Genomic DNA, 140111 nt, shown 5'->3' on the forward strand with positions numbered 1-140111 from the left:
GCTGTGCGGAATCTTGGGGGTTAGAGATCCACAAGGCTCCCGGCAGCTCTAGAGCACAGGTGTGGAGCCCAAACTATGAACATTGTTCTCGGGTCCCCTGCTGACTGTTCCATAATTGGGTAGGACACCTGCTGTGCAGTGCAGGCTGGGTGCAGGCCATTCAAGGCTTCCCAATGGAGTGCTCCTGAGAGTCTGGCTCTCAGGAATTATTAAGGGAAAGGATGCCAGTCAGGCCCGAGGCCCGGTAGCCTCTGCCCCTCTGCTCCTCTGAATTTCTGTCTCTTCATCAGGACTTCCGGGTTGGGCTGCAGAGTCCCTCGGTAGAGACCCGGGAGGTGAAAGGGTCCAACGTGCCCAGTGATCAGTGAGTAGGCTGGGCCGAGCCTGGGGAGGGGGCAGGGATGCAGGCTTCTCTGGCTGAGTGTGGTGGCTCTCCCTAGGCCCCAGGGCTCCTCAGGGCTGGAAGTGGAAGATGAAGAGGAGGAAGAAGAGGAGGAAGAGGAGGAGGAAGAGGATGTGCCTGAGTGGCAGCACGAGTTTGATGAGGAACTAGACAATGATAGCTTCTCCTACGACGAGGAGTCTGAGAATCTGGACCGAGAGACCTTCTTCTTTGGTGATGAGGATGAAGATGATGAGTCCTATGACTGAGGGGGGAGGGGCAGGGCCGCAGGGTGTCATGGGAGAGGGGATTCCCAGTGTCTGAAGCACCTTCTGTTTACTGAATAAACCTCTTTTTTCACGTACTTCCCAGGAGGAGCACCCCTCACCCTCTGACTCCCCCCCCCCCCGTATTTCCTCATAACACTCTCATTTTTCAAAGACTGCACGTGCATGTGTGTATGTGCACATGCCATGGTGTGTTGTGTGTATGGATGGATGTCAGAGAACAGCATCCAGGAGTCAGTTCTCATCCCCATGTGGGTGCACGAGATAGAACCCGGGTCTTCAGGCTGAGCCAGCTCCCCAGCCCTCCTCCATCTTTACTGTGTTCTTTAGACATCCAGACTTCTCTGTCCTTGGAGAAAGCCAAGGGAGACTCACTTAACTTAACTTAAGTCAGAACCAGAAGCACAGGTCTAGGTTCAGAGGTGAAAAGAATGCAACCTACCCAATACCTGGCCTCCTCCCATCCTCAAGTGTTCCCCTGTTCCCCGGGGGCCCGAAGGGCGTGACAAGGTGCCTTTCTCCTGGGGACCTTCCTTAGTAGGGCCCTTCTCTTTTCTACAATGAAACGGGATGGAAAAGCCAGGGCTGGTTCTAGCACTGCCAGTATAAACGAGTTTTTTTGTCTTTATTTTTGAGATGGGGGGGGGTGTCTCTCTACATAGGTCTGACTGTCCTGGAACTCACTATATGTAGACCACAGTGACCCTGAACTCAGAAATCCCCCTGCCTATGTGTGGTGGTTTGAATATGCTTGGCCCAGGGAATCGCACTATTAGGAGGCCTTGTTGGAGTAGGTGTGTCACCGTGGGGTGGGCTTTGAGACCCTCCTCCTAGCTGCCTGAAAACAGTCTGCTCCTGGCTTCCTTTCCATGAAGATGCAGAACTCTCAGCAACAAAGTCTTCCATATTCCTACTAGGATAGCCCATCTAACTTTGCTTTCCAAAGTCCCAACATCTACATCCTTCGAAACAGAAGCATGGACAGATCTATCACAGTGATGCCCCAATCCCCGGTACCAACCTCTGTCTTAGGGTTTTACTGCTGGGAACAGACACCATGACCAAGGCAACTCTTCTAAGGATAACATTTAATTAGGGCTGGCTTACAGGTTCAGAGGTTCAGGCCATTATCATCAAGGAAGGAGCAAGGCAGCATCCAGGCAGGCATGGTGCAAGAGGAGCTGAGAGTTCTACATCTTCAAAAGGAAACCAGCAGACTGTTTTCAGGCAGCTAGGTGGAGGGTCTCAAAGCCCACCCCCACAGTGACACACTTCCAACGGAGTCACACCTAAGCGTGCCACTCCCCAGGTCAAGCAGCTAGGTGGAGGGTCTCAAAGCCCACCCCCACAGTGACACACTTCCAACGGGGTCACACCTAAGCGTGCCACTCCCCAGGTCAAGCAGCTAGGTGGAGGGTCTCAAAGCCCACCCCCACAGTGACACACTTCCAACGGGGTCACACCTAAGCGTGCCACTCCCCAGGTCAAGCAGCTAGGTGGAGGGTCTCAAAGCCCACCCCCACAGTGACACACTTCCAACGGGGTCACACCTAAGCCTGCCACTCCCCAGGTCAAGCATATTCAAACCACCACACTGTGCCTCCTGAGGCGCCACCATACCCAACTAAACGAACGTTTTCTTACTACTGAGGCAGAAGCAGGAACGAGTCCAGAGAAACATCAGGGGTCAGCATTGGATAAAGTTGGGCCAGGACCAAAGAGAAGGTTCAGCAGCTAAGAGCACTTGTTGTGGGTTCAGTTCCCAGCACCCACATGGAGGCCCACAGTCATCTCTACCACCAGTTCCAGAGAATGTGGTACCCTCTTCTGACCTCTGGGCACAAGGTATGAATGTGGTTACATACATACATGTAGTTAAACATGTGTAAAAAAATAAATCTTAAATTTTTTCTATTACAGTAGGTTTAAGACAGGCACTTGGGTTACTGGAGGAAGCCGTCCCCTGAGGAAGATAAGCCTCAAAGTACCGATGGAGCATGGTCTCCACCTCTTCCTCTGCGTAGTCCCACACCTGGAACCTCGAGCCATCAGCTGCTCCCCGGATCATGGCAGAAAGCACTGGGGAGGGAGAAAATGTGAAACTGACTTCCTTCCATGCTCCCGACTCTGCTCCCTGCCCCAGCCCACTGGGAAAGGAAGAAACGGTTATGGGATAAAAGGCCAGAAAGCCAGGAAGGAATACTCACCTCGGCCAGACTGTGGTCGGAACAGGCATAGAATTGGCTTACCAAGAGCTACTGCCCGGCCCAATTCGTAGCCAACACCCAGGGATGGCTGTGTCACTTCTGCCACAACCACTGCAGAGAGAGAAAAATAAGACTTATTACCTGGGATTTTTAAGAACGGGGTGACGATGTATCTGTGGTGGGGATAGTAGAGTCAGGGATAGCCCAGGAATCGACATCACCAAGGAGCCCTCATGCAGAAGGGAGGACTACTCACCATCAGCCTGTTGGAGCCAGGCCAGGTCCCGCTCATGGATGAGCTGGTCGCCTCCAGAAGCCTCTTCCCCTGTGGTTGAGGGCAAGCTGGTCAGAGATGGTCCCTACTCCAACTCAGTACCTAGTGACTTCTATGTCCTCGCTGCTTCTCATATCTACCCTGCTCAGAGAGGGATAGAGAGAGGGAACCCTTGCCCCAGCACCTTCAAAGGCCAGTTCAGGAGAGGAGTCTGTCAAAGGGATGAAGGATAAAACAGCCACAAGAAAAATGCAATCCTGTTCAAGGTGGCACGTGTGGGTGGGGCTGGGTGCGTGTGGGGAAAAGGTCTGACTCACCCTAAATCCAAGGGGCATGTCTGGGGTCAGAGAGCCAGGATCACAGTTTCCAGTTTGAATCAACTCTGCTGTTCAGGATGGTAAGGCTCTGCAGGTGGCAGAGCAGAACCACACTGTCTAAAACTTCTTTTGTGAGCCCGAGGATCATGGCGGACTAATCCCAGCTCCGGGAGCAGAGGCTGGGGATCTGTGAGTTCCAACACAGCCTGGTCTACACTGTAAGTACCATGATGGCCAGGGATGCATAAAGAGACCCTGTCTCAAAAAACAAACAAGTTGTGTGTAGCAGCAGGTGCCTGTAGGTCTAGCACTTGGGAGGTGAAGGCAGGGGGATGGCGAGTTCAAGGCCATCCTTGGCTACACAGCAAGTCTGACGTCACTATGCGTTCATGACAACCTGTTTCCAAAAATAAAGAAAAAAAAAAGCAATAAAAGTGACTAGGGGAGAAAACCCAGATTCAACGGTTTTCTCCAGGCTATCACACTCTGTAGTCTGTTTTGTCTCATTTCTTCGAGACAGACAGGGGCTAACTCTGTAGCCCAGGTTGGCCTGGAACTCATCCTACCCTCAGCCTCCAGAGTGCTGACATTGGCGCTGAAGGTTGAGAACTGTCAACCAAACACACCATGTGCCAGCCAAGCATAAGCAAAACGGGTTCTTTCCAATCCTCTGGCATTTTTTGCCTACGATTCTTTGTCTTTTAAAAGATTCTCCCAGAACTGCATTAGAGTCCACAGCTTAGGAGTTTGTTCTTGCATGGGGCAAGGGAGAACTACTTAAACGTTTTTGGAGCAGAAATACAAGAGTTCTAGGTACAACTTTCCTACTGGAAGAGTGCTTACTCAGACCAGCTGATCAAAGCCTTGCTAGCCCAGTGCTGGGTCTGGGCTGTCACTTGCTTCCAGTGTACTCGATAGGGACACTTGACCTGCGCATGGAACGTACACATATAACCCAGGACCTTCCTTAGCCAGCCGGTCCCCTAACCATTATGAGGTCCTAGTCTGCAGATCCTCCGGTCTAGCCTGCGGGTCACCTGAGCTGCGGGTTCCCTAAGTTACCAGTGGGTCTCCTATCCGGCAAGTCCCTAGTCAGCCGGTCCCCTTAGCCTACAGGTCCCCAGCTTGCGAGTCTCCAGCCCGCGTTGCCTCACCACGCGGCTCCAACTCAGCATCAGCCACGTGCTCAGTGAGCACCTTCCCATAGCGCCGCAGCCGGGATACGATCCTCGCATACAGAGCTTGGTCCTCCCGCCCGCCGCGGATGCTCCCGCAGAAGTACACAGAGCATGGAACCAGCTCCCCGGATGCCGCCATGGCCGCGCGCGGGCAACCGCTGCCGCCGCTACCACGTGATCTGGGAAAGCGACTCCCAGAGGAAAGGGGACCTTCTTCAAGCTCGCTCTCTTCCCGGATAGGCTCTTCCTGAGCCAACCGGCTCATTAGTTCTGACTCCTCCCCGTGACCTGCCCCTCCCCAGCTCCTAGCTATTCAAGTAGTTCTGTAAGGACCTCAGTGCTCTCAAACTCTGTACGGGATCCATAGGCAACTGTGATTGGCTCTCATTAATCTTTCCAATTTTTAAAAAAGATTGTTAACTTATTTTAAAAATATTTTATTATTCATACATGTATGTAGTGTTTTAATCAAATCTAACCCAGTCTCTCTCTCCCCTCCAATCCATCTTCTATTCCCTACACCAACTTCATTTTTATTTATTATTTAAAATAATTATTATTTTTGATCATTTTATTATTTTATGTGTATAGGTGTTGTGATGGTTTATATATCCTTGGGCTAGGGAGTGGCACCATTTGGAAGTTTGGCCTTGGAATAGGTGTGACCTGGTTGGAGTAGGTGTGTCACTGTGGGTGTGGGTATAAGATCCTCACCCTAGTTGCCTGGAAGTCAGTCTTCCAGTAGCAGCCTTTGGATGAAGCTGTAGAACTCTTAGCTCTGCCTGTGCCATGCCTGCCTGGATGCTGCCATGCTCCCACCTTTATGATAATGGACTAAACCTCTGAACCTGTAAGCCAGCCCCAATTAAATGTTGTTTTTTATAAGACTTGCCTTGGTCATGGTGTCTGTTCACAGCAGTAAAACCCTGACTAAGACAGGTGTTTTGCCTGAGTTTATGTCTCTACATCATGTGCATGCCTGATGCCCCAAGAAGCCAAAGGAGCACAATGAGCTAACCTGGAACTGGAATTACAGACACAGTGAGCCACCATGCAGGTGCTGACAGTCCAACCTGGTCCTCTGGAGAGTGGCCAGTGCTGTTAACCACTGAGCCATCTCTACATCTTCCCTCCCTATCCACTGAGCCCATGTGCACCGGTGTGGAACCATCTACTGGAGCAAGTACAGGCAGCCTCTCAGGGCCTGCATCCGTGAAGAAAAAAGGGTCGTGCCTGCACCAGCAGCTGTTAGTGTCAGCAGCGCTTTGGCTATTGGCATGGGACCCTTCTCCACACAGGGTAGGGTTTGGACCAGCCTGATCGTGCACGGGCAGTCACAGCTGCTATGAGTTATGTGTGTAACCCCACTGTCATGCCCAGGAACAATGTTTCGTGGCAGTCCCTCTGTCTTTCAACCCACTCTTCCATGGAGATGGCCCATTTACATTCAAACACTTTACAGTCTCCGAGAGACCCTATCAATCTGCAAAAAGAAGCTCTTCTGACGAGGGCTAAGGGATGCTCTAATTGATGGGTACAGAGATATGGAATCGGGCAAGATGGTTACACTTGCTAGAGCCTGACTCCCCATCATTTCCATGGCCACCACTCTGGCCCTCCCCCTCCCCAGCACTCCCTATCCCAGCTCTTCCTACCACAGTCTGGTAGCCACTCTGAGGAGATGGGGATCCCCTCAGTGGCCCCACCTTAGTTAGGATAAAACCAGGGGCGGGGGGAGGCCAGTGGCCCACAAGTTACAGAAGAGCTGTGAAATGCATTATTCTATTAAGGACATGGCCATTGCTGCTGCTACCAGCACTGCTCTTAGGATGGACGCCCAGGGTCTACAGAAGAACAAAATTCTCCACAGACACGCCTGGATGCATGCATGCATGCACAGAGGCCACCCCCCCTCTCCTCACTGCTGAACTATTTCCTATTGATAGGTTACAGCAAAGGGGATGCTTTCTGTTGTCATCCACTGGGCACTGCACTGAGCTCCACCCATTTGTTCTAACCCAAGGGTCACATAGATGGCCCCTGTTAAACTAAATGGGTTACAAAACCTACCAACAGGGAGGGGAGAGAGGGAGATGGAAGAGAGTAACCAGAAGGCAATACAGATGGGTATAAAATTGTCAAAGACCTGAACTAAGAGGAAATCTTTGTTAAGGTATGTGAAGTGAAATTCCGCAGAAAAAGCCATTCTTGTGTTAAAGTTTCTCCAAGGATGACTGAATAAGACTTCAGAGAGTCACCGGGCAGTGGTGGCGCACGCCTTTAATTCCAGCACTCGGGAGGCAGAGGCAGGAGGATTTCTGAGTTCGAGGCCAGGCTGGTCTACAAGTGAGTTCCAGGACAGCCAGGACTACACAGAGAAACACTGTCTCAAAAAAAGAAAAAAGAAAAAAAAAAAAAGACTTCAGAGAGTTGGAACATTGCAGGTCCACAGCCACATTACTTCGGGCTACCTTTAGTTTCCTTCCTAGCCTTACATCGCCCACTTCCATGTCTGGTCTAACATCCTCGAGTCTGCTTGATAAAATCCTTCCGAATGTGCTCACAACTGCGCAGAAGCATCGGGGCTTGAGGAGTACCAAGCAAGCACTCTACCTACTTTGCTAGAACCCCAGGCCAAGACCCTGTCCCAAGTTTTTGCTTTAACTATAATAATAACTTGTCTACAAAAAATTACTTCAAATAAATAATAATTATAGTACAAACACTCTCAGTGCTACTTACTGCTTGTGCCAAGAAACGTATCTTCAGATTTGGAGCGGAGTGGAGCATCGGAGCATCGTGTTTGGTGCTGGAGGCTCTGGGGTACATCCTCCCCGCACCGCTCCCGCCAACCCCTTAAACAAAAGGGTGTTCCAGCTCCCCACAGTTTGTATCCTCATCCAACTCCCAACCCCTCACACCCTCCAATCCCTCCAAAAATAAGTACTGCCTTTATTTCCATACTCAACAGAACTAAAGGTTTTAGCGCATCATGCTACACTTCAAGCATTACTCACTCAGGTTGTGTCTTTCTTTAAAGGTTATCTTTGAAAAAACATTGTTAGTTTATTTTTACAATTTTACGTGTATGGGTGTTCAGCCTGGATCTGGGTCTGTGCAGCATGTGGTTGCACAGGAAGGCCAGAAGAGGATGCTGGGTCCTATGGAACTGGAGTTAGAGACAGTTGTGAGATACCATGCAGGCGCTGGGAACAAACCCAGGTCTTCTGCAACAGCAGCCAGTGCTCCTAACTGCTGAGCCATCTCTAGCTCCATCATCATCATCATCATCATCATCTCCTCTCCCCAACACCTCCCCACCCCCATCTCCCTGTTTGATTTTAAGATTTATTTTCTTGTCAGGCATGATGGCCACACACCTTTAATCTCAGCATTCAGGAGACACAGGCAGACATATCTCTATGAGTTTCAGGCCAGCCATTGCTACAGAGTGAGACCCTGCCATGTTTTTGTTTTAGGATTTCTTTCTATTTTATGTGTATGAGAATTTTGCTGGAATGCTCGTATATGTATCACATACATGAGGTGCCCAAAGAGACCGGAAACCGGTAGTGGGTCCCCTGGAACTGGAATTACAGGCTGTTGTAAACAGCGTGACGTGAGCACTGATAGTTGAGCCAGAGTCCCCGAGGTTCGGCAATGCTCTTTATTGCTGAGTCACCTCTCCAGTCCCTCCTAGTTCGACTGTGCGAGCATGAGAGTGTGTGCATGTGCACATGCGTGGGTGTGCATGTATGTATGTATGTACATATATATGTATGTATGCATGTATGTAGATTAGAGGACAACTGTGGCTTTACGTTTTTTCCTTCTCCCACGTAAGTCCTGGGGTTCCAATTCAGGTTGTTGGGCTTGCCCTGCTGGGCCATCTCACTGAACCTCATATTATGTCTTTTTTTTTTTTTTTTTTTTTAGTTTTTCGAGACAGGGTTTCTCTGTGTAGCCCTGGCTGTCCTGGAACTCACTCTGTAGACCAGGCTGGCCTCGAACTCAGAAATCCGCCTGCCTCTGCCTCCCGAGTGCTGGGATTAAAGGTGTGCGCCACCACGCCCGGTTTAAGTCCCATTTAATATACAAGTTGGGACACATTTTTAGCGTGCTTATTTTGTGTAAGATACTCAGTAGGCTCTGGAGGAACTACTAAAGGGAACAGTGAGGAATATGGAGTGGGAAAACCAGGTCTAACCCTGTTCAGTGATGTATCAGAGCACTGATGCTCCATAGAGGCAGGGGTAAAGCTCCTGGGAAATTCCTTCCAGTTTATCTTCACAATGTTTGCCATCTGACACTCAGACCAGACAGACCTCATACAGGAAGTAGCTGGATATAAAAACCAGATTGAATATGTTCGAATGACAGGCGTCTGGAAGTGTAGGGCCAAGTGTGGGGGAAAGACGGAGTAAGCATAGCAGACTTGACATAGACCCCAGCTTATCACCTGCAGGGTCCCAGACCACAGTGTCCTGGAGCAGGGAGAAGACAAACCGAGTCGTCCATGAGGCTGGATCACAGTATCTGACATCCAATAAGTTGGCACTAGATTTGGGAGAGAGATGGTGTAGCATTTGAGAGCACCGGATGCTCTCGCACAGGGCACAAATTTGGTTCCCAGCAGCCGTGTCATAGCTGCAGTTCCAGAGAATCCAACACCTTCTTTCAGCCTCTGCCAGCATGAGGCATATGCATGGTACACAAACATACATGCAGACAAAATACCTATACACATAATAAATAAATAAATAAACTTACAACAAAATTGGATCTTACTAGAAGAAAAATATGAGCCGGTGTGGAGGTACATACCTACAGCACTTGCAAGGTGGGGGGCAGGAGGATTAGGAGTTCAAGGCCAGCCTCAGCTACATAGAAAATTTGAGGCCAGCCTGGGCTACAGGAGACCCTGTCTCAAACAATAACAATAACAAAGCAATGACTAAAAACCAACAGCAAAACCAGATGTCTTAGTCACAGGGCTTGTATTCCTGCACAAAACATCATGACCAAGAAGCAAGTTGGGGAGGAAAGGGTTTATTCAGCTTACACTCCCACATTGTTGTTCATCACCAAAGGAAGTCAGGACAGGAATTTACACAGGGCAGGAAATTGGAGGCAGGAGCTGATACAGGGGGGATGGAGGGAGGCTGCTTACTGGCTTGCTTCCCCTGGCTTGCTCAACTTCCTTTCTTTTTTTCTTTTTTCTTTTTCTTTTTTTTCTTTTGGGTTTTACAAGACAGGGTTTCTCTGTGTAGCCCTGGCTGTCCTGGAACTCACTCTGTAGACCAGGCTGGCCTCGAACTCAGAGATCCACCTGCCTTTGCCTCCCGAGTGCTGGGATCAAAGGCGTGTGCCACCACCGCCCAGCTTCAACTTGCTTTCTTATAGAACCCAGGACTACCAGGCTATAAGGGGCCCTCCCACCCCTGATCACTAATTGAGAAAATACCTTACAGCTGGATCTCATGGAGGCATTTCCTCAAGGGAGGCTCCTTTTTCTGTGATAACGCCAGCTTTCATCAAATCGACACACAAAACCAGCCAGTGCACCAGGTGAGTGTCAGCTGGGTCAGGAGGGTACCACTAGTGAGTGGACACGTTATGATTTGGAAGACAGGAAGAAAGTATGAGGTTTCTCAGAGGGTAACAAGAAGTCAATGTGGTCCATGGATCCAAACTATGAATGTGTATGCCAAGGAACACAAATCAGGAAGCTGCAAAGACGGCTCAGTCTCTAAGCAAACGGGCTGCTCTTCCAGAGGACCAGGGTTCGATCCCCAATCCCCAGCACCCACATGGTGGCTTGCCCCTGCCTGTGACTCCAGTTTCATGGGATCAGATACAGTCACCCTCGAGCCCAGGAGTGTGCACAGACTTACATGCAGACAAAACACCCTTACAGATAAAATGAGTAAATAAAATATTTTTAAAAGGCATTTAAATGAGAATCCCTAAGCAACAGGGGTGCTCCACAGGCTTTTCAGTCTGGTACACAATGGATAAGCTACAGGAGCGATCCAGGTACCCAGTGAGAAATGTCTGGATGAAAATAAAATGTCTCAAATAAAAGCAAAAATAACAACAATAGAACAAACAAGAAAAAAAAAAATAAAACTCCATACAGCAACAGCAAACTAGAGCAACCCCTAACCGCTGAGCCCACCTCTCCAACCCCAAGACCCTGGTCTTTGGGTTTTTTTTGTATTAAATTTTTTTTTTTTAGCCAGGCATGGTGGCATACGCCTTTAATCCCAGCACTTGGGAGGCAGAGGCAGGTGGATTTCTGAGTTCGAGGCCAGCCTGGTCTACAGGGTGAGTTCCAGGACAGCCAGGGCTACACAGAGAAACCCTGTCTTGAAAAAAAAATAATGTTGAGAAAATTAAAATTAAAAATAAAAATTAAGTATGAAAATAAACAGAAAAACATATGGCCTATGCTCAGAAGATAAGTTAAATTACCCAGAAATTACTCAGTGAAGTTAACAAGTACATTAAAGCAGTCATTGTAACTATTTTGTACTTTGAAAGTTAAGAGAGAGCCAGGCGGTGGTGGCACAAGCCTTTAATCCCAGCACTATACAGAGAAACCCTGTCTCGAAAAACCAAAAAAAAAAAAAAAAAAAAAAGAGAAAGTTATGAGAAAAATTGAACGTCTTAAGTAGAAATGTAGGCAGACTGGAAAGGAGAATAGTGGGGATTTCGCCCAGAGCCTTGAGCTTCCAAAGCAGGCTCCCTACTACCTGAGCTACATCCCAGCTCCAAGAGACATAGAAAACTTATTTTGTTTTGTTTTTTCAGGACAGGGTTTCTCTGTGTAGTTCTGGCTGTCCTGGAACTCCTTTTGAAGACCAGAGGGCCTCCAACTCACAGAGATCCATCTGTTTCTGTCTCCTAAGTGATGGGATTAAAGCATACTGGCCTAGACTCTTCTTAAAAAATTCTCATTCTGTCTGTCTGCGTGTCTGTGTCTGTCTGCATGTCTGCATATCTGCGTGTCTGTTTGTGTGTGTCTGTGTGTGTCTATCTGTCTGTGTTTCTGTTCTCTCTCTGTCTCTCTCTCTCTCTGTCTCTCTCTCTCTCTCTCTCTCTGTGTGTGTGTATGTTCTCTTATAGAGGCCAGAGGTTGATCTCAGGCATCTTCCTCAATGGCTCTCCATCTTGTTTGTTGAGAGAGTATCTCATTGAACCTGGAGCCCCCTCTCCCACCCCCAGTTTGGTTAGACTAGCTAGCCAGTCACCACACAGCAGTTCTGGGACTCCAGCCCACGCTGTAGACTTAGCTTTGTTTTGTCTTTCACATGGGGGTTTGATGTGATGAATCTCTGGTTCTCCTGCTTGAGTAGCAAGCATTTGAACAGCTGTGTCTCTGCCCCGCCCTTTCTTATTAAAGGTTAGCATATGAAGGGAGAGATTGCATGGCGTCGTTTTGTACATATGTGTGACTATATTTTGTTCTTGTTCAGAATCTACCCCACTGCCCTCATCTCACAAACTGTCCCCCCTGCCTGGATCCCTTTCTTCCCTCCAATTCCCCCTCTGCTTCCTTATCACACATACCTACTCCATCACCCTCTCTACTCCCTTAGGATCTCTTCCACCTTTTTCATGGGCTGCTTTCTTGTTTCACGACACACACAATTTTAGAAATGTTTTTGCATGTGCATGTATGCACACACGTGTGCTTCAATGCCATGGAGTATGTGTGGAGGTCAGAGGGCAACCTTTGGGACTTGCTTCTCTTCTTCCACCTTAAGCCGTGGTTTGGCCTTAGGCTCCTTTCTACACTGCCACATGAGGTCCTGCATTTGACAGAAAACATGAAGTATCTGTCTTTTTGAGTCTGCTTATTCACTTAACACAATGATTTCAGTGGCATCTACTTTCCTGAAAACATTTCATTTTTCTCTTAAAATGTATTATTTATTTATTTATTTTGGTTTTTCGAGACAGGGTTTCTTTGTATAGCCCTGACTGTCCTGGAACTCACTCTGTAGACCAGGCTGGCCTCGATCTCAGAAATTTGCCTGCCTCTGCCTCCCAAGTGCTGGGATTAAAAGCGTGCGCCACCACACCCGGCTTATTATTATTATTGTTATTATTTGGTTTTTTGAAACATGTTTTCTATGTATAGCCCTGGCTGTCCTGGAACTTACTCTGTAGACCAGGCTGGCCTGGAACTCAGAAATCCACCTGCCTCTGTCTCCCAAGTGCTGGGATTAAAGGCATGAGCCACCACTGCCTGGCTAAAATGTATTATTATTGTTATATTATTATTATGTGTGTGTGCATGATTTGTATATCTGAGTGTGGGCCTGTGTGTGCCAGGTGTGCCCATGCTTTAGTGCATATGTGAAAGTCAGAGACAACTTTGTAGTCATTGCCTCTCTCCTTCCACCACGAGTTCTATGAACAGAACTTAGGTTGTCAGGCAGGCCTCTGAGGCAAACACTTATCCTATCAAGTTATCTTGCCATCTTTTTCACTCTTTCTCTGTGTGTCTCTCTGTGTCTATCTCTGTGTCTGTCTCTCTGTCTCTGTGTGTGTGTGTGTGTGTGTGTGTATGTGTTCTCTTCTTTATTGCTTTGTTATAGGGTCTCTTCTTTCACTGAACCAGGAGCTAGATTGTCCAAAAAGCTCTGAGGATTTGACTGGCTGGAGACACCCACCACAGCTCCTGGCCTTTAATTCTGGTGCTAGGAACCAAATTCGGGTCTTTAAGCTTGCACGGTGAGTGATCTTTCTAAGATACTTATAAAGATTACAAAAGTTGATGTGTCTGGCAGGTGTATCTGCTGCTATTATTGTTGTTGTTGAGGATGCTCCCTCTGCATTTGTGAAGGGTATAAGCAACAGGGGAGGAACCGAGAGAGGCAAAGCGCAGAGTATACTCAGAGAATATTGAGTAATCCCCATCTGTCAGGAGAGTAATAGCCTTATGGGCATATGTTGGAAAGAGTTTTTAATGTCAGAGTAAAGAGTGTGTATCTTATTTGGTAAGCAATAAGAAACAGTGATTGAGTCTGTCAACAGTTGGAAGAAAGGGCCAAAGAAAGAGAAGGTAAACCAGGAGAAAAGGCAAGAACTTGATGAGGAGAGGGTTACAGATGAGGGCTAGTATGTCCAGATGTGGGATGCTGTTAGGAGAGATCGTGACAGAGCCATATGGGAAGGACAGGCACAGGTTGAGGAGAAGGCTTAAGAGGGAAGTACAGTGGCTCTGTGGAGGATGGAATCGGGGGCCAGGTGAGTCTAGTGGGGTCAGGCGAGGAGTAAAGGGGATATTCTGCGAAGTGGGGGAGATAAGAGGTGATGGAGACAAGAGAGGTTTCTGGGAACAGGTAAGGAAGGAGCCTATGGTCAAGTGAACCGCATAGATCAGTTAAGAGAACCTGGTAGCTGTAACGAGACCATATGAGAGCTCCCGGGCAGGTCTAGGTGGGTAGAGTGGAACGTGATGTCAGAAAAAAAAAAAAAAAAAAAAAAAAAAAAAAAAACGGCAGTGATGTAAGGGCCAGGGCGGTGGGGCGGTGATGTCAGGGCTGGTGCTGATGCTGGCGGCGCAGTGCATTGTGGGCAGCTCCCCACTTCGCAGCCGCCGTCGCCCGAGGAGGATCGGGGCCGGGCCGGGCCGGGCCGGGATGGTCGCGGTCGGGAGGCCGCCGCCGCCACCGCCGGAGGGAGCGGGCCGCCCAGCGCCGCACTGAGCCGCCCCCGCCCCGCCCCGGCCCCGGGGGATGCGCCGCCCCGCGCCGCTGCCTTCACCACCGCCGCCGCAGCCGCAGCCGCAGCCGCAGCGGACACCGAGCAGGTGAGGCGGGGCGGGGCCGGGAGGGTGGGCCGGGGGTCCCTCCTGGGGTACATCGGGCCTCCCGCCGGGCTCACCTCCCAGGGCTCGGCTCCTGTCCCGCAGCGGTCGTCGCCGCTGCCGCTAGGAGCCGGGACGCCGGCCTACACTGCCTGGGCCACAGCCCGAGGCCTGGAGCGGCTCCCAGCCCCCGCACAGACCCACCCTCCAGCCCCGCGTCCCTCGTCCCTGTGATTTCCCTCCTGTCACCTCTGGCAGGTCGTTGAGGTGTCTCCAGACCCTCTCTTCCATCCTCAGTCCCTACCAGCTTCCCTTTTTACTTCCCAGCCGTGCCCAGAAGCCCCTCCCGTGGTCCTGTCACTGTCCCTGCCACCATGATCTCCGCCAGTCTCTTGTCTTACTTACCTACCCTCTCCTCCCCTCCTCCTGTCACTCCGACTTGCCCTGCTCGCCGCACTCTCCTCCAGACCTCTTTTCTCCTGTTCCTCGTGGCTTCACCTCTCCTTACCTGGACTCTGAGTTTCCCACACATACCGGCCTCACGCCTTGAAGAGCCGCACACCAACTCTTCTGCTTCCAAGCCACGATAAGCTCCGAAGCACTTAGCTTGCTTGCTCTTGCCACTTGGCCCACATTCTCATGCATGCACACAGCCATGCCTGCGCGCGCGCGCACACACACACACACACACACACACACACACACACACACACACAAAGGGACCTGAGAGTGTAGCTGGTCAGCCAAGCTTGTCAACCCAATCTGGGCTAAGTGGGCTCTTCGGAAGCATCCCCTGGGAAGGGAGGTGGACAGGATGGCCAGGTCCTACTTTTCTCTCCTCACCCATTCCTTTAAGATTTCCTTGTGTACCAAGTGTGAACAGCACACAGATTTTCTCCATCCACCTGCAGAGCCACACTATGCAGGACTGAGACGCCCACCTAGGTTGCTCGACAATTTTCTTTTCCTTCTTCTTCTTCTCCTTCTTCTCCTTCTTATCAGTACTGGGGACTTAATGTAGGGCCTTGTACTTCTTGTTAGCAAGTACTCAACCCCTCACCCCCCGATCATATTTTATTTGCCTATTTTGTGCATAGAGGGTATACGCCTGCCACAGTGCTCATGTGGAGGTCAGAGGACAAATTACAGAAGCAGCTCCCCTCTTTTAACCACAAGGGTCTCAGGAATCAAACTTGGGTTATCAGAATGGATGGCAAGGGCCTTTTCCCACAGAACGGTCTTGGCAGGTCCCCGGCCCTCCTTTTTATTAATTTTTTAAAGATGATGTTGGGAGTTGAAACTGGTGCCTTAAACATGCTAGGTATGTATTCAACCACTGAGCTCCCTCCCCCCCCCCAAATCTAACTCCCCCACCCCGCCCTCCCCTAGCTGTGCTGGGGCTGGGACCCATGGCCTCTTGGACACTACAGGAGAAGTTACAATTGGTTCCAGCTAAGGTCTCCTCCACACAAGTTCCATTGCTTCTCCAGTCTTTGTTTGTTTGTTTAATTTTTTTCTTGTTTATATTCGGGTATCTTGTAGACCAGGCTGGCCTTGAACTTGGTGTGTAGCCAAGGTTAGTCTTGAGTCCCTCACCCTTCTGCCTCCACTTCCAGAGTGTTGGGATCCCAGGAGTGTGGTACCATGGCCAGCTGCCTCAGTTTTGTCCCCGACCTATATTCCAAAGCTCTACTCCATCTCTTCCCATCTTTCTCATGTCTCTCCCTCCTTCCAAACTCCTGCTGCCCCATAGTCCTGGCGTTTAAGGATCAGAGGGACTCAGTTCAGTCATTTCACAACAAAGCTATGAAGATTGATAGCGTCTTTCCTCATGGAGATGCGTTCTTTTCATATGCCCTGTGGTACCCCAGTGACCTGGGGAAGGCTGTCTCAGTGCCCTCCCAACCCTGCCTACCCTTATCAGGCTGTCAGCTTAGCCATCCCAAGGAGAGTCAGGCTCATGCTGTGCCCACTCCCTTTCCTTCTCTCTTATACCCAGTCCCCAGCCTGAATGACTTCCGCCACTCTTGTGTGTGGCTCCCCAGGGTCGTGGTTGGAGTGGGGCAGAGAGCAAAGATGAGAAGGATGCTGGTTCCAAATCCTGTATTGGCTTGGCAGAAGTTCATCTTTTCTGGTCCCTTCCTGTGCACACTGACATGCACTCATATGGAGGGGTACACAGACACAGTCACAGAGAGATGTACATACATACATACACATTTCTTTGGATAACTTGTGTTTTAGTTGGTCTCACGGTTGGGATACTGTCTGCAGTACTCAACTTTATCCACCTCAGCCCGTAGAAGCTGCATTCCCTCTGGCTGGCTCCTGATAGACCTAGAAAGAGCTGCCCAGGGTCTTCCTCACCCTTGCCTACCCAGACCTGTGGTAAGGGAATAGTCTGCCTTCCCATAGACAGCACCCTCCACTCTGCTCTTCCCCAGTTCCGTCTACCATGGCCCCTGTGGAGTAGCCACTGGGATTCCATCCCTCTGAAATCCACAGCTTCACTCCGTGGTCTTGTGTTCACGGTCGGTCGGCACACATCCTGGCTTCCCCGGTCTTAGAGCAGCCAGCGAGGTCAGCTCCCAATTGAGTGCAGTGTGTGCCTCTCAACAGGCCATCTGCCTCCACACCACCCTCTAGGGGCTACTGTGTATTTTTCTTGATGGTCATATCTCTCTGGTTGGCTGGCTGGCCACTCTGATGTGGGGTATCCTGTGGTGTACTCTACTCAGCAGGTAGAGTGACTCAGGCTAGTCATTCTTGGGTCTCGGGCTAGGATGCCGGCTGGCTAACACATCTTCACTCATTAGTTTGCAGTGTCTCTATGGTAAGCAGTTCCCCCATTGGCTTATTCACACATCACTGCCCTCTCCTGTTTTCACCATGTGTGTGTCCTACTGCTGATTTTTCACACCTCCTGTTTGTGGTTTATAACTCTCTCTTTCACTGACCTCCATCGCCAGGAGTATTTTCCCCAGGAACTCCTGGAGCATCTGCCCAGTGGGCTTGGGAAGGGTTCCTGCCTGCGGGATGGGGTTCCCTTCTGAGCTGTCGGGTGGTCTAGGGTGGCAGCCAGGCGTTCACTGCCCCTCCTCACTCCCCCAGGTAGATGGCCCCCCAAGGGCAGGCCCTGCGGGCACCCCTCCCTCCGGCTGGCGGATGCAGTGCCTAGCGGCAGCTCTTAAGGACGAAACCAACATGAGTGGGGGAGGGGAGCAGGCCGACATCCTGCCGGCCAACTACGTGGTCAAAGATCGCTGGAAGGTGGTGAGTGACCTAGCGGGCAGAGGGAGGGGTCTGGGAAGGGAGAAGAAGAGATCTGGAGACTCTAAGACTGGTGCCCTTGGAGCCCTTACCATAAGTGGAAGGTGTCCCCGACCATAAGTGGAAGGTGTCCCCGAGCTTATTTGTATGCTTGGTTAAAGGTTATTTTGCCCACACATTGTCCCATTACCCTCTCGCCAACCCAGCTCCCTCTCAACCCTTCCCGGGCTAGGTCGTGCTGGTCCAGTCCAGCCTGAACAACTCCTGCAGAGCCCCGGTGCGGAGGAGGGCGTTGGGGGAGGGGGCTCCTCCTTTGCCGCACCTTGGGGAAGGACATTGAGTGAGCATGTGTTCCTCGGCTTCCGCAGATGACGGAAAAGCTTGGGCCTGGGGAAAGATGCCCTGCAGGCTGCTCCCACCGCATCCGCACTCCATCTTCTCCATCCACCCTCCTCCCTTCCCGGGTTCCTGCGGCAGGTGCAACACGCCGAGACTCCATCTCCCAGCGTGCCTTGTTTCTTTAACTCAGGACTTCAGGCTCCTTGGCCTGTTGGGAGTTGTAGTCCAAGTCTCTTCCTGGGGGAGGATGGATGGGAGTGGGGCTATGTAAGGGTTGGAGCGGTGGTTGTGTCTAGGGAACCCGGTTAACTGTCAGTCAGCTTCCGTCCAAAGCTTTCCCCTCGTCGCTTCAGAGCACCCTGGTGTCCTCTTTATTGTAGGATGGGATAATGCGGGATAGTATAGTGTGAGAAAAGTGTGTGTGACTGTGGGTCTGCACGGAAATGGACATGCAGAGTGGGGAGAAAGAACCACAGAGGTCATATTTTCACCGTGTGCAGTCGTGGTTTTCCCGTGTGCGTGTCCTTGTGCTTTGGTGTGCTCAGCTCACTAAGGGTGCTGGATTGGAGAGGAGGGTGGGGCCTGGGTGCAGGCAGATCTCCATGGCAACAGTCATCCAGCTTTGTAGGTACCTTAGAGGTCCAGGGAGAGAGGCAAAGTGGTAGCATTTTCTAGAATTGGGAGTGAGGGTGTTAAAGAAGAGACTCTTAGGGCCCCTGAAGCGGGGACCTCTTCAGAGAGAGTGTGAGAGAGTGGCTGAACAGAAATGGAGGAGGGGCCAGGGCAGCCATAGAAGGAAGGGGTGTTTGGCAAAGTGAGAAGCGCTCCTTTAAGACCCCCAGGTCCCTGGCACAGGAGCTTCATGTCTGGCAGATGGGAGGGTGAATAACATTTGTACTGAAAGGCAAGAAAAAGACTGCTCACACACACTGAGTTTAGACTAAGACCTTGTTGTGCTTTGTGAAGGAAATGACAGAAGGAATGGGAGGGGAGGAGCACAAGTATATCGGGCCTGGACTTCCCTTAGAACTGTCTCCTGGCTGGGCCTTGGTGGCGCTCGCCTTTAATCCCAGCACTCGGGAGGCAGAGGCAGGTGGATTTCTGAGTTCTAGGCCAGCCTGGTCTACAAAGTGAGTTCCAGGACAGCCAGGGCTACACAGGGAAACCCTGTCTTAAAAACTGTCTCCTGTTTGTTCCCCTGAAGGGCTGGGAGGACTAGGTGATATATGCAGGCATTTTCAGGGAGGAGTGGGATTGACAGAACCAGGAATCATGGACCAGAGATGGCTGTAGCCAGGAGAAACAAGGGTCAGCATACTGGGAAGAAAAGTCCTTTGTCCTTAAAAATAAAAAATAGCCAGATATGGTGGCGCACGCCTTTAATCCCAGCACTTGGGAGGCAGAGGCAGGCGAATTTCTTGGTCTACAGAGTGAGTTCCAGGACAGCTGGGGCTATACAGAGAAACCCTGTCTCGAAAAAACTATAAAAGAAAGAGAGAGAGAGAGAGAGAAACTTGTTCATGGGCCGGGGGGGGGGCGGTCCTTGTAATCAGCACAGCAAACAATATTAATAATATCTTAGTGTTTCTTCTTCCCCTTTCTTGGTCTGGGGATGTACAAATGCCTTTGGTGGGTTATGTCAGGAACTGATGGAGTTCCTACAGCAATTCCCAGTACACCCTTGCTTCGTAGGTGTGCTTAGCCAATTGCTAAGTTCCCGTGATCGGAAGACAGGGTCTGTCTGGTCTGTTGGTGGCATCAACACTGTCAGCCCACCCAAGAACTGGGACTATAGGACTGAAAGGTCCTTAGGACTCGTTCCAAAATGACTCTCTCTATTTGAATAGAACAAAGCGAAGGCTCAAAAAGTTTAAGAGACTTACATTACTCTAGACTGTCCAGAGTGGGCCAAGAAACAGGGTGTCCATTCCAAATAAACCGTGACTCTCCTGTGGTGTAGCTTCTCTGGTTTAGGGAGGTTTTCCAGCAGGGGTTGGGATTATTAAAACATACAGAAGGAGAGGAGAAATGGGTGGGGCCTGCCAAGCCTTTGAAAGGGTGTCCTGTTAAGGGGGCTTTAAGCAGATCTGCCTTGTGACACTCATGAGCCCTGGACACTTTTGCTCAGATGATATCTCCTATCACAGAGTGTTAACAACTGCATTTTAGGACTGCATTGGTATGGAGAGTCATATATTCATATTATAGAATGTGAGTTTTCTCTTTGATCTAAAAGTTCGTGACTTTATCTTTTGATCTGAAAACAAGTTAAAAACTTCTTCATGATGCCCCAAAATGTGAGGGTGACGGTGGCTAGTGGAAAAGTATGCCCTTCATCACAGGGCTGGTGCAAGGAAAGGATGCTAGATGCGTGCCGACTAGACTCCTGCTCTAGGGGTGGGTAGGTGGCAAAGAGAGAAAGAAACAGGCTCAGTTTGGGGAAAAGGCCAGTGGAGAAGTTGGTCTATGGAAAGTCGGGAGGTAGGTGTTGGTGAAGGTCCCACCCTTCAGGGATTCTGGTGGCTTGTGTGTCAGCAATGGCCCGCAACCTCACGGGTTCTACATCAGTGGATTCTGTTATTTTATAGCTGTGGCCTAACCAAGGCATTCCAGCCCCCCCCCCCCGGCTTTGTGACTGTAGGGAGACAGGTAAGTTTCCTCATCTGTGCTGTGGAGCCTGGGAAACTGGTGATGTCTGTGAGCCCCTCACTTGCCTACCCTGTTTCCTGTGCTCACCTACAGCAAGCTGTAAAAGGATGCAGAAGAGGTTTCTGTTTCCATGGGTAGAGCTATCCTAGGAAGACAGGCTGGAGCCTGGGTCTGCTCCTACCTGGTTGTGAGGCCTCTGCTGTCTGTCTAGCTTCCATTCAGAGCAGGGAGGTTCCTCAGTTTCTTATTGCTCTTTCTAGGTCTCTTTCTTTGTTTCCCTCCCTGGCTCAAGAAACGTTACCATTCCTCATAGCTCTGGCTTCTCTCCTGTCCTTTATTGTTATTATTTCTGACATTTATTGATGTGTGGCGTGTCTTTGGGTGTCACAGCATGTGTGTGGATGTCAGAGGATAACCTGGAAAGCCAGCTAGCTCTCTCTTACCACGTGAGCCTTGGGGAATCAAACTCAGAATGTCAGGCTTGGCTGCAAGCACCTTTATCTGCTAAGTTCTTACTGGTGGATCCCGCCCTTCCTTTCTTTGGAGGATGGGTCTCAGATATCCCAGGCTAGCACTTGCTATGAAGCCTGGGCTGGTATTGAACGTCTATCTTTTGGCCTCTCCCTTCTTCCCCACCGCAGAGAATGATAGGTGTGCACCGCCATGCCTAGTGGATGTGGTGCTGGGGATTGAACCTGGGCTTCCTGCGTGCAGCATGCTTGGCCCTGCTCTCCTTTTAGGGAAGAAACGATGAAGGCTGATCTATGACCTTTAGAACCCTGTGTCATTTGGGCTGTCTCCATGTCTGATCGAAGCCAGGTGTCTTTTATCTTCCGCTCCTATTCAGATGTCTGTCTGGAGCTGTGTGTTGGAAGGGATCTATGCTTCTGGGGTGAGCTGTCTGTTTCAGAGGAGAGGAGCGGGCACTGACACACCTGCCTGCCAGTGGAGAACACAATCAGTGGAGGTGGGTTGAGGAGCTGTCCAGCTTGATCCCTGAGCACCACTCTCTCCCCCATCCACAGCTGAAAAAGATCGGGGGCGGGGGCTTCGGTGAGATCTATGAGGCCATGGACCTGCTGACCAGGGAGAACGTGGCTCTCAAGGTGGAGTCAGCCCAACAGCCTAAGCAGGTCCTCAAGATGGAGGTGGCCGTGCTCAAAAAGCTTCAAGGTACTGCCCTGGGGAGTGGGAGGGAGGAGGGTGGAGCCAGGATGGAAGAGAGATGGGACCAGCATCTAGGAGAGGGAGGAAGTGGGAGGGGGAGGGAGGGAGGCCCTGTGCTAGTGATGGCAGAGTGAACTGGATCATGGGCAGTTGAGCCAGAGTGTTGGGAAGGAGGTGGGGCTATAACAGGCGTTCATGGAGCTAGGGCTGGGGACCTGGCTCAAGAGTGTGCCAGAGGGATGGCCAATGGCTCCAAGACTAAAGCACTTGCCTTGCAAGCTAGAGGTCTCAAGTTCAGAATCTCAGAACCCACGTAAGAGCTGGGTGGGCTGGGTGTAGTGTACATACACACCACAAACAACTAGTGTGTGTGTGTGTGTTTGTGAGAGAGAGAGAGGCAGACAGACAGCGACAGACACACACATAGAAAGAAAGACATACACACAGAGAGAAACAGACAGAGACAGAGAGACAGACACGTAGAGAGAGACAGACAGACATACACAGAGAGAAACAGACACAGAGAGACAGACACGTAGAGAGAGACAGACAGACATACACAGAGAGAAACAAACACAGAGAGACAGACAGACACAGAGATAGACACACAGAGACAGACAGAGTCAGACAGATGAGAGATAGACATACACAGAGACAAAGACAGACATACACATACAGAGACAGAGACAAACAGAAACACAGACATACAGAGACACAGTCACAGAGAGCTCGACAGAGACAGACAGACAGACAGACAGACACACACACACACACACACACACAGATAGACAGAGACAAATAGAGAGACGAGAGACAGAGGGAGACAGAGATCAAGAGTGCACCATAGCCTATCTGGCTACTGGGGAGGAAGGAGTGGGACTGGGGAGGCCCCTGTGTTTGTGCTCTCCAGGCAAGGACCACGTGTGCAGGTTCATTGGCTGTGGCCGTAACGAGAAGTTTAACTATGTGGTGATGCAGCTCCAGGTGTGTCCTTGGGATCCGCTCACTTGCCTCTTTGCCCAAGAGCTGGAGCGTGGTGTGGGTGGGGCATGTGGCAGGAGGCATCCGTTCTTGATGGGATGGGTACACAGGGGGGGCAAGGCTGGGTTGTGAATGTGGCTGAGATGGGTCCTTCCCCTTCCCACCCTGTCCCACCCTGTCCTTCCAGGGCCGGAACCTGGCTGACCTGCGCCGCAGCCAGCCGAGGGGCACTTTCACGCTGAGCACCACACTGCGGCTGGGCAAGCAGATCCTGGAGTCCATTGAAGCCATTCACTCCGTGGGCTTCCTGCACCGTGACATCAAGCCGGTAAGCAGTGCGCTGAGAGCTCCTGTGGTCTGTGGGACCTCGCTTCTCCACAGCAGTGCTAGGCTTTCAGAACCTCCTCTCTTTGAGCACTTCTTGATCTGTACCAAGCCACAGCCCCTCTTTCTCGACTCTTGGCCAAGCCAGGCTGAATGCCCGGCTCTCCGTTTGTCTTCATCTCTCACCCATGACCCTGTGTCTTCAGTCTAGAGGTGGCACCTAACTTTCTGTGGCATCTTGGTGCTAGAAAAACAAAGTAAAATCCTTTAATAGAATAGGGTAAAAAGAAGCCTGGGGGTGTGGGCAAGGTGTGGGGTGGCACATGCCTTTAATCCCAGCACTCAGGGGGCAGAGGCAGGTGGGTCTCTATGAGTTCGAGGCCAGCCTGGTCTACAGAATGAGTCTGAGGACAGCCAGGGCTACACTGAGAAACCCTGTCTTGAAAAATCAAGATAAAATAAATAAATAAAAGAGGGGGGGAGGGATTTTCGGAGGGGAAACTGGGAAAGGGGATAACGTTTGAAATGTAAATAAAGAAAATATCTAATTAAAAAAAGAAAGATATATTGTAAGGAAATGTTTTTTTTTTAAATAAATTGAATCATGGAAAAAATAAAAGTAAAGAAAAAATAATAAGGCATAAAAGGGTAAGAAGAGGGACCTGGGAAGGCTGGGGGAATGGCCCAAGGGTACATAGCAAGAAGGATGCAGGTAGCTCGATCCCCACTGCCTGCTGGGAGCTGAGGACTTAGAGCCGGACAGGGCAGCGCTCAAAGCTGGTTGTGTCCAGTTCTGTGATCCAGAGATGCCCCGTCAACCTTGGACGCCACCTGATTTCTGTATCTCTAAATTGAGGATAGTTATACATGCCGTGTTGTTGAGATGCCACAGTTTGTCATGCTCATGTGACAAGAGTCCACCGGCGGGGTGTCCTTCAGCACAGCCATAGCAATTCCTTAGTGGCTCTTGGGGTTCTGGTCCCCAGCTCACAGCTGCTGTCTTCCCACAGTCCAACTTTGCCATGGGCCGGCTGCCCTCCACCTACAGGAAGTGCTACATGTTGGACTTTGGGCTAGCCCGGCAGTACACTAACACCACTGGGGACGTCCGGCCTGTGAGTACCACTAGGCACCGGGATATGGTGAGGGCTCTCCCCAGTCTCTGGTATGGGGTACTCCATAGTTTTCCTTGTAGCCACTTCAGCAGGCCTGCCTGTCCTTCAGTATTAGTTCATCCAACCCTGGGGTGACAGCCTGGCCCACTCTCCTGTTTAGGCTCCTGGGTATCAGGATGAGGTGGCCCGTTAGGCCAGGTGGTGGTAGGGTCAGCAGAGTGGCTGAGGTGCGGTCTCTTGTCTGCAGCCTCGGAATGTGGCCGGGTTCCGGGGGACTGTCCGTTACGCCTCGGTCAATGCTCACAAGAACCGGGTGAGTGAGCAGCAAACACAGCCTGAGCTAAGGGCAGAAAGAAAAGGTCGGTCCTAGAGCATGCTGTGGATGGGGGGGGGGGGTGGGGGGGGGAGAAAAGACCGGAGCATCAGCTGCAATCTGTCACTGGGGAAGCCTGGAGTTGGAGAAAGGCTTACTAGTAGCTGTCTCTGACGCCCTTTCCTTCTGGGTTTCCATCATCTCTTCTCCCGCTCAAAATCCCTGGGGAAAACAACAGGCAGAACTTTTTACTGTGGTATTCTGTGTATGCTGAGCTATAGGGTGGGCTACAGCTTCAGAGAGAACCCAGTGTTGTCTATCCGGGACTGGTCACCAGGGCTCTCTGACAGAAGTCTCCCAGAAAAGGGTCCACCACCCATCCCCAGGGGAGGACTTGAGAACTCTAAGTGACTCCCCCCCCTTACCTCCCAGGAGATGGGCCGCCATGATGACCTGTGGTCCCTCTTCTACATGTTGGTGGAGTTTGCTGTGGGCCAGCTGCCCTGGAGGAAGATCAAGGACAAGGTGAGGTCCCCACAGCTGGGTGGAAGAGGCAGAGGGTAGAGCAACCAGGGCTCCATCTCCCGCACTCTCTCCCCTCCAGGAGCAGGTGGGGATGATCAAAGAGAAATATGAGCACCGGATGCTACTGAAGCACATGCCATCCGAGTTCCATCTCTTCCTGGACCACATCGCCAGCCTTGACTACTTCACCAAGCCCGATTACCAGGTGCGACTCCCAGCCTGGGGCACCCCTGGGAAGCTGCTGGCTCTCCAGCAGTGGCTGCCCCTCACCCCTGCAGCCTGGCATATTTCAAGATTGCCCCCCGAGTCTGCCCCTTGGTCTTCTAACTGTACCAACCTGTTCTTGCCCTTGCAAACAGTAGTCAGTGCTATGATTTCTCAAGAGCTGATCTTCCCGGTATCAGTGCTGGGCTTGTGTTATCGAATTTAAGCTTCAAAATAAGGTTCTGAGGCCGGGCATGGTCATGCACACCTTTAATTCTAGATGTGGGGCGGGGGCAAGTAGATGTCTCTGTGAGATTGAGGACAGCCTAGTCTCTGCTCTGCATAGAGTTCTAGGCATCTGGGACAAAGTGAGACCCTGTCAAAGAGAAAGAAAGAAAGTGAGAGAGAGAGAGAGAGAGAGAGAGAGAGAGAGAGAGAGAGGAAGGAAAGAAAGAGAGAGAGGAAGGAAGGAAAGAAAGGAAGAAAGAAAGAAAGAAAGAAAGAAAGAAAGAAAGAAAGAAAGAAAGGAAGGAAGGAAGGAAGGAAGGAAGGAAGGAAGGAAGGAAGGAAGAAAGGAAGAAAGGAAGAAAGGAAGAAAGGAAGAAAGGAAGAAAGGAAGAAAGGAAAGAAGAGGAAAAAGGAAAAAAAAAGGAGTCTTTAAGAGCTATAATGTAGCCAGAGTCGGGGTGGCGTAGGGGTGGCTCATGTCTTTGATCCCAATACTCAGGAGGCAGAGAGAGGTGTATCTCTGAGTGTTTTAAGCCAGTTGGTCTACAGCGTGAGTTCCAGGACAGCCAGAGAAACTGTCTTCAAAAACAAAAAACCAACCAACCAAACAAACAAACAAAAAAAGGAGCCTGCAGGAAGCTCACTGGGGTGATTGTTCTTGGTTCATAGATGGGGAACTGAGGTTAGACATTGCAGCTCAGAGACAGTCGTGCGTGACAGGGTACAGACTGAGACATCTGACCTTAGCATGTCTCTGTATAACCTTGGTAGAGTTCACTTCCTGAACCAGGACAGACCTCTCCTTCACACACCCTGTCCCTCGGTGTGGCAGGCAAGAAGAGAGTAGATCAAACTCAATAGAAAATGGCTCAGACAAGAGACAGAGTGAACAGAAGGCTCTCAGGTGCCTCCCGGCCTAAAACAGCATGCTGCAGCCAATTCCACTTTCTGGTGGTTTTCTTGAGACAGGGTCTCATGTAGACCAGCTGTCTGCAGACTGACTGTGCAGCTGAAGATAACCTTGAACTTTTCATCCACCTGCCTCTGCCACGTCCCAAGGGCAGAGATTATAGCCATGTGCCACCATTGGTCCACTGGGCTTGAGATTGGACCCAGAGCATCCTGGGTGCTAGGCAAACAAACATCCTACTAACGGAGCCACAGAGCCAACCTCAGGGGACTCATTGTTGTTTGTTTGTTTGTTTTATAAGTAGAGGTTGTACACTCTGCAATAGTGATCGAGAAAACAGGGCTGCTTCGTATGGTGGTGCACAGCTGCAGTGCCAGAACCCAGGAGGCAGAGGCAGGAAGACTGTGAATTTCAGGACAGCCTGGACTACATAGGGAGACCCTGTCTCAACAACAACAAAATCAAGGCTAGAGAAATGTGTCAGTGATCAACAGCTTGTGCTGTCCTTGTTCAGTTCCCAGTACCCATGCCAGGAATTTTACAACCAAATGTAACTCCAGATTCAGGGGACCTAACACCATCTTCTGATACTCACGGGCACCTGCACTCACACACACCACAGACCACACTCACACACCATACACCACATACACACACACACACACACACCATATACCACTCACACATACACACATGCACACACACATACCATACACACACACCATATAACACACACATACACACCACACACACATATACACATGCACCCCCACACATACACACCCCACACACCTACCCCCAAATCAAACATAGTACTATGTATTGCATATAATTGTGTGTGTCACGTTCTGTCTATGGCCAGGTCACCATCACCACACACTGGGGAAATGTTGTACCTCCGTGCCACAGTGGTTGTGACATGGCCAGGTTGTGACATGGCCAGGCGATAGGAATTTTCCACTTATCAACCAACTCTTGGTGCCACCATCATATCCACCACTCTGGTGAGGGACCACTTAACTGGCTCCAGGTCTAATACTCTCCCATGGCTGCATCACAACACCTCATGGGACCTCCTGGCACTGGAGAGTAGGGAGACATGCCATCAGTGTTTGCCAGGAAGCCACTCTGAATGAGGTACAGGAGGGAATCAGGCAGTGTCAATCACACATCAGACACTGAAGCACACGGGTCCTGTCAGTGGAGTGCATGCCCCGGGCTCTGAAGAGAACCAGCCCAATGCGGGACAGCCTGGGCTCCTCAGAGGTCTGTGGCCACCTAATACCTCTTGAATGCAGCGTCCCAGGTGCTGGTAGGACTGACACCCTACTCTTGTCCTGGCTCAGTCCACACAGTTATGCCTACCTCCATGCCGAGTCCTGCACTGACTGCTAGAGGTGTAGAGTTGGCAGAGAGCCACGGAAGTGTTGCAGAAATGGACACTCTGTGCTCAGGGATGAGACGGAAGCCACATGGGAGAGTCAGGTGGCAGGAAAGGACAAAGGGAGAGGCACCCACCAGAGCCAGCAGCCTGAGGAGAGGAGAGAACACGAGGAAACACCAGTGGTTCAGAGCTACTGATGTACCTGTCAAGATGACAGAAATGGCAGGAGGATCTGGAGACTGTCATTGAAGGACAGTTCTCACAGGACTAGGATCCATCTGGCAGGGCTTAATCCAAGAGAGTGATTTGCATACTGCTTTGTGTTATGTTTTTATTTAAAATCAGTGTGTGCCTCTCCTTCCAATGTCCCCTCTAGGCCCTTCCCTGACCTGGAAGCCTCCCCTCCCCTCCCACTCCTCTGCATTGTCCCTTCTGCCTGGCTAACCCTGGAGTCACCTCTCTGTCCCCCTGCCCTCCCCATCCTCTGCAGTTGATCATGTCGGTGTTTGAGAACAGCATGAAGGAGCGGGGCATTGCCGAGAACGAGGCCTTTGACTGGGAGAAGGCAGGCACTGATGCCCTCCTGTCCACGAGCACCTCCACCCCACCCCAGCAGAACACGCGGCAGACTGCAGCCATGTTTGGGTGAGTCTGAGCGGGGGGGTTATAATGGGTGGGGTGGCCAGGGACCCTTACCTGGAGCTATCACCTGAGAAGCCAGCCCTTTCCTCCCCCTGGGGAGTCTCTTACTCCTCGTCCCAGACAGCAGAGTCCTGGACTTTTGAGAGATTGCATCCCAGCTCGACCCTGAATCTGAGTATGGAGTGGGCGTCATCTTCATTTAGAGCTTTTGATTAAGGAAGACCTCCCAAGTGAAATGACTTGATCTCCACAGTCTTTCTTTCTCGTTGTAAATAACGAGCATGTCTCACACCATCTAAACACCACCACGACTCAGGGAGATGTTAACCCCTGTCTTCAGAGGACCTCAGAGGATGCTGGGGTGTCTGCAACCATGTGGCCAGTAATTTCTGAACTACATGAGGCACATAGAAGAGTACCTGGGGAGGGTCCTGACTCAGAAGGGCTACCGCCTGTTATTAGTCAGCGTTCTCCAGAGAAACAGGCCTTACAGGATGAGTCTCTAGCTATATAGAAAGGAGAGTTAGCAGGAGGGCTTACAGGCTGTGGTCCAGCTAGTCCAACAATGGCTGCCTAGCAGTGAAAGGTGCAAGAATTAGTAGTTGTTCAGTCCATGAGGCTGGATGTCTCAGTGGCTCTTCGATATACCCCAGAGACCTGAAGAAGTAGGCTGCGATGCCAGAGAGGGAATGGACTTGCTAGTGAGCAGACAGAAAAGCCACGCTTCCTTCCTCCCTGTCCCTTTGCACACATAGGCTGCCAGCGGAAGGCTTGGCTCAGATTAAAGGTGGATTTTATGAATTCAAAAGATCTGGATCAAAGGTGAACCCTCCCACTCAGAGATCAAGATTAGAAATGGCTCTTCCTGGCCGGGCGTGGTGGCGCACGCCTTTAATCCCAGCACTTGGGAGGCAGAGGCAGGCAAATCACTGAGTTTGAGGCCAGCCTGATCTACAGAGTGAGCTCCAGGACAGCCAGGGCTACACAGAGAAACCCTGTCTCGGAAAAAAAAAGTGACTCTTCCTACTTTAAATGATTTAATCGAGGAAAAAACAAACCTCTCATAGTATGGGTTTTAGTTAATTCCAGATGTAGTCAACTAAGATTCCAGATGTTGAGAGTCAAAATTAGCCATCAAGCCACTCAATCCAGGGCCATCTTTATGGAGGAGATGCCCAGAAACTGCTGGCATACTATGGTGGCCTAGTTTTGTGGTGAGGTTGTGGAGGGAAGCCGGTCATGATGGTGTATGTGTAATTTCAGCATTAGAAGGATAAGGCAGGACGATCATTAGTTTGATACTATCCTGGGCTACGGAGGAAGACCTTGTTTTTAAAACAGAAAGGGGCTTGGGATAAGGCTCCATGGATAAAGCATTTGCTGTCCAAGCATAAGGTCTTAGTTTGGGTCCCGAAAGCCCACACAAAGAGGTACACAGTAGTGCGTCTCTGTCATCTTTGCGTTTCTGGGTGGCATGGGAGGCACAAGCAGAAAGACCCCTGGAAGCTTGCAGGTCAGCTGGCCTGATGCATGAGAGAACCTCAGCTTAGTGGGTCCTGGGGTACCCCCTCTCTGATCCCTGTAATCAGGAGGCAGGGGCAGGCAGATCTCTGGGAGTTTGAGGCCAGCCTGGTCCACTGAATAAGTTCCAGACCAGCTGGGGCTCCATAGTGAGACCGTGTCTCAAAACACAAAGCAAACAAATGAACAGAAATGAAAAGGAAGGTGAAGGGCTGTAGAAGACACCCGCATCAACCTTGAGCCTACACACACACACACACACACACACACACACACAGAGAGAGAGAGAGAGCTAAGTCCTGAGGTGGGAAGAGAGCCAGAAAGGAAAGAAATTATTTAAAGAGTTAAAAAACGGGGCCGGAGTGTGCTCAGCAGGTGAGAACATGGGCTGCTCTTGGGAGTATCTGGGATCAGTTCCCAGCACCCACACTGTTGTTCACAGTTGTCTGTAACTCCAGCCCTAGAGGGTCTCATGCTCTCTTCTGGGTTTTCTCAGGCACCAGACACACACACATGGTACACACACACACGTGGTACACATATACACACATATGGTACACATACACACATGGTACACATACATGGTACACACACACATGGTACACACACACACATACATGGTACACATATATACACACAGGGAAACACATACATAAAACATAAATCTCTCTCTCTCTCTCTCTCTCTCTCTCTCTTTGAGACAGGGATTCTCTGTGTAGCCTTGGCTGTCCTGGAACTCACTCTGTAGACCAGACTTAGAGATCTGACTGCGTCTACCTCCCTAATGCTGGGATTAAAGGCATGTGCCACCACTGCCTGGCAATAAATCTCTTTTAAAGAGGTTTACAGAAAGAGTTCAAAGGAGTCTCTTTAGACTTGTTCTGGGGTCTAAAGGAAGTCTGATTCTGACAGTGGACTGTATAGCAAGGGCTTGAAAACCCACAGATCTGAAAAAGTGGGGCTCAGGGGGGATGTTCCAGTCCCTGCTGGCCACACCTCCTTGTAGCCCCTGCCACCTTGAGGATGGTCTGGTCTCAGAGGCCTTGTAGGCAGGGATGGCAATGGGCCTCTTCTCTGTCCATTCTGGAGATGGTCCCCAGGGCTTGTGCTAGCAGAGAGTAAAGGAGATGGGGAGGAAGGAGGCCTCCCAGGTGGGTTCCTTAATCCTAACCCCTGCAAGCCCTTCCCATGACTCTCCCTGCCTCCCCAGAGTGGTCAATGTGACACCGGTGCCTGGGGACCTGCTTCGTGAGAACACCGAGGACGTACTGCAGGGAGAGCACCTGAGTGACCAGGAGAACGCACCCCCAATCCTGCCCGGGAGGCCTCCGGAGGGCTTGGGCCCTGGTCCCCATCTTGTCCCCCACCCTGGGGGTCCTGAGGCTGAAGTGTGGGAGGAGACAGATGTCAACCGCAACAAACTGCGCATCAACATTGGCAAAGTAGGTGCATCCAGACAGAAGGGTGTGGACAGCCTTCCCCACCTGGGTTCCCAGCCCTGGGCCCTACCCACCCCCACCCCCCGCCCCATGCCTCTCACCCACAGCCAACCTGTCCACCCTAACTCACAGCACCCCCTCTTCTGCAGACCCCCTGTGTGGAGGAAGAGCAGAGTCGAGGAGTAGGGGTCCCCAGCTCCCCAGTACGTGCCCCCCCAGACTCCCCAACAACCCCAGTGCGGTCTCTACGCTACCGGAGGGTCAACAGCCCAGAGTCGGAGAGGCTGTCTACAGCTGCTGATGGTCGGGTAGAGCTGCAGGAGAGGAGGTGAGTTTGTATACAGGGGTTCAGGGTGGCGTGTCAAAAGCCTGGCCCCACCTGCCTTCATCAGCATGGCTGCTCTGCAAAAGGTCAGGTCATCCATGTGGCTTAGAGGGCACCTAAAAAGTGAGGTGAGGGTCAGGCCCACAGATTGGAGTCAGGTGCTGGCCTATGGTGGGGCTTCCAAAGAGGAAAGAATGGGACAGGTCAGTTTCTGGACCCAGAACATGGTCCTAGATAACAATTCACAGATGCCTGGAGAGCAACAGAGGTGGGCTTGCTTTGGCTGCCCGCAGTCAGAGAGCCTGAGAGAGGGGTTTGAGGAACTGCTGGTGGGCTAAGTTTTGGGGGTTCTAAGGGACATGATATGAATTGAGAGCCCGAGGGACCCAGAAGCAACCTGGCTGGTAAGAGGCAGGCTGAGAGGGAGGGCTCAGGGAATTGGCCCTTAGGAGGTGGGAGGAGGGTAAAGTTGGCCAAGGGTTCGATGGAGCTGGCAGGGGTAGATCAAGTCACACTAGGGTGAGTGGGACACCAGGTAAGGGGTAACCTGGAAGATGAAATGTCCTTGATTTCCCTTAGCCTCCAAAGCACTTTGCTCCATAGTAGACCAGGGCTTTGGTAAATTAGGAAATATAGAAGAGGCTCTCTCTCGGCCCTGCAGGAAGACGGCATCCTTTTTGATATCCTCTCAGTGTCTTTCCTAATAACCTACATCAGCCACAGCCCCTCCCTCAGACGCCACCCTAAACTGTCCGGAGTGCCAGATTGCACACAGTGCCAGTTTGCAGGGGCTGTGGGCTGTGTGGACAAAATCAAGACAAGTCTATGTCCCTGAGTGTATGACAGCTTGCACTCACCTGGTCTGTCCTGCCAGGCACCAGGGACCTCATCGTCACCCACGCAGCATGGAGTCCCTCGGTACAAAGGGTTCTGGACACAGCGAAGCAAGGAAGGGATGACTGTAGACCAAAGGGGCAAGTGTTCTGAGCAAGACAGTTTTGAAGAGCTGCCCTCTTAGAAGTAACACTGAATGGGTCGGTTTGGCTCACAGGCAACACCACTTCAGAAATGGCAGAAAGGGGTGGGCTGAAGAGGGTTTCCGCTACAGCAGGCTCAGGATGTCGCAGACAGGGAAAGGGGGTAGGATGGCACGTGGTGGCACATGGAGCACAAAAAGTGTGGAGCAGACAAGGCTGGGATGGCCCAGCTCTCTGTCACCTACACACACAGGGACATGTGTGGGCAGAGTCCACTCCTGCTTTGTTCCCTTCTGCCCTTTATGTCCCTCAGAACAAGGTGTACCCTTAGGAAACGAAATGGGACCAGCCATTTCCAGGGAGTCCCAGGGCAGCCTCTGTCAATGGTGTTTTATTTCAAGCCTCACTAACAAATCGATACGAATGTGGTGTAAAAGGAGAGATTAGACAGTTGCCATGCAGGCTGGGTGGGGTCTTTTGAGAAAGGCTGACAGGAAGTTCCTCTCTGCATATCTCCCCTCTGCAACTGAGTCACTCTCACCAAGCACCAGTCAGCCCCTTGCCCGTAGCCAAATGGGAGATGGGTTACAGGTCGCAGATGAGTTAGGCCTGCTGGTTTTCCTGGTATTCTGGGGTTCAGGAGCCAATGTTTTCCCCATATGCAGCATCTTCCTTTACACACACACACACCAGCTACATTGTGCAAGAAGCACGCTCAGAGCTTGGGGTGTCATGTGAGAGTCACAGGCATAGTTCAAGGTAGTAACAGATGTCCCCTGCAGGATCTGTGCCCTGAGGTCAAAGGTTAGAGGAACCCAGGCCCTGCCTGGCAGAGGAGATCACAGTCTATAGGAATGCAAGACAGATCTGAGGTCCATGGTCTGGTGGGGGCTCAGGGTGCCTCGTGGGGACGAGTAACTGTCCATGCAGGAAGGGGAGGGCTCGTGCCAGGAAGTACATCAGCGCAGAGTTCAGGGAGCAAAAGGTGAAGATGCAGGCTGTGGGGTGGACAGTTGAGGAAAATGTCCTGAAAGAGACCTGTGTAGAGAAAAGGGAAAACGTCAGGTTGAGAGGCCCTGGTTGCAAGCTAAGGAGAGCAGACTTTGGCTTCCGCCTGGGGACTGACAAAGCCCTGCCTGCCCGGGGTTATAGAGCGCCAGCTGGGCAGGACTGGAGGTGTCAGTGGTGGAGCTGGAAGCCATCTGTACACTCAAGAACCAGCTGGTGTCTTTGCCCCGGATGCAGCAGGAGGGAGCTGCAGATGGAGTGTGAGTACCCGACGGGTATTAGAAAGACTAGATTCCCTGGGATAGCCCAGAGGCTCCGAGAGGGACAAGCTCATTTTCTGCACGCTCTTGTTCCTGAACTACGGTAAGTGTTAAGGAATGTTGGTTGAAGGAATCCATGGTAAGGGGAGATATAAAGGGAAGTGTTTCTAGTACGTGATGTTGAAGGAGTCACACTCTACCCTGCCGCTGCTGGCCTGATGTCCCTGGGGCTTCAGAGGCCCCCCACCCCCACCCCGCACTGAACTTCATGTGGGTGGCTCTTGCAGGTCACGGATGGATCTGCCTGGCTCCCCCTCACGCCAGGCCTGCTCCTCACAACCAGCTCAGATGCTGTCAGTGGACACGGGCCATGCTGACAGGCAGGCCAGTGGCCGCATGGACGTCTCTGCCTCTGTGGAGCAGGAGGCCCTGAGCAACGCCTTCCGCTCAGTGCCGCTGGCTGAGGAGGAAGACTTTGACAGCAAGGAGTGGGTCATTATTGACAAGGAGACGGAGCTCAAGGACTTCCCTCCTGGGGCTGAGCCTAGCACGTCAGGCACCACCGATGAAGAGCCCGAGGAGCTGCGGCCCCTGCCCGAGGAGGGCGAGGAAAGGAGACGACTGGGGACAGAGCCCACTGTCAGGCCGCGTGGACGTGGTATGCACACGCTGACAGAGGAGGACCCACGGCAGATGCTGCCCCAGCCTGCACCACCTCAGTTGAGCCAGGCTGATGGCCGGTCAGAGACATCACAGCCACCCACGCCTGGCAGCCCTTCCCACTCTCCCTTGCACTCGGGACCCCGCCCTCGACGGAGAGAGTCGGATCCCACGGGCCCTCAGAGACAGGTAAGACTGGACTTGTACATTACCTCCCTACCCAGAGATCCCTAGAGTTCTGCCAGCAGGCCTGGTGTGTTCCACGTTGAGGCGGGCCCTTCTGGCCTAGGAACCCAGCAGTGACAGGCCATGTTGGAGACAGACAGGTGTAAAGGCCCCACAGAATATGTGGGGAGAGATGGGACCTAAGCTGTGGGTAAGGTCTTGTGAGTAACTCAGCTAGGTGACAAGGCAGAAGAAAGGCATTTTGTGCCCTGGGGACAGTGTGTTCAGAGCCCAGTTGTGATACTTCAGCACAGTATTGATTTAAGAAGATAAGGCTGTGAAGCGGGTCCTGGGGCTGTCACAGAAGTCTGGACTCTACACTGAAGGGTTGGGACTTGATTCTGATGGCTTGGTAACCCACCGATGGCTTTTAAGTAGGAGTGTGGCACTGTGGTGGCTTTGAGACCTTTGGGCGATCCCTTGGGCTACTTGGTAGAAAATGTATTAAAAGGGTAAAAGGCGAGAAGCATGGAGGTCTTCTATGAGGCATCAGCAGGAGCTCCCTGGTGGCCTGGGCCAGGAAGCAGACTGTGACCTGAGTTGAGATAGACGGAGGACAAAAGGGCTGAAACAGAGGGTGGGCTGGGGTGGCGAGCATCTTATGCCTGGGACTCTAGATGGCAGCGATACCATAGCTGAGTGGCTTTGGAGCCTTGTGCATGGATGCAGATTGGACATAATGACCTCTTGATATCTGAGGGTGACCACGTTGTATGTATCCACTGCTCTGAGGAAGAGATCTCACCTGACCTGTAGGGACTGTGAGAGTGAGTGATGTCACTTCAGAGAACCCTGCAGGGTGGGGAGACTCACAAGTTGGGGCAGAAGCTAGGAAATGCTCACACATAGAGACTGAGAGAAAAGCACGGGGTGGGGGGTGTCCATAATCCTAACCCAGGAGGGATCAGAACATGGAAGAGGCCCTAGAGAGAGGTGAGCAAAATCAGAGAGGGCCAGGGCTGATGGTCAGCCCACCATGCCCAGTCAGGGAAGGCTCTGGGAGGAATGTATGCACAAAGCCCTGGGCTCCATTCCTAGTGCCTTGTAAAACTAGACATGGTGGTATATGCACTGCGATTCCAGTACTAGGAGGTAGGGGCAGGAAGATTGGGAGTTCAAGGCCATCCTCAGCTGCATAGTGGGTTCACAACAGGCATGTTGGGAGCCCTGTTTGGCTTCAGTGGTGTCTCCCCCCCCCCCTCTTCCTTCTCCTCCTCCTCCTTCCCCCTTGGTGTTCTGAGACAGGAGCCCACTGTGTTGCTCAGGATAGTTTCTAATTTCTTTGACTCGACACACGTGAGATTACAGGTCTGAACCCTCACTACCTAGTTTAGAAGAACGGACATTTATTTGTATAAGGATCTAGGAACAGTCTGCAAAAGCTGGGAAGAGGAAGATAAAAGATGGAGTGGAAATGCTGGCCTACGTGGGGAGAGAGAGAGAGAGAGAGAGAGAGAGAGAGAGAGAGAGAGAGAGAGAGAGAGAGAGAGAGAGAGAGAGAGAGAGAGAGAGAAGAGAGAGAGCTTGTCTCCTGTTAAGGACAAGGACAACTCTGTCAGAACAGGTTTGTGAGCCACTCCTCTGGCGTCTATATGGGATCCCAGCTGACCTCTTACTGGGAAGTGAACATCAGTTCAGCCACTGTGTGCTGAATTGAGTCCGAAAGGAACTTGGGGGTCTGCGGCTTAGTCCACTTGATGATCTTATGTTGGGGCTCTGTGTGGCACCCAGGTATGGGTCTAGGAGCCAGCTCTGCCACTCAATCAGGTTGGGAAGCCTGGTCTGGGATACCATGGGTACCTTGACAGGACAGCTCTGGGGAAGGGTGGAGTGGGTTTGTTCATGCCTTCTAGAGGAGGTGCTGTGATCCACAGTCCTCTAGAATATTTCTCTGGTCTTACCTTGTACTCTGGCAATAGTAATGAAAACCTGGGGACCATGAGTCCTTGCCTAGAGAGGCCCTGACTGGCCTGATGTGGGGGCTTCTTTCTGACAGGCTGATGTACTTAGGCTATGACCCCCAACTCCTTGGGGGAACAACACCTGTTCCCACAAATGGCTCTGGGGAAGGTGGGGGGACAAACAAGATGTTCTCAGGACTTCTTATTCCCCATTCTTCCTCATGAGCACCAGAGCATTTCTCATCTGCCCGGGGACAGGCAACAGAAGGACAGGCACAAGGGGTAGAACCCCAGGCAATGCAGAGTCAGGGGACACCGACTAGAGTGGAGAGAGACAAAGATGGAGGTTGCTTCTCTGTTCTGTTCTTCCTTTCTGGTTACTGTGAGCCAGCCACCGTCCCTTGCTGGGTCTCAGAACAAGAGTGCCAGGCTGTCTCTGAGGTTGCTCTCCCTTGCATCCTAAGTGTCATGCTAACACTGGGGGACTCTTTCCAGACCAGGGACAGGCTTATTGTGCAGTAGTGGTGTACTACATGGACAGGAAAGGGATTTTGTCTGTGGGGTAAAGCGCGCGCGTGCGTGTGTGTGTGTGTGTTTGCCAGCCTCGGTTTCCCCACACTGTACATAACTGAGGTTATTTTATTTATTCTACCATTTTGTGTGTGCTTTTCTGAGCCCACTGATTGTCAGTCAGTATGTATAGTGTGTGGATGTGGACACCCATGCACATGCCTCCACATCTGTGTGGGGTGTGAATCATGTCTGAGGCTTGTACGGGGCTAGACCAGGGAGAACAATGAATGATGGGAAAGCTAACAGTAATGGCTACTGATGGGACACAGGGAGATACATTTGCAGATAGATGCATGTGACCAACGGGGCCTAAATAGCAACACTAGACTCGAGCAACTTTGACTTACAAGGTGGGGAAAGTCTCCAGTAGTAACCAAAAATAAATAAGCAAGCTTTCTGGCTAGAGCTGCCAATTGGTAGAGCTGAGACTTGAAACCAAGCAGCTGGGTCATGGTCACAAGATCTAAGGCACGTGTGTTGAAGACAGAATAGCAAATGCAGGTCAGAGGAGCGGACAATCTGCGCAGGCTCAGAGAGCCTAGAGCATTCAAATGTGTATGTGTACGCATACCAGCTGGCTGGCCCTCGCTGCCACATGTGCCTGGTGGCATGTCAGTGTACGTAGTGGTCTTGGGGTGCCCATGGGCAAAGCAGGTGGGACAGGACATGTTCTATATTCAGGATGAGGCAAGACCTTTGTTCTCTGAGGCAGAGGGAGCAAACTTGGTTTGTGTTCCATTTCATTGATAGGGGTGGCCTTGGGTTAGGCAGGGCCTGCATGCTTTGTGGCACATTGCAATAAACCTGTGAAACTCTTCCCCACTCCTGGGTGACTAGAAAGGACCCCCCACCCCGTTCTTCACCACCTTTCTTTGAGGAATCCCTCCTAGACCTGGTGTTGCAAGCTGTGTTGTTATGAGTCTGCTGTGTGAACGGCTGGGGAGCAGGTGTGGGGCTAGGCTTGGGCTGTTCCCTGGTGTGCAGCGTGTGCATGTGTGAATACCTGGCTCTTCTCGGGTGGTTCAGGTGCAAATTAGCAGGAGCCCAGGAGACAGCTCAGCTTGGGCAGAGGGAATACAGGCAGGGTGTGTGATTTGATGGTGGCTGCAGTCTTTATAGGCTGTCTGAAGCCAATAGGACAACCGGTGAGCATTCCTTAAACACGTAGACGTTTGCTGGAAAGCCACACTGCCTCATTACAAGCTGAACACTGTGCTGGGCCGGGGGAGGGGGACCAAAGATGAGCAAGGCTTCATTCTATCCCAGCTCAGAGCTTTCAGGGTCAGACTGGGCTGGAGTCACAGGCTGGACGTTGGGCACTTACTTACCAATAGGGCTGGCAGGAGAACGGAAGCGCTTATATCTGCTCACGGGACTTACGGGGGAGACTGGGATGTCTGCACAAGGGTGACTGTATACTGGGTATTGAGGACAAGTAGGTCACAAGTGCTGCCTGGCCTGGCTGGGGGTGGAGGGTGGGGCTACCGGGATCCAAATCCAGCATCTACGATCTCTTTGATGAAGAGCAAAGTGGGCGTTGAGTTCATGCCCCCACATGTGCTGTGAGAGGAGCCCTTGGCTGCATTGGTCCTCCTGGGTGTGCCTAGTCCTCACCCTTCTTGCAAACAGAATCAACTAGGGAATAAGGAGCCCAAACTTGACCCCAAAAGAAGCTGTCAGAAAACCTATTGTGGGTTCAGGGAGATGAAAGTGTGAGGACCTTTCCCCTGCTCCCTCCCCAAAGGAGGTCTCTTGTGACCCCCTCCCCATCTGACACCAGCAAAGCATGCTGGAGGTGGCTCCAGTCCCTTTCTGAATTCCCCTAGAGCTGGCCCAGCCAGGCCTCAGGGCCACACTGTGAGCTAAACTGACCTCCGTCCCAGGGAGAGCTAGAGATAAGGCTAGGCAAAGTCTGTGGCCACCGGGCCACCAGGCCACGCCATCCCCACGTGCTTGCAAGTGTTCCCAAGTGTTCCCTGTCCCTTTGGGCACGGGAGGGCACAAAGACTTATGGCACAAAGTCTTATGGCTACCACTAGCTTTGTAGCTGCCCAACCCCCACCCCAGCCACCCCCTGGGCCTGTCTTCATTGGGTTAAAAGGCTCCTGAGCTGTAAGAACTCCGCATATCTAGTCCTCCAACCCTAGGAGGTGGGAGCCACTTTTACCCACTCTCCATGGGGAGAACTTGAGGTGTAGAGAATTGAGGTCAAGGGTCATGTCCATAAGGGATAGAAGCATCTTTGGGCTGGCATTGGGAGTGATGTCTCATGCGTGTAATGCAGGGCTTGGAAGGCAGGCAGGAGGATTGCCAAGAGTTAGAGGCCAGCCTGGGCTACATAGTGAGTTTTAGGACAGTGTGAGCGATGCTATCTCAACCAAACCAAACCAAACCAAACCAAACCAGCTCTCCTGGTGCTTACCTATCAGCACAACCCCAGAACCACAAAGCAAGTGATTAAACATCGTTCTCTTGACTTCTTGCAAATACAACGTTGAGTATTGGACTTCAGAGTCCAGCCACTGTCCCTGACATCCTGGTGCCTCCGGGAAGGAGGCAGAGGGCGCTAAGGAGAGAGGAACACAGCTGCTTTAGATCTCAGAAGAAGGACTGGAGGGTGCAGGAGGTCATAGCTCATCTACAAAACACTTGCTTAATCAGCAGGAAATTTTCGAGCCCCAGCACAGCAAATACGTTTTAAAAAATTATCTGAAAGAGCATGGAAGTGTGTCTGGGTTAGTAGGGGGCGGCACTTGGCTAGGAGCAGCTACAGAGGGGCCTTCCTGACAGGAAGGCTCCAGCCCAGAGGGAGCCCCTTGCTAGATGGGACTAAACCCGGAAGGCTTCCGGAACGAGGTGAGTGACCAAGGTCCCTCGCCCAGAGACCGTGCTGTGAGAGGAGGAGGCAGGCAGGGCGCTGGAGGTTCCGAGGCTGGATCTTGGGTGAGCAGCCTGTAGCCCCCTTCTCGTGCGCCATCCGCCCCCTGCCAGAGACGCCGGTGCCGCAGGGGCTGTGAGCGGTGGGTGGCCCCCGAGAAGAGCTGTCCAGTCTGTGCCTGACGCCTCTTTTTCCTCCACTTTCTTGGTCTCTTTCAGTTGGAGGAGGACAGACTCTCGGGGCACTCCCTCCCGCGGTACAGCCCCCTGCGACGACTGGCGTCCTCCGTGTTCTCCTCCTCCACGCTGGAGACGGAGCACTACCCTCACCCCGGCGGCGGCGGCTCCTCGGGCTCCTCCGGTTCCCTCATTCAGCGCAGCCGCTCCGCTGAGAGCAGCCCGGTGCGTGCGCCCCATCGGCGCCACGCGCCCCTGGCAGCCGGCAACCACAGACTCGTGCCCTCGGTGCTCCGCATCTCGCGGTCCCAGCTGCAGCAGGTGTGGGCACGGTTCACCCACAAGACCTAGGCTGGGCTCCCCCCCCTCCTGGAGGGGGCAGGTGGGGGGGGGTTGGGGAGCAGACAGAGACCAAGGTTCCTTCCCAGGACGCAATAATCACAGGCCATACAGCCCATCCCACCCACGTGCAATACGCCCCCTTAGAAGGTTGGCCCGCGATGATACTGTAAAACTCCCACCCCACCAGAGGCTCTGTCCTCAGAGGCTCGGTCTGGGGTGGGCTCCTTTGCTAGGGGCCAGCCAAACTGGTGCAGGGAGGGGTGGTGCGCTGGCGCAATTGGATAGAACAGGAGCCCTGAGGTGCAGCTACCAGGGGCTCTAGAATCCAGGGGAAACCAAGATGTAGGGGGAGCTGAGGTGTTCCGGGGGCAGTCTGGCTTGGGGTCAGGTTCTGTTTACTCTGTGATGTCTTAGCGGGTCAGAGTTTGATCCACCCATGAAGGGTTGGGTTGGTGGGAGAGTTGGAACTTCTCCACAGGTGTGCGTCTGTGTCTGTCTAGTTGGCCTGGGTGGAATGTGATGGCAGCTGGTCAAACTCGGCTTGGGTGTGACACGAGGGTGTCTATATTCAGTGATGGGGAGTGGGCAGCCCTGTGACCTAGTGAACATTTCCCATCCACCGCCACCGAGGTCAGAGTCCCTTCCTTGCCCCATCTGACAAGCGCATGCGCTGTCCACGGTCACTCACATGGTCCTCAAGACTCCCATGTGTCACTCACTGAGAGACTTGACTGCCCTGAAAGCCTTCAGGAGCTGGGTATGAATAGAGTTGATCCACAGAACCCAGCCTGCAGGCAATATGGAGAATGATAAAGGAAGTGGAACCTACCAGATCCTGGGCACAGGGACATTTTATTTCAGAACAAGTCCCAGACAGACTGCTCAGATCTGCCACTCCCAGGGGGATGACTCCTGGAGGTACCCTGGGTGTGGTGTAGACAGAACACAAGATAGGCAGGTCAAGAGAGGATCCAGAGATTAATGGGCAGATACCTGACTGCTCCCCCTCTTCTGACCACCTCAGTTTCCCAACCTGTCACTGCGGGGACCCCACTTTTTTCTCTCTTCATTCCTGCCCATGCCAACCAGCAAGGCTTGGGGAGTGGTGGGAGAGAGGGTTACTAGAGATGGTAGTGCCCGACCAGGGAGCAGAGGAACTAGAGTTTGCAAACTGTGTGTTTTGGTGAGCTTGCGGGCATGAGTGTGCTTAGCCATGGCCTTGCACACACAGGGCTGTCAGAGATGGAGGCTCAGACTCTGTTGTTCATGTGCACAATTCCAGAGAACACCATTTATGTAGACCCTGGTATGACCAGCACCTACTGAAGTTAAATGGTGCTGCAGCTGTGCGTGTGTGTGCATGTGTGCGTATGTGTGTGTGCATGTGTGTGTGTGTGTGTGTGTGTGAGCACTTGCTCGTGGGCATGTGTGTGAGCGCATGCGTGTGCATGTGTGTCTGAGTAGCTTCCCGGTCTTGTTCTGCTCTTCTTACGCGTTTCCCCTCTGACCTCTGATCCTCTCAACCCTGTGACCATCAACTTCCCCAAATATTCCTGATTTTAGTAGAGGTCTTAGGGCCCTTGGATCAACATGGGGGATGCTTACACCTCGTGGGCAGTGCCCAGGGTCCGAGCTATCCATGTATACACATGGCCAACATCGAGACGAGCAGTTCTGCAAGTCAGTTCCCACAGTCACCGCTTTCTTCTCTAAAACTTTTTTTTTTAACACATCTTTTCCATGTAGCATCCAAAGCCAGAGCCATGTTCTAATCCTATGCCCTTCACTTTTGAAGGTCTTCAATCCCGAGTCTCTCTGGCCCTCTGGGCTGTTTTGGATGGCTCTGCCCGAGTAGGAGTTGGAGAGATGTCCAGGGAGACCCCTTGAGAAAAAAAAGCAAAACAAACGGGGAAACACAAAGCACAAAGGCAAGGGGTGGGGATACACAGCAGCCCCTCCCTGCCTTCAGCACTGCCCCGCCCCTGACCCTCTACCCTCCATGCAATGGTGGGGCTTCTCTTTGTTCATAGATTCCACAAGTCAGCGGCACTGGGATTCCAGGAAACCCGGTACTCGGCTGCCTGGCATTCCTTTCTGGAGAGTTCCATCACCAGGCCTGAGCAGAGCCCCACCTGAGTGGCTACAGTTGTCTCTGAGCTATTCTGAGATCCCCAAATGCCTTAAGACTTATAAACGACAATGGCACTGGCTTGAGCCTTAGTTTTAGCATTATATACATATTGCTGTCTCTCAAGCTGTTAGGAATGGGGGATCTGCACCCCCACCTCTCAGTCACAAAGGACAACCCTCATGGGAAGGTAGGACTCCTTTAAAACAAGGCCACCATTCAAAATGTCTGGCTCTCTAGAAGGTGTCCCTTTGCCTTGGCCTCTGTGGTGGAGGAGTTCATAAGCCATTAAGGGCAACGGGAGGGGGACGTCTTCTTGACAGAACTGCGTCTTTGGGGAGGGGCCATGTTGACTTTTGCAAACTGTGCCAGTCTCAGCCACAATCTCATGGAACTGGGCGGAGCTCTGTATGGCTTAGGGCGGAGTCTCTGATTCCCAGGTGTGGCAGGGTTGTCCCTGAGCCTGCATCGGCAGCAGATCTCTTACCTTTGTAGCTCTCCAGAGAGCAGAATGTGGAGAAGTGAGCGTCTCTCCCTGGGGGAGAAGGGCATGACTTCTTGCGAAATAACTTTGCCAGTGGGCGGCGCTCCTGGCCTGAAGCATGGTGGCTTCGTACTTGGCACACAAGGGAGTCGTCAGGTATCCTGTACTGTATAGTCTTCCCATTGGCACACAGCACTTCTTCCTGTGCGCCATGATCAGAGCACTTGACAAAATTAACTCACTTGAACCCCATACTAACCTGTGGAGAGAGAGAGCCCAGGGTCATTGCGTTGGGTGGATTTGTCAGATGTTCCCTTTACAAGAGCTTCAGTTGGTAAAAAAGCCGCCTGGTGCTGAGTAGCTGTAGTCTCAGGCCATAAGAGTCCTTAACTGCTGTGGCTTAGTGGTTTTTTCTGCTGGTCCCCTCTCAGGAGAGGAGGGTTGCCTTTGAACTGTCCTTCTCCTCCTTTTCCAGTCCCACCTTGTTGTGGGACTGCAGCCAGATATGAGGCACCTCAGAGAACTGGGGTCGGCTAAGTTGACTGGACACTGACCACGCCGCCCCCTTGATCTCACAAGTGTTGTATAGCAGCACTGGAGACAGAGTGGCCTGACCAGGATACCGTAGATGGCAGGGGCTTGCACTCCTGACTTTGGCTCCACTGGAGGGTCTCAGGGGTCAGGCTCACAGACAGCAGAGATCACTTGCTGAGCACTGATGGGACTTGGTCAGGATGTCACCAACTCACACAAAGAGAACAAACAGTGACAGTAAGTTTCCTATAAGGGAAACCCCACCCCATTCCAGTCATTCTCCAAAACACCAGTCATTGCTGCTGTCTTCCTTTTTTTTTTTTTAAGATTTATTTATTTATTATATGTAAGTACACTGTAGCTGTCTTCAGACACTCCAGAAGAGGGCATCGGATTCCATTACAGATGGTTGTGAGCCATCATGTGGTTGCTGGGAATTGAACTCAGGACCTTTGGAAGAGCAGTCAGTGCTCTTAACTGCTGAGCCATCTCTCCAGCCCCCCTTTTTAATCTGAACTCTCCAATTTTTTTTAAAAGATTTATTTATTATTAAATGTAAGTACACTGTAGCTGTCTTCAGACACACCAGAAGGGGGCATCAGATCTCATTATGGGTGGTTGTGAGCCACCATGTGGTTGCTGGGATTTGAACTCAGGACCTTCAGAAGAGCAGTCAGTGCTCTTAACCACTGAGCCATCTCTCCAGCCCACTCTCCAAATCTTTAATCATTGGTCACACACACACACACACACACACACACACACACAGTGGGCAGTTTCGGGGAAGAGCTAGTGACTTAACCCTGAGGACTCCTCACTGCATCACCCATCCAGGCTCAAAGCAAGGTAGTTCTTTAGCAAGCACACCAGTCAGGCAGCTGCTTAGGATACTAGCTGCTAGTGAGGTGTGGTGTGGTGGTGTGTGTGTGTGTGTGTGGTGTGGTGTATTTGTGTGGTGTGTGTGTGTGTGGTGTGGTGTATTTGTGTGGTGTGTGTGTACATGTTGCTGTGGTGAGCCCCGGTATGTGGAGTTATTGGAGTTTTTCCTTGTGTGTGGAATAGGACTGCCTAATAGGGGTAGTATTTTCTTAGACAGAGAGGGGTGTGTCTTGAGGACTCTAGATTGGTGGAAAATGCTGTATTAAATTCCTCATAATTAATACACACCCCATACACTCAAGGCAGCTTGGGTCACAGCAATAGCAACTCAGAACTCATCCCAGCCACTAACCCTGAGCCCAATACTCTCTCTCTAAATTCCCAGTCTAAGGGAAAACAGCCCTTCCCAGTGGATTGTGGGGTGGCACCTCTGGGCCAGCCAGTCCTGGCTCCCTCCTTCCTACCTCTGTCCTCTGCCCTGCCTTGGTCTCTTTTTCTGGGGCAGGGCGGTGCTGTCTGTTCAGGCAGGGGTTGGGGGAGCATGGGCCACTTCAGGATGGCAGGAGCTGTGTCAGTGTTAATGGGTGGTTTGGGAAGGAACCATGCGTTAGGGGGATGTGGTGCCCATTGGAGGTTGGGGTACCCTCCTGGGCTGGGGACACAGAAGATATATTCGCTGCTGTCCTTGGGTTGATGTGACAATTGGAGGAAGCCTAGACATCTAAGGGTCTGTAACATCTGCCGTGCCCAAATCTCCACTTAGATATGGGACACTCCTAACCAGAGAGGCAGAAGCCGTGCCCAACCCCATTGCATCTGACTTTTAAGGCATCCTTCTCCCTAAGGGAGAGGCTTCCAGGCTGAGGACCATCTCCCTCAGATAACCCCACACATACTCGGTGGACTTCCCAGCCTGGGAGGCCCCCGAGCCCACCCAAAAAGAGATGGGGAAGGAACTAGGAAACCTTCCTTAGTCCTCTGCTTTCCCTGGGGTTTCCCATCACTCACACTTGCCCTTGGATCCTGCACAGGCTGTGGGTTGGGGGAATGACTACCCACGCACACGCACGCGCACACTCCGCAGCCTCACGCACACTTCATCCACTCTCCGGACCGCAAACTTAGCATCCCAAACCCGGAGCGCACTCGAGACCCTGTCGCAGGTTTCTAACTGTTAAGGACCCTTGTTCCCGCCCTGAACCCGCCCCAGGGCCCGTCCACCCAAAACCCAACCCCTGCAGCCATCACTAACACGAATGTATGTTCAGTCTTTTTAACCAGCTGCTACTTGGCGTGCCCCTGGTACCGCCGGCCTCGGAGTCCCCGCCCCGCCCCGCCCCGCGCCCGCCGAGCCGGGTCCCCAACCCTGGTCCCCGCCCCACCAAGCTGCCTGCTGCTAAAGTTCTTCTTTTGGGTTAGCGCCCCCGCCGCCCGCCTTCGCGCTCTGTTTTGTTTGTTTTTCCCTTCTGCCGGCTCGTGGCCGCTGGGTGCCTGGCCTGGAGGCAAGGTGGGGACGAGTGGGGGACTCGCTCCACAGTGCTTCCAGGGTTAGGGTGCAGACCAGGGGCGGGGGGACATGGGAGGAGCTGGCTCCAAGAGCCCGACCCCCCTCCCGATTCCGGTTACCTCACCGCCCATAGGGCTGCCCCCACCCTTGGCCTTGCAGTAGGATGCCAAAGAGCCCAGAGTTGAGGGGGAGCCAAACTTTGAGCCTAGGTCTCTCAGAGCCACCCAACCCTTTTGCCCGTGCTCCGATCCGTGTCCTTTGTCCCATCCCATCTGCCACTAAGGGCCCTGGGGGGCTCCTCAAACATGCCCCCACTTCCAACTCTTCCCCCACCCCCACCCCCGAAAATAAAACTCAGGGACCAACATCTGCTTCCTTTGCACTTGCTCCGTCGACCCCTCCCCTAGGTGGAGGGACTTCCGTGGGGGAAGGGGCAGGTTCCAGGGCCCCTAGAGTTGACAGTATTGCCGCAGAGAGGGGCTGGCCTCTGCCCCCTAAAAGGTGGGACTGGTGGTGTGGGGAAACTCAGCCCCAGGACCGAATTAAGCTCCCTCCCTACAGACCCCCCCACCACCAGGGGATGGGATGATGGGATGGGAGGGTGGTTGGCAAGAAGACCCTCCCGGAGGTCTCCAGTCCCAGCCAGTTTATTCCTGAGCTCCCCTCAATTTCCAAGTCTTTCCTCAACCCCCCTTTTGTATTGCAATAACACTGTATGATACGCTTGCACTATTCCCTTACCCCGGCCAGCTTAAGCATGCACGAGAAACTCAAAACCACACACACACATGAAGACCGGACGCTTTTTTCCCCTTTTCTTGTCTTTCCTTTCTTTTTATGTTTTATTATTTATTTGTTTGTTTTGTTTCTTACATACCCCCACCCCCACCCCTTACCCTCCGTTTTCTTCCTAGTTCTCTCCGGGCTGCGTCCTCCTTAGTGTACATAGCGGCGTCAGGGGCCCTGGACCCGGGTTAGAAAAGCATGCACTGAGCCCCCCAACCCCACCCCAGACTGCGAGTACTGTACAAATCCAACACTTGAAACCGACACGCACACGCGCGGCGCCGCCACAGGGGTGGGACACGGACACGCACCCACGCGCACACGACCGTGCACTGGCGGGGGTGGGGGCGCCCCGCCGTCAGGCGTCGCTGTGCAAGGGATCTTGTGCCTTTTAAAGTCCCTGTATGTTCATGCAGACAATCCGGAGAGCTTGTGTACTACCAAATCCTGATTAAAGACGCCTTCCAGGAATCTGCCTTGGCCTGCTTTCTTCACCTCTCCACCCTGGTCCCGGAGGACCTCAACTCACAGGGGGCGCGGGGGTGGGGGTGCTGGGCAGATGGTAAGGGGCTGGGACTACAGCTGACTGAGGGACTGGAGTGCTGATCAGCTGGACTCAGAATTATCCTCCAGCTGCTGGCTGTCTTCTTTCATGGGGGAAGGTGATATGTAGATTCTGATCTCTCGGATCCAACTCCAGTTGCAAATGGGCTAGAGGAATGCAATAAAGTAGGTTAGGCTCATGGGCCAAATGTGGCAGAGAGAGGTGTGAAGTCGAAAAGCCAGGTGTGGGACATGCCTGGGTACTGTCCTTGCTGCTCAGTGGCCTGAGGGAGCAGGTGGACCGTGAAGAGATGCACGAAAGGTGATTTAGCTCAGGATATAAAGGCAGTGACCTGAAGGTGACAACGACAGAAGCAGGCTGCCAAGCTGGAGACTGCCCCTCTGTATCATGACCCTCTTTTGTCCCTCACCCTGGCTGGGCAGAAGGCAGGAGTACAAGACCGGTGACTCAGGAACGGACTTGAGACAGGTTTTTGTTAGTGGAGGAAGTTCCTCTAGCTACTGAAGAGGAAGCCACTTTGTCCATAGGGCCAAAAGCAAGAGGCCAGACAGCCACAGTTCCTAATCCCCAGGAGGTCGAGAAGCCCCTCCCCCCACATACTCGATAGCTCTGCGGGGATGGGGCAGGGGCAGAGCTAGGACAGACTGAAGGGAGCATGTGTGGGGAGGGAGACATTGCAATCTGGGAGATCAATCGTATGTGTGAGGTCTGTCTGGGTAGACTGTGCTCAGTAGCCATGTTCCCACCTTCCTCGCTAGAGTATCCACCCTGGGGGCAGGGGACTGGGATTTCTCCTTTGGTCGGCAGTGGTGGAGTAGTGCGAGGTCTCTTGGCTGGACAGAAACACTCTGTCTGAGGGAGAGCCAGGAGACTGAAACAGAGGAAGAAGGCAACAGATGAGGTGGACAAACTGCCAGGGGCCACTTGGTCCCTAGGACCTCTCCTCTCAGGCCTAGCATGGCTGCACAGCTGGGGACCACGGTGGAGGAAAAGGTTCCAGAACAGAGGAAGGGATGTAGGGCATTAGGCCGTCCGGATGGGCACAAGCCCCTCCCCTGTCAGTCTGGGGGAGTGCCAGCTCTTGTCACTCAGCCCATTCCATTCCCCATAACCTTGGGACTTTGAGCTAGCGTGCAGTTCCAGTCACTAGGTTTGGCAGGGGGTCCAGGCAAGAGTGTCACCTTCTGCACCCTGTGTGGGCACCGGGGTGAGGTAGAGTGGCCAGGTCTTCAGCATCATTGTCACAAGTCCTCCCTGAGAGGACAACTCTTCGAGCAGCAGGTCTGGGCTGATTTTCTCCCTCTGCATGTGGTGCTGGGGGGTTGAAGCTTAGAGGGACTCAGGCCTCTGGGACCAGAGCGCAGACACCCAGGGCTTTTGCGCTCTCTGAGCTCTTCAGCTCAGCTGTTTCAACCCCTCAGGTCATAAAGCAGCCCAGACCAGCCTGAGCTCCCAAATCAACAAGGAGGTGGGGTTTGTTTGGTTTGGTTTGCCTTTTTATTTTTATTTATTTATTTTTTTTGACACAGTCTCACCCTGGACCTTACTATGTAGACCAGACTGGCCTTTCATTCACAGAGACTCCTGGCCTCTGGCTCCTGAGTGCTAGGGTTACAGCAACCAGGGAACTTCAGAATAAGTGGGGTTTCTCAGCTGCACCCTCAGATTGAGGGGCAGGAACCCGAGCTGGACTTTTATAAAACATGTGGGTGAGCCATGCCAAGACAGCCCTGGAGCCTAAACCAACAAGTGAGACTCATAAAGGTCACACTGCCCTGAGGAAAGGGGTGTTCTCCTCTGGGCTAGCCACCCTTGGCTAGCACTCCACACAGCTGGGATGGGGACTGGTCCCTCTACTGTGCTTCCCAGTTTCCCCCAGGTTTCCGGGACCAAGCACACAGAAAGTGTCCTGGGGACCCCATCAGACTGGACACTAGAGACACCATCTGCATGAAGGAGGTTTCACTGCATGAAGGAGGTTATCCAGCTTGTGGGAAGGGTTGGTCTCAGCCTCTGAATGGGCTTCTGGGCAGAGATCCAGGACTTGGCCAGGTGTGGGAAGGCATGAGCAAATCTCCCAAGTGTCTTCCTGTCCTTGGTGCAATCATCCAGCCCACGTTCCCCATCGCCACTTAAAGCCACCGTTTCCACTTGGCCAGCTGGATTCTGTAGTGGTAACACTGGCAAGGCACTCACTCCAAGGTGGTCCAGCACGTAGTCAGTACCTTAATGTTTGCTGAATGAATGGTTGAAGAAAGAGTGAAAACATAGAATCAAAAAAAGAAAGAAAGAGAGAGAGAGAAAAGGAAAAGAAAAGAAGAGAAAATAAAATAAAATAAAATGGCTACTAGGGATTTCAGCGGGGATGTAGAGGTCAGAGTTCTATGGAAGGTTCTAGACCATCAGAAGTTTCTGTGTGGGCCACATGTCTCTGCATCTGTGTTTGTAGAACAGTGTGCACATGACTGTGGAGACTAGAGGTCAGTCCAGCATCTTCTACTACTCTCCACCTTTCTTTCTTTCTTTCTTTCTTTCTTTCTTTCTTTCTTTCTTTCTTTCTTTCTTTCTTCCTTCCTTCCTTTCTTTCTTTCTTAACATCAAAGTCTTTTTTTTAAGATTTATTATTATATGTAAGTACACTGTAGCTCCACCTTACTTTTCTTTCTTTCTTTCTTTCTTTCTTTCTTTCTTTCTTTCTTTCTTTCTTTCTTTCTTCCTTCCTTCCTTCCTTCCTTCCTTCCTTTCTCCCTTTCTTTTTAAACATCAAAGTCTTTTTTTTTAAGATTTGTTTATTATTATATGTAAGTACACTGTAGCTGTCTTCAGACATACCAGAAGAGGGCATCAGATCTCATTACGGATGGTTGTGAGTCACCATGTAGTTGCTGGGATTTGAACTCAGGATCTTCGGAAGAGCAGTCAGTGCTCTTAACCACTGAGCCATCTCACCAGCCACCCCACCCCTTACTTTTCAAATAAAGAAAAAAACTGATTGGTTTCTTTTGAGTGTTTGCCTGATATGTGTGCCTGTGTGTGTATCACATGTGTGCCTGAGGCCCACAGAGGGCATCAGGTCCCCTGGGACTTGAGTTATGGATGGTTGCAGGCCACCACGTGAGTGCTGGGAACCAAATCTGGGTCCTCAGCTGAAGCATCTCACCACAGCCTCCACCTTATTTCTGAGACAGGGTCACTGTCTGGATCTAGAGCTCATCAGATTGTTAGACTGCTTGGCCAGCAAGCCAGGGAAATTTCCAGAATTCCCAGAAATCCCCCAGATTTGTGCCCTGCTGCTACCTTCTGGCATTTTATTTGGGTGCTAGCGAGCTGAACCCAGATCCTCATCCAGCACATTCATTCCCAGTGAAATCAGCTCCCACTCCCGAACCCCCTCCAACCAACCAACCCCCACCACCACCACCACCATCACCCTGCGCCCGGGTCTACTCATGCCTTTCTTCTGTCTTCTTGAGACAGTCTTAATATAGAGCCTTGACTGTCTTGAATTCACTGTTTAGCCCAGGTTGACAGAAGAGGCCCAGCAATCTTCCTGCCCTTGTCTCCTTACTGTTAGGGATACAGGCATGTACCAGAACCTCAGCTCTAGACTAGCCAGCCTACCTGCCTTACTCCTGCTCCCACACTGAGTCTCTCAGTGGGAGATGGTGGATGTTGCAGAGCAGAAGTCACCAGTTTGACGGATGTTCAGCTTTGGAAATTCTGGTCCTACTCTCTACCAGGTGCCTCATAGCTGCATACACTAAAGCTGCCCACTGGGTACCTCCTTCGCCTATTCCAAAAGGCATGGATGGTATCCAGGCTCGGCTGAGGTTGGAAGGGGCGGCAGTCTCCAAAGTACTGAGCGAGCAGGGGGAGGGAGCAAGTACCCTGAGCCCTGTCCAGACCCATTGCTTATGTGATTTCCTTTTATGCTTAGGACCTCCACGGAGTGGGCATTAGGTCCAATTCTTTTCCTTATGTAGACATACCTCGCTCCACTCAAATGAATGCATGTCTGCTTTATGAAATTTCTGACCCATAGATTGGTGTGCACGCAAGCTGGAGAGCAACCTCAGTCATCATTCCTGAACTTTGGTTTTGTTGTTTGTTGTTGTTTGTTTTTCCAGACAGGGTTTCTCCATGTAGCCCTGGCTGTCCTGGAACTCACTCTGTAGACCAGGCTGGCCTCGAACTCGTATAGATCTGCCTGCCTCTGCCTCCCGAGTGCTGGGATTAAAGGTGTGCTCCAAGATCTGCTTTGTTCCTGTAAACAGAGTTTCTCACCGGGGCCTGAGGCTTGCAGGTTAGCCCAGGCTGGCTGACCAGCTAGCCCAGGCTGGCTGACCAGTTAGCCCCAGAAACCTACCTGTTTCTACCTCTCCAGCACCGGGATTACAATACACACCACACAGCAGGCTGGCTCAGGTGGCGAACACTTTCCCAACTGAGCCACCCCCCAAGTCCCTACTTGTTAAAAAGAATAATTAAAATATAATTACATCATTTTCCTCCCATCAATTTCTCCTACCCCCGCCCCATTCTCTAAAATTGATGGCCTAGGTTCTTTGCTTGTTATTGTTATATATATACACACACATATGCATATACACACAAATACATCAACACCACCTGCTGAGTTCATTTAACATTGTCTGTATCTATATGGTTTCCGAGCTGACCGCTTTGTATTAGATAGGCATTTGGGGGGCTGATACCCCGAAAGACTAAGTCTCCCTCTCTCAGCAGTCCTTAGTTGTCTGAAGTTCTTTGTTGAGTGGAGTATCCCTATGACCTGCTCTTTTTAAAAACACAGCCTAATACAGCCCAGGCTGGCCTCAGATGTACTCTGCAGCCAAGGCTGACATTGAATTGCTGATTTTTATAACTCTGTTTTCCTAGAGCTAGGGTTACAAGTATGTGTCACTACAGGTACTCAAGGACCTTTTGAAAGAATGGATGGATGGATGGATGGGGGGAAAGAGAGAGAGAGAGAGAGAGAGAGAGAGAGAGAGAGAGAGAAAGAGAACTCCATATAAACACATAGAAGGATCTGGTAAACAGGGGAGCTGGTGAAGAGTCCGGCTGGTAGGTGAACAGGAGGAAGGCTTTGCAGAAGAATTGTTGAAAGCCAACAGGGATCTACTGTGTGACTAGAGGGCAAAGGATCCAAGTGTGAGATTCATGACACACTCTGGTGATGCTGAAGCAGGGAGGGAGGAGGTGGGAAGCAGGGTAGGGGTGAAAGATTGTTGGAGTGCCAAGCCAAGGATGGGGTCTGTGATTAGTTCACTGTGACAGCCACTGCAGAGAGAGACAGAATGGGATCTGAGCTTCAGGAAGTTCAGGCGGACAGTGTAAGAAGATGGTTGGCAGGGCCAGGCTGGGGCCTGGGGGAGCAGGCATTGAGATGGTAACATAGAACTGCGTTGCTGGAGGTGACAGAATTATTCCCATTTTTGGGGGTCTGGTCTGGATGGACTATATATCATGTTGATTTAGAAAGGCAGAGGCACAATGTCTTCATAAAGCCTAAGAAAATGCCGGATACCTGAGCACCGTCCCGCACCATGGAACAAACCAGTTGGCCTGATGCAGCGCTGAGGATGTCTGTAGAGTGGACTGAGGCACAGAGAATGGAGAAGGGTAGGAGAGGGACGGGACAGTTCTGCCTCGGGCCTTTCTAGTCTAGAAGAATGGCGGCAAAGAGGATGGAGAAGAGTCTCACGGCAGGAACAGGTTCAGCCAAGGGTGCCATACATAGCTTCAAAGGGAAAAACAGAACAGAGTTTCTCAGAGAGAGAGGGCTGGATACCCACCATGGCCTCACTGTCAGGTCAGGTCAGGTCAGGTGAGGACAGGAGGAAAAAGACCGGCACTCCACTGGCCCAGTCTGTGCTCTAGTGTAAGAGGACACCACTAACAGGGTCCTGTGGTTCTGGGCAGCAGCTACAGAGCACCTGCACCCAGCTAGAGGGATTAAAGCAGGCTGGCAACTGTGGGCCTATCCCATCTCAGGAAGAGATCCAGCCCTTCCTGCCTGGTCACCTATCTGCCAGGATTTTTTTGAAATCCTGCTGCTTTCTGGTTCTTTCTTGTTACCAGTCATACTCTGAAGTTGGCTCTGTCTGGTGAGGGGAGGAGAGGGCAGGGAAACAGCCGAGCCTAGGGCTGAGGTCTGTCCCTAGGACCTCAGGGAGACAGCAGAGCCTAGGGCCCAGGTCTGTCCCTAGGACCTCAGGGATGCCCTGAGCTTTACTTAGCACCTGGGAGCATGTCAGGACCTGAGGAGGACAGGACAATACCAAGCCAGAGCCGTGGTCTGTCTTCTGACAGACGTCACTGGGGAGGTGGGCGTCTCCTAGCTTAGGGTGAGGGTGGGGCCTCCCGGGGTCCGGGAAGGTGGGTGACCTCAGCGGGTTCCTGTGTGTACCTCTTACAGGTGTTCTCTGTGGCGCCCCCGTTCGAGGTGACTGGCCTTCCGCGAGCTGTGCCTCTAGCCTTGCCCTACCAGGACTTCAAGAGAGACCTCTCTGATTATCGAGAACGGGCCCGGCTGCTCAACAGGGTCCGGAGGGTGGGCTTCTCACACATGCTACTCACCACCCCTCAGGTTCCATTGGCTCCCTTTCAGCCTCAGGCCAATGGGAAAGAGGGAGAAGAGGAAGAGGAGGAGGAAGAGGAGGAGGAGGAAGAAGAAGAGGAAGAAGAAGATGAGGAAGAGGAGGAGGAGGAGGAGGAAGATGAGGAGGAGGCAGGGGCCCTTGGGGAGGTGCTGGGGCCTCGAAGTGGCTCAAGCAGTGAGGGTAGCGAGAGGAGCACCGAGCGGAGCCAGGAGGGCGCCCCGTCCACACTGCTGGCTGACGACCAGAAAGAGGCCAGGGGCCGGGCCTCCATGGCTGATGGGGACCTGGAGCCTGAGGAGGGCTCCAAAACGCTGGTGCTCGTCTCCCCTGGTGACATGAAGAAGTCACCAGTCACTGCCGAACTGGCCCCTGACCCTGATCTGGGCACCTTGGCTGCGCTCACCCCTCAGCACGAGCGGCCTCAGCCCACTGGAAGCCAGCTGGACGTATCAGAGCCGGGCACCTTGTCCTCTATCCTCAAGTCCGAACCCAAACCCACAGGACCTGGAGCAGGGGGTGGGGTTGGGCTGGTGGCCCCTGGGGCTGGGGTCACAGCAGTGACGTCACCCTTCACCAAAGTCGAAAGGACCTTTGTTCACATTGCAGAGAAGTCCCACCTCAACGTCATGTCTTCCGGGGGACAGGCCTCCAGGCCAGAGGAGTTGAGCACTGGGGGCGAGTTGGGCCTAGAGGTGCTCTCTGAGGGGGGCATCGCAGAGGAGGGGCCCCCAGCACCTCTGGAGAATGGCATGGCTTTGGCAGGGCTGGACGGGACTGAGATGGAAAGTTGTGCTCTGTCGGGCCCTCCCGGAGAAACGCCCTCAGAAGTAGTCACAGACTCCTTGCCCAATGGGCCAGCCCTTGCTGATGGACCAGCTCCAGCATCCCCACAAGAGCCAGTAACCAAGAAAGGGACCACCATCTCCCCCAGTCGCCATGCTATGCCAGGATCTCGCCCCAGAAGCCGTATTCCTGTCTTGTTGTCTGAAGAGGATACAGGCTCAGAGCCTTCGGGCTCACTGTCGGCCAAAGAGCGGTGGAGCAAGAGGGCTCGGCCACAGCAGGACCTGGCACGGCTGGTGATGGAGAAAAGGCAGGGTCGGCTGTTGCTGCGGCTGGCCTCAGGAGCCTCATCCTCCTCTAGCGAGGAGCAGCGCCGTGCCTCTGAGACACTCTCGGGCACTGGATCTGAGGAGGACACACCTGCCTCAGAGCCCACAACAGCCTTGCCTAGGAAGGCTGTGCGGGCAGCGACCACCCGGAGCCGGATTCCCCGTCCCATCAGTGTGTCCATGCCTGTGGAAGGCCAGCAGCTTCCTGGAAGACCCCACGGTGCGGCCTCAGCAACCGACTCGGCCATCACCAGCAGGTGAGAGACCCTTGCCAGCATTGGTTGTGGGCAGAGTGACCCCAGGGCCACCAGCGACTTCTCAGAGCCAATGTTAGGGACTATGATGCCCTCAAATACTTCTCTGGTCTACCATCACCCAGCTGGGCACTGTGTCACTTGTGGTTCAATGCCAGTCCTGTCACTGGGCTCAAGGGAACAAGAACAGCATGGTTAGAGAGGACATGGTGAGGTGGGCCCCAGGGGAAGCCGATGGTATGCCATGGGACATTTGAAGCCAAAAGGCAAAGCATCCAGTGATGGATGAAATAGTAGTTTGTATTAATATTAACATAAGTACATTCTAGATTAGAATGCAAAACTCATGGGGATTTTAAAGATGGCATAGGACCCTTAAGGAAAATCTGTAGCAGACTCCTGTCTAAAGGCCCTGCAATGCAGGATGGAACACCAGGCCTCTGTTTACTGCTCTGCGCCTGGCCTCTTCCATCTTACCCAGCTCTGAGAACGCAGACCTCTAGGGCTCAGTGCTCAAAGACATTCTGAAAACAAACGTCCCTCCTGTTGTCCAAACCCCCCCGCCCTTCCCCTGATCCTTTTCTCTTGCCCTCTGCCCCTCCGCAGGCTCCAGCTGCAGAAGCCCTCAGGGTTGGCCCCTGCTGCTGACCTCCGTCCCAAACAGTCCGCGAGCCGAGGTCCCGGCCCAGGTCGCCCCCAAGTCTCCAAGCCCGCAGCACCCCGCAGTCCCGGCCTCCCCGCCTCCACCGCGCGCCACCCCAGCGGGTCCCCGCGGAGCCAGTCCCTGTCCCGCAAAGAGAGCTCCTCCCCCTCGCACCAAGCCCGGCCTGGCGTCCCTCCATCTCGGGGGGTCCTCCAAGTCAGATCTCAGCCGGAGGCCTCCCCGGGGGCCCCCAAGAAAGGACCCAAGGGGAAACAACTGCAGACTCAGCGCGCAGCAACCAAAGGCCGGGCGGCGGTTTCAGAGGGTCGGCCCGGGGCCAGATAATGACACCCACCCGCGGCTCTCTGCGGCACCCCCTACCCTCACCCTGGTTCCCACCCGCAGCCGGCCACACTGGAGCGGCTTCCAGCACAGCCTTACGCGCCCGCGCGCCACCGCGGCCCCAGCTTCCCGCCTGCACCCACCAGAACGCACGTGAGCACATGCTGTGCCCAGCAGCCCAGCCAGTCCACTGACCCAGGAGGGTGCGTCTGTCTGTCTGTCTCTGCGTCCTGCCTCTCTCCTGCCGCCCCTCTTGCAGGGACAGGCTCACAACAGATCCTCGGCCCCGGGAAGGCTCAGCCACCTATCAACTCCCAAGACTCCACTTATGGAGCCCGTCCCCTTCGCCCACCAGGTCTTGGCTGATCTCTAACGCCGCCCCTCCCGCCACGCCCCAACCAAGGGGCTTACACCTGCTTACACCTCCTGCGATCCACCTTGTTCTCTTCATCCCCACCTTCTTGTAGCCAGCCCCCAAACCTACCCAACAGGAGAAACAGCCTCAAATTCCATAAGTGCGCAGGCTCTGGCCCGCCCAGTCTCTTAGGAGCCATGGTGACCATAGAAGGCCAGTGTGGGATCCGGGAAGTGGGACCCAGGGGTCATTGGTCTATTTAGTCTTAAGGGGACACCACCTCTGGCCTTGCTAAGAAGGCACAGGGTGTATGATTCTTTGCTCCCTGGTGTCTCTGGGTAGATACCCCTTTCCTGAATAGAAATGAATGGAGCCTCTGGGAGCAAGCACCTGCCCTCCGGGGCAAGCTTTTCCCAGAGGGAATTAGGAACGGGGCTTTAAAACGGTTACTCACTTCTCTGGCCCCCTGGTCTAGTACTCAGGACCCCTTACCATCAGGAATTCCTTCCTGCTGTCTAACCTCACTCCTGCGTACTGCAGTTGCAGCCAACTCTCTTCTCTCAAGTTCCACACAGGAGGAGAGTGGCTGGCTCTCACCTTCTGTGCTGTGCGTTGGTCATTTGGGGGCTTGGCGCTCATCCTTCTTCCTGATGTCTCTGCTATGGGAACAGGCTGGCTCAGGCATCCTCTTCCTAAGTGGGCAGAGGAGGCAGGATAAGGCCGACCAGCTCCTCCGGGAGGCAGAAGGCTCTTCTTATGTCAGTGTGTGTGTGTGATGTAGCTGGTGCCCACCCCACCCACACCCAGTTCACCCTGGGCTCTTCTTGCTCTGAGCCAGCCCCCACAGCTGAGCTGCTCGGTACCTGACATGGGGCCTCCTGCTGCATTTTGGCTTCTGCATAGCTTGCGCCCCGCCTCATCAGGAGCCCCAGCTGCTAACATCTGGAGCAAACAGCTGCAGATGGGACAGGCAACCCCTCCTGTCTGGGACAGGGACTCCCTGCAGGCCTCCTAGAAAGCACTCCCAGCCGCCTCCGCTCCCCTGTTTTGGTCCCTGTGTCCTTCCCTGAGCCACAGAGAGCAAACCAAGACATTCTGGAGAAGGCAGGCCTCGGTATGTCACCGGCCTGGTCACGTCTACACCGTGATGACTTTCTGGGAGCTGCTCATGCCAGCTGAACTCCTCACATAGGGTCAGGAGGTGTGGGCAGTTGTTTCCATGCCAAGAAGGCAGCTCTACAGACCAGCTGGGGAGGACACCAGGGTGGATAGGCTTTGAGATCTATCCCACGCTGACATAGAAGCTCCCAGAACACTCAGGAAACCTCTCTGGATACAGTTATCTTTGTCACCCCAAGGCCCTCTAATTGCCTCCTAGTCCCGGGAAGGGGCAGAGGGCTCACTTCCTCCCACCCAGAGCTTTTATGAATGACAATCAGCTCATGCCAGGTGGGGACCAGGGCATGACCCCAGCGCCCAGACCCTGGGCCTGCCCCTTGCCACCAACCTAACTGTGAGTGTAGGTGCCCCCCCTCAGTCTCCCTTCTGCCGTAGGACCAACAACACCCAGGTTTGGAGATTGAAAGAAGGGGAGGCCTAGGAAAGCCCCGGGCTCACCCCACTCCCATTACAGCCAATGCTTGAGTTGGTACAGATCAGATACGAAGGCCAGGTTCCAGGCCTCTGAGTCAGCTATGTCACTAGATTGGGAGGAAGGAGGGACAGGGGACCAGCAGAGGGGTACCGGTGAGGGGGCTAAGCGGTTCCTCGTCCCAGGAAGGAAGCAGGGCAGAGGAAACCACAGCTCCCTCCCGATGCCCCACGCCCAAGCTGCTGCCCTTTCCTTGAGGATCATCCGTCCCCTGCACTAGGCCCTTCAGGTTCCGTTCCCTCCTCTCAGAGAGCGGCACAGTACCCGCACAGTACCACCGGCTCTTATGATCCCCATCCTGACTGCCTCTGTCACTGGCTCAGGTGTGGGGTCTGCTCACCTTAATGCGCCTTCCCGCCCCAGCCGTACCGTGTGCAGTGGGTGCAGGAGAAGGGCCCTGCCCCAGGCACATGGCTCTTTGGCGTCTCAGCTCCTCCCCAGGGGACTGGCTCGCTCAGTCTTCTGAGCCCCTTGGGCAGGTGTTGGGGGGCAGGGAGTTGCCCTCCCCCTCCCTGGGAAGCAACAGAAGAATGTTTACATGCCACACAGAATGTAACAGCCCTTGCCCACCCCTCCCAGTCACTGCATGGCCTCTGCCCACCCTGTGCCTGCCCACTCCCCTGACACCAACACCTTGCAAGTCGCTGTCACAACTAGATCGGGTCTCAGAAGGGAAGTAGCCATCACACCATTAAAAAGCCTGTGGACCTTTCTGTTGGCCTGGATTCTTTTTCCCTTCAGGGAGGGCAGGGCAAAACCCAGCCCCCGAGGGTGGGGGTGGGGTGAGCGGGAGAGAAGATACAGTATGGTGTGAGGTGGGTGGAGACATCATCTCCGTAGAGGGGCCAAAGAAAGCTCAGCTCCGAATAGGCGATTTGGTCAGGGCCTGGCGGGACAGGCTTCTGTCCTAGCAGAGCTTCCGCTGAGCTCCTTGCTTGTTTCGGCTGATGGCTTTAGTGTCTCCATTTGGCTGTTTGGCTCGGCACAGCGAGAGGGAAGAAGAAAAGCTGGCATTTCCCCGAGGGAAGCAGAGAGAGTCAAGGGTTCCCAGGGAGGCAGAAAGCAGAGCAGCTCACAGGCGGTGCCATAGCAAAGCCCATCCTGCCCACGCACCTGTGCCCACCCTGCCCACCCACCTGTGGTACGGCCTCTGCACCTGCACAAGTGTATCCCCCTGGATACACCTGTGAAGCACCAGAGCTTCGTCTACCAATCTGAAACATCAGAAGTTCAGAAACCAGCACGCATCTCCCTTAGCTGGGCACCCTCGTTCAGGGCATGGTCATTTGGTATCAGAGCCCGAAGGGAAAGCCAGGCTTGTCGGCCTTGTGCCTGTAATCCTAGCAACCACGGGACCCAAACCAGAGGGATTCCAGAGAGCTCAGGGCCAGCCTGGACTACGTTGGAAGTTCAAGACCAGCCTAGGCTAAATGTTAGACCATCTCAAAAAGAAAAAAGAAAAAGCCAGGGGAAGCTGTTTATAGCCACTAATTTCACTTATACATTGAAAAAAAACTTGAGAAAGGTCTTTCCAGGTAGCCCAGGCTGGCTGCAAGTGTGCCATCCTCCTGCCTCACACTCCCACGTGCTGGGATAACAGGAGTGCACTCTGCTGGGTTAGATGGAGACAGTAATGTCTTGGATTATGAGACACTGCTCTTGACCCCTATTTATAATATGTGGACTATGCATGGAATTACTTTCCTTCCTTTAAAAAAAAAAGTATTTCATCTCTCTATCTTCTGTGATGCGAAATGGTTTTGGTAAGAGGTTGTAGAGAGCAATCTCAACTGCCATTGGTTGAGGCTGGTCAGCAGAGCAAGGTCCATACATGTGAGGAGGACTCCACCGTGGGGTGCTGTGAGACTCCATGGAGGAAGTGGCCCTTCTGTGTTCCTATAGGCCAGTCTCCACAACTAAGAAGCCACGTGAGGGGGTACAGCGAGGCAGGAGGAGGCTTAGTGTCTGTGGCCCACAGGGGGAGACTGCCTTGGAAAGAAACAGGAAGTACCCTTTGATTTTGAATCCTAAACTCACTAGAAGTGAATCTTTTCACTTAGCGGACACAAAACCAGTTTTCTCCCCCAGGCCTGGCTCTGGGCCACACCTGGGGTGGGAGGTGAGACCACCTGGGTTTGAAAGCCCCTCCCTTCCTGGGGGTGCTGCCTTGGATATCCAGAACCTAAGCCTTCTGGGACACCTCCCCCTAACTTGAACACCTGTGGGCTCCGGGGGCCTTGGATGGGGCCTGACGTACCATTACTTCATCCCCGTTTAACATGTCCCGAGCAGGACATACTTGTAGTAAATGCTAAAAGCATCTCAGATAAAAGACAACCCCCTGTGCACGACCCTGACCATCGGGAGATGACTTGGGAATGGCTTGGTATGTACCGTCACAGACCTTTTTTATGTTTATAATAATGCCTCTCTCTCTCTCTGTCCATATATATTTCTTATAAATAAAAGAGGAGCATATTATGCCTACTGTTCAGAAATGTGGCTTTTGTTATTCTTTTCAGTTTTTCAAGACAGGTTTTCTTTGTGTAGCTGTGCTGTGGCTGTCCTGGAACTCACTCTGTAGACCAGGCTGGTCTTGAATTCACAGAGATCTACCTGCCTCTGCCTCCCTCATTCTAGGATTAAAGACATGCAGCACCACTGCCCAGCTCAGAAATGTGACTTTTATTCCCAACAGTATGCACTGAAATACAGATCCACCCCACCCGGAGTGCCGGGATCAAATCCAGAGTCTGTGCATTCCAGGGATGTGTGCTCTTCCTGAGCAGTCTCCATTTCAAAACTGTTCATATTAATCTATAAAATATATAAGTACACACATTTATATGTTAATTATTCAGTACATAAACGTATGCCACGTACAAATTTCAGAAGCCAATTCTCTCCTTCTACCACATGAGTCCTGAGAACTTATAACCTCAGGTGACCATTCTCTGCAAGTGCCTGTACCATCTGAGCCATCTTCCCCGCCCCTCCTCCACCTTTTAAAAGTTATTTTGTGCTTCCTGTTCTCCACCATGGCGCAAGATCAAGGGGAAAAGGAGAACCCCATGCGGGAACCACTCATCCGCAAGCTCTGCCTCAATATCTGCATGGGGGAGAGCAGAGACAGACTGGGCAGCCAAGGTGTTGGAGCAGCTCACAGGCCAGACCCTGGTGTTCTCCAAAGCTAGATACACTGTCAGGTCCTTTGGCATCCGGAGAAATGAGAAGATTGCCTTTCACTGCACAGTCCGTGGAGCCAAGGCAGAGGAAATTCTGGAGAAAGGCCTGAAGGTGCGAGAGTATGAGTTGCAGAAAAATAACTTCTCAGATACTGGAAACTTTGGTTTTGGAATTCAGGAACACATTGACCTGGGCATCAAATACGACTCAAGCATTGGGAATCTACGGCCTGGACTTCTATGTGGTGCTGGGTAGGCCAGGGTTCATCATCGCAGACAAGAAGTGCAGAACAGGCTGCATTGGGGCCAAACACAGAATCGGCAAGGAGGAGGCCATGCGCTGGTTCCCGCAGAAGTATGATGGGATCATCCTTCCTGGAAAATCAACTTTATCCAAAAAGCCAATAAAATTTTCTCAGAAATGCAAAAAAAAAAAAAAGTTATTTTGTTTTCTATAATTTATGCAACTGTTACATAATTTTCTTTTTTTTTTTTAAGTTTTATTTTTATTTATTATATGTAAGTACACTGTAGCTATCTTCAGACACTCCAGAAGAGGGAGTCACAACTCAGCGTGACGGCACCGGCACCAAGATCCGTTGTAGAGCAAACCTTCTGGTCATCCACAGAGACGCCCCTCCCCACCAATCACCATGCACTCCTTTGCTGGCACTTAGCCCCTCAGAAGCCTCGGGCCTTCCCTAACCTTCCAGGTACTTCTTGGCAACCCTGGGAAGCATCATCCAGGATGCTCTTAAAGAGGCAGACTGAACTGCAGATGAAAATTCCTGCGTTGGAGAGATGGCTCAGCGGTTAAGAGCACTGACTGCTCTTCCGAAGGTCCTGAGTTCAATTCCCAGCAACCACATGGTGGCTCACAACCATCCATAACAAGATCTGGTGCCCTCTTCTGGAGTGTCTGAAGATAGCTACAGTGTATTTACATATAATAAATAAATAAATCTTAAAAAAAAAAAAAGAAAGAAAAAAGAAAATTCCTGAGACCCCCCCCCCCCACAGGGCCAGCACAGTCCCAGAGGTGACCTAGGTCAGGACATCCATTCCAGACATGGGCAAGGACTATGGGGAAAGTTTGGGGTTTATCAGAGGCTCCCTTACCCAAGGGGAGTTCAGCCCTCATCCTGAGTCCTGGGCTGTGAGCCAAACTGTGCAGTGCCTGCAAATAGACAAGGTTGACTGACCTAAAGTTTCATAGGACAAAGGCCACCCAGGACAGCAGGCACTATACCCAGGGACCTGTTTCTCTTACACAGCCCTGAATGTCTAATAAGTAGCTCAGGCCTCACTCAATCCACACCTGGCTGCCCTCCTATGCCAGCCCTTGGCTCTGCTACCTGTTCTCTGAGCTCCAATGTATAAAGGCCAGAGTACACCAGACCTCTGATGAATGGTGGCCTTTCCCCTTAGGTAGGATCCATTGATGTGTAGATGATGTGGGAGGGCCCAGGCCTGGGCCAGCCTCTGAGGGGCTGGATTCTGGCTACAGACTCTGTACTCATCAGTACAACCATTCCCACCTCCAGAGTCCAAGGGCGCATGTAGCAAGCAGGTTGACCGGTCCTAGGTACTACTGAGGCATATCTGGTGGGTGGGGGGCATGGGCTTCGAAGAGCTGCTGCACAAGGTGGGTGGCTTTGGGCCTTTCCAACTGCGGAATCTGGTGCTGCTGGCCCTGCCCCGATTCCTGCTCCCGATGCATTTCCTCCTGCCCATCTTCATGGCTGCTGTGCCTGCCCACCATTGTGCCCTGCCTGATGCCCCAGCCAACCTCAGTCACCAGGACTTGTGGCTGAAAATCCATCTACCCCGGGAGACTGACGGCAGCTTTAGTTCCTGCCTCCGCTTTGCCTATCCCCAGGCTCTCCCCAATGTCACCTTGGGGACAGAGGTGGACAGCTCTGGGGAGCCTGAGGGTGAGCCCCTCACAGTGCCCTGCTCCCAGGGCTGGGAGTACGACCGCTCAGAATTCTCTTCCACCATTGCAACTGAGGTACCCGAGCCCAGAGGGTGCGGGATATGTGAGTGGGTTGAGCCAGCCATTACCTTGGGGGCAGGGGACCGGAGAGAACCTTCTTGCACTCTAAGGGCTTTCATTCCCATGTGGAGACCAGCCTGTAGCTTTAAAGCTGGGTTCAATTCGTTTACTATAATTTACCCAAGGGCTAAGGCAGCTCTGGGGGTTGGAACAGAGGCTGAGAAGGACATCTCTGTAGTAAAAGATAGAGAAACTGTGGAAGCCTCCATCCTTTTCTCCCCTCTGCCTCATTCCTGTCCCAGGTCTGAGATTTACCTGATTCATCCCGAGAGGAAGGGTGGGTGGAGTCTCCCTGCGGAGAGACAACAGGATTCCTTGGTGGCCGTGATGGACCTCCGTGGGAAAGCACTGAGCTCTAGGACTAGAGAGAGGCAAAGTCTTCCCTTTCTAGTGCTGAGGTTGATAGCTAGGGATGGGGGATCTTCTGAAACAGTCAGGGCTGCCTGGGAGTCTGGAGAGGAGGGACATCATGGCTGGAGAGAGGCTCACACAGATCCGACGCCTTACCCACCTGTCTCTGCAGTGGGATCTGGTGTGTCAGCAGAGAGGCCTGAACAAAGTTACATCCACGTGCTTCTTCATCGGCATGCTGCTGGGGGCTGTGGTGTACGGATACTTGTCTGACAGGTGAAATGAGGGACCGGTGTTGGGGACAGGCCTCATCATCTGTATCTGGGCAGCCTTGTGGGGACCTGACCTTGCATGGCCCTTGGCAGGTTTGGCCGGCGCCGGCTTCTGCTGGTGGCCTACGTGAGCACCCTGGCGCTGGGCCTGATGTCTGCAGCCTCAGTCAACTACATCATGTTTGTCACCACCCGCATGCTCACCGGCTCAGCCCTGGCTGGTTTTACCATCATTGTACTTCCGTTGGGTGAGGCGAGGCCTGGAGGGAGGCTGCCAGGGGGAGATGGGTCCATCTGGCCCTTGCTAATGGTCTCTCTGTCCCCAGAGTTAGAGTGGCTGGATGTGGAGCACCGCACTGTGGCTGGGGTCATCAGCACCACCTTCTGGACAGGAGGGGTGCTGCTGCTGACCCTGGTTGGGTACCTGATACGGAGCTGGCGGTGGCTTTTGCTAGCTGCCACTCTGCCATGTGTCCCGGGCATCATTAGCATCTGGTGAGAATGGCAAGCAGCTGTGCAGTTAGTTAGAGACTAAGATTCTAAAGTGGGGGCTGGAGAGACGGCTCAGCTGTTAGCACACGCTGCTCTTCTGGAGGAGATATGTAAGTCCAGCTCTCAGAGATCAGACACCTCTAGCTCCTGTGGGCCACACATACATATGCACACTCATCCTCAAAGACATACAGAGACACAGACACAGAAAACACACATAGGCATAGACAGAGACACACACATAGACACAGACACATCCAAACACAGATACATACATCCAAACACACACACACACACACACACACACACACACACACACACACTCATACACTCATAGGCATACTCAAAAGACACACAGACATAGGCACATACACAGACACTGATATACACCTAGGCACAGACACAGACATAGACATCAATACATACATCTAAACACACAGACAGAGAAACACACACAGGCAGATACACAGACACACACAGACACACCCGAACACAGATACATACATCCAAACCCACACCCACACAACTAAAATTAATAGAAACAAACAAACAAACAAAGAACAAGAAGACCAAGAGACAGGCTGGGGATTGGTTCAGTTGGTGCTTGCCTACCATACACAAAGCCCTGGGTTTATCTCCAGTACTGAGTAGAGAGTGGCAATGGTGCATATTTCTATCCACAATACTCAGGAGGCAGAGGCATGACGGTCAGAAGTTCTAGGTCATGCTCAGCTACATAGGAAATTTAAAGGCAGTCTGGGTTATGTAAGTTCCTGCCTGGGAAAAAAAAAAACAAAGAGGAAAGAAAATAAAAGAAAAACTGTGGACATCTTGGAAGATATCTCAGTTGATAAAATACTTGCCATGCAAACATTAGGACCCTAGTTCAGACCCCCAGCACCTATACAGAAGCACAGCACAGAGATATGCACGTAGAATTACTTCAGAGGTAGCAAAAGGAAGATCTGGGGCTTGCTGGCCAGCCAGTCTACCTGGATAGGTAAGGTCTGGGTTCAGTGAGACCCCGTCTCAAAAATCTAAGGTGGAGAGGAAATAAGAAAGTTCCATGATGTCACCTGGTCCCCTATGTACATGTGTGCACATTTACAAACATGAATACATCCATATCAGAGAGACAGAGACAGAGACAGAGACAGAGACAGAGACATCTAAGAGATGCAGAAACAGAATCAGGGACCAAGAGTCAAAAAGATATCAAGAGAAGTCGAAGTCAGAAAAATGGAAACCAATAGAAAGACGACAGCACAGGACACGGAAACAGGGGACAGATGCGAAGAGACAGAGACTCACCAGAGAGTGGCAGTAACAGAGATGGGAACCGAAAGGCAATTCTGTTTCCACCGGAAACACAGAGACAGTGATAGACAGTGATGGAGAGCCAGACTTTGTCAGCTGGAGGAGGCCAGGGTTTGTCTTCAAGGGGCAGGGATGGAACACAGCCAGTGTGGTGGTGAGAACTAAGGCAGGAGAAGGGAGGGCCTGGCAAGGTGGGTACTCCCTTACCTCCTAATGGTGATCTGTGTATCAGTGTGTCTGTCCCGCCTCCATTCTACATCCTGCTGCCAGACGTGTTGGCTGGTGCTGGGAGCTCAGGTTTTGAGGGTAACAGCAATGCAGCTGAGTTAGGAAGGGACCCTCGGAGGTCTGGGGGAGTCCAGGCCTGAACCAAGCAGTAAGGGAAGAGGTAGCTTATAAACTGGGCCTGAGCAAGAGTTAATGGTGCAGTAAGAGACTGGGGGGAGGGACGACTGAGAGCCTGGGGTTTCAGGGGGTAGAGGTGGCTTCTGACTGAAGGTCCTCTGGCTTCCTCCCTAGGTGGGTACCTGAGTCTGCACGATGGCTTCTAACCCAGGGTCGTGTGGAGGAGGCAAAAAAGTACCTGTCCATCTGTGCCAAGCTCAATGGGCGGCCCATGAGTGAGGACAGCCTGAGCCAGGAGGTGAGAGTACACAGGGATGGGTGGAGAGGTTGTGTCTGAGTGCCCCTCCTCCTGGGCCCACCATACACGCCAGCTTTCCAGCGGAGCGCCTGGGAGCCTGGCTTTGCCGGGCCATATCCTTTTCCGGTTCCTCCATGTGTGCTTGGAACCCAGAGAAGCAGAGAGCGAGCTCACTGGCCCCAGAGAGCGAGCACACTGGCCCCTGAGACAAGCTCTAAGGTTGAAATCTTGCTTTCTCTCCCAACGAGGTCCTGAACAAAGTGGTCACCATGGAAAGGGTGTCGCAAAGACCCTCGTACTTAGACCTGTTCCGGACAACGCAGCTCCGACAAGTCTCACTGTGCTGCATGGTGATGTGGTAAGGGGGACTGGGGGGGGGCAGGAGGATCACCCTGAGAGCTGGGGGTGGGGTGGGGGATGACTCTGACCACCACAGGTCCAATGGGGAGTAGGCAGCAGAGACATGTTGACTCCACTTTAGGCTCCATGACTTCTTATTGTGTGACCCTGGACAACCGTCTAACCACTCTGATCCTTAATATCTGTTTCTGTGAAACAAACGGGTTGCTGTTCGTTCCCGTTGTCACAAGATTGCTACTAAGATGGGGAGTAAAGGCATTTTGGCCACTGGTACCTACTTGGGGATTATGAGTGTCTGGAGTGGGGGGCGGGGAATGATCCTAGGCTGCAGTCTCTGAAGAGCCAAGTGGCGGGAGAGGGGGCTCTTGAGGGGCTTTTTCTGCGACTCTGTTCAGGTTTGGAGTGAACTTTTCCTACTACGGCCTGACTCTGGACGCGTCCGGGCTGGGGCTGAACGTGTACCAGACGCAGCTGCTGTTCGGGGCTGTGGAGGTGCCTTCCAAAATTACGGTCTTCTTCCTTGTGCGTCGCGTGGGACGCCGCCTCACAGAGGCTGGGATGCTGCTGGCCACTGCTCTGACCTTCGGTATCAGCCTGCTGGTGTCCTCCGGTAAGCCAGGTCCGGTGGCTCAGCTCCGCCCTCTGTGGGGAGGTCCGGTGGCTCAGCTCCGCCCTCTGTGGGGAGGTCCGGTGGCTCAGCTCCGCCCTCTGTGGGGAGGTCCGGTGGCTCAGCTCCGCCCTCTGTGGGGACTCACATCTAGGGGGCTCCCAGGGTCATCCCTTCACTGAGGGATCCTTTCCCTCCAGACACCAAGTCTTGGATCACTGCTCTGGTGGTGATGGGGAAAGCTTTTTCTGAAGCAGCCTTTACTACAGCCTACCTGTTCACGTCCGAGTTGTACCCTACTGTGCTCAGGTAAGTCGGGGGACCCAGGCGACTGGCCTGCCTTAACCTAGGCGTCTGTGTGTACACACTGCCCACCCATTCTTTAGCTACAGCCAGATACATTGTGGCTGTTTGCTCAAGTCTTGGAGAGCACAGGGAAATTTTTTTGTTTTTGTTTTTGTTTTGTTTTGTTGTTGTTGTTGTTTTTCGAGACAGGGTTTCTCTGTATAGCCCTGGCTGTCCTGGAACTCACTCTGTAGACCAGGCTGGCCTCGAACTCAGAAATCCGCCTGCCTCTGCCTCCCAAGTGCTGGGATTAAAGGCATGTGCCACCACTGCCCGGCTAGCACAGGGAATTTTATCTTCTGTACTGGGAAGCCAGTATTAGAGGTTGCCCGCACAAGAGGGGAGCCTTGTAATGTATGGCTCCTTCAACCTTTCCTCAACAGACAGAGAGGAATGGGATTCACTGCACTCATAGGCCGGCTAGGGGCCTCTCTGGCCCCACTGGTGGTCTTGCTGGATGGAGTGTGGCTGTTACTGCCCAAACTTGCTTATGGGGGGATTTCTTTCCTGGCTGCCTGCATTGTACTCCTGCTGCCTGAGACGAAGAAAGAACAGCTGCCAGAGACCATCCAGGATGTGGAAAGAAAGGGGTATATGTGTGGGAGGTATGTATGTGTAGGGGGGAAGGGTATGTGTGTGTGTGAGGAGGGTATTTGTGTGTGGTATTTGTGGATTCAGATGCCTAAGTTCCAGACACTTGGGTTACAGAGGGGAAGACAGTTGCAGAACTACACTTGTACATATGTAAACAGGTGAGTGTTTGGGGGTGAATACCCTGGTATGTATAAATTGCTTATATGAAATCATACCTGAGTATGGCCATACTTTTTTTTTAAATTATTATTATATGTAAGTACACTGTAGCTGTCCTCGGACACTCCAGAAGAGGGAGTCAGATCTCGTTACGGATGGTTGTGAGCCACCATGTGGTTGCTGGGATTTGAACTCCAGACCTTCGGAAGAGTAGTCCTGGGTGCTCTTACCCACTGAGCCATCTTACCAGCCCATGGCCATACCTTTATGTAGTCACAAATGCTCAAAAATGCAATGCACATAAGCTATGCTTATACACTGAGAAATTGTCAAGTGACTTGTGGGAATATGTGTGCTTATATTTGAGGAGCTGGGACGGCTCTGAGCCAGTCCTTGCAGGTCCAGGACTAACCCCTGACCGTGTTCCTGACACCTTCCTTATTGTCCTGTCTCAGGAAGAAGATAGACAGGTCCGGGATTGCATTAACCTAGGGACAGCTCACCAAGTAAGTAGCTGGAAACAAGGCAGGCTCTTGTGACTGGGACATCAAATTCCTCTGCCTAAGGATGGAGCTGCTACTGGTGCCATCTGCCTATGCTTATCCAGTCTCCAACAACAGGACAACTCCTGCAGCACTGGGCTGTTGGGGATCCTGGGCACCGCTCTCATGGCGGTGGGGGGCGTGCGGGGGACTTCTGTAAATAAAGATAGATGCTCATGGGTTGGGGCAGCTGTGAGATTTGGGGAAGTCATTGACTTGATCCTCAGCTCTGATTCCAGCTGTGCCACTGTTCATGCCCCAAGTGGACAGTGAAGCCTCCTAGTAGACAGGACTTATTGTCATGCTCAGACTGAACAAGGCCATCCTAGGAATGTGGCTAAAGCACAGTGCTATGGTTATTTCTAGTACCCATGAGGCTGGCGGGGGTGCTGTCTATAGTGCAAGGCTAGGATCTGCCCAATTCCCAGGCCAGAGGTCCAACAGATAGATTTTCTTGTTGCCAGACTTGTACCCCTACCCCATCTCACTGTCTAAGCTTCATACCTAAAGAGGGTGAGCTAGTGGGCGGTGGCGCATACTTTTAATTTCAGCGCTTGGGAGGCAGAGGCAGGGAGATCTGTGAGTTTGAGCCTAGCCCCATCTATAAAGCTAGTTCCAGGACAGTCAGGGCTGCACAAACAAACCTGTCTAGAAAAACAAAACAAAACAAAAAAGAATTGAAGGTATGGGAATCAGTCAACATTTTATTAGAGAAGCCAGGGAACGCAATGACCTTTACGAATACACTTTGAAGCTCACATACTGCTAGAAGAAGGAACTGGGAACCCAGGCAACCACCATTCTAAGTGTGGGTGGGTGGGGTATCCAAATAGGAATGGGGAAACAGAGCTGGCAGAGACAGTCTGGACTCAGATCTACCACAGAGCCTAGGCCCAGGCCCCCAGGGTGTCACCTTCTTCCTCCCCGAAGGACTAGAGAATTCCAGAGATTCCAAAAGACCTCGGAGGAGACGGTGGGAAGCCTGAGTTAGGTTAATCACTCCTGCGAATGGCTCATTTGGCTCTTATGTCCACTGGGTCATAGATGTAGCAGCCCACATCGCCAATGTTCACACCTGAAGGAGAGAGTCCTGTCACCAAGGGCTTTGTTGGCAAGGGAGTGGAGGTCTGAAGGGATAGATAGGGGAGGGGTCTAGATGTCTGACCACAGGGAGGTTGTCCACACATTCTCATAGGTCCAGTGTCTGGGGTCAGATTGCCCACCTTTGGGGCCAAACAGGTATCCATAGCAGGGGATGTGGCAGTAAGGCATGCCATCATGCTGGAACACAGAAGAATCATCTTCTCAGCTTCTCTTCCCACTTCTCGACTCCTCTCTCCCACCCACCATAGCCTTCTCCCTGCCCTGCTCACCTCCGCATGACTCCCAGCAGTCAGGGTCTTCCTGCAACGTTGGCACCTCAGGCAGGGTCGGTGCCAATTTCTGCCCAAAGACATCACTTTCTCAGCTGTTGGTAGAGACCAGTGGTAGCTCTTCCATTCTAGGTGCAGGGCAGGGCAAGGACAACTCCCTGCCTTGAATCACCTCCCTTCCCTCTGCCACCTCAACAGTGCTCCTCGCCAAGCTTTCTGCTGCCACTTACCGAAATAGACAGGATCCCCACATCCAGGGCACAGTGAAGTCTCACCAGTGAATGTCTTCAAGTAGGGAGGCCCTTTAATGGGAAGAGGCTCCAGATAGGACTGTGGTAGGGGCCAGGCCCTGAGCAGGGGCCTCTAGACCCCACCTGTACATGGATGGCACTGTCCTCTCCCTAAACCCATTTGTCCCTGCCACCACTCCCCTCCCCCAGGCAACCATGAGCTCTGCATATAGTCCTTTCTGACTCATTCCACCCAATCCATCAGCTTCACTGGGGACCACCTGCTTCCTCGTCCTCCTCCCAGGGCCTTGAGAGCCCACCAGTTCAATGGCTCAGTACTGGTAGTAACTCCAGCACTGGGAAACCTGAGCTGATACAGGAGCTGGCCAGGGCAGCGGTGTCAGGTGTTGAGGAGCACGGTGTCACTGCCCACTGCAGGAGTATGAGGAAGGGACAGGGACAGAGAAGAATCTGGGGACTTGGCCCCATTCTAAGAAGCCATCGCTTTAGGTCTTTCCCTTCTATGCCCTGGCTGGAGGAAGGGGCCCAATTTCTAGGCTAGCCTTGCTTCTGCTTGGTGGTCATTTGTCTTCTCTGGGCATCTCTTGTAAAATGAGGGTGATCATGCTATCTGTCCAGTTTACCTTTTAAACCCAACTCACACGAGAGCAGAAAAGCAGGGCCAGCAACAGGACTGCTAAGAGCAGCCACAGTGTCTACTGCAGCCTGAGGAAGGGTCAGAAGGAGAACAACTAAAGCCTGCCTTCACTTACTTTTCTTGGCCCTGGAGAGGCCAGTCCTTGGCCTGGGGGGGCTAAAGTTGCTGGGGCTGAGGGAAATGTGGCTGGCAGGAGGGGGAGTTGGGAGGTTGTAGAGATAGCAGCCCACACCACCAATGTTGACCCCTGCAGAGAGAAGACCCAATAATGGAGGTCAGGCTCTAGTTCCTAGCCACAAGGAAAGTTTGTGGCCCCTGGCCCCTTCTAGGCTGGAACTTACCTCTAGGTCCAAAGAGAGCCCCATAACAAGGCTTGTGGCAGTATGGTCTCCCGTTGTGCTGGGCACAAGCACAGGCAGAGGGAAGGGTCACTCAGGGCCAAAGGGGCATGCATGCCTGTACAGGCTTTCTCAATCCAGGCTGTCAGGTGCATATGTGCACTGCAGCTAGTCTGATGGATCTGGTGGGGATGGGTGGTAGGCTAGCGTGTCCAATTGCCGTTGTGGAATAGGGGTTGAAGGTAGAGGTGGGGGAGACAGAGCAGCTGCGTACCCCTCCCTCAAAACCATGGGTCAGCAGCAGCTCTGAGCCTGTCAAACTCTGGTTCACATGAGGCTCAATGGGGGGGGGGGGGTCGCCCCGAGCTTGTTTGTGGAGGTTCCTTTGCCTTTGACAGGTTTCCAAGGCTGAAATTGGGGTAGGGGTGTGACAGAGGACTATCACCCAGGCCAGGCCTCACCTCTGCATGCCCGCCAGGGGACAAGATGCTGTGACAGCGCTCACATTTCAGGCAGAAACGGTGCCAGTTCTTGCCTAAGGAGCTCACCTTCTCAGCTGTGGGGAACAAGGTGGGTTCGGGCTGCAAAAAGTCCAGCTCAGCCCTGCTTTTGCCCTTTCAACCTTCGGGGAAAACCGGCCCAGCCAGCCTTGCTCCCTGGAGACAATGAATATTGTTTCCAGGAAGAAGCTCCATCCCACCCTGGTGTCTCTTGCTTGGGCTCTTGGAGGTGTGGCAGGCACTTCGTTTTCAAGCGCGCGCGCGCGCGCACACACACACACACACACACTACAGGGGACCTGGGGGCTCACGGTTGTCTTTACTCCTCCTAGGTCCCAGCCTTACCAAAGTAAACGGGTTGCTGACAACGCGGACAAGTCCAGCTCATGGTTCTTCACGAGATAGCTTAGTCCAAGCAGCAACTATAGGCGCCCGCTGATATGCCCCGCCCCTCCACCAGCCCCGCCCACTATTCAGCTTTGAGCCTGTGTGAGTTGTGGCTGCTCATTGGGCACAAAAAAACCAAAAAACTTAGAACTGAGGGACCCAGGAGACTTATCAACTTACTTTAAAGAACTTCAAAGTGGGATACAGACTTGGGAGGGAAGGAGCTCTGAGTTCAATGGCGTCTCTGGTCAGTGAGAAGCAAGAAAAGGCACGGGCAGGCATTCTTTAAGTGGTTTAATTCCTCCTTAGTGGAGGAGGGTGAAAGCAAGGGAATGTGAAGGCCATCTTTGCTAAACCATATTTTTTGTTTGTACTGGAAGCAGTAGCATGGTAACAGTCTCCATGGCACAGGGTTGTAATGAGAACTGGGCAAGTTAATCTCAGCAGCGCAGCGCCCGGCACATAACTGCTATGCAAGCACCTTGAAGAACCCTGTGCAGGAACTCACATCCCGGTCTATAAGTCCCAAAATGTGCCCCTACCTACAGCCGGTCTACAGCCTGCTCATACGATTATCACATTTGTTAAACGCCAGCCACATATTTCTAACTTGGTTTAAGAGTGTAAAATGTTGTGGAGTCACCAATGACCACACCAGAAGGTGAGGGATAGTTCCAACCCAATGGTCACACAGATGGCTCCGGTTAAACTAAATGGGTCCCAGAACAAAACACAAACTGAAAATGATGAACCTGGGAAGGGACAGTAGGGACCCAGGTGGTAGTGTTGAAAACGAGACAGGAGATGGTGTGTAGGATGGCAGAAATCAGACGACATTACAGACTTGTGAAATTGACAAGTAACAAAATTAATTTAAAAAAAAACCCTTAGAAACCACTGCCCCCAAATCATTGATAGAATAAATTTAAGTTGTAGAATGCATTTTAACTTTTAAAGCAGACTTTATTATAAACATTATTTTTTTTTACCAGTTATGCAGTTATTCAGATGAGATTTTTTTAAAAGGTGTCTTCTTAAAAAGATTTATTTACTTATTTTTGTATATGAGTACACTGTAGCTGTACAGATGGTTGTGAGCCTTCATGAGGTTGTTGGCAATTTAATTTTTTTTTTTAGGACCTCTGCTCGCTCCAGTCAACCCTGCTTACTCCAGTCAGCCCAAAAAATGTCTTTAAAATGTGTTTTGCTATATTGGTGCACTGTGTGCATGCAGTGCCCTGAGAGCAGAAGTGGGTGTGGGATCCCCTGGAAATGGAGCTGCATGTGTTTATGACATCATCACTTACGTGCTGATCTTTCTCTCCAGCCCATTCAGATAGGAAAAAAAATCATAAAAGTAAATAACCCTGCAGACAGCTAAAGGCTGGAGAGGAGTCTCACTTAACAATGCAATCCTGAGAACCTAAATGTGGGTCTCTAGAACCAGATGCCATGGCACACACCGGAAACCTCCTGACAGAGGCAGGCGCCCGGAAGATCCCTTAGGCTTCCTGGCCAGCAAGGCAGCCAGTCAGTGAGCTCTAGGTTCAGTAAGTGGTTCCTTTCCTTCCCTCCGTTCCTTTCTTCCTCCTCCTGTTCTTCCCTCCCTCCCTTTCTTTTTTGGTTCTTTGAGACAGCGTTTCTTTGCATTAACAATCCTGGCTATCCTGCAACTTGCTTTGTAAACCAGGTTGGCTTCAAAATCCCAGTGATCCATGTGCCTCTGCCTCCTGAGCACAGATTAAAGGACTGGGCCATTCCACTTGGCCTGTGACCACATTCCAATGTCAAGGAGAAGACTTGAGGGGACACTGGCTGCACCCCTTCATCCCCAGCACACACAGCCCAAAACCAGATGTGGTGATATATTTGTATAATCCTAGTCCTTGGAAGGTAGAAGCAGGATTGGGAGTTCTAGACCATCCTCAGCTACAGGTGAGTTCAAGGCTAGACTGGGCTATATGAGATCTTGTGTCAACAAAACAAAACAAAACAAAACAAAACAAACAAAACAAACAAAACCCCAGCAACCAAAAGCCAAGCCAAGCCAAGCCAAGCCGAGGAGAGCAGAGCAGCAGTATCTCAGCAAACACTTGAAAGTTCTTGATTCATTGTCCTTAGTCATTAGGGACATGTAAATCAGGACCACAATGGGCACTGGTTTAAAACCCACTACTCAGATGGATGTTATTGTGTTGGCAAAGATATGGCTACACTGGATCCTTATACACTGTTGGTGACAATGTAAAATGGTGAAACCACGCCTGAAAACAGTTTCTCAAAGAGGTAAAAAGTGTTACCATTATCAGCGCCTAATTCCACTCTAGCTATAACCAAAGGGAAATGAAACACATGTTCAAGGAATGGTGGGATGTCTTATGGCTAAGAGCACCAACTTTCTCCTAGAGGACTGCTGTTTGATTCCTAGCACCCACACGGTTAACCATCTGCTAACTCCAGTTCCAAGAGATCCATCCCATGCCCTCTCTGGCCTCCAAGAGCAGCAGCCTACAAGAGGTGCACAAACATATCTGCAGGCAAAACACATATAGACATTTTTATAAGTCCTACAAAAAGAAAATATACCCACTACCAAAACCATTTTTTGTTTTAATTTTTGTAACCAACAAGCACATAGAAATATGTTTGACATGAAAGTATAGAGTCGCCGGGCGTGGTGGCGCACGCCTTTAATCCCAGCACTTGGGAGGCAGAGGCAGGCGGATTTCTGAGTTCGAGGCCAGCCTGGTATACAGAGTAAGTTCCAGGACAGCCAGGACTACACAGAGAAACCCTGTCTTGAAAAACCAAAAAAAAAAAAAAAAAAAAAAAAAAAAGAAAGTATAGAGTCAGTGTAAAGTCCCCAGCTCTCTCTTACTGAATACAAGTTCACTGAGTTGTGCAGTCTTTGGGTCTGGTGGATGTTGTTGTTTATTTTTGTTGACTTTTAAAATAATAAAATTTAAATATTTTAGAAAGAACTATGTTCACATAAAAATTTACATTTGAATGTTCATACCCACACTAGTTGTAATAGGGGACCCTCTAAAGTCCATCAACTGATAAATGGATCAACAGCATGCTGTATTTATATGTGCTTGACCCAAAACTGGGACTACCTAGGCAGATGGGACTTCAATTGAAGAACTGCCTCTATTAGAGTATCTTGTAGGTATGCCACTGGGATGCTTTCTTCATTACTGATTGGCATGGGAGGGCCTCGCCTACCTTGGGTGGTGGCATCCTTGGGCAGGTATCCTGAAGGAGTAAGAAAGCAGGTGAGACGTCATGGAGAACAAGCTACTAAGCAGCAGTCTTCTGTGGCTCTGCTTCAGTTCCCGCCTGAGTTCCTGCCCTCATCGCCCTTCATGAAATAAACCCTTTCCTCCTCCTGTTATTTTTGGTCATGGTGTGTATCACAGCAATAGAAAGCACACTAGAGCAGTATTCATAGCACAGAACATTAGTCAGTGGTAGAAAGGAGTGCAGTACTAATCAGGCTACAGAGTGGGGAGCCGTAAGAACATGAACAGAAGCAGCATGTTTCTACTTACACCTCCTTACCAGTTCCTGACTGACCTCAGCTCCCCTCCAAGTGCCCAATATCAGGCTATGAACACTAGGGACTCTCCTGTAGCACCACCCTCTACTGGAGGGTTGACAGAGCCCTACCCCAAACAGCTGAACCTGAATGACTAAAAAATAAAAAGGCAAATGGAGCTCATGCATAATCTTTATCAGAAGTGACATTATATTCAAGTAAGATAGGCCTGACAACTTCCTGTTCACATCCCTCCAACACAACCAAATTTAAGCTGTCCATCCCCTTAGTTAGTGAATGTCATCAGGACCAGAGCAGCATTCCAGTGCCCTGCTCAATGTCTTGCTCCTAATGCTCAATAAAGAATGTATGTTGGAAACACAAGAAAACCAAGGAGGAAGACCAACGCGTGGATACTTCATTCCTCCCTAGAATAGAGAATAAAACACCCATGGAAGGAGTTGCAGAGAAAAAGTTTGGAGCTAAGACAAAAGGATGGACCATCCAGAGACTGCCTCACTCGGGGGTCCATCCCATAATCAGCCTCCAAATGCAGACACTATTGATCTGAGAACCTAAATGTGGGTCTCTAGAACCAGATGCCATGTAGATCGAGGCCAGCCTGGTCTACAAAGTGAGTTCCAGGACAGCCTGGGCTATATAGAGAAACCCTGTTTCGAAAAGAAAAAAAAAAATGTATGTTGGTGAATGAAAGTGGAACACTACACCCAAGTTCCCTGGGTGTGAATGCTGGTACTACTGGAAGAGATGAGAAAAGGGGACCAGGAGGACTTAAGACAAGAAAGGCCACAGAGCAAGGGAAGGTCAGCTGCCTAGGTGCAAGGTCTTCTTCTATTTCTTTTCCTTTTTTCTTGTTGGCAGCACATGGAGTGAACTCAGGGATTGAACATGCTGGTGACTGTGGTGGCACACACCTGTTTTTGGTTTTGTTTTATTTGGTTTTGTTTTGGAGACAGGGTCTCTCTCTGTGTAACAGAGCCCTGGCTGTCCTGGACTTGCTATGTACAGCAGGCTGGCCTTGAACTCACAGAGGTCTACCTACCTCTGCGTCCTGAGTGCTGGCATGTGCCACAACACAATTTAATCTCAGCACACTCTGAGTTCGAGGCCAGTCTGGTCTACAGAGCAAAAACAAAAACAAAACAAAAAGGCAACCAAACAGAATTATCAGGTAACTAATTTAAAAACCTGCAGATTTGCTTTGGCAGCAAACCATTCCTACTATTTACAGCCATTCACAAGACCAACTAATTAAACTTAATTAGCACTGTTGCACAAATTATGTGTCTCATTAACTATGTGGCAAATGAGAGAATGTGGGGAAGTGTGGTGCAAAGTATAAAAACTACAAAGCTGCACGCCGTGCCACTGCTCTTACACGTTTGGCTAGCTTTGCAGGCAATATGATTACAATTATAACCTACTCATTTTATGTCTCTAGACTTGTTCACATATGGCCACATGCTGTGACTTCCAAGGCAATGCCAAGAACTTTGAGCTAGACATGTGGCAAGCACCTATAAACCCCTCATTCAAAAGGCTCTTCATTCAGGCAGGAGAATGGCAAACTGAGGTCAGTCTGGGCTACACAGGAGATCCTGCCCCAACAGCAGCAGCATGGCCCCTAAGCAAAACCAAGACAAAACGCCAACAAACTTTGTTGTAGGTAACATTCTAAAATTTTAATTGACTAGAGGTCTGGAGAAATGACTCAGTGGTTAAGGTCACTTGTTCTGGTGACTCAGGTTCAATTCCCAGCATCCACATGGCAGCCCACAACCATCAATAACTCTAGTTCCAGGGTACCCAATGCCCTTTTCACTTTTGCAGGCACAGACAGACATACGAGCAAAACACTCATATTCATGAATACTCAATAAATTAAAAAGCAATTGCCGGGCAGTGGTGGCACACGCCTTCAAACCCAGCACTTGGGAGGCAGAGGCAGGTGGATTTCTGAGGTCGAGGCCAGCCTGGTCTACAGAGTAGACCAGGTAAGGAGTAAGAACACAGTACACAGAGGTAGGGAGGAAGAAAGGGGAGAGATAGACTGAGAAAGACTGACTGACTGAATTTGCTTTTATTTTCGAGACAGGGTTTCTCTGTGTAGTCCTGGCTGTCCTGGAACTCACTCTGTCGACCAGGCTGGCCTCAAACTCAGAAATCCGCCTGCCTCTGCCTCCTGTGTGCTGGGATTAAAGGAGTGCGCCACCACCACCCGCCTGAATTTGCTTTCTTACAAACAGCGATCCCTAACTTGTGCTTTCTTACAAACAGCGATCCCTAACTTGTAGAGGGCTTGTGTGCATGGCTGATCCTGTATCATCTTTCTCTTGTTTTCCAGCACCATCTCACCCTTACAAGCTTTTGTTTTGTTTTGGTTTCATTTTGGTTTTTGAGACAGGGTTTCCCTATGTCCATCTGGCTGTCCTGGACCTCAGTCTGTATACAGGCGGGCCTCAAACTCAGAGACCCATCTGCCTCTCCCTCCTGAGTGCTGAGATTAAAGGCATGTGCCAACACTGCCCAGACAGCATTTATCATTTTCATATATGTGGATCCCAGCACATTATATAAAAACCTAATGGGAAAGCACTATTCAAAAATGTTCTCGCTCCATTGGCCTATCGCAGCCACGGAGTCCAGATACCACTGGAGACCTGAGGTGTGGCAGCCAATAAGCTGGCATATAACAAAAATCACAATCCAAAATGAGGGGTAGGGACCAAAATACTTGCCTGTCCCTGGGAAGTAGAATGTAATAGGTGATGCACAAAGTGGTGGCCATTCTGGCCCAGGCTGTATTCCACTGGCTACACGGAGGCAATGCTTTAGAAACCTCCCCATAGCAAACGGCCCCGAGATCCTTTACTTCTCAGCTTACGGCTTCAGTTATACATGGTCTTTCTAGGTTAACGTTTATAGTGTTGTGAGCATTTCTGAAAGTTAACAGACACACAGAATTGGACAGTAAACTACATGTCCAGGGCCTGGATCTACAAAATCAGCAGCAAAATTAGGCTAACAGTTTTCTGGATAGTTCTGTTAACTTATAGATGGAATGTCAATGATCATGGGTGTTTAAAGGGATAAGTTAAGGTAAATTTTATTGAGTCTGGTTGTCCTTCCACTCTGGTACTCAGCCCACAATATCTAAAAGCCCATCTGAGCAGCAACTTTAGATGAACAGAGTGAGGAGCTCCCACACTCTGCACAGTAACTGTGAGAACACCTGTGTGCCAGCCAGGGTTTCAGTGTTTAGGGAGGCAGCTAAGACTAGAGGGCCTGCAGATGACTCAGCAGTTAAGTGCCACTGGCTGCTTTTCCAGAGGACCTGGGTTCAATTCCCAGCACCCACAATTGTCTGTAAGTCCAGTTTCAAAGGGCTTTATACCTTCTTCTGGTCTCCATAGGCCTGTGTCCATGAGGTTAATTCTCACCTCCCTCTTGTTTGAAAGAGGGTCTCACTATGTAGCCCTGGCTGGCCTAGAACTCACTATATAGACCAGGGTGGTCTCTCCCCCTGAGTGCTGGGATTAAAGTAATATCCCACCATACCCATCTTAGCAATTTTAAACATCCTCTTTGTGATTGTCCCTCCTCCTTGAGTGTCCTCTACCCATTTGTATCACATTTACCTAAGACCACACCCAATTTTACCTTTATTTTCATATGAACTAGAAAGGGAGGCTAGAACCAGGGCAGATACCACCTGAAGATACTGGGACTCACGGTCCAGAAAGAAGTTCACTTTTCTTATAACTACATTTATTTATTAATGCACATGCCAAGGTACATATAGAAGTTAGAAGACAACCTGTAGGGATTGGTTCTGTCTTTCCATTATGTGGGTCTCAAGGATCAAACTCAGGGCCTCAGGCTTGTCAGGAAGTGTTTTTGCTAAAACATCTTACCAGTTCCCACAATTTTAACATCAGAGGTGGAGTTTATTACTTTATTCAATGCTAGATAAGGTGTCTCTTCTTAGCTTGTTCTTCCTCTAGATAGAAGGACACAACACACATATTTACTCACCCAATCACTGGTTCCTGGTAGCTAAAATGAAAGGGCTTTCTCCATGTAGGTGCGAACAGCCAGACCCCCCTTCTGCAAGTCAGACCTAAGGGGGACTGTCTACTGGCCACAAGGACGCACATTATTTCCATAATCTCTGTGGCTTCCATCCCTGCAGTCCTGGAGCAGAAATGTCTGCTTCAGTCCTTCCTTCTGAAAACGTGAACACTTCTGGAACCGCCCCTGCAAAGAAAAGGAGATAGATCAGTGAGAGGCAGTAACAACGTGATCATAGTTATTGTAAGTAGGTAGGTACAGGAAAGCTGAATAAAATCTTAACAGAGAATCAGAGGGAAAATGCAATAATTCTTCAACATGGTTTTTGTTTTTGCTTTCTCCACATTCTTTATTTTTGTTGATTATTTTATATATGTGAATGCACTGTCGCTGTCGTGTGAGACACTCCAGAAGAGGGCATCGGATCCCATTACAGATGGTTATGAGCCACCATGTGGTTGCTGGAAATTGAACTTAGGACCTCTGGAAAAACAGTCAGTGCTCTTAACTGATGAGCCATCTCTCCAGCCCATATTTAAAAGATTTTTAAATGTTGGTTTTGTGTGTGTGTGTGTGTACAGAGTGGGGGTGCACATAAGTGAGGGTGCCCAGAGAAGCCACAAGAGGGCATCAGATCTCCAGAAGCTGGAGTCACAGGTGGCCATGAGCCACCAGATGTACATGCTGGCCACTACCCAGTACAGGCTGCTATCTTCTCAACTGTCTCCAACCCTTCCTTCAGTGCACTATCTTTTGTTCTTTCATTATATAATTGTTTCGATTTTCTTCCTACTCATTCACTTACCTTAAACATACTTATTTTCTGCAAAACTCCTTACATTTGTGTGTGGGTGTGGGTGGGTGTGTGGGTATGTATGTAGGTACAAACACATGGAAATCAGAGGACAACTTATAGGAGTCAGTTCTTTTCTTCTACCGTATGGGTAGGATTGAACTCGGGTCATCAGACTTGGCAGCGAGTTCCTTTACCTGCTGAGCCATCTCACCAACTACAAACCTTTCTCTATTGATTGCCCTGGCTCCTTCATGAATGGAAGGAACAAAAGCCCATAAAGCTTTAGGTCCTTACATCTAGATATGCATTATCTTCCATTCTATAGTCTGTAGAAACAACCTTGAGATCTGTTGTGGACTTGCAGTCAAGTAAGCTTTGTGAAGACAAATGTCTTGATTTATAACATTTAATGTCCAAGTGTTTGTACATAAGCAGAATAAAAAAATGGCTGGAGATTCTTAAAGAAGGTGAATTGCCCTGAGAACAGTGGCAGTAGTTTATTAAGTCTTGAGGGGTAAAAACCCAGGATCTATTGGTACTGATGGAAAGAAAACAAATGACAGAGGTTAAACACAGCTTTGAAAAAAAATGGGTTTTAGCACACAGAAGGATTAAAAAACAAAACCCAGACCTATAATTTTTTTTAGCACCAGACAACTCCAACATAATCTTGTCTTGTGTGTGAATTTATACTTTTTACATGTATAAAGTATTTTTATATAAAATGCATTTTCATTGTCAGAAGTTGAAACAGAGCAGACAATACAAATAAAATTAGTTTTCCCCCTGAAAGATAATCTTTTATGTTTTTGTTTCTACCCATGAATGAAACAGTTAGTTTTAGTTTTGCTGAAATGTCAAGAAGATGTTAGAACGTAAAACACTGAATAACTCCTTCAGCTAGATCACAGGAAGTCTGGAGTCTGACCAGCTGGCACCAGCCCTGAGAGTCAGACCAGGTGAAAATCAGCGTTCTCAAAATGCCTCCAGCCTTTTCTTAGCAGCGCTTAGCTTAGTCAGGTGACCTCCTTACATCTCAGTTTCTTTTCTAGGAGGTGTAAGGGCAGTGTTCCCCACCTCACCTGGTACCACCGCTCCAAAATGTTACTGTACGAGAGGAGAGGACCGCCTGCGAACTTGATCACATTAACTTCCACAGAGCTTTGTACACAAAGAACCAGGATAGGAAGACAAAAAGACAGTTGGCTTCTAGAATGCTAAGCGCCCAGCAGACACAGGCAGCAATTGAGTTTTAATCCATATACAAACTGCTAAGTATTGACAGTCAGTTAAGGAAAATAGCTATTACCATAGTGATTTTTCCAACCTTTTTATTGAGATTTTCTATTGGGGGGGGGACAATTGTGCACTGTGAATACAAAGGGCGAAAAGCACAGTAAGCAAAGAGTGATCTCTCTTATAGTGCAGTCAGTGCACATGGATTAGCCAACAGACGCACAGACATGAAACTATAACCATGTTAAAGGCTTCTACATAAGCACACACACTTATGGATATTTCCTTCCAAGTGTATATGGGTCAGGGTATCTGGATACTGGTTATTTTTTTTTACAATTATAAACTCTAAAAATTGTACTATCCATGAGACTATTATTGTATACAGAATTAAATTATACAAGCAAGCCAGATATGTTGGCATATACCTGTAATTCTGGCCCTTGAGAGGTAAAGGCAAGAAGACGTTTACAAATTTAGGTCTAGCCTTTTCTGCACAGTTAATTCTAGGCTAGCCTGGGCTAGTGTGAGAAGCTGTCTTTAAAAAAAAAAAAGACACATCACATAAGACCAAAATGAAATGAAATAAACATAATTGCAAAATCAAACTCTACCTAGGCCCAATGGATCAATGGATACATATACAAAATTCTCTTGCACTTGAGGCTCAGGGAGCACGTGGAGAGGGAGCAGGAAGCATTGTAAGAAAGAGCCAGAGGATCTGAGAGTCTGCTGTGAGATTGTGTCTCCTAGTAATGCCAGGAGGTACACCCATAAAGTCTCATCCTCGTGACTGCCTAGACATCAGCTGAGCAAGGAAGATACCAACAGACACACCTATGAGGCTTCAACCTACACAAGGAACTACAGGAAACCAAAGCATGCTGAGAAACAGGCTTCTCCAGAGAAGAGCACATCAACTGATTATCTAATAGAAATAGAGCCTTGAGGGGCTGGTGAGAAGGCTCAGTGGGTAAGAGCACCCGACTGCTCTTCCGAAGGTCCAGAGTTCAAATCCCAGCAACCACATGGTGGCTCACAACCATCCACAACGAGATCTGGCGCCCTCTTCTGGAGTGTCTGAAGACAGCTACAGTGCACTTACATATAATAATAAATAAATAAATCTTTAAAAAAAAAAAGAAATAGAGCCTTGAAAACACACATACAAGTGACATTATATAGGCTGCTTATAGTCAGACACATACATATGTACATATATATGCATGTAATAACAATGAATGAAAAAGTGGGTCCTGAATTTGAAACAGAGCAAGGAAGGATATATAGGAGGGGTTGGAGTGAGAAAAGGGAAGGGAGAAATGTTTTAACTATAATCTTGAAAGAAAAGAAGGAAGGAAGGAAGGAAGGGAGGAAGGAAGGAAGGAAGGAAGGAAGGAAGGAAGGAAGGAAGGAAGGAAGGGAAAAAGGACCACCTAGGTATTCATGCTACAGTGAGTTAAACAGTCACTAATTATACAAATGCATAAAAAATGCAAATTCTAAAAAAAGTCAGATGTACTCTATATGTATGCATTATCATCTAAACTGTCAGCAAGCGAGGACTTGGATTCTCACTGGATCTGGCACATACGCCTTAGTGAGGAGATCCAGGTCTTTGAAATCCGTGAAAATGAAACCACCCCTCTCTTAACAGCTTCATACGCTCCTGAGCATCCTTCCACTTACCCTCCCCCAACTGCAATTATATCTTGCATGTCCATTTCCTTCAGTCCCAGAAGCTGACAATCGGACAAGACATATTTTTGTATGCAAAACCCTTTCTTTGCTTTCTCAGTTTTGAGAGATGAAATAGATGACGACTACTTTACTGTATTGCTCAGTAGTATTGGCAGAAAGAGCACTAGAGTATTACAGGCTCTGTGAGACCAGTTATAAATAGGGAAAAGATGCTATATACAGCAGGAAAAAAGCATTCACAAAGCACAGGGGCCTTTCAGGGAATAATCGAAAGGAACTGGGTGAAAGTAGGCACTTGTCCATATTTAAACACTACTGTTAAATTCTTACTGCTGAAGTCATCGAGTAAAAATTGCTTAGAAGGAAGGGGGGAACTAAAGAGATAGCTCAGAAGTTAAGAACACTAGCTGCTATTCCAGAGTATCTGGGTTCAATCTCCAGCACCCACATGGCAGCTCATACCTGTCTGTAATCCCAGGTCTGGGGCTTCTGACACGGTCACACAGACATACATGCAGGCAAAACACCAATGAACATAAATTAAGAAAAAAATTGTTTTGGACTTAAACATAATGAATGCTATTGCAACAAAGCCGGTGTAAAAGGCCAGAGCCCATTCCTCACCTCCAAGGTCAAACTGTTTTAAAATCTTTTTTAAAAGATTTATTTTATTTATATGAGTACATTGCAGCGGTCTACAAACACACCAGAAGAGGGCATCAGATCCCACTGCAGATGGCTGTGAGTCACCATGTGGGTATTGGGTATTGAACTTGAGACCTCTGGAAAAGCAGTCAGTGCTCTTAACTGCTGAGCCATCTCTCCAGCCCCATGACCAAACTTGTAGTTCCATAAGATAAACCTTTAAAATGTCTAAGTACCTGCTACTGGACTAGAGTTCTGCACTTTCACATGGCTTCTCTGGACAGGCTCCAAAGCTAGATACAGTTTATCAAAGGGCGATGGCAGCACTTCCTGCAAACTAGTGTCCTAAAATCTGTTCCCTCTGCAGGTTCAGGGTAGAGTTGAAGAATGCCATTCCTTCCAGGGACTATTCCAGAGGAAATCCTAGATTTATAGACATCTTTACAATAAGCCCCGAAGCCATTCTGAAGTTATAAGGGAAAGTTAAGGCTCACCGTACTCTGTGGAGTTTTGGGCTCTGGCTGCCTATGGTAGGTATTTATCGCTCTGTCCCTTCACTAGGGAGTGAAGTTAAATCTAGGTATGATTGCTTCCTCTCCCCAAGAGAGAAGTGGAACTGAGGCCTGAAAGTCAGTACAAACTGGCATTTAAATTTATTTTTCCTTAAATTCCCATAGATAACCTCCTATAACAAGAAAGGAGCAGTTTTCTGAAGAAGTGATCTTTTAAAATCCACTGAGTTTAAGCTTTTCTAAGAGCAATTTTTTGAGTCACTCTATAGTTTCCAGGCCAAGAGAACACTCAACTCAAACTTTAGCTTAAGAAGACCCGAGGAACAACAGTATGTAGACGGGCTTCCACTTCAGTCTGATGGCCCCAGCATCAACTCCTCAAAGCTGTCTTCTGACACCCATGTGCATGCATTCTCACACTCTCTCCCACTCCTACCGAGGTTACTCACGATTCGGTACATATTTGATTCTGAGATGAATAACCCTCACCTTTAAAGGAATAAAGACAACATGCCAACTAGAACACAATGATGTAAAGAAACTCATCAAAAACAAGGCAAAGCAAATGGCGGGGACGTAGTCAAGGACTCTCACATCCATGCGTTTTCGCAACAGAGGTCAGAACTTGTAAGTTGGAATTAAGAGTCTAAAAAACGAAATATTCTCACCAAACTCAAACTAGGGGTTCTGTAGATAAGGCAATGGGACAGGAACCCTGCAGAAAGGACTTGAAGGAATGCTGAGGAGCAGGTGGAGGCTGGCTCTGCTCAAGTCTCTGTTGAAGCAGGTTACACAGTCTGACAAAGGAACAGCATGAGGAAACTGCAACAGTTTAGAACCGCGAGGCCTGGGGCTCCCTGACTCCCAAGCTCGCCCCACCCAGCACCTGAATGTCCATTCAGAGCTCCACTTCCAGAAGTGCCTGGGGGAGCCACCTTTCCTCTACACTCTGGCAGCACAGGGTAGACTGTACAATCTCTGATCCTGATGAGAAGGAAGTGGCTCTGGAGAAGAACAGCTGTAAACTGCAGTGGACAACAGGGCAGCCGTTCACTATTCTAGTTTCTTTTGAAGTTCCAATTTGTGTGGTGTCAAGACAAAATACAGGAAGAAGTAGAAGATGAATACATTTATTCCAAAAAAATTTAACACATTAAAAATGGATTTAAACTTGTCCAAGCCAACTTTATAAATTCTTTAATCTTTTATTAAACAAAATGTACAACCCAAAACATCACACTATGGTGGTAATAAGTTGGGTAAGGAGAGGTAGAGGGTTACATCTACGTTTGTGGAACAGAGAGTGAGTCCAATCCCAATTTCAGATCTTCTACAGTTCACAACAGAAATGGCTGATAAACAATTTAACATATAATGTACTGGACCACAATATAACAAGCAAAGGCCGTTTCAAAACTAAAAGTGAGCTCCAAAACACAAATGTTCCTGGCACCGAGCCAGGAATGAACCTTACCAGTTTGCTGTCTTCCAAAACTGAGCCTGTCAGTTTTTCTGTCATTTACTGAGGCCACTCCCAAACAAGTCTGTAGGTGACTCAAACCATTTGAAGCAAAGGCAACAAAGTAAGGAGCTAATAAGCCAATGAGGAAAGTGAGAAGAGCAAGCAGGTCTACTCACGCTGCCTTCCTAACAATGGTAAGGCAGGCCCATCCGAAGAAATGGAACCTACAGGAGGACAATTCTTTCTTCAAATGCTTTCCTTTCTAGCAGGCTTTGGTGTTTCTTCCAGAGTTCCATCAGCTGCCCAGAAAAGTAGATAGGTATACAACACGGTAATTGATGTCAGCTGTTTCCCATCCCCCCTTATTCCAGAAATGGCAGCCTCAAAGCCAAAATCAAAGAACACTTTATGGTGAGCCAGATAGACATTTGACTTTAATGACAAAGAGAAAATAATTTGGCCAAAAATTTAAAAAATTAACAAAAAATACTTTTCTTTACAGATATGTAGAGAAGTTGTTAAAACTTATTTTGTCTAGTACCTTAAAGGGAAAGAGGGAAGAGGCGGCTTTTTTTAAAAAAAACTCCAAAGAACATTTACTGTGACGGTTCCAGGTGAGATTGCCAACTAGTCTTGGGATCCATTTTCCAAAATCTAATGATTCATCCATTTAAGTAGTCCTGACTGTTATAAACATTGGACCTTGTGTGGTCTGGGATGACATCAACTGCAGCTTCTTGTTCAGGCATTTCCTGAACTGGGCTCACATTGCCTCCAACTACCTGATCCCTTGAGGGGGAGGCTGAGGGTGGAGTTTTTACCAAATTCAAAGCACTGTCATTGTCTTCACTTACTTGAGGAACTGCTACCTCTGAGACAGACACATTCAGAATTTCTGGAGGTGGTGATCCCATCTCCAATGAACTACACTTGAGAAAGTCATCTGGCTCAGAAAGTGGAGAACATGGATTTTGTTTTGGAACTCCAGGTGTCCGTGTGACAAAATCAACAAGGTCTGGAAGGCAAGGAGATGGTCCAAGGCCTGAAGGACTGACTGTGGTGGATTCCATTCTGAGTAAATCTTTCTGTAGTGGTGAAGTTTCTTTTACTTCCTCAGACAACATTCCTCCAGCTAAGAGGTCAAGGGCCTGGTGTGTTCTCTCACCTCCTAAATCGTGGTCAACATTTTCCATAGGGTGTCCAGTTTCCAAAGAGTTAGAGGTGATTCTCCCATTTCTGGAATTAGATGAACTATGTGCACCCTCTGTTTCAAAGTTAAGCACCAAAGTTTTGGGAGATTCTAATGGAAATCCAGAAAAAGATGGTACTGGTTCAATGTCACTGGAACTGGAAGGATTATACATGACAGATGACACAGAATTTTCTTCAGACATTTTCTCTGACAGGGCAGTTGGTGATCTCCGTGTCTGTTCTGTCTGACTATTGCGGAAATTGGCATGCATATCCCCCAGATTCCTCAGAGATGCAAACCCCTCTACCTCTAAGTGTGTAGTGTCAAAGTTTTCCAAAACTTTGCTTTCTATTGTCACAGTTAGTTCTGGACGGGTACTTTGTAGCTCCACATCTTCCAATCCTGGTTTTTCTGGCCTCTCCCAAATCTCTTGTCTCTTTAAACACATACCTGATCCAGCTGGAGACAGCAGAAGTAGTTCAGGCATGCTTTTTGGATTCTGGAGCAATGATGGAAATAAATCTATTTTTGTCCTTTTGGAAGGGAGAGACTGACTCAATTCAATTACTACTTTACTTGTATTCTCATGTCCAGTCATCAATTTGCTAGACTGTTCTCCCTTTTTGTCAACTGTTGACAACTTGGGATGTCCTCTTTCTCCTTCCCATGTATTTCTGTTGCCATGGTTTGAATTAGAATCTTCTATGCTGTTGGCACCTTCTTCTTCTTCTTCTTCTTCTTCTTCTTCTTCTTCTTCTTCTTCTGCTGCTGCTGCTGCTGCTGCTGCTGCTGCTGCTGCTGCTGCTATCTTTCCTTTTAGTTCAGTGTTTCTCTTCATTTCACTTTCTCTGCAACCCTCTGACTGGTATACCTCTTGGTTCTTGTTTTGGTTTTCTATGAGGTTAATTTCTATCATCTTCTGAGATCCATTGGTTTGACAGTTTGTATCTGATAGATGAAAAGCTGAATCTGTACCAGGTGGCCCTGGCTCTCCCAAGTCAAATTTCCCCTCTGGAGGTCTATCTTTATCAGTGTCATTCTGGAAAGAACCAGAAGTCCACATGACCAAAGTGTCTGTCTTTGGGGAAACTATTTCATAAGGCTTATTTTGGTATAATCTTGTCAGAGGCTGTAGGAAGCTATAGGTGCTGTCTCTGCTTTTGGGATCTATCTGATCTACAACAGACCATTTCCCTGTGGACTCCATACCTTTTGAAATAGGATTTTCAAGATTACTGGTTTCAGTAGCAGTGACCAAAGCACTACATTGAGGCAGGTCCTCTGAGGATGCACTACTGTTCACAGCAGAAGTGGAGGAGGAGAGATCTGAACTTTCTGTTCTAGAAAGGCTATTGCTTTCCCCATTGGCTAATGGACTACTACTCAGCTTAGTCTCATGGGCCCCCTTTCCACCACTACTGTAGAATATATCATACAGGTCCTTAGCATTGGCTGTGGCTAAGCACGAATTTCGCTTTTCTAATTTTTTGGCCTGTTCACTGAATACACTGGAAAGGGGTGGTGGAGGCCGTACTAACATAGAGATTAGGGTCTGATCCCAGTCACTCTCACTTACTCCAGGAGCTGTCTCATCAGAAGGAATTACAGTTGGTTGTTCTGAGGCCATGAAGGCCACAGGTAACCCTGGGTTCAAAATGTTAGGACCTTGGAACCCAAGACTGAAAGTCTGAGATACCACTGAGTTAGATTTAACTGGAGTTAAGACAACATTTGTTTGAGCAGGGGATGGGGCAGATAGCTGAGGTACAGCCTGGGGTGGTGGAGGGGGTGGAGGTGGAGGTGGGGGTGGAGGTGGAGGTGGTGGCGGTGGAAGTAGAGCCAGCATTTGCTCAGGTACTTGAGATGGCTCATTCTTTTCAGCCAGTTCCACTTTTTCCTCTGGAGACCCTTTTAGAACCACCTCTTCTCCTCCAAAAGCTTTGGAGATGATATCTGGAGGCAAGAGAAGATCTGATGAAGACTCTTTAACCACTGGCAGAGGCTTGGTGGAGGTTCCAGAGGACTTGATAGACAGAAAGGTATTAAGAGGAGCAGGCTTGCTCACTGTGGCTGAACCTGACTTGCGGAGTACTGTGGATGGGATAGGCAAGTTGGGTCGGATCTTAGTCTGTGTTGAAGTCGTAACGACAGGTGTCCAGGGACTGGTGTGTGCAATGACAGTTTTTCCAGAAAGCTTGATTTTGATGGGCTTTGCCTTTCCAACTTCAGCTTTGCTGTCATCTCTGTCCTTACTGGTTTCCACCGTGTCTTCCTTAGGGGCACCTGGGGTCACCACTGAACCTTTTTCTTCTTCTTTTTCTGGCTTCTTCCAACTGAACTTTCCAAAAGAAGCTGCTATTGATGCTACTACTGATGGCTCCTTCTTTACCTCTTCTTTCACCTGGGGTCTGAGGCTAGCGTTCCGCTTCACCTCACCTTTCTCAGGGGCACTCCCATCCTCAGAGAGCTGCTCCTCTAGTTCTCCAGGGGCTTTGTCATCTTCCTTTACTTCTCTCACAATTCTTGCCTTTTTTTCTATCTTTTCCTCCTTTGGTTTCTCATTAAGTTTGCGTTTTAGCTCATTTTGCCGTCGCCGCTCTGTCTCTAGAACGACAGCCAAGCCAGCTTGGCGGTCCAGATTTCTTCGTTCTTCATACAATGGGTTTTCTTCCACATATTTCTGGAAAGAGAAAATATAAAGGTTTAATAAGTTGTCAAATTGATATATAAGAGAAAATTTTGGCCCTTGCCACAGCTACAACTCATTTAAGAATAAATCAATCTTTTCAAGAATTAGGGCTGAGACAATCCTAGTGTTAGATGGAATGTGGAAAATGTTGGTGCTAACTCTGATATTTGACCTGGTCAAAGGAATTAGTCCAGGAACTCTAGTGAGGCACGCCAGGGACTTCACAGACCAACCTTGTAGTTTTCGTTGTGCTGGTGACCCTTGACATGCTGCTCTCCAGAAATTGGATCCCCCAAAAATTCCTCACAGAGTTGGCAGTAAAACCCAGTGATAGGAATCAGAAACTCAGAGCCTAAAAGAAATAGAAAAGAGGAAGCGAGCCTTTTCCATCAAGGATGACAGAAACCAAAGGCAAATGCCATTACTTTTTTGCAATAAGACGACCATACCCACTTTGGAGTCAGAAGTGGCATTTAGATGAATCCCAAGGACATACTCTTTCTAACCTAAGGCTTTAACCTCTACGCAGCTATTCTTTTTACCACTTGGGAACACTGCTTCACTGGTTAAACCAGTAGCACCCTATGCCAGATCCACTCCTTAAGGTCTAACATGCACCAAGCATCTTGGAAGAGACTTAGAAACCACACTCCTCAGTAGTAAATTCCCGTATTTGCATGAAGAGAGCTCCCATGTAGGTACTAAGTACGCACTCGGGGATCATCTCTACATGGAGCACTGACTACTTATAAACATCATTTTAAAGATATTCAACTTCTCAACTTCTTAATAAAAACACTTCAAAAATATATTTTAGTTGAAAAAGCGGGGAGGAGAAACCTACCTTTTGCAGGAACAGTTATCTTGTCAGTTCGCTTTACAGTGTCTTGCTTAGCCTCACTCTGGGTTTTTGAAGCCCAAGGTCTGTTGTAGGGATCCAGTGTCTATTTGCAAGAGGCAGAGGCGCTCACACAACAGCACTAAAGTCTCAATGACCCACTTTTCTCTCTTTTTCTTCCCCTAAATATCAGACCAGGGAACCAGCAGTTCTTAGCTACCCACCCCCACCCACCAACTCTGCCAACTGTTTAAATGGAATCACCTGTGGAAAAGGTAAAAACAAGTTAGCTCAAGTACTAGAAACGGATAAAAAAAAAATTCAGGTACTCAAGGAATCAAGAGAGAGAGAAGCCTCACTTACACTCGGATGGCGTTTAATTATAGTAGGTCCCCTGAACTGAGCCCTGGGGATAGCATCTCCTTTGTTGTTAACTCTTGGCTCTTCAGAATGGGCTCCTGCCCTTTTGAGAATGTTTCATTTTCCAGCTTTGTAATGCAGATGGGAGCACAGAGGTTGGAGGGGAATGAGGGTGATAGTAGAAACAACAGAGGCCAGGATACCTACCTGTGTGTGCTTCTTATTGTGCATATGGGTGAAGAAGTCAAACATGGTCCCACAGGTGGCATTGCAGTCTTTGCACCAGTGACTGCCAGCATCATAATACTCATAAGCAGCAACGGGCTGGTCAGACTGCTTAACAGTTGGTTGGAGGCTTTCAGTAGAACTAGGGCTCTTAATACAGGACTTTTCATTCATTTTTGATTCCTAGAGAGAAAAACTACACTTAGAAAAAATTCAAGGCAGTCCAGATTTATCAACTTACAAAAAAGCAGGTGGTCACACAACCATAGGAATCATGGCCACAGGAATCTCAACCACAGGAATTATGACCATATGTCTAGTGTGTAATATAAAAAGCTATATAAGATAGGGAGAACCTTAATAGAATCTATATCCAAAGAGCAAGAAAATGAATTAGGCACTATAGCTCTTTCACATCAAGAATGTAATGACTGAGCTGGAGAGATGGCTTTTAAGAGCACTGGCTGCTCTCATAGAGGACCAGGGATCAATTCCAGTAGCCACAGGGTGGCTCACAACTGCTTGTAACTCCTCTTCTGGCCTCTGGGGACACCGTATACATGTGTACACAGATATACAGCAGGTAAAAATATCCATACACATTAAAAAAAAAACTTTAGCCGGGCGTGGTGGCGCACTCCCAGCACTCAGGAGGCAGAGGCAGGTGGATTTCTGAGTTCGAGGCCAGCTTGGTCTACAAAGTGAGTTCCAGGACAGCCAAGGCTATACAGAGAAACCCTGTCTCGAAAAACCAAAAGAAAAAGAAAAAAAATCTTTAAATAAAAATAAATATATAGCGACTTATATATCCTTTAGATATAATATATAGCTACTTATATATCCTTTAGATATATATTTTAGAGAATTTTAGAGATATTTTAGAAAAATTTCTCTAAAAGAATATCAAGATCATATGAGGTCAGTGAGATGATCTGATTAAGTTTAAGCTGATGATCTGAGTTTGATTTCCAGAATCATGTAACGAGGTTTGGTGTCATACATATGTAATCCCAGCCCTCATAAGGTGAGATGGGAGGTAGAGAGAGGAGACATGCTACACTCATGGGCACCAGGTAGCCTGTAAGTCAAAGCACAGCAAAAACATCAAGAGAGAACCCACCTCAAAAACAAAGTGGAAGGAGAGAAGGGACTCCCCTAAAAGTTGTCCTCTTACCACCTCAAATGTGCTGTCACATACATACATACATACATACATAAATCAATGTAACTATGTATGTATATATACTACATATACATACATTATATACATACCTAAATATAATTATATGTGTATATACATACATACACATATACATACATATATTATATACATAATGAAATTAATGTAATTATATATGTACATACATATACATTATATATATCATACAACACCCAACATATATATAATGCTTTTAAAGAGAATATTCAAGATTGTGGACAGATCTGACTGCCTTGGAGAAAAGCAGCTGGAGAGCACTGTGGAAAGGAACTGGAGAACAACCGTGGGAGGAGCCATTTCACTATACCCTTTAGTAGATGCTGAATATATTACCCATGCAAACAAATATGTTAAATTTAAAAATCAAATGATGACTAGAAAGAGAAACAAAAGGTAGTCATTAAGTTAAGAATATGAAGAAAATAAGTAATAAATCAAATCACTTTTTTATGTGTCCTGGAAAGCCAGTGCTGCACATGGATGAAGCAGACAGTAATTTCCAGGGAGTGGCAGAAAGGAATAAGATCAAATATCCCTAAATTGCCTAAAAGTCACCAGTAGAAGTTAACACCTTTGAGTTAACAATTCTATTTTTTTAGTGTGTGTGTGAGCATGCAGGTTCACGTGTGCCGTGGCATGTGTTTGGAGATCAGAGGAAAACTTTTGGAATCAGTTCCTGCCTTCTACTTGATTAAGGCGAGATCTCTTTTGTTTCTGCTGTTAGGATGCATATACAGACTGGCTGGCCCTCTAGCTTCTGGCTCATTCTTCTGTTTTTGCCCATCTCACCTTAGAAGTGCTGGATTTATAGACTCATGACACTGAATTCTACTTTTTACAGGCTCTGAGAATTGAGCTAGTTACCCAGCTTCTATTAAAAGTTCTTCTACCTCCTGAGCCATCTCACCAGCCTGGATTCTCTTTTAAAATGTAACTCCCCAATAGTAAGGTATCAAAAATAAATGCTTCTATTTATGTGAATTAGTCCCTAGGTTGGGGAAAGGGCACTTAGGAAATGAGAATTTTGGTTAGATGAGTTATAGCTAACAAGAGAGCAGAGAGGACTGCAGTAAGGCCTAGGTAAGGGTGTATATAGCGCAGTACCTAGCTATGTGTGAACAGAGGACTGAGAATGTTGTAGCAATGAGTGTGGTGGTACATGCTTTAATTCCAGCACCCTAGAGCCAAGGGCATGTCTGGGAGGTCAGGGCTAGCCTGGTCTACAGAGTGAGTTCCAGGACAGCCAGGGCTAGTTAGTGAGATCCTCGTTCAAACACCTAAGTGAAAACCTCAAAAAACCAAAAACAACAACAACAACACCTACAGAAGTCCATAGAGGGAAAAATAACCAAAAAGTTAGACATTACCTTGTTGCTAGAGGAAGAGTTTGAGGGTAACAACTCTTTTTCTGGGCTCTTAGATTTTTCTTTTTCAGGCTTCTCTGTAGACTCTTTACTGTCATTTGAAGATTTCAGGCATTTATCAAAGATATCAATTCCCAAGATCTGAGCCACTTTGTCCAGTTCAGACTGTTTCTTTTCTGCTTCTTCTGTCTCTTTATGTAGCTCGGCAATGTCCTTCATAATACTATCCTGAAGTCGACTCACCTCCATCAGAAGTGGATCTTTGTGACCATCCTTCTCCCTTCGCTTCTTACGCAACATCTCCCCTGAATGGTCAAATGTTTACCAAAAGAAATCTAAGGAATGACAGGCTAAGAGAATTCATTCTTTTATATTTATAAGTAGCAATCTATAGAGCTGTATGGTTACAAAATCATTTTCCACCAAAAAACGTAAAAGCAAGTAACAGTCTCTTTCCATAAGGGGTTATTAGCTTGGGAGAAGTTTCGGTAAGGCTAGAGATCACATTCTCTTTTGTGTAATATAATCAGGTAGGGCTCTACAGGGTAGGACCTCAGCTGCTGTGTGAACTCTCCCAGGTGACATAGGCAGGTTTGTATGTATGTGTCTCCTAAATACATTATTTGACTTTATCTAAGTTAAGAACATTTTACCAGTTTCTGCAATGAGTTTATGCCTAATGTTATTTCCTATTTTCAAATTGATTCGTGGATTAGCCCTTATGGGGCAAAGTAAGTAAGCTTTTCATCTTAAGCAATACAGATTCGGATAGAAATAATTATCTTTTTCTGTTCTCTACTCTTTCATACTATTATCCAGTCGCACTATTTAGAAGCATTACATTATTTTTTTATTTCACTACATATGTGAATTCTTAAAAGCACAGATGAAAAAACAGAAGAAGTAGCAGTACATATCTGGAATCCCATCACTTTGAAGATGGAGACAGGACTGTCAGGATTTCAAAGTCCTCCCGAGCTACCCAGTGAATATGAGGCTAGTATGTGTTATATGAGACCTTGTTTCCAAATACAAAAAAATAAAAAACAACAATGCCAGTCTGGTCTACAAATGGAGTTCCAGGATAGCCAGGGCTGTTACACAGAGAGACCCTGTCTCAAACAAACAAACAGAAAACAAAAATAAAAGGAGAGGGGAGAGGGTAACAGCATAAAAAAGTAAGGAATCCCGGAACGCGGTGGGCTAAAGAGGAGACTCTCAAAAGTGACGCGGGATACAGCGGGGACACTACAGTCAACTCAACATGGCTCTCACCAGCTCCATTTGAAAAAACTGGAGCATGGAAAGAAGAAATGACAATGACAAATACTAACCTACTATCACTGAATGAATACACACTCATACAAATAACTAAACAAGGGCAGGAGTTAGAAGCTCCTCATTGAAACAGAAACCCCACTACATAGAAGGAATAACAAAAATGGAAAAAAGAAATCACCCAACAACCATCGAAGCGAGTTTCTCAGGCTAGAACCGTAATCAAAGTGGTGGAGAAGCCTCTCAAGTGACTTTACCGCAGCCGCACAGGTTTCCTGAGAGACTCCTGTCATAAACTTGGCATTCCTTTTGTCATAGTCTTACCAAAAATGACTAAGCTAAAGTCAATCATAAACATCAGATAAACTAAAATGAAGAGATATTTTATAAAATGCACGACCTTTTCTAAAATATCAAATTATGACTAGAAAAGCTCAGAAACTATTACTATCAAAAGGTAAAAGACTAAAAGGCTGATGACTGAATGTGATAAATAACCTTTCAATTGCTTTTTCTATAAAAGACAATTATAAAACAATTAGTAAAATATAAGTAAGGTTGGCAGACTAAATAGTAAAATTAATTTCCTAATTTTTTTTTTTTTTTTAAAGAAAGGCAGATTGCCACATGCAGCGCCTCATGTGGATGTGTCTGGAGTCTGGAAGCTTGACTACCCTACGTCCTCCTACAGTGGACCTTGAGAGCTCGGTTGGAGGGTATAGCAGGGGAGCACAGCTACTGGTATACCCTTGACCGAAGACTGGTCCTTTCGGGGAAGGCAGTCCTCTTTGACAGAGCGCACAGCTTTGGGAGGGATGCACATGGAGTGGTGAGGGAGGAATGGGACTCCCACCTAGCCAGCCAGATCAGCCAATCAACCTTGGGGTGATCGATCAATGGGGTGACAAATGCCACAGCCAGATCACCTTCACATCCTAATTTCCTAATTTAAAAAAACCTTTTTTTGCAGCTGGGTATCGTAGCACACACGTTGAATCCCAGCATTTGAGTCACAGAAGCAGGTAGTCTCTGTGAGTTTGAGGTCAGCCTGCTTTACAAAGAGAGTTCTAAGACAGCCAGGGCTGTTACACAAAGAAATCCTGTCTCAATAAACCAAAAATCAAAAACAAAAACAAAAAAAGCCCAAAAAACCAAAACAAAACACTAAACTTTTTACATGTGTGTATGCTTGTGTGCATATGTTCACATGTGTGAGTATAGGCACACACATTTTACTGGAGTAGAGGTCAAAGGGCAACCTTTGGTGTTAGCCCTTATGTTCCATTTTGCTTGAGACAGGGCCTCATCTGCTGCTACCTGCACTAGGCTTCTGGGGAGTCTCGTTTCTGCCTCCCATCTCTTACAGATGTGTGCTACTGTGTCTAACTTCCTGTGGGCTCTGAGAACCTCAACTCAGATCCTCCCACTTGCTTTACCCCTCCCTCGTTTCTACTTTGATTAGTGTATTGCATACTTGAATTCTTATTTGGAAATACAGACTGAAGTTATCAAAGGTATCACATCTACAACTTATTCTAAAAGAACTGAGGGAAAATTACACACCAGTGCCGGGCGTGGTGGCACACACTTTTAACCCCAGCACTTGGGAGGCAGAAGCAGGAGACTCTCTTAAGTTCAAAAACAGCCTGGTCTACAAAGTGAGTTCCAGGACAGCCAGGGTTACACAGGGAAACCCTGTCTCAATAAACAAAAGCAACAACAACGTATTACATACTCTAATACAAAGAGAGGAAGAGAGGGGAAGAGAGAGAGATAATAAGAACAGAAAATATGGTAAAGCTTTAATAATTTGAGACGACTACCTGAGGATTCTTTGCATGATTATTACAACTTTTCTCTAGGTTTATGCCAAAATGTTTTCACTGATTCTAACTTCTAATACCTTTCCATTTGAATCTACTGCTCAACAAAGCAGCCATACAAAGGAGTTGTCTGATACCTTGCTGTTTATGGAGCCGCTCCAACTCAGTCGTGAGATAAAACATTTTCTTTTGCCGGGCTTCCTGTTCAGTTTTCAGTTTTTCTCTCTCTTCAATAACCTACAGAGTACAAAATGGAAAGAGTGTGATCTGAAGTTCCCTTAAAAGGGTGGGAGGGTGGGGAGTAGGGGAGAGGTAGATAGATAAGCTATACCTGTGTTAAAGACTTTATAAGATCACATGACTGAACGTCAAGATCACAGAGTTAAAACATTAAGATCAGAACTCTACCATTGTGAGCTAGTTTTATTCCTTTTGAAAGTCAACTAGAGCCCACACCTATGGGACTGTCTGATCTAATATCCTTGTGGCTCCCAAAACCATACAGTGTATTCTTAGCAGACCAGAAGTTTTCATCAGTTCAAATGCTAAGAACATCATTGAAGCCAGCCAGTGGTGGCACACACCTTTAATCCCAGCACTTTGGAAGAAGAGGCAGATGGATGGATCTCTGTGAGTTCGAGGCCAGTCTGGTCTATACAACAAGTTCTAGGATAGCCAGGGCTGTTACAAAACAAAAACAAAAGTAAAACCACACACCTCATGTATCTACCTACGTACACAGTGGAGGCTGGCACTCGTGTTCCTGGCTCATGGCACTCGCTCTGGTTAAAAAACAAATTACTCTCTTTGAAAACTGTGTTCTTGTGTTGACAGAGTCCCTCAGCTTCCAACATCCTCCTTTCTACCTATCTAGCACTTATGCTTGAATCTTTTTTTTTTTTTTTTTTTTTTTTTTTTGGGTTTTTCGAGACAGGGTTTCTCTGTGTAGCCCTGGCTGTCCTGGCACTCACTTTGTAGACCAGGCTGGCCTCGAACTCAGAAATCCGCCTGCCTCTGCCTCCCGAGTGCTGGGACTAAAGGCGTGCGCCACCACGCCCGGCTATGCTTGAATCTTAAAGTCCAGGGTAGTGGCATAAAATCTTAGCACACAGGAGGCTTTTGCAAAAGGACTACTGTAAGTTCAAGGTCAGCCTGGTCTACCTAGCCTTAAAACAATACACCTTCACCCAAAGTTCAAATGTCTACACACAGCAGCTTTGTAGTCAAAGTGACATTTTATTCAAATACAAGTTCAAAACCAGAATTTTATCCTCTTCTTCAGAACTATACTACCAAGAAAGGTTTCAAGCACAAAGTACCTACAGCTACTGACAACACCATTGGATAGACTCTGAGCCTAGGGAGAGACTAGGACTGAAATGTGGATCTGAGTGACCTGTATCAGCTGTTTTATATATTTCATGTTATTTAAACTTCACAACATTTTCTCTATTTTACAGTAGAAAAGGTGAAGTAGAAAAAGATCAACTATCTTGGGGCTAGAGATGCTCAGCAGTTATGAGCAGGAATTGCTCTAGTAGAGGACCCAAGTTCAGTTCCTAGCACCCTCATTAGGCGGCTCACAGCTGCCTGTAACTGTAGTTCCAGGGCATTTCACGTCCTCTTCTAGACTCGTTAGGCACCTGTCCACAGGTACACAAGTCCATATACAAACAGGAACATACATACATAATTAAAAATAAAACTCGGAGCTGGAGAGGTGACTCCTTGGTAAAAACACTGACTGTTCTTCTAGAAAACCTGTGTTCTGTCTATTCATAGCACCTACATAGTGGGTCACAACTGCTTATAACTCTACAGTCCAGATGATCTGAAGCCCTCTTCTGGTCTCTAGAATACCAGGCACAAATATAGTGCACAGACATATATACAGACAAAACAAACACATAAAATAAATACTTAAAACTAAAAAAAAAAAAAAAAAAAAAAAATCTTTAAAAAAAGACCTTACCCAAGGTCATACAAGTAAGAGTAAATTTAAAATACAGATACAGATTGTATATGGTGGTATATGCATTTCCCAGAACTCAGGAGACAGAGCCAGGAAGATCCTTTGAGTTAGACGCTAGTCTACTCTATATAGAGGGTTCTAGGCCAGCCAGGAATATATAGCAAGACCCTAGTCTCAAAATAAACAAACAAAACACAGATATAGCTATCCTAAATTTTATGATCTTTTAACCATGTTAGAAAAAAAAAGGCAAATATGGCTCGTCTTTAATAAGCAAATGAGAAAAGCCATGTATTATCAGCCCTGATTTAGTGTAAGGCTCTTAAAGAGAAAGTGCTTGCTGTTGGAGCTCAGTATTTAAATGCACTGGCTGCTTTTCCAGAGGTCCTGAGTTCAATTCCTAGCAACCACATGGTGGTTCATAAGCATCTACAATGGGATCTGTTGCCCTCTTCTGGGACATAAGCATCCATTCGGACAGAAATATGCATCTATGCATACGTAAATAAATCCAAAGAAAAAGAATTTAGAGTGTTACCCTCACACTGATTTTTCAAGCCCACCTTTAATCCCAGCACTTGGGAAGCAGAGGCAGGCAGATCTCTGTGAGTTCAAGGACAGCCTGGTCTACAGAGTAAGTTCCAGGACTAGGACTACACAGAGAAACCCTATGTGTGTATGTTGGGGGAGGGGAGGAAGCACTCAGTCTCTAAAGATTTTTTTCCTTAAAGTTTAAGTTTTGTTTTCATTGAAAATTTAAGACTGTCAATGAAACTTAAGGCTGGAGTTAAAAGTATTTGAATACCATTGAAAACTAAAATGTTTTTGTCTTCTAAGAACTAAATTTCTTTAAAATGGATAAAAGAGACTGTAAGATACTTTAAGGTTCGAAGCTTCTTCCAGTAGTATCTTCAGATCATTCATGACAGAGAAATAAACAAACCTAACAGTCAGACTTTTTATTTGGCTATGACAAACCATGAGGTGCTCCGAGGGCTATTACATACATTACTTGGATAACGATGTAAGCCTCCAAAAAACAAATACCTTAAAAATCTTCACCTCCACCCCCCAAAAATAAACAGGTACAAATTACCATGCTAAAATAGCAAACTAGGGCATAAGATGCCCAGAGCTGATATTCACCTTCTGCTTCTGGGAGGCACGGTTCTTCTCATCAGAGATCTTCTTTGGATTATATTTTATGAGTGATGGAATGGACACCCGAACAGGAATTCGCTTCACAGAAATGGAGCCTAGTACTGGTGTCTCTTGTTTGGGCTTTGCAGGAGTCACAGTAGGGATCACCCGGAGATTGGGACGACTACGAGCAGCTTGTCTGGTTACTGGTAATAGCCTGTGAGGGTCAGATAAAGGGTGGCTTGGTGCTTGAGAGGCAGGATACATAGGCCACCTTGAAGCTGCATATGCCATGTAGTGCCTATACGCATCAAAGGAGGCAGAGGGAATGACAGATCCCTGGTAATTTGGAGATATCCGAGCTGCAGCAAACTGAGAGGCCCCTGGTATGTGAAACTGAGACAACGCAGCGGAGTGAGGAATTCTAATTGGGGTAGATGGGGCTGATGGCAACACGCACCGAACAGCAACAGATGATTGAAACCCACTGCCAACTACCTCTGGTCCTGAAACATGGCACACTGGATGGTCTGACTTTAGGAATGGAGGGCTATTTTTGGTGCGCAAGTAAGGATCCACAGGGGAAGCTGGGTGTGGATGAGATACTTCTGGGGACTGAGTATTGCTATGATGTGCCTCCCTACTCTCCGGTCTGTGAGGGTCTGATGAGTGCCAGTCAGCTGTGAAACTGTGGTCAACTGAGGAACAGCGGTCAGCTGAAAAGTGTCGGTCACCAGACAAGTGTCGGTCAGCTGACAAACGTCGGTCAGCTGAGGGGCGTGATGATGGCTTCTTGCCATGAAGTCTCTCCTGGGTTCGTGCAGCCAATTTACCAATTTCTGCTACTCCAATATCCAGCCCTATGGTCTTAAGCAAGTCGTGAATCTTGGCATATTCTGGATTGCTTTCTTCCAGTGATTCTAGCTTTACAGCTGGAGTTGAGGGCAGAGAGTTTGCCTTTTGTCTCGTACCTGTACTCTCGGGGTCCTCCAGGGACTTAGGTGGAGATTCTGATTTTATATCCTCCTCTTCATCCCCATAGAGAAATTTCTCCTCATCCTCAATATCAGGGAAGCTACGTCTTCTTTTTTCCTGTGTAATGGTAGGATCAGCCAACATGCTCAGAATTCGAGAAAAGCCACTGCCATCCTGGCTAGCTCTCTCATGGGGCAGTAAGAAATCTGTCGGTTGCTCAAGTCCCTCAGCCTTCAAATCCAATTTTTCCTTAAAGCCTAGAAAACTATCAAATTTTTCACTGTTGTCTTTAGGTATCTCACGGAGGGGGCCCCACTGGTATAGGTTACTCTGAGGCTCTTTCAGGGCAGCCTCCACTGTAGTCCCCTTGTTTTCAATCTCTGAAGTAAAAGCAGCAATAGCACCACTTAGAGGAAGAGGTGAATGTTCAGAATAAAGAGGGTGATCTTCACCAGAGCTGGCACCGCTAGAAAAGCTCTCAAGCTGCAAACACAAACACGCTGACTTAGCATCTATGAGAAATCACAGAGCACTAGCAACTGAGATAAACATTTCTTGAATAGGGGAGATATGTATAAACAAAAAGAAAAGTGATATTAGCTAAGTTCAAGAAACAAGTCCTCTCTCCAATGGTCTGTCAGAGGAAAGAGGAACAGGGACTGAGTGGTCTGGACTTGTCACCCACATGCTTTTTTCCTTATCAAGGAATCGGAATTCAAAAGGATTTTAGACATTTTCCCTAGCTTGTTTTCCTTTTAGTTTTTGTTTTAAGAACTGTATTTATTATCGTTGTTGTGGTGACTGTGGGAGTGAGAGGTGTCTGACTATATGGGCACACATAAGCACAGTGTGTGCTGGGGAGGAATGTGAACATAAGGGGGGCACACAGGAGCATGGTGTCGGGGGGAGAGGGGAGGTGTGTGTAAATATATGGATACATATGGCCAATGTATGTATGAGGGGAGAGGAGGGGAAGGGAGGGCAGGGCAGGGCAGGGGAGAGGTGGGTGACTATACAGGCACACATGAGCACAATCTATGTGTGAATTTTCATGAGTTAGGTTCTGGGAATCAAATTCAGGTCATCAGGTTTGCCCCCAGCCCTGTGGCTAGGGGTCTAATTATGTAGCTCAGGCTGGCCTTAACTCTCAATGTGCTCTAACAGGCCTTGAATCCTCCCTCATACACTAGTCTCTCGGCTGCTGGGATTATAGGTGGGTCCCATCCTATGCAACCTGTTTTCCTATCTATTGATGACCAAAAGAAAAAAACGAACAAGTCAGACGACTGTGGAGACAGGAAACTCTAGAACGCTAACTAATCGGCCTCCTTTTGTTTGTCTAAGTGCTTCAGTACTGGCTCAGAAACCGTTAGTCAAACTAGAACTCTCGCCTGACCATCTTTTCATCTTTTCATGTCAAGGTCAGGAATGGTCTCTAAAAAGCACACAGGAAGTGGATGGCTCCAAAACAGAATCATTTCATTTCTAGTCTAATGTCCTACAACTCATAAGTTGTCTTCTAAAGGGATTTAAAAAAAAATCAGGATTATTTTCTTTTGCTCTCAAGCTTCATTTCCAAGAAACTCACATTCCAAGATTCCTATAGGGCTATTCAATTTAAAGAGGGGGAAAAAAATCAAGGCAGATACTCTCCAAAACGTATTTAGAAAGTAATCTGGCAACAGAAGCCCTTGTTGTTGCGCTATGAGCCTACAGTTTAATTTGAGAATCCTAAAAGGAGTTGCTGACTGTTAAGCCTAACAGTATTATACAGCAATGTTACACAGACAGCCAACAGAAATTCCAGAGAGACCTGCAAGGAAGGCTTCATGTCCGCTTCAATTCGTTTCTTCAGAATGGACTTCTTGGGCACCATAGGTACTTCCTCAGGCCGCTGCAAATATCCAGGCTCTGATGTGGTTAGGACTCCTGCCAAGCCAGGGATGGAACAGCCAATCTGATCATCACCAACACCCACCAGCTCTTGACTCAAGCTCCTACTTTGTTTCTCTTCTTCTTCTCGCTTTCGCCTGGCAAGGTCCAGTTCTCGAAACTCGGGATCTAGAAACCTAGGGCTTGGGCTGCTTCTTCGCTGCCGATAGTTTCGAGTCCCAGATGTAAAACTTGAGTGATCCCCTCCTGTGCTGTGTACCTTCCCTGTGTCATCGTAACGGGGCCTTTTGGCCTCCCGGCTTCTTTCCTCAGATCGTATGGAAAAGGAGGAGCTTTTAAGTTTGTCTCTATTCCGTTCTGTTCCCCTCAACAATTCATCATGACAACTGCTCTGGGGACTAAACTCAGATCGATGCAGAAAAGTTTCTCTTGTTCGGTAGTCCTCATCAAGTTGTCCCAAGAAGGGGCTAAGTGGTCCCTCCTCCCGAGAAATGTATCGTTCAAGACCCCGAGAACACTGGGAGCTTCGAGTGAAGACAGAATCATCAGTCAGGTCATCCCTGAGGAAAGAAACAAGCATCAGTAAATATACTGGACTTAGAGAGAGGAAGGCCAATGATAAGATAATGTAATTTAGAAGTGGACCATAGAATTCTTAAAGCAAAAGTAAATAATTATGAAATCCAAAGACAGATTACACATGGAACACCTCCTCTCCTTTCTCAGGGTCAGGAAATGTCACAAGCAGCTTTAGACTCTAATCAAGAGGTGTTACTACTAATACATCTAACAGAATTCTTAGGCTAATTACTTTTAAATTAGTCTGAGGACCAGTGTACCACACACACTAGAGCTCAGGAGATACAAAACCATCACAAAGAGGCTAGAAAAAAGCTTTAGCAGTTAAGAGTGCATAATATCTTCTACAAGACCCAAGTTTAGTTCCAGTACCTATGTTCAATGGCTTACTCCAATTTTAGGAGATTGGACAGCCTCTTCAGATTATGAGGATGCCTGCATTCATATGAACACACTCACACAGAAACACATACACAAACAAGTGAAAAATAAAAATAAACCTTAAAAAACCCGCAAAGAATCCTAATTGATACTTGACTAGCTAGACCAGGTATAGGAGCCTACACCTTTAATCCCAACACCAGGGAGGCAGGTGGATCGTTCTGAGTTCCATGGCTACAAACTGAAACACTTGTCTTGGTAAAGCAACAACAACAACAACAACAAAAACCCCAAAAGGACTGGAAAGATGGCTCATTGGTTAAAGAAGCACTGTATGTTCTTCTAGAGGAGATGGGGACACATGGGTTTGATTCACAGCACCCATATGGTGGTTCACAATCATCTATAACTTCAACTTCAGGGGATCCAATGCCTTCTTCAGGCTTCCTCCTCAGACACCATGCATGCCCACAGTACACATATACACATACACATATATATATGTATATGTACATATATATGTGTATGTGTATATGTATATAGTTTTTTTAAATGAAACAATAACAAAAATACCTGACTAGCTAAATTCAAGCTCTTTGTCAGGACTAGCAGCCCTGGCATTAACTGGGAATTTATTAAACACCAATAATTTTAAGCAGACATGATGGTGGGCATCTGTAATACTAGTAAGTGTACTGAGTTCAGAGCCAACCTGGGTTCTAGCAACTTTTGAGGACAGATTGGCTAGAGGATACCGGCTCAAAAACAAAACAAGAAATACAGATTCTTAGGCTCTATCCCAGGTCTATTGGACTAGAGCTTGAATTTTAATGCGATTTCTAAGTGATTTGTAATGTTCTGTAAAGTTTGAGAAACAACATTCAAGAACAATGGCTTTCAGCCGGGCAGTGGTGGTGCACGCCTTTAATCCCAGCACTCGGGAGGCAGAGACAGGTGGATTTCTGAGTTCAAGGCCAGCCTGGTCTACAGAGTGAGTTCCAGGACAGCCAGGACTATACAGAGAAACCCTGTCTCGAAAAAACAAGAAAAAAAAAAAAAAAAAAAAAAAAAAAGAACAATGGCTTTCAAGCTTTGTTCCATAGTTTAAATTAATTCTTTTTCTTTTTTTAATAATAAATATTTATTTGATGTATGTGAGTACACTGTCACTGTCTTCAGACACAGCAGAAGAGGGCATCAGATCCCATTACAGATGGCTGTGAGCCGCCATGTGGGTGCTGGGAAGACCTCTGGAAGAGCAGCAGCCAGTGCTCCTCACCTCTGAGCCATCTCTCCAGCCCTAGGGTTGTTTCTTAACCCGTTCTGCTTTCCTTAGCTGTGCAGGGGATAGAACCTGAGCCTCCCCATCTACAGGTGAGTGCCTATCACTGAGCATGTGCATTTCCACCCACAGATGTTCTACAAAGCACTAGGAGCTTCCTAAAGGAAGATGCTAGGAAAGCAGAGGTCCCAGGCTCCCCACTCATCTAAGCTGGACCAGTCCCAGCTTCATGTCTACATACTGAAGCCTGACCTAGTTCTCCTGGGGGAAAGTTTCATTATAAGAATAACTAAGAACTGTTTGGCCCTGTTCCTTCCTGCCTTGCCTGGGTAACTAAAGGACTTCAGAAGTAAGTGATGCTCTGGCTCACTGTGGATTTTTATTGTTCACAAATACAAAGGTCTCAGACCTTTGCAGCATAAAAATCAAAATTCAGGATGAGATAGTTTCCTTTCTAGCCCAGAGGCAGATAAAAAAAAAATTAAGCCATTTGGCAGCACTATGGCCACAGAACTTCTAAGACCCAAACCACAAGGATTCTGATATAAATTGTAGATAGAAATAAAGGTCCTCTAGGATTTTTTGTTTTGTTTTCCAGGACAGGGTTTCCCTGTGTAGCTCCTGCTGTCAAAGAACAAGCTTGTAGACCAGAGATCCACTTTGGATAAGCTTTGTAGACTCCTAAGAGATCCACCTGGCTCTGCCTCCCACATGCTAGGATTAAATATGTGTGCTACCACTGCCCAGCTCCTCTAGGAGTTTTTGAAATTGCATTAAAATTTTTTTGTATGTATACATGTCTGCATGTATTTGGGCACATGTGTCCTGTGGCACATGTGTGGAGGTCAGAGGACAATCTGTGGACGTTGGTTCTCTCCTTCTATTATATGTGTTCTAAGTAGCTCAGGTCCTCAGGCTTACTGACTGGCAAGTACTTTTACCTGCTCAGCTGTCTTGCTGGCCAGGGATCTTCTAGAATTTTAGAAATCTATTTTCATCTAGGAAAAAAAGGAAGAAAGGAAAGAAGGAAGGCAGACAGGCAGGCAGATAGACAGGGAGGGAGAGAAAAAGAAACCAGGTCATCTTAGAAGTTAGGAAGCTGAAGCAAGATTATCTCCATAAGTTTGAGACCAGATTGGATAGAATGAGTTCCAGGCCAGGCTGGGTTTTAAGGTGGAACTCAGTCTCAATAAAATAAAATAAAATCTGAGACTGTAGAGATGGCTCAGTGGTTAAGAGCACTGACTGCTTTTCTACAGGACATGGATTCAATTCCCAGCAACCACGTAGCAGCTTACAACTACCTATAACACCAATTTCAGGGGATCTGACAGACATAGATGAAGGAAAAACATCAATGCACATAAAAATAATCATAAAAAGCTTTATAAAAAATCCAGAATTACCATTCATTATTATTAATGAAAAATTATTAATAACTGTTTCTTTTCTAATTTTAAACAGATTTATTTTAGTTTGTTTATTTATGTGGGTTCATGTGTTCTATTATGCCCAGGAAGGCAGAATTTGGGGTCATCTGCATCTGGAGTTATAGGCGTAGAGAGCTAGAAATGTAACTTAGGTCCTCTAAAGGATCAGTGAAGGTGCTCAACCACAATGCTCGCTCTCCAGCTGCCTAGGTTATTGTTTCTAATAACTTTTGTGTTTCTACAAATGACCTTTTAAAAATATTAGATATTTTTATGTGCACAGGTGTTTTGCCTTCAAGTCTGTCTGTGCACCAAATCCAAGCATGGTGTCACTGGAGGCCAGAAGAGGGCATCGGATACCCTGGAACTAGAGTTATACATGCTCGTGAGCTGCCATGGAGGTGGTTAGGAATCAAACCTGGGTTATTTAGAAGAAAAGCCAGTGCACACACTCACTCACTCTCTCTCTCTCTCTCTCTTTTAAAGATTTATTTATTTATTTTATGTATATGAGTACACTGCTGCTGTCTTCAGAGACACCAGAAAAGGGCATTGGATCCCATTACAGATGGTTGTGAGCCACCATGTAGTTGCTGGGAATTGAACTCAGAACCTCTGGGAGAGCAATCAGTGTTCTTAACCACTGAGCCATCTCTCCAGCCCCCAAGCCAGTGCTCTTAACCAGTGATCCATCTCTTTAGCCCCACAGAAATTACTTTTAAAAAGAAATATGGGAGCTGGGCGTGGTGGCACACGCCTTTAATCCCAGCACTCGGGAGGCAGAGGCAGGCAGATTTCCGAGTTCGAGGCCAGCCTGGCTAGGGTGGCCAGGGCTATACAGAGAAACCCTGTCCCAAAAAACCAAAAAACCAAAAAAAAAAAAAAAGAAAAGAAAAGAAAAGAAAAGAAATATGAGGCTGGCAAGATGGCTTGGGGAAGAGCACTGATTGCTCTTCCAAAGGTCCTGAATTCAAATCCCAGCAAACACATGGTGGCTCACAACCACCCGTAATGAGATCTGACTCCATCTTCTGGAGTGCCTGAAGACAGCTACAGTGTACTTATGTATAATAATAAATAAATCTTTGGGCCAGAGCGAGCAGGGACTGAGCGAGCGGGGGCAGACGGGAGAGAGTGGGGTTGACTGGAGTGAGCAGAGATCCTAAATGCAGTTCCCAACAACCACATGAAGGCTCACAACCATCTGTACAGCTACAGTGTACTCACATACATAAAATAAATAAATCTTTAAAGAAAAAGAAATATGGATAATTTTGAGGATTTAATGTATTATGAAACAAAATAAACTAAGAATGACCTCTGAAATCAAACACCACTGAAATAAAAATTTTACTCTATCAAGTATAAAGACAGCTATTTCCAGGGAGATATATTTATGAGTTGACTATCACCAAACCATCAACCAACAAGTCTCATATTGGTTCAGGAGGAAGACCCCATAAACTCTATGTACAGTAGCAAGGTCACTGTAACTAGGACATACATATCACCACATAAGGAAACATTAACCCAAGATCTAATGCGACACTAAGCCCTCATAAAAGCCTCGGTGCAGACCCAGAAAGTCCAGCAAACAGGGATATAATAGAAGAAGACACAAGAAAAGTTAGGACAAAAAAACAAACCCACAAGTTATCATGTAAATTTAGTCCAGAGTCAGACTGCTTTCTGGAAATTCAATCGTTTTTCTTAAGGACTCCCAGGGTTAAAGAGAACTGGCTGTCCTGAGAGACAGCTCTGGAGCTAATGAGATGGCTCAATGAACACCTGCTATTTTTCCAGAGGATTTGGATTTAGTCTCCAGCACCTATATAGAAGCTCACAACCATCTGAATCTCCGGTTCTAGGGCACCCAAAATAGACTCTGGACTTGCAAGTGGTACATATGTATACAGACACAGAGGCAGGTAGACATTCAAGACACACAGAATTTTAAACTTAAAAAAAAAAAAGTAAGTACTAAAAAGAATCACAATTACCAGTCACTTGTGGTACACAGTTTTAATTCTAGCACTAAGGAGGCAGAAGCAGGCAGATCTGTACATCTGAGGCCAGCCTGGTCTACAGAGGTAGTTCCAAGAGAGTCAGGATTACACAGAGAAACCCTGTCATGAAAAAACAAAAACAAACAGGCAAACAAACAAACAAAAAAATCACAATTGCCTTTAGCCTAGAACAGTTCAGTGACAGACACTCTAAAAGCTTTGGCTAAGCTGAGTATGGTGGCACACAACTTTAATCCCAACAATTGGGAGGCAGAATAGGAGGAGGATCTAAGTGAGTTCTAGGCCAGCCTAGACTACATAGTGAGTTCCAAGACAGTGAGACTGTCTCCAAACGACAGCAGCAGGAGCAGCAGCCTTGGTTAAGACCAATTGATTCTGTTTTATGTTGGTTTTAGGTTTTCGAGACAGGGTTTCCCTGTGTAGCTCCGGCTGTCCTGGAACTCACTCTGTAGATCAGGCTCACCTTGAACTCAGAAGTCTCCTACCTCTGCCTCCCAAGTGCTATGATTGAAGTGTGAGTCACAACCACCCAGCTGACTCTTATGTGCAAGCTAATAGAAGTTTACGTAAGAGGTTTTGCTGGTCAGTGGTGGCACACACCTTATTCTACTCAGGAGCACTTGGAAGGCAAAGGTTGGCAGGTAGCTGTAAGTTGAGGCCAGCCTGGTCTACACATCAAGTTCCAAGATAGCCAGGGCTATTTAAAAAAAAAAATAGATGTGGGTAATAGGAATATGTGCTTTATTCTCTATTTTTAAAAATTATTTTTAATGACATATATTAGTTGTATAAAGTAACACATTATGACATTTCCTATACGCATAATATAGTTAGATTGTATTTCCCCATTGCCCCGTTTTATCCCTTTTCATCTCTCCTACTGATCCTTTCCTAATACCAAATACTCTTCTAATTTTTGTGTCTGTTTACAAATTTTCATTAAGAAAATTTAAAATGTAAGGCTAGAGTTATAGCTCAATGCCAGAGCGTTTGCCTAACAAACACAGACACTGAGATTAGTTATGTAGTATCAGGAGATACCACAAAAGTAAAAATAAAATAAACTATCTGTCCATAGCAGTGACTCTCAACCTATAGTTGCAATCCCTCTGGGGTTGAATGACCCTTTCACAAGGGTTGAAAATCAGTATCCTGCATATCAGATATTTACATTACAATTTATAACTAGCAAAATTACAGTTATGAAGTAGCAACAAAAATAATTCTATGGTTGGGGGTTACCACATGAGGAACTGTATTAAAGGATCGCAACATTAGGAAGGGTGGGAACTACAAAGAAGCTTGTACAACAACATTCATAGTAGAATTATATATAACAAATGAAAAACAACCCAATGATAGTCACCCATTTACTAATAATAAATAAACAGAACTTGGTATATGTGTACAATGAAATATTAATGGCAATAAAAAGAAACACCATAAACATGATGAGCCTTAAAATATGTGAAAGCAAGTCCCAAAGATGTATGCATCATATGAACAGCTAAATTCATAAAGTAGAGAGTAACTTAAAGATTGCCTAGAACTGACATAGGGTAAAGAGAGCAAGGTTAAGTGTCTTAAGGATCCCTCCAGACATAACAAAAGTGTTCTACAGTGTACTACTGTAGTGATAGATATACAGCTCTGTGAATATGTGTCTTAGTGTCCAAGTGTCTTAGAATTTTCATTCAACTTGTTCTTCCTCCCTTTTTTGAATAAGTTACAGTCCTCTAGAAGGTCGGTAAGGTAAGACCACAATCTTGATAACCTGGTGTGCTGGCTACTCTTATGTTAACTTGACACAAACTAGAGTCATGAGATGAGGGAACTTCAATTAAGAAAATATCGGCAGTGGTGGCACACGCCTTTAATCCCAGCACTTGGGAGGCAGAGGCAGGAGGATTTCTGAGTTTAAGGCCAGCCTGGTCTATAGAGTTCCAGGACAGCCAGGACTACACAGAGAAACAAAGTCCTGGCTAAGCAGACTAAAATCAAGACATTAGGAGCAAGTCAGTAAGTAATGCCCTTCCATGGTCTCTACATCAGGTCCTGCCTACAGTTTCCTACTCTGTTTGAGTTCCTGTCCTAACTTCCTTCAGTGATGGACTACAATTTGAAAAGGTAAGCCAAGTCCTTTCCTTTTCAATTTTGCTTTTGGTCATGATGTTTCATCATAATAGAAATCCTAAGTCACTTGGCTGTTACCTAAAAACCTAATTAACAAGACTTGACAGATTCAATAAAAGAGAAAAAAAATTAACATGGTCTATTAGAAATAAAGACTTAACTTTTAAAAGTGTGTGTTTCTGTGTCTGTGCATAGCTATGTGCACCTGAGTACAGGTGGCGTTGAAGGCCAGATGTAGGCACTGGATTCCTTGGAACTGGACTTACAGGTCTGTAGTTGGTTGTGAGTTGCTGGAAATGGGTTCTAGAAACTGAACTCTTGTCCTCTGCAAGAGCAGCCAAGTGGTTTTAACCACCCAGTCATTTCTCTAGCCCTGAAAATGGTCTGTTCAATTACCCGAAGACTAGACCCACCATCAGGAAACATAACGAATATGCTAATGGCGCTACAACCTGATTTTACTGGACAGTAATCCATACAAAAAGTAATCACACCTGGCAGTGCGGTGCACTCCGAGCTCTCACACCTGGCAGTGTGGTGCACTCCAAACACTGAGTTTGAGGTCAGCCTGGTCTACAAAGTTCCAGGATACCTAAGGCTACACAGAAAAACCCTGTCCTGAAAAAACAACAACAAAAAAGTAACCATAAATATGCAGGTGATAAAAATATAAAAAAACAGCCCAACAGTTCCCTTGTAGACCCTTATCTAAAACACATGATTCTGGAAGCATTATAGTTCTAAACATTTTATGAGGAAAATTAACTTTTTATTACTTAAAAAGAGAGTTGTTGCCAGGCAGTGGTGGCACACGCCTTTAATCCCAGTGCTTGGGAGGCAGAGGCAGGCGGATTTCTGAGTTCTAGGATAGCCAGGGCTATACAGAGAAACCCTGTCTCAAAAACAGAGAGAGAGAGAGAGAGAGAGAGATTATCAGAAGCATATACCCATAACAAAGAGGAAATTCAGTCTAAGTACCGCAAAAACCAGCAAGGGAGGAAGGAAGAGACTCACACCCTGTACCATCACCACAGTCCACCTACTCAATCATCTCCCAAAATAGAAGCAGACAGAAGGGCAAGAACCATTGACTCAATTAGGATCCAGTCAGATACCTCGAAGCTCAACTTTCAGAAGTGTCTGTGCTATATAAGACTGTCCTCCCTTGCTTCACTGCACCCATAGCCAGTGGAGCTTAAAGTAAATACCACTATCCTCAGACTTCCAGCCCAGCTGTGCCTATCTGCCTGCCTATACACTATACACTATACAATACTCAACAGTGCCTGTAATAAACACTATTTCCTTGATTAATTACTATGAGTTATTTATGAAAACCCCACTGTGTTAGACAGAGACTATGGCAGACATGCTAAGATGGAGAACAGGCTGTCCTGCACTCCCATCCATACCTTTTTCCTTTTGTGAGGTAATAAAGTTACTTAATCCTCATATATAACTTTTAGTAATTAAGGTCTACATTCAACAGTGTAAGGTTTATTTACTTTTCCTTAGCACTCAAGAACTGTAAGCAGTAATCACACAAAAACTTTAAAGATCTCTAGCTTTCTATTACTGCTTCATACATTTAATATACACATATGCATTATTTACTTAAATGCTTTCAGGATCTATATTCTGGCCTGAATATGCTAAAAAAAAAAGAATCATTAAAAACTAATTTTGGCCGGGGGTGGTGGTGCATGCCTTTGATCCCAGTACTCGGGAGGCAGAGGCAGGTGGATTTCTGAGTTCGAGGCCAGCGTGGTCTACAAAGTGAGTTCCAGGACAGCCAGGATACAGAGAAACCCTGTCTCAAAAAATTAAAAAACGAAAACAAAACCAAACCAAAGCTAATTCTGTAGCTGAATGTTGGGGTCATGCTTATAATCTCAGCATTCAGGAAGCAGAGCAGGAAGATTTTTGTTGAGTTCCAGATCAGCCAGCCAGGGCTGTCCCAAAGCCCTTAAAAAAGCCAAGTGGACTACCACAAGCCTTTAATCCCAGCACTGGGAAGCAGAGGCAAAACTCTGTAAGTTCAAACTCATCCAGGGCTATATAGTAAAATTAAATCCTCCATCAGTAAGAAAACTTCAAACATTGTATACAGCGGGGCCTATGCCTTTAATCCCAGCACTTGGGAAGCAGAAGCAAGAGGATCTCTGAGGCCAGTCTGGTCTACAGACTGAGTTCCAAGACAGACAGGATACGCAGAGAAACCCTCTCTTTAAAAAAGAAAGAAAGAAAGAAAGAAAGAAAGAAAGAAAGAAAGAAAGAAAGAAAGAAAAGGAGGAGGAGGAAGAAGAGGAAGAAGAAGAGGAAGAGGAGGGGGAAAAAAGACTTCCCATTTTGTCCAAAACCTTCATTGTATAAGGGGATCTTTTTAGATTTTAATCCACTATTTGATTATGTTCCCTTAGCTTCTCTTTCTACTTGTACCATGATGTTCTTTTTCTGGCATACATTATATTCAGAAACAGAATCTATATCAACATACTCTTCCCACTCAGAAAGCCTTTTCCAGTGTTCTATCTTCCACTGGACACAGATACCATTTGACTTCAGTGCTGGCACCAACTTTCAGACACATCACTCAGAAAACAACAATATTTTGCCTTCCAGAGTGAGTATGGTGCACCTGCCATAGCTGAAGCCTACCTGTCCATGTCCTGCAGACCATCCACTGGAGATCCCAGCCGGTCACTGAGCCGCCGCCGCCGCTCTGGTGTGCTAACACAGAAGTGGTCATTGCCAACTGTGATCCTTAAACTCTCCTCCAAAGAAGAATCAGAACACAGACCAGGAGAACGTCTCTACAAAAAGTTAAAACAAAAGTGAAAACATGACTGCATCTCTATGCCCCAAAATGTTCTCCCTACTTATAAAATTGTTGTCTATCACGGTAAGGAACCATTCTACAATAAAAAAGAATTTAGAAGTTTCCTTAAGAGGAAAAAAATCTTTTGAGACAGTTTCTTTGTAGCCTGGCTATCCTAGAATTCACTCTGTAGACCAGGCTGGCCTTGAACTCAGATCCACCTGCCTCTTGTTTCCCCAGTGTTGGGATTAAAGGAGTATGCCACCACCACCCTGAGAGATGAGAGGGTGAATTTATATTCTCCACTCGTTCCTAAAAATTGTCCACTGTGTAGGTTACACAGAAAGATTCTGTCTCAAAAAACCAGGATCTCTCTCAAAAAACCAAAGGGTGTAAAAACTGGACCTCTTTTTGTATGAAACATGGGAATAGCCAAGTAAAAATCCTGGCTCTCAGGATATATATATATATATATATATATATATATATATATATATATATGAATGAGAAGAGGCAAAACCAATTATGTTTTAAGTACTTTAAAAGACAAGGAAAAGGAGGGATCACTCAAGAGAAGATGATTAGAGAAAGTATTTCTGGGATGCTGCTACTAAATAGAAGGCACATAGGTCCTTCAAAGAAAAGCACATGTTTCAGGCCAAAGGAAACAGCTCAGGAATGAATCAGTATGCTTTGGGTAACAGAAAAGAGGCCAGGACAGCTGCAGCAATGTCACAGAGAAAAGAGAGACAAAATTAGGAAATTTGGATTTGATAATGTGATAAGAGGCACAGGAGGGTTTCAAGCATTAAAGTGATGTGAGCCAACTACAATTTCCCTCCTGATGCTTGGACTACTTGATCTCTCATCTCTTACGGTCTTAATCAAAGACTCGCTTCTCATGAGGCTCTTTTCCTTGAAATTATAACTTGATTTTGTTTTTAGCCCTTAATCACATTGAACACACCACGGAATTTCTAACTTCATCTATTTATCGTAACTGTATCTAATTCATGGAAGATGCTCAATAGATGCTTATTAAATGTATAAAATGAAAGCGGAAAATCAGTGTGGAGGCTCCAGTTAAGAGTGAGTTCCTCCAAAGGACCATGCTTTAGTTCACAGCACTCAACAGCTGCTGACAACTATCTCCAAGGAATCCAAAGTCTCCACAACATCTGCACTCCCACATATATACCTCATTCACAGGTACACCTGAACACACACTATTCAAAATATTTTTTAAAAATCAATTTGATGGCTGAACACAGAAAAGATAAATGGTGAGTAGCAAGGCTCAATTACGAAGATGGCAACTGTACCAATCTGAGGAAGAGGCAGCAGGGCCATCAGAGTGGTGAGAGATGACAGGATAGCCTGGGGGCTTCCCTTGAAGCTGAGGTAAATGTTCAGGTGGTAAGAGAAAGCATTTTCCTTTGGGACAGAGAACTGGAGCTGGATCGAGTACAGCACCCAGAAGGGGGAGGTTGCAGTATTCTACTCGATTCCTCTCTAGTGAGGGCTTTGAGAAGTCTTCACAATGTGACCAGAACACTAGGACACTGTAGTGCCAGCTGAGGGGTCACTATCGCACCTGCACCTTTTTTTAAAATTAGGATGCTAAGGATCCAAGTCGGGTTTTACAGTTTTGTAAGCCCTACTGAGTACTACTCAGCTACACCCACCACAACCATAAATGAATCCCACACTCTGTCCCTCCAGCAGCAGCACATTTTAACATGTAAAATCGCGGGCTGTGAGAATCCAACATGTGAACTGAACCACAGCTCCATCACTTGTGTGTCACCTTGATCAAGCTACTTAAACCTCTCTGAGGTGGTTCCTTGGCGGTGATAACACCTATTGCTATTGCTTGACCTCAAGGGACCGTGAGCCCTAAAAGATTGCAGGTAGCTGCTCTCGCGTCTCTAGCTGGTGGCAGCAATCACACCTCTCGTCGGAATAACAGCTATAACTGAGACTCCATGACAGCTAATGCATCCAGTCTGCTTTGGTTCAACCTTTCCTCACTGGCCACCAGGCATTTCAGATGTTCTGCTAAACTCGGGCCTTAAAGGAATGAATTTGATCAAACCCAAAGGGAAACGCCAAAGCGCCAGTCAGTATGGATGAAATGCCCCTCGCCTCGGTGAACTTTTCCACATAGCAAGAGCGAAAGCCTCTTCCCCAAGAAACCGGGCGTTCTGTTCTGTTCCAACCCGGGGGACCGAACGGGTCCCGGGTCCGTTATTGTGTAAAGGAGGCGCCCAGGACTGTCAGGGAGCGGGGTAGACTCGGACATTCGGACTCTGGCCTGAGGGCCCCGGGGCTGGGGACATGGGAGCAACATGGGCGAAGGGTGGGATTACCCGACTGCCGCCGCCGTCGCCTGGATGGTCTCCGCGGCCGTCCCGGGCGAAGTCGGCGCGGGACTCGCCTCGAATGCTGCCTCGGAAGCCACCCAGGCCAGGTGGGTAGTGTCGCCGGCTCCGCGGTGGCGACGGGGAGCCGCGACGGGCGCGCGGCGGGGACGGGGAGCCACGACGACCCCGCGGAGGGGATGGCGAGGCCCGGCGGCCGCGGGGCGGAGACGGTGAGGCCCGGCGGCCGCGGGGCGGGGACGGGGAGCCGCGACGACCCCGAGGCGGGGACGGCGAGGCCCAGCGGCCGCGGTGGCCTGAGGGCGAGCGGTGGCGGCGGGCGGGGAGCCGCAGCGAGGAGCAAGAGGGCGGCGATGACGGGCGGCGTGCGGGGCCTGAGGAGGCGCCCACGGGACGGCCCGGCGGCGGGCCGCTCGCGCCGCCGTCTTTCGACCGGTGCGAAGAGACGGAGGAGCGGGAGCCACTGCGGTACATGGCTACCGGGAGCGCCGCGGACGCGGCTCCGGAGCGTGCCGCCACAGCCGCAGGCACCGCCGCCGCGGAGACCGCAGCGCGCCGCCCTCGCGGACGGAGCGGCCCCCTCCCCGCGGCCCCGCCCCGCCGGCCAGCGGTTGGAGGGCGCGGGCACGCGCCGACACGCCACACCCCCCCGTCCTCCCAGGCTCTCCCGCGGCTGGACGCGGAGAGCGGCCTCAGGAGCCGGGAGCCGTGGGGCGGAGCGCCGAGCCTGCGCGAGCACCAGGGGCGCGCGCCCTGAAGTGCGCAGGCCCCGCCTTTCGGCCCCGCGCAAAATGGCGACCAGCGAGCCGCCCACCCCCCACTCCCCCGGAGACCACGTGATGCAGAGAGACCATCCCCCTCCTCCAGGCGCGGTGGGCGGGGCCGGAGAGCCGGATGAGTGGGCGGGGCCAGGCGTGTAGCGGAGGTCTCAGTAGCTTGGTTCCCAGGCTCCTGGAGCGTGCGTGCTTTTCCTGCCCATAGCAATCCACCTGATTTACAGAAACGATTGTATATAGTGAGAATGCAAACGACCCTCTACACTCACACCTAAGCCCTGTCAGAAGCTACGAACCTCAACGAGTGCCCATCGAAGCCCTTTTCCCCCAGAGGAAGCTTGATGTGGTCAGGTGACTTTCCAGTCCAATAACTTATAGTGGTTTAAATCGAGAAATGAGAAAGTACAGAAAGGTGAAAGTCAAACACAACAGACATCAGTAAAAAATTTCCAGATGTTTTCACCAAGCATTACAGTAAAATAGTGGTGAAGGCCTCTGTCGGAGCAACCCATACTGTTGTGACAAGCCTGGCAAGTGTTTTGAGATATCAATGGTGCAGAAACACATGGAGGCAAAAACTCATACACAGAAAATAGAAATAAGTGTTTAAAAAGAAAAAGACGACAAGACAAGGGTCAGTCAAAACATAGGAAAATAGGGCCTGGATAGAGATGGCTCCGGAGGTCCTTTTTTCTAGCACCTTCGTGGTAGTTCACAACCATTTGGGGCTCCAGTTCCAGAGGATCTCACACCATGAAAAAACCAAAAGTGAGGAAATATGTTGACCCTAGACAATAGCTTCATATTTTTCACCAGCTAAACATAAATCTTGAATTTGTGTAAAAATCACACTTCTGAGCCAGGCATTGGTGGCACAAACTTTTTAATCCTAGTACTCAGAGGTAGAATCAGGCAAATCTCTGAGTTCAAGGTCAACCTGGTCTACAGAGAGAATTCCAGGGCAGCCAGGGCTATACTGAGAAACCCTGTCTCGAAAGACAAAAAACAAAAACAAACAAACAAACAAACAAAAACACCAAAAAACAAGAATCAGATTTCTGAAAAGAAAAAAAATATTACTTTGTTGATTTGTTTTTAAATTATGTTTAAAATATAAGCCAATTTGCTTATTTATAAATATCATATGCTTCCTATTTCAGAATAAAAATCTTGCTTCTGTCCCTTTTTTTTTTTTTTTTTTGAGAGTCAGATTTCACTATGCAGCCTTAGCTGCTCTGGAATTTCCTATGTAGATCAGGCTAGCCTTGAAGTCATGGAGCCTCCTACCTGGCACCAGTATAAAAATGTTACCAGCTGTATTCCCTTACACTTGTTTGTTTTATCCTATATTACTGATATAATTTGTAAATATACAAGTTATTTTGATGAAAAAGTTAATCTACCAGAGGTATGTGCCCTGTCTTTATCACACTACCTATGTATTTAGTTATCTCCATCTACTTTAGTAGACGAGGAAAGATAAATCACTATGTATATTTAGTTGAAGTCAATGCTTATTGTACATACTAGGGTCTCAGTTGCCTGAGGCTTGTCTCAAACTCAGTATGTATCAGAGGATGTCTTTGAACCCCTAATCCTCTGATTCTACTTCCTAAATGCTGGGAACATAGATATGGAGTACCATTATTTAGAACCAAAATTAATACTTTTTTTCCTTTTTTTTTTTTTGGTTTTTCAAGATGGTTTCTCTGTGTAGCCCTGGCTGTCCTGGAACTTGCTCTGTAGACCAGACTGGCCCCAAACTCAGAGATTTGCCTCTGTCTCCCGAGTGCTGGGATTAAGGGTTTATGCCACCACTGTCTGGCCAGAATCAATACATTTTAAATTGGGATTTGCTGTTCTAGTATTAACATTGTCTCCTATGTCTTTCTCCAATAATAAAGTGTTTAGGGGGGAGGTCCCCTTGTGGGTGGTGCCATCTCTGGGCTGGGAGTCTTGGTTCTATAAGAGAGCAAGCTGAACAAGCCAGGAGAAGCAAGCCAGTAAAGAACATCCCTCCATGGCCTCTGCATCAGCTCCTGCTTCCTGCCCTGCTTGAGTTCCAGTCCTGACTTCCTTTGGTGATGAACAGCAGTGTGGAAGTGTGGAAGCTGAATAAACCCTTTCCTCCCCAACTTGCTTCTTGGTCATGATGTTTGTGCAGGGATAGAAACCTTGACTAAGACACTTTAAGCAAAGGGTAAGTCTCTCCTTCTTGCCCTCCATGCCTGCCCTCTGGAGATTGGTCCTGTGCCTGAATGGAAGTCTTTGCAGAGCCCTTTACTTTCCAACACTCTCTGGTATCGAGAATAGTAGTATTATTGCAGCATACAAATGTGCAGTCCAGGGTCCCAAAGCCTCCTCGGCACACACCTGGGTGACCAGGCTTATGAAGTGATTCTCACAGCCTTCCAAAGTTCCAGGCTCAAAACCAAACAAACCTTTAAACTTCCTTTCAGATAACAGCTCCACACTTGACGCCTGGTAAGATTAGGGAGTGGGTTAGACTTCTGTGGAAACTCTTTCTTCCCTGAGTGGAATGGTGGGAAAGGGAATGCAGAGTCCAAAGGTAATTCTCCAACACGGTCCTCAGCTCTCCTCTACAGGCTAGATTAGGAACGCCAAGAGGCAGGCCGGTCCCCCATTTCTCACCGTGTCCCTCTGGGATGAAGGGATGGAGAACCCGACATCTACTAAGGGGCTTTCTGCCTTGGAGGCCTGTGCTGAAAGGTCAATGACAACAGGAAGAATCTAATTAAAACCATCTTCCAACTGTTGTCTGTCACTGAGCCGATGCATTCTTACTTGTCTTTTGATGAACATGGCTAAGAGCCTTCACACACTGTGGGCTGTCCCGTGGGACCCAGGTCACCTGACGAATCTCCCATCCCTAATTGTGATGATTTGGAGAAGTTAAGTAGGGTTAGAGAAGGTGTGAAAGGCAAGGTGCTCTCAGTGTGGTTGTGCCTCATCAGAAGAGAAAGAAACATGGAAGTCTGTTGCTCTGCTGTGTGCGGTCACAGAAAAGACAGCCATGCACAAATGAGAGAAGAAGCCTGAGCTGCTGACACCCTGATGTTGGCCCTCCCAGACTCTACAACTATGAGAAGTAACTGTCTTTTACTATTATTTTGAGATAGGATCTTGCTTAGTTCTGGTTGGCTTCAGACTTGTAGCTGAAGATGCCCTTGGATGCCTGATCGCCCTGCCTCCCCAGGGCTTAGGGGTTGGTTACAGGCCTGTAAAGCACACAAGGCCGTTTCTCGTTTTGAGAGACTGTCATTCTGTAGCCTGGGCAGACCTAGAACTTACTATATAGCCCGAGCTGACACAGCCACCTTCCTGCTTCAGCCTCCCAAATACTGGGATTACAGGTGCAAGCTGCCATTTCTTGTTAAATATCTATTATTCAAGCCTCTTGGACTAGGTACATTGTCATAGCATTCTGTTATGGTTTTAATATGAAACTGTCTCCCACAGCATTGCCTTGAATACTATAGCTTGCCCTCGTCCCTTCCTGCATTCCGTTCTCCAGCGCCGTGGTACTGATCTCTTTGTTCTGCCACATTCTTCGTGCCACGATAGACTAAATTGTCTAAAACTGAGCCAAAATGAAAAAGTCCTACCTACATCATCTCCTCTCAGGTGTCTCTCACAGCGAGGAGAGGCTAACCAGCACAGACAATGGGCATCTGAGAAGTGGAGTCCGTAATGGGGTTGTTTGCCTCGAGCACGTGGTTCTTAAACCTTGGGAACTGATTTTTCTGGAGGAACTTGGAAATTCAGACTAGAAAAACCCTAGACTATTTCATTTAGTGAGTAGTTTTTGTGTGAGCTCAGAAGACCTGAATACTAGCATGACCGTGGACAGAAAAGGCTGTATTCATGAGATTCCAGGTTGAGGACTTTGTTGTGGACCAGACTAGAAGCCACTCATGTTACATCCTGGGAAGAAACATCTAAATTTTGTCCACATCCTGGACTTTGTAGAAGGCTGAGTTAAAATGTGACAAATTCATCTCACGGAGGACATTTCAAAGCAGTCTACGTGTGCAGAATGTGACATGGTTGCTTCTGTCTACTTTTAGTCAGACTTATAATTAGACTCTGTAGCAAACAGCAAATAAAGGTGACTTGAGAAACTCGTACTTTGCTTAAGAAAAACCAGAGCAAGACAAGATCAACAGCATCAAAGAGGACTGGGCGTGGCAGTACAGGCCTTCAATCCCAGCCCTTGCAAGGCAGAGGCAAGAGGATCGCTATGATTTCAAGGCCAGCCTGGTCGTCAGAGTGAATTCAAGGACAGCTATGTAGGGAGGGAGACCGTAGGTCAAAAAGAAGTGGGGTTGTGAAGATGTGGTTCAGAGGTTAAGAGTGGCTGCTCTTCTAGAGGATCCAGATTCAATTCCCAGCTCCTACAGAGTGGCTCACAACTGTCTACAACTGTCCAGTCCCAGGGGTTCGATGCCCTTTCTTGGCTCCGTGGGAACCAGCTACACTCCTGGTGCACATACATACATACATGGAGGCAAAATGCTCATGCACATGAAAATAAATATTTTTTTTAAAAAAGAGAATCACAATATTTTGCATCAGAACTTAGGAAACAGGTCCAAGGAATCTCAAGAATCTTCTAGACTTCACCCATTACTGACTAAAGAGTAAGAAAGAGGAAAGTCATTGAAAGACTTTTCCTTGGGGGAAAAAGGTTACCTCCAGGGCACCTTGCTCACACAGGGACACCTAAGAAGTTGCTTTTCTAGGACACATGTCACTATGCTCACATGCTCAGAGAGGCTCATGTGGTCATGGTTGGAAGGGCCTGCCTTCTCTCTGAACCAACCACAGAGAGTGAAACCACCCACACATTGCTGGTTTTGCAGGCACAAAGAACTCAAGATTTGCATGATTGTAGATGTTTTCCCTCAAGTTTTAGAGGAAATCTGAGAAAACAAACAGTATCTGAGCGGTCTAAGACCTTACAGGTAGCCCCTGAGAAAGGAATGCTCTAAGCTGTGAGGGGAATGTCTAGGCTGCACTTGTGGCCCCAGGATGTTTGAGATGCCAGGGACATCAGATGCTATTAGATTCTTAGAAGATAGTTGATTCTGCCAAGGAAAGCAGTAGGCAACAATAACTGGAGCCAGCCTGATAAAGATGCCATGTGGCTACAAAAGGCAAGACCAGAGGGTCAGGGGTGCCTAAGCCCTATGGAGCTCTTACTCACGTTACTGGACAGAAAGCTACAGGACCTAGTGTGTAGCTGGCTGGCTTTCAATCAAGTCTTTCCCTCCTTTTTGAATGAGAAGGTTGGTTCTCTGTCATTTATAATGGAAGCACAGTTTTTATCAGGGCCTCACAGCTAAGTCTTGACTTTTGATATGGACTTTTGAACAATGTTGGGTGTTTTTCCTGCGTGTATATCTGTACACCAACTGTGTGCCTGGTGCCCATGGAAGCCAGAAGAGGGCATGCGATCCCTTGGAATTGGAGTTAAAGAGGATTGCGAGCCAATCACATGGGGGCTGGGATCAAACTTGGCTCCTCTGAAAGAGCAGCCAGTGGTTTTTAACAACTAAGCAATCTCTCCAGCTCCTTGAACAATTTTAGAAATGTTAAGATTTGGGAGATTCAGGAGATAGAACTAAATGCAGCTTGTATTATGAAATATCCATGAGCCTTTGGGGAATAGGGATGGAAAGCTAGATTTCAGTATGTTCTGCCTCCCCATAGGAGTCTTAGTCCCAGGTGATGATGCTATTCTGAGAAGTGACGGAAATGTCAAGAGGATATAGGCTCCTAGGATCCCGTCCTTGAAGTTTCCCCTTGAAATTTCCATTTTATAAACTTGAATGCTGGACTCTGAAGGTTACCCCTGGCCTCAGGTGTCTCTAATTCTTTCTGCTTCTTGTCTGCCGTGAGGTGAGTAGCCTCAGCCTCGTGTTCCCGAAGCTATTATGTTCCACCTCACTGTTGACCCAAAATCAGTGACGCCAAGGGCTATTGCAGGATATCTGATCACTTTGTGAACCCCGAGATCGGGGGTTCCTTACTGGAAAAACCTGTTTCTAGGTGTGGTGTGGCTCAAACCTAGCACACAAGCCTTAATCTGAGAGAGCTTTCTGTTTACTGTAAACAGGATTAAATAAAGTCAACCATAGGTCAAGAGGCAGAGCAAGCCATCAGCTCACAGGAAGTGGACACAGGAAAAAACTGGTCCAGGTTGTCCATCAGCAACCACCCTATCTTTAAATGGTAAACTGACAAACCCCGTGTGAATGGAACAGTAGCCTGTGACAAAAGAACACTTACAGGCATTAGAACAGCTGGTAGAGGAGCAGCCAAATGAAGATACTCCCCTCTGTTTGTTATAAATAAAAAAAAAAAAATCAGGAAAATAAAGGATGTTAATGTTAAAACTTGGCAATGGTTCTGCCATGTGGCCTCAACCTCCATTTTATAGGTCATGACTGTAACCTGACCTGACAGATCCTCTGGACTCTGGAAATACCCTACCCTCCCTACCTCTAGACCCAGCCAATCAATTTGAAGGTCAGAGAGCCAGGCTTTGTCTAGATAGCTTAACAGGTGCAAATGCACCTGTTTGTGGTTTTTCCCAGATTAAAAACTGGCTCTGAGAGCTGCCTGGGAACAGGTTGGCTCCCAACTACTGGCTGCATCCCTGATTGATCAGTCTTGGGATGTGTGTTCAATAAACCATCAAATCTGAGATTGGTGTCTGCGTGGTTTGTGTGACTAAGTCTGAACCCCAGCATTTAACAGATTTAAGAGCCATAGATGAATCAGTCAATGTGCTCTTTACAGCCTGGAATCCCATTGCCTTCTTTATTACCTAAGCCATGGCCTTGGATAGTAATGATTTAAAAGATTGCTTTTTCACAATCCCGTACCATGAACATGACAGGAAAAGGTTTGCTTTTTCAGTACTTATTTATAATAATAGTTGTACAATAAAGAAATATCATTGGAAAGTCTTACCACCAGGAATGTTAAACAGCCCTACTTTGTGCTAATATTTCGCACAAAAACTGTTAGAAATAATTTTTGAACAATCAAAAATTTCCATTATATGGATGATACATTACTGGCTGAGTTGGATGGAGTTACCTTAGAGAAAAATGTTTGATAGAGTAAAGGAAAATTTGCCACATGACCCACACCATCTTGGACATTTTTTTTTTTTTCGAGACAGGGTTTCTCTGTGTAGCCCTGGCTGTCCTGGAACTCACTCTGTAGACCAGGCTGGCCTCGAACTCAGAAATCCTCCTGCCTCTGCCTCCCAAGTGCTGGGATTAAAGGCATGTGCCACCACGCTCAGCTGAGTTCTCTTCTTGTTTGGTATTAAAAACATAGTCAAGAGATTTTAAATGTTTTAAGTTAATTCAAAAGGTCACTACAGTTCAAACTTGTTTTCTTAATCTCTAAGAGTTGGAGCTAAGGGCTGGAGAGATGGCTCAGCAGTTAAGAACACCAACTGCTCTTATAGAGGTCCCGAGTTCAATTCCCAGCAACCACATGGTGGCTCACAACCATCTGTAAGGGGATCTGATGCCCCTTTCTGGTTTGTCTGAAGACAGCGACAGTGTACTCATATATGTAAATAAGTAAATCTTAAAAAAAAAAAAAAGAGTTGGCGCTAAGATAAAATATTTGAGCAAGGTGATGGTAGCCTGAAGTGGAACTTAAGGGTTCTTTGGAAAGTCAGTTGTGTTGTGTTGGAGGGTGTTTTGCTGGGGCAAACACGTGAAGGAATGTTTTCCTGAAGTGAACACAGGTAAGAAGCTAAGTCAGACTAGACTCAAGAAGGAAAGTTTGGCTGAAGCAGACACAGGAGAAAGGCTGTTCTGCCAAGGCAAGCACGTGAAAGGCTACATGACGGATTCTTTGCCAACAGCATGCATGTGTTGAGTAGTTGAGCTCTATTTGTTGGAAGTTCATAGAGAGAAACACCCCAAAAAACTAGTGCGGTGCAGCAGTTTCTTACTGCCTTTGGGGACTCGGGCTGATTGGGAGTGATGTCAGCTGAGACGGATGCATGTGCTGAGGCAAAACCTGTGGAGGACTCGTGGTGCTTGGAGGATATAAATAGAATTCAATGGACAGTGACGGAGGCTGAACTTGGCTTGCTTATAGAGCTAGCTGTGTAACACTGGTGGGTCTCATGTCTTTGCTGAGGCTAAGGCTTAGCTGACTCTGCTAGTTAGAGCCACTGCTGCTGATTCCTGTTTGCTATCCAGACTCTACAGAAGTGGACTGCTGGTGTATCCATGAAGTGTTTGTGAGTGGATTGGGCTGCCGCTGCTGACCTGTAAACAGCACTGCCAATTTCCAGACAGCACAGATGAGAGTTGCTCCGAAGAACCTTTTAAACAGGTCTACTTCCCCCATATCCTTTCTTTTTCACTATCTCTGGTGAGTGGTGGGCTAGAGGGGAGGTTAAATCATTTAAGAACCATCATTAAAAGCAAGGCTTGAGGCCAGGCAGTGGTGGTACATGCCTTTAATCCCAGCACTTGAGAGGCAGAGGCAGGTGGATTTCTGAGTTGGAGGCCAATCAGAGTGAGTTCCAGGACAGCCAGGGATACACAGAGAAACCCTGTCTCGAAAAACCAAATAATAATAATAATAATTACAATAATAATGATAAGGCTTGAAAGAATTCAAGTTGCTGTAGCCCATTCCTTTAATCCCAGCAGAGACAGGTGGGTTTCTGTAAGTTAGTTGTTTTCTAGATTCTAGAGTTACAGTGAACAAGGTGGTAGTGGTAGAGCATGCCTTTAATCCCATCTGACCCAGGGACAAAACTCAGATACAGCTCCTAATTAGTATGTTTGCACGCTAGAGCACATACCATATTTATAGATTATTATAAAATCCTCTTCAGGAATACCTGTGATATAGCTAATGTCCAATGGCGATAGAACAAAGAACAGCTTTGTGACTGCCAGTAAGCTCATCTCCATGCGTGGAACCTTGACCAATATTGAACCAGATGATATCCTAATTATAGAGATCAGATTTATTGGTGAATTGGCAAATGGGGACTCTTTATAAAGCAAACAGGAGTCCACCAATATTTTCCTGTTGGCCTCTATTGCAAATGTTTTCAGAATATTCTCTTTCTGAGAAACAAATCTGGATATTTTATGAGGTCATTAGATCACTTCAAAGGCATCGGCCTTTGTAGGCTTAGCCAATGGAAGGGGAGGAAGGTATTACAGTGGAATTGGTACCTATCTGAACTTCTTCATGACAAGAATGTGGTAGCAGCCGGGCGTGGTGGCGCACGCCTTTAATCCCAGCACTCGGGAGGCAGAGGCAGGCGGATTTCTGAGTTCAAGGCCAGCCTGGTCTACAGAGTGAGTGCCAGGACAGCCAGGGCTACACAGAGAAAGCCTGTCTCGAAACAAACAAACAAACAAACAAACAAAAAGAATGTGGTAGCAAAGGGTCTGTGCCTTCCTGCACTGAGCAAATAGCTCATTTGTTTAAATCCCCATCCTTAAACTGCTTACCCATTCCCCTAAAGAGGCACCCATTGAACTGCGGGGACTGGTGGAAAGGTCCCAACATTTGGCTAAAGTAGGGTTTACTGTTGGTTCATCAACCACTGATGGAACCAAAGCTAATGGAAAGCGGCAGCCTGTAGACGAGAGGATGGAGTGGCCACGACTGAGGAAGGACCACAAAACCAGTGCAGCACTATCGGCGTCATGACAAACAAGTGGGAAAGCAAAAGAAAAACCTCTATCCTCTCTAATTCATGGTGTGTGTGCATGGTACAGCTATGTGGCCATCAAAATGGAAAACCACTAACTAGCAGATAAATGGCAAAGGCATCTGGTCCTGGGAGTTGTGCATGGAAATGGCAAAACCTAGGAAAACTTAGCAAAGACATAAAATTTTATGTGGCTCACACAGACAAGAGAGACAAAAAACATCTGAAAATAGTGAAATAGTGGACAACCCTTTGAGAAGAACGATTGTAAGGAATCTATAGTCAGGCAATGGTTCACAGCTTTAACCCCAACACTTGGGAGGCTGAGGCAGGCAAACAAGATTACAGTGATTTCAATTTAAAAGCCACTTGCAAAAGGCAAGCTGAAATTCAAAGGGAATGTCTTCTCTGATCTAAAAATAAATACACTTAGAACCTTGAATTTATATATAAAGAAAAGGAGGAATATAGGTGTATTTATCCACACATACTAAGGTATATTTTAGTTTCAATTTTTCAAAAGAATTTTTAAAAATTTCAATGGACGGGGCATAGCAAACACATAAGTGGACGCTCACAGTCAGCTATTGGATGGATCACAGGGCCCGCAATGGAGGAGCTAGAGAAAGTACCCAAGGAGCTAAAGGGATCTGCAACCCTGTAGGTGCAACAACATTATGAACTAACCAGTACCCCCCGGAGCTCTTGACTCTAGCTGCATATGTATCAAAAGATGGCCTAGTCGGCCATCACTGGAAAGAGAGGCCCATTGGACATGCAAACTTTATATGCCCCAGTACAGGGGAATGCCAGGGCCAAGAAGTGGGAGTGGGTGGGTAGGGGAGTGGGGGGAGGGTATGGGGGACTTTTGGGATAGCATTGGAAATGTAAATGAGGAAAATATCTAATAAAAATATTTTTTAAAAGTTGAAACAAAGGAAACAAAACAAAACAAAAATTTCAATGGAAAGATAATACTTTACCATTGCCAAAAACCATTTTGCCCTAGGAAAGCTATAACCTAAAAAAAAAAAAAGAAGCCCTGCCCGCCCCAGGGTTAGGGTTGAGGCAGGTCTAGGGAAAGGACCAGTAGGTCCCAAGAAGCAGCGTCAATTGGCCAAGTGCCATCCCCCCCTCCAGCTCTTCTCTGCTGCCCTCTACAGGCAGAAGTGGCAAATGGTCTTTATGTGGTCCCAATGCAATCAAAAATTAAAGCTGGCTTTGGTTGGAGCATGACTATTTCCTTTTCTAAACCTACACATACTTGTTAAAGGAAAATCCAAAACCTCTCTCTCATGTCAGAAGAGCCACCTGGCATGGGACAGAGGAAAACAAAACATAAGGGACTGTTCTACTGCCACTAATCTCGTATTTTTTTTTTTTTTTTGGTTTTCATTTTGACACTTTAAAATTTAATGTATATCGAAACCTCTAAGATTATTATCTATATATACATTTTTGGTAGTGATATTAATAGTCCTACAGAATACTAACAGATTCTAGAAATAAGCTTCATATAGCTTCCTATAAGTATTTTCAGGCTTGAGTCAGAAGTTTGAGTATCTCAGATGCACATAATAGATGGTGGTCCTCAAAGCTTTCCGAGATCTGCTGTATCTGCCATTTAACATGCTTAAGATTTCTACCATTCTTAACAGAAACCTTTGCGGTCTCTGAGAAGGCGATGGGGCCCAGCAATGATGAATCCACCTGGATTGTGGGAACGCTAACCACTGGGAGAAACTGTCTCATGCCACTTCTACTGCCAGGTTCTGTGCAAAGTGGACACCTATGAGTTAACTGCTCTGATCTACCTCGCCAGGACTGCCACTAGGCTGACAAACACTCTTGGTCAGGGTTCCTATTCCTGCACAAACATCATGACCAAGAAGCAAGTTCGGGAAGAAAAGAAACCTGACTAAGAAATCGGTACCAGCGTAGTGGGGTATTCCACTGACAACCTGTGAAAGAGGAAAATTACTGAACACCTGAACTGTTCCTGAACTCTCTTACCCCTCCCATCCAGAGACTGTTCCCGGAGCACTCCTGAACTTTTTACCCCAAGGTACCCCCTCCCAATTGGAAACAGCTCCAGGAACATTTTTTAGATAAGGGGTCTCCTGGAACAAACCTAGTCCAACCCCTCCCAACTAAAGACTATGCCAAGAACATTTTTGAGATAGGGGCCTCCTGGTACTACCCCAGAATGTTCCAATAGATCGAGTACATTGCCAAAATATAGGACACGACCCCTTGGTGACGTAAAACTTGTACTTTTCCCCTTTCCCTTCTCCTATAAAGGCCTGTGACAAGTCTGGGCCAATGGCCGAATCTCCTCTGCACCTTGCTGGCTGCATGAGTTTCGACCCCAGATATCTGGTATATGTGCTTTTTATGTGCTTTCTTGTCATTGCTGTATTAAATCTTACTCTCTATACATCTTAAGTTCGGTCTCAGTGTCTTCTTGGGTGCGCGGCTGTCCCGAAGCTTGAGTAAGTGCCTCCCTTTGGGAGTCCTGGAGTCTTTCACCTGACCATGTTTGGGGGAGGACTGTGGAAGGACTTTGGAACTTTGGGCTAGAAGAGCCATTCGGTGTTAAGAGCTCTGTGGGATGTTGTCTAGAAGCTTGTGTTATGGCTGGACTTGATAATATGTAAGAATCACCCAGGTGGTACCGGTTTTGAAGGCATGAAGGGGTCACACAGAGCAGCTGAGGCTCGGCACTGTGAGAGGCCATGGAAAGCCATTGGTGAAGGTGCAGCCTCAGTTGCAATTGATGGCCCAGGACTGAAGGGGTCATGCAAAGGAGTTGAGGCTTGACACCATGAAGAGAGTCTATGAGAGGCTATTGGTGAAGCCTAGTTACAGCAGAAGACAGCAATGTTTTGGAGATGCCAGGACCATGAGATGACCACCAAGAACAGCAGCAGCAGTGCAGTACAGGCAGCTGGAGCCTAGAAGACAACATGTGTGCTACAAAGGGCAGAGCTGGAGAAGTGACCCAAGCCCTTGGAGGAGCCCAGAAGATTGTGAGTTGGATTCCAGACATTGGACGGTTGGAGTTTGAATTTGCTTTTGATTGTGACTGTGCCCTGATATTTTTCCCTCTTGAAGGAAGAAAGTATTTTAGTGGATCCCACAGTTAAGAGACCTTTAATTGTAAAAAGACTTTGGATTTTAAAAGAGATTGGATATTTTTAAGGGATTGACATTTTGATGTGTAAGACTTTGCAAAGAGCTGGGTGTGGTGGCTCACACCTTTAATCTCAGCACTAGGGAGGCAGAGGCAGGCAGATTTCTGAGTTCGAGGCCAGCCTGGCCTACAAAGTAAGTTCCAGGACTGCGAGGGCTATACAGAGAAACGCTGTCTCAAAAGGCAAGAGAGAGAGAGAGAGAGAGAGAGAGAGAGAGAGAGAGAGAGAGAGAGAGAGAGAGAGAGAGAGAGAGAATTTGCAAAGACTGTGGGACTTTTAAACTTGTTTATATCTTGGGGATGAATAAGAAACTAAGGGTTGGGGCTTAATATCAGTGTGTTTGTGCCTCAAGTTGACAAGGGGTCAATTGTACTGGCTAATTTTGTGTGTCAACTTGACACAAGCTAGAGTAATCACAGAGAAAGGAGCTTCATTTGAGGAAATGCCTCCATGAGATCCAACTGTAAGGCATTTTCTCAATTATTGATCAAGGCAGAAGGGCCCACTGTGGGTGGTGCTGGACTGCCCTAGGTTGGTAGTCCTGGGTTCTGTAAGAAAGCAAGCTGAGCAAGCCAGGGGAAGCAAGCCAGTAAGTAACTAACATCCCTCGATGGCCACTGCATCAGCTCCTGCTTCCTGACCTGCTTGAGTTCCAGTCCTGTCTTCCTTTGGTGATGAACAGCAATGTGGAAAGTGTAAGCTGAATAAACCCTTTCCTTCCCAACTTACTTCTTGGTCATGATGTTTTGTCCAGGAATAGAAACCCTGACTAAGACAGACACTATCCTAAAAGACCAGCTTCTGACTACAAACTGCTCAGGACATTCAAAGTGCTGTGCATATAGGAGACTGACATAAACATTTTACAGAACTTTGAACTAAAAAGTACTTAACCCTAAAACTGGCAAATGCAACCAAGCCGGACATCGTGGTAAGCTTGGCAGAACTAGCTTTGTTACTGTAAATAGTTTTACTGTGTGAGAGTTAAAAATCTTTCCTTTTCATTTAGACAAAAAGGGAGAAATGTTGCAGGATATTTGATCACTTATCTGTTTATTGTAAACAGGATTAAGTAAAGTCAAGCACAGGTCAAGGGGCCAAGCAAGCAAGAGGCCAGCTGAGAGGGAGTGAACATAGGTAAAAAACCATAGAGAGTGAGAGGAAGTCAGGATAGAGAGGATAGTAAGAGGAAGCCAAAGGGTTTTTGAGACAGCGTGGAACCGAGGTTCCTTTTCCTTTTGGGACAGCTGAGAGGAATAAGCTTTCTCTGCATTCCTGAGCTAGCGGACATTCACTTTAGTTAGCATCTGCTCCTGAGCCTTTCTTGGTAAACTCGGATGTCTGCGATTTTGTTAAAAACAACAAAGGACCAGGGACTGACACTTAAGCCTAAATCAATCTTCCTCTTTGTTCGGGCATCTTTACACAGTAACAAACGGTCAAACTAAGACAGAGCCTGAGCAGATGGATACATTCTGTTTTTTGTTTTTTTGTTTTTTTGGTTTTTTTTTTTGAGACAGGGTTTCTCTGTGTAGCCCTGGCTGTCCTGGAACTCACTTTGTAGACCAGGCTGGCCTCGAACTCAGAAATCTGCCTGCCTCTGCCTCCCGAGTGCTGGGATTAAAGGCGTGCGCCACCACGCCCGGCTTGGATACATTCTGAAACAAGACTCTTCCCCCTCGCTGTGAACTCACGGAAACTACAGCCTTCCTGGGCTCTGGAATGAATCTACAAGGAGAGGTTGCTTGACTAAGAAGTCAGTGTTGTGGCTCCCTACGGGGAAATGCAGAGGTAAGCTGCCCTTAGGAACAGGACTTGAGCCAGCTTTCCAGTTTCCAGTCAAGGGCACCTTTGCCTCTACTTGCAAGATAAACGAAAGAGTTGCCAACCGTCTGCTTAGAGCTATATCTTTGTTTGTTTGTTTGTTTGTTTTTTCAAGACAGGGTTTCTCTGTATATCCCTGGCTGTCCTGGAACTCACTTTGTAGACCAGGCTGGCCTCGAACTCAGAAATCCACCTGCCTCTGCCTCCCAAGTGCTGGGATTAAAGGCGTGCGCCACCACTGCCCAGCTAGGGCTATATCTTTACTGAGAGCCCTGTGCCAAGGGAGAGGTAAGATGAATACATTAATAGTCTTTAGAGAACTGAGCCTAGGAAATTCTGGTATGAGGTTTAGCTAAGGAGTGAACTCAAAAAGGCTCATATACTTAAAATGTGGTTGATGTGTTTATAAAAAGATAAATAGATATAGAATATGTTCCTTGGGGGTGTGGTGAGGTGTTGGGGAAGGGAGTGCCTCTGCGGGCCCATGCCAAGGCATCTCTTCCCTCTGAGGGACCAGCCACATGGTATAGTATAGAATAGAGTTTATTCAGGGCATAGGGGAGGGAGTTAAGAGGGTAGTGGAGGCAGAGAAAGGCAGAGAGAGAGAGAGAGAGGAGAGGGAGGGAGGGGAGGGAGAGGGAGGGAGGGGAAGGGAGAGGGGAGAGGAGAGGAAAGTAGAGGCTGGCCATGACCACATGGAGAGAGGGGAGAAGGGAGTGGGGAGAGAGGGGAGAAGGGAGTGGGGAGAGAGGGGAAGCAAGAGAGCAAGAGACAAGAGAGAGAGGAGGGGACAAGCAGCCCCTTTTATAGTGGGCCGGGCCTACATGGCTATTGCCAGGTAATTGTGAGGTGGAGTTCAGACAAAATGCTAACAGCTGATAACAGATGAGTGTTGGAGAAGTGTTGGATCATGTCTCTGACCTTGAAAGGCCAAATCTTTTAAATTCAGACTCCATTTTAAAGAACCTGACTGTCTTAGGGCTTTATTACTATGAACAGACACCATGACCAAGGCAAGTCTTATAAGGACAACATTTTTTTTTTTTTTTTTTTTTTTTTTTTTTGAGATAGGGTTTCTCTGTATATCCCTGGCTGTCCTGGAACTCACTTTGTAGACCAGGCTGGCCTCGAACTCAGAAATCCACCTGCCTCTGCCTCCTGAGTGCTGGGATTAAAGGTGTGTGCACCACGCCCAGCCTATAAGGACAACATTTAATTGGGGCTGGCTTACAGGTTCAGAGGTTTGGTCCATTATCAAGGCAGGAGCATGACAGCATCCAGGCAGGCATGGTGCAGGCAGAGCTGAGAGTTCTACATCTTCATCTGAAGGCTGCTAGTGGAAGACTGAGTTCCAGGCAGCTAGGGTGAGGGTTTTAAAGCTCATATCCACAGTGACCCACCTCCAACAAGGCCACACCTCCAAATAGTGCCACTCCCTGGGCCAAGCATATACAAACCATGACACTAACAAAAGTTTGAACTCAGGTAAACTAACAAGCCAGTACCTAGCATTAGTTTCCAAGTTACCCCCCAACAAAAACCTGAGCCTAGCTCCAGTCTCTAGGCGAACCTTCAACCAGACCATCGTCTCCAGGTTATTCCCCCAACAAACCTGCACCCCAGGTCACAAGCCCACCCCCTGCCTAACAGAGGGGAGCAGAAGTTAAGTTTATGATCTGACTCTCAGCATCAGCCAATTTTGTTAAAGGCCATAGTAACTTCCCAATTAGATGCTTGCATACTAAACCCCCGCTTGCTGCTTACTATAATGTTTTGCCCCATAGACATTCGGAGATCCCCATCACTAAAACTGTCCTTCGTGACGACAGATCGCTGAGAGACCCGAGCTAGCTCAAATAAAATAAAAAGGCCCTACTGTGACTGCACTGGATAGGCTCCTTTCTGGTCTGGGGAGGGGGGAGGGGTGTCACTCACATTTCCTTGGCACAGCAACCTAAGCAGGGGGTTAATGCTTTGGTAGGTTCATAGTAGGAAGGCTCTTTGGGGAGGCAGAGCCTAACTGGGGGAAGGAAGTTGCTGGGGAAATTGCTTGGAAGGACGAACCTTTTGCTTGGCCACTTGTGTGGGTTCTCCTTTCCTCTCCTTGTCCCTCTTCCTTCCTGTTCCTGGCTGTCACCGTAGAAGCCACTCTGCTCTGCCACCCACCCTTGCTGCACCATGTTCTATCTCATCACAGGCCACCAGAACAATGGAGCCAGTAAACTGTCTCACAGCAAAGAGAAATCTCACACACTCTGCCCAGGGACGCTCTCACCAAGGTTCCACTAACAAAACAAGCCGAGAGCATGACTTCCTGTTAATCACTGTGGATTCAATCCAGTAAGTCCCTAGCTCCCACTCAAAAAGAGCTTTGTTGCTTCTTTTTGTTTTTATGGAGGCTGTTTTCAGACTCCTATAAATCTAAATAATGTATTAATTATTATTGTGTTTGTGCATGTGTGTGTGTGTGTGGTATGTGAGGGGTTGCATGCATGTCAAAGCATGCTTGTAGAGGTCAGAGAACAACTTTATGGAATCAGGTCACTCTTCCACTGTTCTGTGGACTCTGGGATCAACCTCAGCCTTTCCCAGCAGGCACTTCACACACGGCGCCATCTCCCTGTCTTGAAAAACAAAACAAAACAAAACAAAACAAAACAAAACAAAACAAAAGTATAAACACGAGTCCTCTGCACTGAGCAGCGGCTACAGTCCACACTTCTTACTCTGCTCCTCCTTGGTCCCACCGCCATCACATCTCAGGGAAGCCATATTTGGACTGCCAGGCTGACCAGCTGCACAGCCCACCCTCTTGGCACACCCATCACCTTAAGTGGCTGCCCCGGCTCCTCCTACTTGGGGCCAGCTAGGCCTTATAAGTCAGATGGCATCCATTGACCACAAGCAAAGGCATGGACTCAGCAGTAGGGCATAGCATGGGTAGCGCCCTGACCAGTGCCTTCAGTAGGGGAAGCTCAGAGCCTGCACCTGAAAGACCCTAGTGGGGAGACCCCCCCCCCCCACTCAAGTCCAGAGACAGCACACACCCAAGGAATCACGAGATACCATCTTGATGGAAACACACGAGGCAGTTTAATGACAGTGCTCCGGGCCTACACGTATCTCACATGAGAGACAGAGGAGTCGATGCTAAGGCTCAAAAGTTAGGGGTTTATATAGGAAAGGAGTGGGAGGGGGAAATAGGGGAAATTGGCACAGTTACACACAATTGGGCAGTTTAAACATCAGCAAGCAGTATGTGACAGTAACTCTAAAGGGAGGATGTTTATCTTTGTTGGCAGAGCATCTGGTTAAACTCAAACTTTATCAGAAGGAGACCAGGCCAGGTGGTCCATTACTCATCTGAGCTTGTCCAGAGATTGTCCTTGCGTGCCTTTCTTATCTTAATGGCTAGTTGGTTCCTGGGATGACTTTACAGCCTTTGTGTCAGCCCGACTCTCTTATCTTTATAGCTTTAAGTCTGTAAACCTTCTGACTAGGCCTTGAATAAATCTTCTGACTAGGGCCTTGAATTTAGTTTTCTTTCTTTTATTCCCCTCTTCTTCTACTAAATAATTCTAATCTTAGAATTTTAAAAAGCCAGGCATAGTGGCACATGCCTTTAATCCCAGCACTTGGGAGGCAGAGGCAGGAGGATTTCTGAGTTCGAGGCCAGCCTGGTCTACAGAGTGAGTTCCAGGACAGCCAAGGCTACACAGAGAAACCCTGTCTCGAAAAACAAAAAACAAAAACCAAAAAATAAAAAACAAAAAACAAAAACAAAAAAAATAATTTTAGGGGCTGGTGAGATGGCTCAGTAGGTAAGAGCACCCGAATGCTCTTCTGAAGGTCCAGAGTTCAAATCCCAGCAACCACATGGTGGCTCACAACCATCTGTAAGGAGATCTGGCGCCCTCTTCTGGAGTGTCTGAGGACAGCTACAGTGTACTTACATATAATAAATAAATCTTTAAAAAAATAATTTTAAAGGTCTGTATCTTCATATGGGGGGTAGGAATCATATTCTCCTACTATCTTCACTATAGGTTGATATTGATGTTGGAGCACCATAAGCTACACTGCATTCACTCTACTCTTAACAGAAGCAATTCCCTTATTTATTAAGCAGGGGCCGAAGATCAAAACCAAACATATAGTAAGAATTGGTCCAGCTAAAGCGGAAAGTAAAGTGATCATCCACGGAGATTTAGAGTACCACGACTCAAACCATCCCTGTTGAGCTTCTCAATCCCTGTTTCTCCTTTCCAGTCTTTCCCTTAATTTCTGCATAGAATCTCTGACTACTCCCGTATGGTCTGCGTAGAAGCAGCATTCTTCTTTTAAGGCTGCGCATCGTCCACCTTCCCTTAAAAACAATAAATCTAAACCTCTTCTGTTTTGTAATACTACTTCTGACAGGGAGGTCAAGGATTTCTCTAATGCATCCACAGATTTTTCTAGCATGCTTAAATCTTCATTTATAGCTTCTCTTAAGGACTGAATTCCTTGTCTACCCTCAATCAAGGCTGCTACACCCATTCCTACTCCTGCTGTAAGACCGACCCCCATCAACATAGCTAGGGTAATGGAAACTGGATCTCTTTTCAACCTCTTACTGATATATTCATCTTCCAGGCGGGAAGCAGGATAATGATACACGCGAGGTAGAAGCTGAACCATAACACAGAAATGGGGTCAAAGACACTAGTTGATACACCTGGGGTGAGCCTGGTGTTACAGGCCCACCAACTGACTGGATATGGCACAAGGTAATAGCTGGTATTTGTCCTGGATACAGAATGAGTCCGACCACATAGGTGTTGGTGGGAAGGAGGAGGTGTCCCTATGCAGAGACCAGGGCTCCTTCCTGACACTTCAGTCAGGGCTAATTTCTTTCCTGTTCCCCATGAGCAGGAGGCATGACTACTGGTTTTATTAAAATCTCCATTAAAAGCAACCCCTTCATAGTAGGGAGGGCCTGAGGATAGGCATAACCAGTAGTGGTGTCCGGATCTGAGCTGTTAAGGGCATAAAGGCTCCCCTAATCAGGTTGAACAGTCTCTGTCCCATCGAGGGATCTGGGAGGATTGTGGTCAGGGAATCTGCGGGGGGGGTGGGGGTGATGACCTTGGCGGGTTCCTCAATTATCGGAGCCAGGGGTTTGGGTTTGGCAGGGAGGCCCTGTTCCGGAAGGACCTTGTTAGGTCCTATGGGCACTGGGGATGGACTCTCCACAGTTAATTTGATTTTAAAGATTAATCCAGGGTCTTTTCCTGCTGCTGCATGCACTTGTAAACCCCAATTGTTTCCCTTCAGCCAGCTCTGGCGCCCTCGTTTCCCCTGGTCAGTAAATTTTATACGTGTGGGATTGCAATCGTCACCTTTACAAGGTCCATTAGGAGAGACTATCCAGGAACACCCGCTCTCAAGGTATTCAGAACTATCTCTCTCACCTTGGTTTGGCCGGTTATAGCTCCTGCCCCTTTTTACTGTGATCAAGTCCCAGGTGGAGGTAGGATTCCAATAAGCTTCACCTGTGGTCTCACAACCCCATGCAGCACAGTAAAAGTCTGGTGTCCCTCCACACTAATGCCAAAGCTTTCGCAGTTGGCCTTGGCCAGGGAAAACATAAAATCCTGCAGACCGGAGATTGGCTCGGTAGAATTGCCCCGAGCAACCAAACGTGCTTCCTACCCTGCTCGGGATGCACTGTTTTTCACGTGGTGGTTGATGAAGGTCAGTATGGTCAGGGAGGTCCAAGGGAAGTGACCCTGCTGCCAACTTGCAAATATCATATGTGAGGTCAGGCCATCAAGTCCACCGGGGTTGTATTGTGGTGATCAACCATATAATGTCCCCCTCCTCATGGAGTACTTCCCAAGTTTGCTGAATTGGGGTATGAGGGTTGGGGTCTTGGTTCTGAGCTGCGACGTAGGCGCAACTTAAGAGGATTATTAGTCTTTTCCAGGGTCTACTAATCTCCATCAGTCTCGGGGGAGCCTTCTTAACATGTGAAGCATGAACCCAAGTGGGGATTCCTTCTACCTTAACTGTGGTGGGTGTAGTCAATAGCACCAGGTAGGATCCCTTCCACCATGGCTCGAGGTTCCCTGCTTGATGCCTTCTCACTAGGACAGTGTCTCCCACTTCAAACTGATGTGGCACCTGCAAGTCACCAGTGACGTAGCTCTCTTTCAACTGCTCCCAGATTTCTTTCTTCATGGTTTTGAGGGCCTTTAGCCGGGCTAGAAGGTGAGATGAGGGAATGGAGAAAACATCAGGACAAGTTCTATTTTCTACAGTCTCATAGATGGGCGGGGGCACACCAAACATTAGTTCGAAAGGTGTTAGACCTGAGGCTCCGGGGTGTTCCGGACCCGGAATAGGGCATAAGGGAGAAGGGCTGTCCAATCATTCCCACTTGTCTCTAAGGTCAATTTAGTCAAGGTTTCTTTTAGAGTTCTATTCATTCTTTCTACCTGTCCTGAACTCTAGGGTCTGTAAGCACAATGTAACTTCCAATTCATCCCCAGCTGTCTGGCCAATCCCTGGCTTACCTGGGAGACGAAGGCAGGCCGGTTGTCTGACCCAAGTACCTTTGGTACCCCGACACGGGGAAAGATTTCTTCAAGTATCTTCTTGGCCACCACATTAGCCGTTTCCCTCTTGGTGGGGAATGCTTCAGTCCACCCTGAAAAGGTATCTACAAAAGCTAGAAGGTACTTATTTCCATAACAGGTTGGCTTGACCTCAGTAAAGTCGACCTCCCCGTAAGTCCCAGGCCTATCTCCTCGTGTCTTCTGCTGTGGTACTTGTTGGACCCGGCATTGGTGAGGACACATGCTCGACAGTTCTTCACTAGGTCTTCTACTGCCTTTTGTAGTCTAGGGATATGGTAAGGGGATCTATTGACTAGCTCTGTCATCTTTTGGGGTCCCAGGTGAGTGAGGTGGTGTATATTAGTCAAGTATTTTAGCCCCTCTTCTTCTGTGAGGATCTTTTTTTCCCCATGATCTCCTCAACTAGCTGGGGTGTGATTTTAATTACCAAAGTCATTGGCCCCTGTGCCACCTCTTTAGCCACCTGGTCTGCCATCCGATTTCTTTTTTCTATTGGTCCAGTTCCCTTTTGATGTCCTGGGCAATGGATGATCGCCACCTTACGGGGCAAGTGAACAGCTTCTAACAAGCTAAGAATTTCCTCTTTATTTTTGATGTCTTTCCCAGAGGATGTCAACAGTCCATGCTGTCTGTAGATTGCCCCATGAACATGGGCCGTTGCAAGGGCATATTGGCTGTCAGTATAAATGTTGATAGCCTTTCCCTCTGCTAGCCTTAAAGCCTGAGTTAGGGCTCTTTGGGAGGACGTTCCTTCAGGCAGACTGCTGGCCCAGATAACTGACTTCCCATCCACTACCGCTGCCCTGGCTTTGTGCTTACCTTCTACTATGAAGCTGCTTCCATCGGTGAACCAGCACCCCAGGCCATGGTCGGTAAGTTAAGTCTGGCCGAGTCCCAGTTT

The 140111-nt window shown here is 48.3% G+C and overlaps 7 protein-coding genes and 1 pseudogene across 17 annotated transcripts in view; 4 read left to right on the forward strand and 4 right to left on the reverse strand.

Moving 5' to 3' along the window:
* Cul9 (cullin 9) overlaps window positions 1-746 on the forward strand; it is a 43379-nt gene extending 42633 nt beyond the window's left edge. For all 4 annotated transcript variants that reach the window (XM_029471325.2, XM_085833197.1, XM_029471323.2 and 1 more), the window contains 2 exons: window positions 291-364; window positions 441-746. In XM_029471325.2, the coding sequence (XP_029327185.1) occupies window positions 291-364; window positions 441-651 (285 nt within the window). In that variant the 3' untranslated portion in view covers window positions 652-746. The remainder of the gene's footprint in view (window positions 1-290; window positions 365-440) is intronic.
* Window positions 747-1740: 994 nt separating this feature from the next.
* On the reverse strand, window positions 1741-4851 carry Dnph1 (2'-deoxynucleoside 5'-phosphate N-hydrolase 1). Of its 2 annotated transcripts, XM_085832933.1 has the most exons (5): window positions 4622-4851; window positions 3133-3201; window positions 2877-2987; window positions 2658-2748; window positions 1741-1865 (listed from the first exon to the last, which is right to left on the reverse strand). In XM_085832933.1, exons 1-5 carry the CDS (start codon window positions 4782-4784, stop codon window positions 1781-1783), a joined length of 519 nt encoding a protein of 172 aa, XP_085689059.1. In that variant the 5' UTR covers window positions 4785-4851; the 3' UTR covers window positions 1741-1780. The 2 variants fall into 2 exon arrangements, with proteins under 2 accessions (XP_085689059.1, XP_021005224.1); XM_021149565.2 differs by having other exon boundaries at window positions 1741-2748; window positions 4622-4846.
* A 9417-nt stretch (window positions 4852-14268) lies between these two features.
* Window positions 14269-58433, forward strand: Ttbk1 (tau tubulin kinase 1). 2 transcript variants are annotated; one of them, XM_085833072.1, is made up of 16 exons: window positions 14269-14468; window positions 17577-17738; window positions 21749-21896; window positions 22801-22874; window positions 23059-23199; window positions 24206-24310; window positions 24558-24623; window positions 25056-25148; window positions 25228-25353; window positions 28365-28519; window positions 31248-31479; window positions 31626-31804; window positions 34334-34895; window positions 40502-40780; window positions 54124-55676; window positions 56280-58433. In XM_085833072.1, the coding sequence occupies exons 2-16, from the start codon at window positions 17631-17633 to the stop codon at window positions 56659-56661; spliced, it is 4203 nt and encodes a 1400-aa protein (XP_085689198.1). In that variant the 5' UTR covers window positions 14269-14468; window positions 17577-17630; the 3' UTR covers window positions 56662-58433. The 2 variants fall into 2 exon arrangements, with proteins under 2 accessions (XP_085689198.1, XP_021041948.1); XM_021186289.2 differs by lacking the exon at window positions 40502-40780.
* Window positions 58434-61699: 3266 nt separating this feature from the next.
* Window positions 61700-62210, forward strand: LOC110312260 (large ribosomal subunit protein uL5 pseudogene; annotated as a pseudogene).
* Window positions 62211-63318: 1108 nt separating this feature from the next.
* Window positions 63319-69783, forward strand: Slc22a7 (solute carrier family 22 member 7). Of its 3 annotated transcripts, XM_085833074.1 has the most exons (11): window positions 63321-63434; window positions 63729-63860; window positions 64429-64532; window positions 64622-64776; window positions 64855-65023; window positions 66857-66980; window positions 67229-67338; window positions 67736-67950; window positions 68148-68256; window positions 68676-68897; window positions 69501-69783. In XM_085833074.1, exons 3-11 carry the CDS (start codon window positions 64492-64494, stop codon window positions 69535-69537), a joined length of 1182 nt encoding a protein of 393 aa, XP_085689200.1. In that variant the 5' UTR covers window positions 63321-63434; window positions 63729-63860; window positions 64429-64491; the 3' UTR covers window positions 69538-69783. The 3 variants fall into 3 exon arrangements, with proteins under 3 accessions (XP_085689201.1, XP_085689200.1, XP_085689199.1); XM_085833075.1 differs by lacking the exon at window positions 63729-63860 and having other exon boundaries at window positions 63319-63434; XM_085833073.1 differs by having other exon boundaries at window positions 63328-63860.
* A 487-nt stretch (window positions 69784-70270) lies between these two features.
* Crip3 (cysteine rich protein 3) lies at window positions 70271-76316 on the reverse strand. Its single transcript, XM_085832657.1, has 8 exons — window positions 76302-76316; window positions 72648-72767; window positions 72190-72247; window positions 71964-72095; window positions 71191-71262; window positions 70961-71055; window positions 70811-70868; window positions 70271-70662 (listed from the first exon to the last, which is right to left on the reverse strand). The coding sequence occupies exons 1-8, from the start codon at window positions 76314-76316 to the stop codon at window positions 70601-70603; spliced, it is 612 nt and encodes a 203-aa protein (XP_085688783.1). The 3' UTR covers window positions 70271-70600.
* A 2590-nt stretch (window positions 76317-78906) lies between these two features.
* Window positions 78907-117632, reverse strand: Znf318 (zinc finger protein 318). Of its 4 annotated transcripts, none has more exons than XM_085833270.1 (10): window positions 117046-117632; window positions 114517-114671; window positions 103947-104586; window positions 101165-102250; window positions 98184-98283; window positions 94949-95250; window positions 92345-92545; window positions 91784-91883; window positions 91173-91291; window positions 86711-90930 (listed from the first exon to the last, which is right to left on the reverse strand). In XM_085833270.1, exons 1-10 carry the CDS (start codon window positions 117529-117531, stop codon window positions 87721-87723), a joined length of 6399 nt encoding a protein of 2132 aa, XP_085689396.1. In that variant the 5' UTR covers window positions 117532-117632; the 3' UTR covers window positions 86711-87720. The 4 variants fall into 4 exon arrangements, 3 of the variants coding, with proteins under 3 accessions (XP_021041984.1, XP_085689396.1, XP_021041983.1); XM_021186324.3 differs by having other exon boundaries at window positions 101165-102616; XR_002380063.3 differs by lacking the exons at window positions 86711-90930; window positions 91173-91291; window positions 91784-91883 and adding exons at window positions 78907-79574; window positions 80671-80892 and having other exon boundaries at window positions 101165-102616; window positions 117046-117630.
* A 20506-nt stretch (window positions 117633-138138) lies between these two features.
* LOC115029710 (uncharacterized) overlaps window positions 138139-140111 on the reverse strand; it is a 2193-nt gene continuing 220 nt past the window's right edge. The window contains exons 1-4 of the mRNA XM_085832658.1: window positions 140030-140111; window positions 139374-139474; window positions 139148-139281; window positions 138139-138824 (exon numbers count right to left, since the gene is read on the reverse strand). The exon at window positions 140030-140111 is cut by the window's right edge and continues 220 nt beyond it. Coding sequence (XP_085688784.1) covers window positions 138402-138824; window positions 139148-139281; window positions 139374-139474; window positions 140030-140111 — 740 coding nt within the window. The 3' untranslated portion in view covers window positions 138139-138401. The remainder of the gene's footprint in view (window positions 138825-139147; window positions 139282-139373; window positions 139475-140029) is intronic.

The sequence above is a fragment of the Mus caroli genome, unplaced genomic scaffold (genome assembly GCF_978045245.1).
Source record: "Mus caroli unplaced genomic scaffold, Mus_caroli_1 scaffold_18, whole genome shotgun sequence".
Taxonomy (NCBI): domain Eukaryota; kingdom Metazoa; phylum Chordata; class Mammalia; order Rodentia; family Muridae; genus Mus; species Mus caroli.

Coding starts and splice junctions, on each gene's coding strand:
- Dnph1 (XM_021149565.2), bottom strand. CDS start 4,784: ATGGCGGCATCCGGGGAGCTGGTTCCATGCTCTGTGTACTTCTGCGGG. Junction 3,202..4,621: donor TGCTGAGTTGGAGCCGCGTG/GTGAGGCAACGC, acceptor CCTCAACCACAG/GGGAAGAGGCTTCTGGAGGC. Junction 2,988..3,132: donor CTGGCTCCAACAGGCTGATG/GTGAGTAGTCCT, acceptor CTCTCTCTGCAG/TGGTTGTGGCAGAAGTGACA.
- Ttbk1 (XM_085833072.1), top strand. CDS start 17,631: ATGCAGTGCCTAGCGGCAGCTCTTAAGGACGAAACCAACATGAGTGGG. Junction 24,311..24,557: donor CCACTGGGGACGTCCGGCCT/GTGAGTACCACT, acceptor TCTTGTCTGCAG/CCTCGGAATGTGGCCGGGTT. Junction 40,781..54,123: donor CGCGGTCCCAGCTGCAGCAG/GTGTGGGCACGG, acceptor TACCTCTTACAG/GTGTTCTCTGTGGCGCCCCC.
- Slc22a7 (XM_085833073.1), top strand. CDS start 63,468: ATGGGCTTCGAAGAGCTGCTGCACAAGGTGGGTGGCTTTGGGCCTTTC. Junction 67,339..67,735: donor CTGTGCTGCATGGTGATGTG/GTAAGGGGGACT, acceptor GACTCTGTTCAG/GTTTGGAGTGAACTTTTCCT. Junction 68,898..69,500: donor AAGGGGTATATGTGTGGGAG/GTATGTATGTGT, acceptor GTCCTGTCTCAG/GAAGAAGATAGACAGGTCCG.
- Crip3 (XM_085832657.1), bottom strand. Junction 72,248..72,647: donor CCCCTGGCGGGCATGCAGAG/GTGAGGCCTGGC, acceptor GCTTGTGCCCAG/CACAACGGGAGACCATACTG. Junction 70,663..70,810: donor ATACCTGTTTGGCCCCAAAG/GTGGGCAATCTG, acceptor TCTCTCCTTCAG/GTGTGAACATTGGCGATGTG.
- Znf318 (XM_021186324.3), bottom strand. CDS start 117,531: ATGTACCGCAGTGGCTCCCGCTCCTCCGTCTCTTCGCACCGGTCGAAA. Junction 92,546..94,948: donor ACTCTTCCTCTAGCAACAAG/GTAATGTCTAAC, acceptor TTTTCTCTCTAG/GAATCAAAAATGAATGAAAA. Junction 91,292..91,783: donor GATAACTGTTCCTGCAAAAG/GTAGGTTTCTCC, acceptor TATTTCTTTTAG/GCTCTGAGTTTCTGATTCCT.